General features: G+C 45.3%; 1 protein-coding gene and 1 long non-coding RNA gene across 2 annotated transcripts; one reads left to right on the top strand and one right to left on the bottom strand.

Moving 5' to 3' along the window:
- Positions 1–24,243: 24,243 nt before the first annotated feature.
- Positions 24,244–107,721, bottom strand: LOC140899856 (myeloperoxidase-like). The gene is made up of 14 exons (XM_073316024.1): positions 107,715–107,721; positions 101,699–101,764; positions 88,680–88,773; positions 77,150–77,325; positions 74,809–74,932; positions 65,688–65,817; positions 62,968–63,171; positions 60,290–60,605; positions 49,469–49,629; positions 44,856–45,108; positions 33,987–34,157; positions 31,113–31,350; positions 27,651–27,868; positions 24,244–24,701 (listed from the first exon to the last, which is right to left on the bottom strand). The coding sequence occupies exons 1-13, from the start codon at positions 107,719–107,721 to the stop codon at positions 27,661–27,663; spliced, it is 2,148 nt and encodes a 715-aa protein (XP_073172125.1). The 3' UTR covers positions 24,244–24,701; positions 27,651–27,660.
- Positions 107,722–113,174: 5,453 nt separating this feature from the next.
- LOC140899747 (uncharacterized) lies at positions 113,175–127,487 on the top strand. Its single transcript, XR_012155438.1, has 3 exons — positions 113,175–113,242; positions 119,999–120,118; positions 126,317–127,487. It is a non-coding gene; the product is annotated as an uncharacterized lncRNA (long non-coding RNA).
- The last annotated feature ends 16,692 nt before the right edge of the window (positions 127,488–144,179 follow it).

Genomic DNA, 144,179 nt, shown 5'->3' with positions numbered 1-144,179 from the left:
GGAAGGAGGGTCCCAACTATGGGATAGTTTCCTCCTGCTCCAGCTTGATGTTCTCCTCAACTCTCATTGCTTATGAACCCTTGACGGTAGGCCTTCCCCTGATCTGGAACTGAGAACCACGAATTCCCACCCAAACCATCTAACATCCTATGTATGAGGACGGGGTTGACAATCTGGCACTGTCTTTTGATTCAGCTCTTGGTCATCAATAAAGAGCCATAAATTGCCATCCTTCTTCCACACACAGAAAACAGGTGAAGAGTAGGGAAAGCTCGACCTAATGATCCATCCATAGTTAGTAGGCCCTGCAAATAGTCTTTTACCTCCTGGTAGAGGGAATAGCAGACTGCTAGATAACCCTTCTGTACTGGTTGGGAGTCATGGAGCTTTATGTGCGTTTTTAAATTCTCAACCTGGCCTATGTCATGACATCCTTTGCAAAAGTCCTTGACTCATCTTGTAGCATGGATTACATAGCCTCCTGCATCTCCTTGCTAAGGTGATCAAAATTAACATGTGGTATCCAGCCTAATGCATTACAAGGATGTGAATTCCCAGGCTTTTTGATTTCACCTGGTGTCATTATCACAAGGAGAAACTGGGAATGGGCGACATGGGATGGATCACTTGATGATTACCCATTCTATTTATTCCTTCTGAAGCACGTGGCATTGGCCACTATCGGAATACAGGATACTGGGCTCAATGAACCATTGGTCTGGCCCAGAAGGCCTGTCTCTTTTCTGGATTAGAAAGAAGGCCCTGAGTCAGTTTTAACTCAGGCTTTTTAACCAAAATTCCTAGTTTTGTGTGTTGGTCCCTGGAGAATCCAGTCTGAACCAGTATGTGTGAGCCTCTCTCTCTGGAGTTGTTACAACCTGAGTGAATATGCCTAACTACCCCCAACTAGGCAGGTAGTTCCTAGAGGACTATGGTCCCCCTGCACCATGGAAATACTTACAGTTCCTCAATAGTGCATAAACACTGGCATTTTTAATACAAGTTGTTGACCTATGACCCTGTTTCATGTATTCTCTAGCTTGTTGTAAATAGAATGATGCTATTGTGATATAATATTGACAGATAATAATATATAATATCATATTGGGATATAATATTGATCCCCTTCTCTACAATGTTGCTTCTCCTGGTCTGCAAGTGACTGGGCTTCCAAGCAGTTTGTCTTTCTCCAGCTGCAGCTTCTCCTTCTCTACCTGTTGGCTTTTTCACAACTGGGGCCGAAGAAGTATATTCGGTTTGAGTGAAGGCTGGTTGCTGCCTCTGTCCAGTTCTTCCCTGCTTCCCTCTAAGGAGCTCTCTCCACTCTGGGTATCCCTTACAGTCCGAGACAATCATTTCTTTTCTGGTCCTTAGAGTATAGCAGGTTATCCAGCTATGTCTTGGTCAAATTCTGACAAAGGGGTAGCTCTCCAGTTATGAGAGACAAGGCGAGTGAATTAATATCTTTGATTGTCCTAGGATCAACACAGCCACAACAACACTGTCTCTCTCTCTGAATTCCAAGCAGCTTATATCTTATCTTTCCTGTCTTTCTCTTTTCACTATTCTTTTTCCCAAAAAGATTGAGACTGTTTCTCTTTGTTTTTTACTTCTGCAATACTTGCTTTCACTATTATTGGCACTTACTGGAAATTCACTACTGTCCTTAGATCCCATGTGTGCTGCACCCATATATCTCACATTTGGAGGATTAACTACACCTCTGCCCCATTTGGGGCCACGCTCAGCTCCATATTTAACCTACCAATTCTGAAACCTTTGGGGATTTTCAAGGGTTATCAGGCTTATCCTGGAAACCCAGCTGCAGATTGATAGAGACAATTCAAGAGTTAAATACTAAACAGTAGATGAGCCATTCAGTAATAGTGACCAGAACTGCAGTTCAACAAATAGGTTCAGTATCCAAAAACTCTCCCAATTTCACTAAACTTTGCAAAGGGATAGTTGAATAAAATGAAGAAGCTGCTCAGAAAAGGCCTAAGGTCAAAAAGTAAAGGAAGTAAGAGCCTTACATTTTACAGACACAATAAAAAAGTCTCATGCAAACAGAAAAGAAATGAGGAAGGCAAAAGAAAACCAGTGAATAACAAGCTTGGTTCAAAAGGTTATCTGAGCCAAACAAAAATTGCGTGAAATTTGGAAATCTAACCTCAGTGAAGTCAATAAACAGCAGTTCATGGGAGGTGTAAGCTGGATTCAGAAGAGCAGATAGCTAAAACCTAGCAACCAACCCACAAGAGATTCTTTTACCAAGGCCTTGTACACTTACATCAGCATAAGTTATCTCACTCAGGGGTGTGAATATATCACCCCCCTGAGCGACATAAGTTATATCACCCTAAATGCCGGTGTGGACAACGTTATGTTGGCGAGAGAGCTTCCGTCTCTAGCGGAGGTGGTTTTATTACGCTGTTGACATACAGCGTCTTCACCAGACACTCTACAGCAGCGCAGCTGCATCAGTGCATCTGAACTGCTGGAGTGCTTCTAGTGTAGACTATTCCTATATCAGAAACTGGGGCTTCAATCAATCTGTGAATCATCAGGGGCTAAAGGGAGCAATTAAGAATGATAAGGACTTCTTAAGAAGATAAAGTGCAGCTACTCAAAGGTGTTTAGCTGCGGCGCCTAACTCCCATTGAAATCAAAGGCGCTACACACCTTAATACTTTTTAGGATCTGGGCCTAAATGCTTTCTTTGCATCAGTCGTCACCACAGAGGATGTTAGGGAAATACCCATCGCTGACCCGCTCTCTTCTTTATATTATAAATATAAAAATGGGGGGCCATCAGAAATTGAGGTGTCAGAAGAGAGCATTGAATAAACTAAAGTGTCATCTGCGAACTTGCTGAGAGTACAATTCATGCCATCATTCAGATCATTAATAAAGATGTTGAACAAAACTGGTCCAGAACCCAACCCCTGGGGCACTCCACTTGATACCAGCTGCCAACTAGACATCGAGCCATTGATCACTACCCTTTCAGCATGACAATCTAGCCAGCTTTCTATCCACTTCATCCATACTTCTTTAACTTGCTGGCAAGAATACTGGGGGAGACCATATCAAAAGCTTTGCTAAAGTCAAGATATATCAAATCCATCGTTTTCCCCATATCCACAGAGCCAGTTATCTCATCATGGAAGGCAATCAGGTTGGTATGGCATAGCTTGCCCTTGGTGAATCTATGTTGACTGTTCCCGATCACCTTCCTCAGCTCCAAGTGCTTCAAAATGGAATCCATGAGAACCTGCTCCATGATTTTTCCCAGGACTAACGTGAGGCTGACCAGTGTGCAGTTCCCCGGGTTCTCTTTCTTCCCTTTTTAAAATATGGGCACTATATTTGTCTTTTTCCAATCATCCAGAATCTCCCACAATCACCACGAATTCTCAGAGATAATGGCCATTGTCTCTGCAATCACATCAGCCAACGTCCTCAGCACCGATGGATGCATTAGATCTGGACCCATGGACTTGTGTACGTCCAGCTTTCTAAATCGTCCATAACCTTTTCTTTCACCACTGAGGGCTGCTCACTTCCTCCCCATACTGTGTTGCCCAGTGCAGCAGTCTGGGAGCTGACCTTGTCTGTGAAGACCATGGCAAAAAAAGCATTGAGTACTTCAGCTTTTTCCACATCATCTGTCACTCTGTTGCCTCTCCCATTCACTAAGGGTCCCACACATTCCCTGACCACCTTCTTGTTGCTAACATATCTGTAGAAACCCTTCTTGTTACCCTTCACATCCCTTTCTAGCTGCAACTTCAATCGTGCCTTGGCCTTCCTGATTACACCCCTGAATGCTCTAGCAATATTTTTATACTCCTCCCTCATCATCTGTCCAAATTTCCACTTCTTGTAAACTTCCTTTTTGAGTTTAAGCTTACCAAAGATTTCACTTCGCCTGCCATATTTGCTATTCTTTCTGCATATCGGATGGTTTATTCCTGCGCGCTCAATAAGGACTTCTTTAAAATACAGCCAGCTGTCCTGGACTCCTTTCCCCCTCATATTAACCTCCCAGGGGATCCTGCCCATCAGTTCCCTAAGGGAGTGTCAATCTCCTTTTCCGAAGTCCAGGGTCCGTATTTTCCTACTCTCCTTTCTTCCTTTTGTCAGGATCCTGAACTCAAACATCTCATGGTCACTGCTGCCTAGGTTACCACCCACTTCTACTTCCCCTACCAATTCTTCTCTGTTTGTAAGCAGCAGATCAAGAGGAGCACTTTGTTCCTCCAGCACTTGTACCAGATAGTTGTCCTCTCTCCAAAAACTTCATGGATTGTCTATGCACTGCTGTATTGCTCTCCCAGCAGATGTCAGGATGATTGAAGTCCCTAGTTAGAACTAGGGCCTGTGATCTGGAAACTTCAGTTAGTTGTCCGAAGAAAGCCTCGTCTACCTCATCCTTCTGATCCTGTGGTCTATAGCACATGCCCACCAAAACATCACCTTTGTTGCTTTCGCCTCTAAACTTAACCCAAAGACTTTCAACAGGTTTTTCTCCAGTTTTATACTCCTTCCTGAACAGTTCATACCCATCTGTCATAACCATAGGGGTAGCCTAAATTCCTCCTTACCTGTAAGGGCTTAAGAAGCTCAAGTAACCTGGTTGGCACCTGACCAAAGGAACCAATGGGGACAAAATATACTTTCAAATCTGGTGGGAGGGAAAGGTTTTGTTTTGGCTTCTTTGTTTCTGTGGCTGTTGGCTCTTGGGACTAAGAGGGACCGGACATCAATCCATGTTCTCCAAATCTTTCTAAACAAGTCTCTCATATTTCAAACTTGTAAGTAACAGCCAGGCAAGGCGTATTAGTTTATCTTTGTTTTCTCAACTTGTGAATTTTCCCTTTGCTAGAGGGAGGTTTATCCCTGTTTTGTTGTAACTTTGAAACTAAGGCTAGAGGGGGTTCCTCTGTGCTCTTTGAATTTTCTGCTACTCTGTAGGTTAACTACCAGCCCAAGTTTACAGAATTGATTCTTTTACCTTTTTCTCTTTAAATAAAATCCTTCTTTTTAAGAACCTGACTGATTTTTCCGTTGTTCTAAGACCCAGGGGTTTGGGTCTATAGTCCCTTTGTAACCAATTGGTGAGGATATATGCTCAAGCCTTTCCCAGGAAAGAGGGTGTAGGCTTGGGGGACTATTTTGGGGGAATGGGACTCCAAGTGGTCCTTTCCTGATTGTTAAATCACTTGGTGGTGGCAGCGATCGCAAGGCAAGAAAGGAATCTGTGCCTTGGGGAAGTTTTAACCTAAGCTGGTAAGAATAACCTTAGGGGGTCTTTCATGCGGGTTCCCACATCTGTACCCCAGAGTTCAGAGTGGGGAAGGAGCCCTGACACCATCCATGACAGTGCTCCAGTCATGTGAACTGCCCCACCAAGTTTCTGATATTCCAATCACATCATAGTTCCTTGATTGTGCCAGGACTTCCAATTCTTCCTGCTTGTTTCCCAGGCTTCTTGCGTTTGTGCACATGCACCTAAGATAGCTAGCCATTTGCCCTGCTTTCTCAGTATGAATCAGGAGGCTTCCCCTCTTGTACCCTCATATTCACTTAAAATCTCTCTCTTTATAGGTAATAAACTTGTTTTATTGTTTTATCTACTCCAATGTGTTTAAATTTGAGTGTCTGGGTGCGCTATTTAAAAAATAATAAGCTGGCCTATTATTCCCTTAAAGGAATAATGGAATAAATATATATGTGCTGTCCAGGAGAGGGCTGGACATACATTTCTGGGGGAAGATCCAGGACTGCAGGTGTTTTTGGGGGGTCATCCTGAAATATAACCCAGGCTGATGAGAGCCAGGGTGTAGCTGGCAGGTCTCAGTTACACACAGACACTCAGGGTGTGGCTTGCATACTTGTAGGTTGTTTGTGAGTGTCCCAGAGGGGAAGCTAATACAGCAAGGTATTGTAAGGCACCCAACATTGCAGGGCAGGGGTGACACAGCCCCCCACTAATCTGGAGTGTACCCCTGGTATGTCCCTCTGTAATCTTACATTTTACTGGTACAGTGTTATCTCTCAGTCAACAAGTCATGACAGCCTGTTTCAGGCCTGAGACCTTCTATGGTCAGGCTACATATCTTACAGACCTACCGTCTGTAGGCCTAGCATTACAGCCTCATCTTACTTATATACTCTTCAATGATACCTACTCCTTAGTCCCACGCCCCTGTGGTGGGAGCCTGCTCATATTTTACTACTTAAACTTACAACTCAAATCTAAGGATCTTGAAAAAGTGTGCAGAGAAGAGCCACAAAAATAGTTTGAGGTCTGGAAAAATATTTTCCAGTTGGTCTACACTTGAAAGTGTTCCTAGAATACCTGTGTTGATCATGGCTGTGATTCTTTGTCAACATACTTACTCCTCGTAAAGCCCTAGAGTAAACACAGTTATAAAGGTATAAAGGTGCCGTATAGTTTATTTTACTTCCTCAACTGGAACAAGCACTTTCATACCAATATAATTGTGTCTAAAGAATCATAGAATCATAGAATCATAGAATATCAGGGTTGGAAGGGACCCCAGAAGGTCATCTAGTCCAACCCCCTGCTCGAAGCAGGACCAATTCCCAGTTAAATCATCCCAGCCAGGGCTTTGTCAAGCCTGACCTTAAAAACCTCTAAGGAAGGAGATTCTACCACCTCCCTAGGTAACGCATTCCAGTGTTTCACCACCCTCTTAGTGAAAAAGTTTTTCCTAATATCCAATCTAAACCTCCCCCACTGCAACTTGAGACCATTACTCCTCGTTCTGTCATCTGCTACCATTGAGAACAGTCTAGAGCCATCCTCTTTGGAACCCCCTTTCAGGTAGTTGAAAGCAGCTATCAAATCCCCCCTCATTCTTCTCTTCTGCAGGCTAAAGAATCCCAGTTCCCTCAGCCTCTCCTCATAACTCATGTGTTCCAGACCCCTAATCATTTTTGTTGCCCTTCGCTGGACTCTCTCCAATTTATCCACATCCTTCTTGTAGTGTGGGGCCCAAAACTGGACACGGTACTCCAGATGAGGCCTCACCAATGTCGAATAGAGGGGAACGATCACGTCCCTCGATCTGCTTGCTATGCCCCTACTTATACATCCCAAAATGCCATTGGCCTTCTTGGCAACAAGGGCACACTGCTGACTCATATCCAGCTTCTCGTCCACTGTCACCCCTAGGTCCTTTTCCGCAGAACTGCTGCCTAGCCATTCGGTCCCTAGTCTGTAGCTGTGCATTGGGTTCTTCCGTCCTAAGTGCAGGACCCTGCACTTATCCTTATTCAACCTCATCAGATTTCTTTTGGCCCAATCCTCCAATTTGTCTAGGTCCTTCTGTATCCTATCCCTCCCCTCCAGCGTATCTACCTCTCCTCCCAGTTTAGTATCATCCGCAAATTTGCTGAGAGTGCAATCCACACCATCCTCCAGATCATTTATGAAGATATTGAACAAAGCCGGCCCCAGGACCGACCCTTGGGGCACTCCGCTTGATACCGGCTGCCAACTAGACATGGAGCCATTGATCACTACCCGTTGAGCCCGACAATCTAGCCAGCTTTCTACCCACCTTATAGTGCATTCATCCAGCCCATACTTCCTTAACCTTAAAAGAAATGTAGGAAAAACAGAGACAATCAGGGGATAACCTGCACTCCCCTCAGACAGGGGGAGACAGTCAGGGGATCAGTCACACTTGCCTCAGGCAGGGGGAGACAGGCAGGGGATCGCCCGCACTCTGTCAGGCACAGCTGTCCTCCTCTCAGCCTCTCTCTGATTGGCTTAGTCAGCCTTCCTTCCCCCAGGGTTCACCCAATCACAAAGCTCAACCCCCTTGGCAAGGTGAGTACACTGCAGTCTTCCTCATCTCTCATCTACCCAGCAACAAGCTCAGGTCTCGTTTTCGTCAGACCCATTAACGTGGGTTAGACTTCCCCCGACTTTGTAAATTTTGATATCCCGACAAACTGAATTCATACATACACCAAGCACGTGTAGGAGAAAGAAAAAGGATGGCGCACTGTGCCTGGTGCAAGCTCTGAGGCTTGAACCAGAGTCTGTGAACCAGAGTTAGGTCGTGTATTAAAGTAGCTATTTACAAGATCACTGTATGACCTTGGCAAAGGTACTGCTAACATTGCTAAGACACCAGCACTTCTAAGAAGCAACAGTTTCTGGGTACAGAATAACAGAACATACTCCAAAAGATTAGCCCAGGGCTATCCTGTCCTAACACCAGATAAGAGGGTTTGACAGAAGTAACGAATATGGATGTTGTGCCCAAGACACGTGGAGCATGATACAAGGGAAGGTAAAAAGAAGATGTCATGAAACACATAAAGTGGCAAGAGAGTTGTTTGTCTCATTCTATAAATATTGGAGTGCCTCATCGTAACCTTTTGTGCATCCCTCGGGGACAGCAGGAATTCTCGCTGCTGACTGAGCCATTCCTTGCCACTGGACACTTATGTGTTAGTGTACCTGTAACCATAGAGCCAGGGCACTAGTGTCTTGAGAGCAATAAATGTGGCGGAGTCCCTTTGTCACCGAACCATGCGGGTGGTCATTCTTGTAAGGTCTTCTGGACCAACTATCTGAACAGGGCTGGGACAGCATACGGAGAGAGCACACAACGCACCTAGCTTACAACAGTACACAGCTCTTTGTAAAAGCAGCAGGTCTGTGGTTCTGCACTGGCTCGGTTCTTGGCTTCCCTGGCCTTCTGGTATGCCTATCATAGTTCCTTGGCATTCACACAGCACTACTGTTGGTAGTATCAAAAAGCTTTGCTAAAGTCAAGGAACAACAAGTCCACTGCTTTCCCTTCATCCACAGAGCCAGTTATCTCATCATAGAAGGCAATTAGATTAGTCGGGCATGACTTGCCCTTGGTGAATCCATGCTGACTGTTCCTGATCACTTTCCTCTCCTCTAAGTGCTTCAGAATTGATTCCTTGAGGACCTGCTCCATGATTTTTCCAGGGACTGAGGTGAGGCTGACTGGCCTGTAGTTTCCAGGATCCTCCTTCTTCCCTTTTTAAAGATGGGCACTACATTAGCCTTTTTCCAGTCGTCCGGGACTTCCCCGGATCGCATGAGTTTTCAAAGATAATGGACAATGGCTCCGCAATCACATCCGCCAACTCCTTTATCACACTCGGATGCAGCGCATCTGGCCCCATGGACTTGTGCACATCCAGCTTTTCTAAATAGTCCCGAACCACTTCATTCTCCACAGCGGGCTGGTCAACTCCTCCCCATGCTGTGCTGCCCAGTGCAGTAGTCTGGGAGCTGACCAGTAGTCTGGAGTACTGTGTCCAGTTTTGGGCCCCACACAACAAGAAGGATGTGGAAAAATTGGAAAGAGTCCAGCAGAGGGTAACAAAAATGATTAGGGGGCTGGAGCACATGATTTATGAGGAGAGGCTGAGGGAACTGGGGTTATTTAGTCTGCAGAAGAGAAGAATGTGGGGGGATTTGATAGCTGCTTTCAACTACCTGAAAGGGGGTTCCAAAGAGGGTGGATCTAGACTGTGCTCAGTGGTAGCAGATGACAGATCAAGGAGTAATGGTCTCAAGTTGCAGTTGGGGAGGTTTAGGCTAGATATTAGGAAAAACTTTTTCACTAGGAGGGTGGTGAAGCACTGGAATGGGTTACCTAAGGTGGTGGTGGAATCTCCTTCTGTCATAAATATAAAGGGAAGGGTAAACCCCTTTGAAATCCCTCCTGGCCAGGGGAAAGCTCCTCTCACCTGTAAAGGGTTAAGAAGCTAAAGGTAACCTCGCTGGCACCTGACCAAAATGACCAATGAGGAGACAAGATACTTTCAAAAGCTGGGAGGAAGGCGAGAAACAAAGGGTCTCTGTCTGTCTATATGCTGGTTTCTGCCGGGGATAGACCAGGAATGGAGTCTTAGAACTTTTAGTAAGTAATCTAGCTAGGTATGTGTTAGATTATGATTTCTTTAAATGGCTGAGAAAAGAATTGTGCTGAATAGAATAACTATTTCTGTCTGTGTATCTTTTTTGTAACTTAAGGTTTTGCCTAGAGGGGTTCTCTATGTTTTTGAATCTAATTACCCTGTAAGATATCTACCATCCTGATTTTACAGGGGGGATTTCTTTATTTCTATTTACTTCTATTTTTATTAAAAGTCTTCTTGTAAGAAAACTGAATGCTTTTTCATTGTTCTCAGATCCAAGGGTTTGGGTCTGTGGTCACCTATTCAAATTGGTGAGGCTTTTTATCCAACATTTCCCAGGAAAGGGGGGGTGCAAGTGTTGGGAGGATTGTTCATTGTTCTTAAGATCCAAGCGTCTGGGTCTATAGTCACCTAGGCAAATTGGTGAGGCTTTTTACCAAACCTTGTCCAGGAAGTGGGGTGCAAGGTTTTGGGAAGTATTTTGGGGGGAAAGATGCGTCCAAACAGCTCTTCCCCAGTAACCAGTATTAGTTTGGTGGTGGTAGCAGCCAATCTAAGGACAAAGGGTGGAACATTTTGTACCTTGGGGAAGTTTTGACCTAAGCTGGTAAAGATAAGCTTAGGAGGTTTTTCATGCAGGTCCCCACATCTGTACCCTAGAGTTCAGAGTGGGGGAGGAACCTTGACACCTTCCTTTGAGGTTTTTAAGGTCAGACTTGACAAAGCCCTGGCTGGGATGATTTAGTTGGGGATTGATTCTGCTTTGAGGAGGGGGTTGGACTAGATGACCTCCTGAGGTCTCAGACATTCTATGATTCCCTCTGGAAGGGTTATTTTTAGAGTCCCGAGTTTCCTATTCCCTGACCTATCTTACCAGTTTAGTGAAAGTTGGGGGATTCCCCTTTCTGTCCTCTAATCACAACTAGAACAGCATCAATCCAGCATGTCTGGCACCCTTTAACACTTGCTATAGTCTAAGATGATCCAAATGACTTCCTCCAACTCCTTGTTATAGTGGGACGTCTGCAGGAGTCCTTCCATCTGTGCCAGATCATAAAATCATAGAATATCAGGGCTGGAAGGGACCTCAGGAGATCATCTAGTCCAACCCCCTGCTCAAAGCAGGACCAATCCCCAATTTTTGCACCAGATCCCTAAATGGCCCCCTCAAGGATTGAACTCACAAGCCTGGGTTTAGCAGGCCAATGCTCAAACTACTGAGGTATCCCTCCCTCTACATGCCTAGTGGGTTGGTCTGGAATGTTAATATAACATCCTCTTCACTTTCCGTGCTTCCAGCCATGCCCTCCATGGTTGAGAGGCATTTAGCAGCAGTTGTCTCCAGGTTACTGGCCCTGAGGGATCTAAAAAATTCAGGAGCAGGCTCTTGCAGACTTTCCATGAGCTTATTTCTTTTTTCCCTTCCTAGTCCATTCCTAGTCCATATCAACAGCATGATCCAACCAGGCCTCAGATTCTTCCTCATGCACAGAGGTGGGTGTAATGTTGCACTCCATATGTTTTATGGAAGTATGCTTATGACTGAATATGATGTAACTGGAATATGCTTTATGCAAAAGGTCTCCTGTAAAGTATCATAACAAAGTTTATAACCCACTGAATATATTCCTCCCATTTGTATGCATGTATCTTTCTTGTATCTGAAACTAGAAATATGAAGTATAACGCTGAGGTCCTATTGTAATTATGCAAAGTGTAGGCCATTAATGGTGGTTGTCAAGGTTCCTTCCCCACTCTGAATTCTAGAGTACAAATGTGAGGACCTGCATGAAAGACCCCCTAAGCTTATTCTTAACAGCTTAGGTTAAAACTTTCTCAAGGTACAAACTTTGCCTTGTCCTTGAACCCTATGCTGCCACCACCAACCATGTTAAACCAAGAACAGGGAAAAAGCCCACTTGGAGACATCTTCCCCCCAAAATATCCCCCCCAAGCCCTACACCCCTTTTCCTGGGGAAGGCTTGATAAAAATCCTCACCAATTTGTACCGGTGAACACAGACCCAAACCCTTGGATCTTAAGAACAATGAAAAATCAATCAGGATCTTAAAAGAAGAATTTTAATTAAAGAAAAAGTAAAAGAATCACCTCTGTAAAATCAGGATAGTAAATACCTTATAGGGTAATCAGATTCAAAACATAGAGAATCCCTCTAGGCAAAACCTTAAGTTACAAAAAGACACAAAAACAGGAATATACATTCCATTCAGCACAACCTATTTTACCAGCCATTTAAGCAAAAGGAAATCTAATGCATTTCTAGCTAGATTACTTACTAACAAGTTCTAATACTCCATTCCTGTTCTGTTCCAGGGAAAAAGCATCTCACACACACAGACAGACCCTTTATTCCCCCACCCCCAGCTTTGAAAGTATCTTGTCTCTTCATTGGTCATTTTGGTCAGGTGCCAGCGAGGTTATCTTAGCTTCTTAACCCTTTACAGATGAAAGGGTTTTGCCTCTGGCCAGGAGGGATTTTATAGTTCTGTATACAGAAAGGTGGTTACCCTTCCCTTTATATTTATGACAGTGGTTTAGAATCTTGATGGCTCCCATCAACTAGGACAATTGGTTGTAAATGGTTTATTTATCTGCAAGTCTTCCTGTGTATGTGTGGGCCAACCCAGGAAGAATGGAGACTAGGGGTTTTACAGGGACATGTGACCATGTCACATGATATTGGAATCCATCTTAATCCTTGTACTTTTCCATTGATGAGGTGGGGACAAGCACAGACACAAGTTTCGTGCCTTGTGCCAAAGCTATAAAAGAGGGTGGAACAGGACAAAAGTGGAAGCCAGTCATGATAAAACTCCTGCTTACCACCTGAGATGCCTGCTGCAACTAACAAGGACTGTACCAGGGGAAAGGATTGGGCCCAGACTAGGAAGGAGTCTTGTCTGTGAAAGTGGCTTATTGGAGCATCTCTGAGGGTGAGATATTACCTGTAATCAGTTTCTTAAAGTATTAGGCTTAGACTTGCGTGTTCTTGCTTTATTTTGCTTGTTGACTTACTTTGTTCTGTTTGTTAATACTTGAAACCACTTAAATCCTACTTATTATAGTTAATAAAATCACTTTTGTTTATTAATAAACCCAGAGTAAGTGATTAATACCTGGGTGGGGGCAAACAGCTGAGCATATCTCTCTATCAGTGTTATAAAGGGCGGACAATTTATTAATTTACCCTGTATAAGCTTTATACAGAGTAAAACAGATTTATTTGGGGTTTGGATTCCATTGGGAACTGGGTGTCTGGGTGCTGGAAGCAGGTAACCTGCTGAGGTGTTTTCAGTTAAGTCTGCAGCTTTGGGAGCATCGTCCAGATCCTGGGTCTGTGTTGCAGCAGGCTAGAATGTCTGGCTCAACAAGGCAGGGTTCTGGAGTCCCAAGCTGGCAGGGAAAACAGGTTCAGAAATCATTTCAGCACATCAGGTGACAGTCCCAAGGTGATCTCTGTGACTGAACCCATCACAGTAGGTTTTATCCCTGAAAAAGTTCTTAGTCTCTGATAACTGCCAGTTCTTGCTTCCAGGCCTACCAATTGTCCCATGGTCTGGGTAATGGCCTTCAGGAACTAAACTTCTGTCAGAGGGTGGGAAGATGGGGCGGGACTATACAATGCCCTTAAATCTTCTTCCCTATTTCCCATTCTCTGGTGCAAGTGTTGAATTTCTCCTTGAAAATCAGATGACTCATCCTGTGAAGAAGGGGGCATAATGGGCACTGGGTGTTAGCCGACGGCCAAGGATGTTTGGTGAGGTGCCAGCTATGCCCGTTTATACCATCCGTGACTTTAACCACTAGGACGCACTGTCCCTTCGCGGCGGGCAGCCCGGGCTAGGCTGACGGATGCCCCAAGGTCCTAACCACCCATGACTTTAACTGCTAGAGCTCAGAGCTCCTTCGCAGCGGGCAGTCAACACTGACTGACAGGTGCCCCAATGGCAGCACTAAGAGCCTCTCCACACCCATGACTTTAACTGCTAGAGCTCAGAGCTCCTTAGCAGCGGGCAGCCAGGATTGACTGACAGGTGCCCCAAGAGTTTGCCCCGTGGAGGCGGCACAACTCAACGCTAGGCTCTTAGTACTCTCACCTAATGGCCAGGCTTTAGAGCCAAAACGGCTGAGGTTCTTTAATTGTGTTGGCTGCTTTACAGTAAACCAGAGAAAACAAGTCAGGCTTATGCACAAATGGTTACCAAAATTTATTAAGCTAGGTTCTAATCATGTGGTTACAAAATTGCTAGTGCCTACTTATTTAAATGTAGAGATGTTACACACACAAACAAGTTACAAAACTGAAGCCACAATCCCAAAGAAAGAAAACAAAGTATAGAGCTCTATTTCAAAATATGTGTACACTAAAGATAGGAGATCAGGTGTGGGTGCTTCTTACCCTCCTTGCATCTCTCGATTCCAGCGGTGCCAAGCCAGGATCGGTCACTCAATTCCGCGGAAAGACGAATAAGGGACAAGGCGTAGGGACCCTCTTAGCTGCAGAAGCCTTGGGAGGCTGTCACTTATCTGACCAGCAGATAGATAGTGAAAAGCACTCCAAAATCATGGTGCTGTAGGTCCCCTACTTATACCTCTGTACTCCTTTATTCTCTTTCTCCTTTCTTATGCCAAATTGAGGCTGGTCTGTCTGGGTGACGCCAGCTTTCGCAAGAGTAGTTTACACTTGCAAGGGAGAGAAACAATAAGTGTCGACGACTGGACATTTCTTTTATCAGGGTAAATATTTTCCCACCTAGGATGTTGGGGTGTGTGCATCACGCTATTTAGTAGGGGCTAAGAGCCATGTCTGTCACAGGGCCTCTGCCTGCTGTGAGCTTAATCGTATCTGTTCCCAGAGGCACATTGTAGCAGCACACCTGTGCTTTCACAGCTTCAAAGGCTGTGCTGGAATATATGTTAAGTGCCCTGTTCCGGCTTCCTCCTGTGTTTCCAGCAGTGCTGGTCTGAGGGGGGGGGGGCTGTCTGGCTACACTGGGCCAACAGTTTGTAGAGTCCACTGCCTCCCCTCTTCAGCCACAATGATTTCACAAGGTATCATCTGCACATCACACTCATGGACCCAGAACATAAGGCATACCATTTCTGTTCTTTCTCCTGATCGGTTCTGCCATGAAAAGTACCATTTCCAAAGGCCCTTACTGTAGCCAAAGCCTATTCAATTTGTGCTCTGGAGGTACTCTTACTAAAGCCTGCCACCACCACTGCCTGTTGTGGGTCTACTTAATCCCCTTCACACCAGTCTAGGACCGGTCTTCTATCCATGCAGACTAACATAGGGGTTAATAGGGAGGAGTTTTTTCTTTTCAAAATCCAGGGGTGCCTCCAAGAATCTAAGGGGGTTTCACAGGTTGACATACTTCTAAGAACAACTAGTCATCAGTAGGAACCCTTACCCAATGTCCCTCTGGTTTGGCTGCAGTGAGTTTCAATTTCTTGGGTTCTTAGTTACAAACTGGTGGTGCCTTCACCTGACTATTTCAGGGAGACAGGAACCCTACCATACATGCCTATGTGATTTCAATGATCCCTGACCCAGTACTTACTCCTATGACTAGCCTGATACCTTGTACATATTCTCTTCTGAAACCTCTGTAATGGATAAACCAACAACAAATGTACACTTTATTTACAAGGAGAGATTGCCTGTGCTCCCTCAGGCAAGGGAGACAGTCAGAGAATCTCCCGCGCTCTCCTCAGGCAGGGGAGACAGTCAGGGGATGGCCCGTGCTCCCCTCAGACAGGAGGAGACAGTCAGGGGATCGCCCACACTCCCCTCCTCTCCTCCCCCCTCCAATTGGCTTAGCAGACTTCCATCCCCCAGCATTCACCCAACCCATAAGGCTCAACACCCGTGGTGAGGTGAGCACACTGCAGTATTCCCCCTTCTCTTAGCTACCCGGCAACAAGCTTGACTCCCTTTTTCCTCAGACTCATTAACATGGGTTACACTATCTTTGCCTTCTCAGTCCTATACCACTGGTTGCTGTGGTTCAGTATAGTTAATACAACCTTATAAAACTAAATTCAATTCCCAAATCCTTTTCTTTAATTAAGCAATCAAAATTAAAAGAACCCTAAGCCAGATTGAATGGGTAATCAGTTGCTTAATTAAGGTTTGTTCTATGCCCTGTCTTTCTTACAAGAGGTTTAGTTACTGGTAACCTCTGGCACACACTGTTGATAGCCCTGGAGAGAAAGCAAAGCACAGGGGCTGTGCTTGAGTCAGATCCACTGGAATCAACACAGTGAAGTGCCTGGGTACTACAAGCCTACACCCCTGGTCACTAGGAAGAGCAATGTGGGTCCCTGCCCAGAGAGCCATGATATCTAAATGCCTAAGAGGACATTCCTTGAGCATACCATGCTGGAGGGTCACAGGGGCAGTTACCCTGAAACTGTGACACCTGGTAGGAGGGGAGGGGAAATGGGGCACCCAGAACCCTTGGTGGGAGGAAGGGGGATTGGAGGACATGGAGGGAAGTGAGAATGGGGGTGCACACATGGGCACAGCGCTGCTTGCATGGTGGCGGGGAGAAGGGTGGACCCTAGTATACGAGGAGGAATGAGGGGACACACAAAATCCCTGGCAGGGGGGAGACTGGGGGAAGTTGCAGGGAGTCCCTGAAATAGAAGGGGATGGGAGGGTGACACACAGTGAGCTTGCGAGGGGGAACAGAAGGATGCAAGTAGCCCCTGGGATATGCAACGAGCACAGCCTGCACAAACTATGGCACAATGACATTAATGCTTCTCTGTCTTTACTGGAAATACCTTGCCTGATGCATCCTAGAGTTACATTTGCCTTTATTATCGCTGCATCATATGTGTGGCTCATAGTCATCTTGCAATGAACTAATATACCCAGGTCTTTCTCCTCCTCTGTCATATCCAACTGATAAGACCCCACTTTATAGTCCATGGGGCCGGATACGCTGCATCCAAGAGTGCTAAAGGAGTTGGCGAATGTGATTGCAGAGCCATTCGCCATTATCTTTGAAAACTCATGGTGATCCGGGGAAGTCCCGGACGACTGGAAAAAGGATCATGTAGTGCCCATCTTTCAAAAAGGGAAGGAGGAGGATCCTGGAAACTATAGGCCAGTCAGCCTCACCTCAGTCCCTGGAAAAATCATGGAGCAGGTCCTCAAGGAATCAATTCTGAAGCACTTAGAGGAGAGGAAAGTGATCAGGAACAGTCAGCATGGATTCACCAAGGGCAAGTCATGCCTGACTAATCTAATTGTTATCTCATCGTAGAAAGCTGGCTCTATGGATGAGGGGAAAGCAGTGGACATAGAATCATAGAATATCAGGGTTGGAAGGGACCCCAGAAGGTCATCTAGTCCAATCCCCTGCTCAAAGCAGGACCAATTCCCAGTTAAATCATCCCAGCCAGGGCTTTGTCAAGCCTGACCTTAAAAACCTCTAAGGAAGGAGATTCTACCACCTCCCTAGGTAACGCATTCCAGTGTTTCACCACCCTCTTAGTGAAAAAGTTTTTCCTACTATCCAATCTAAACCTCCCCCACTGCAACTTGAGACCATTACTCCTCGTTCTGTCATCTACTACCATTGAGAACAGTCTAGAGCCATCCTCTTTGGAACCCCCTTTCAGGGAGTTGAAAGCAGCTATCAAATCCCCCCTCATTCTTCTCTTCTGCAGACTAAACAATCCCAGCTCCCTCAGCCTCTCCTCATAACTCATGCGTTCCAGTCCCCTGATCATTTTTGTTGCCCTTCGCTGGACTCTCTCCAATTTATCCACATCCTTCTTGAAGTGTGGGGCCCAAAACTGGACACAGTACTCCAGATGAGGCCTCACCAATGTCGAATAGAGGGGAACGATCACGTCCCTCGATCTGCTCGCTATGCCCCTACTTATACATCCCAAAATGCCATTGGCCTTCTTGGCAACAAGGGCACACTGCTGACTCATATCCAGCTTCTCGTCCACTGTCACCCCTAGGTCCTTTTCCGCAGAACTGCTGCCTAGCCATTCGGTCCCTAGTCTGTAGCTGTGCATTGGGTTCTTCCGTCCTAAGTGCAGGACCCTGCACTTATCCTTATTCAACCTCATCAGATTCCTTTTGGCCCAATCCTCCAATTTGTCTAGGTCCTTCTGTATCCTATCCCTCCCCTCCAGCATATCTACCACTCCTCCCAGTTTAGTATCATCCGCAAATTTGCTGAGAGTGCAATCCACACCATCCTCCAGATCATTTATGAAGATATTGAATAAAACCGGCCCCAGGACCGACCCTTGGGGTACTCCACTTGATACCGGCTGCCAACTAGACATGGAGCCATTGATCACTACCCGTTGAGCCCGACAATCTAGCCAGCTTTCTACCCACCTTATAGTGCATTCATCCAGCCCATACTTCCTTAACTTGCTGACAAGAATACTGTGGGAGACAGTGTCAAAAGCTTTGCTAAAGTCAAGAAACAATACATCCACTGCTTTCCCTTCATCCACAGAACCAGTAATCTCATCATAGAAGGCGATTAGATTAGTCAGGCATGACCTTCCCTTGGTGAATCCATGCTGGCTGTTCCTGATCACTTTCCTCTCATGCAAGTGCTTCAGGATTGATTCTTTGAGGACCTGCTCCATGATTTTTCATGTTGTTCCTTGACTTTAGAAAAGCTTTTGACACGGTCTCCCATAGTATTCTTTCCAGTAAGTTAAAGAAGTATGGGCTGGATGAATGAACTATAAGGTGGGTAGAAAGCTGGCTAGATTGTCGGGCTCAACGGGTAGTGATCAATGGCTCCATGTCTAGTTGGCAGCTGGTATCAAGTGGAGTGCCCCAAGGGTCGGTCCTCGGGCTGATTTTGTTCAATATCTTCATTAATGATCTGGAGGATGGTGTAGATTGCACCCTCAGTAAGTTTGCAGATGACACTAAACTGGGAGGACAGGTAGATACTCTGGAGGGTAGGGGTAGGATACAGAGGGCCCTAGACAAATTAGAGGATTGGGCCAAAAGAAATCTGATGAGGTTCAACAAGGACAAGTGCAGAGTCCTGCACTTAGGATGGAAGAATCCCAGGCACCGCTACAGACTAGGGACCGAATGGCTCGGCAGCAGTTCTGCAGAAAAGGACCTAGGGGTTACAGTGGACGAGAAGCTGGATATGAGTCAACAGTGTGCCCTTGTTGCCAAGAAGGCAATGGCATTTTGGGATGTATAAGTAGGGGCATTGCCAGCAGATCAAGGGACGTGATCGTTCCCCTCTATTTGACATTGGTGAGGCCTAATCTAGAGTACTGTGTCCAGTTTTGGGCCCCACATTACAAGAAGGATGTGGAAAAATTGGAAAGCGTCCAGCAGAGGGCAACAAAAATGATCAGGGGACTGGAACACATGACTTATGAGGAGAGGCTGAGGGAACTGGGATTGTTTAGTCTGCGGGAGAGAAGAATGAGGGGGGATTTGATAGCTGCTTTCAACTACCTGAAAGGGGGTTCCAAAGAGGATGGATCTAGACTGTTCTCAGTGGTAGCAGATGACAGAACGAGGAGTAATGGTCTCAAATTGTAGTGGGGGAAGTTTAGGTTGGATATTAGGAAAAACCTTTTCACTAGGAGGGTGGTGAAACACTGGAATGCGTTACCTAGGGAGGTGGTGGAATCTTCTTCCTTAGAAGTTTTTAAGGTCAGGCTTGACAAAGACCTGGCTGGGATGATTTAGTTGGGGATTGGTCCTGCTTTGAGCAGGGGGTTGGACTAGATGACCTCCTGAGGTCCCTTCCAACCCTGATATTCTATGATTCTATAGCAGAAATTCTTGTTACTAGTCCCTGAATGCATGACCCTTCACTTTGTACTATCAACTTTTCAACCCATTTCTATTACTCCAGTCCTCTAGGTCATTCAATTCTTCCTGTATAATACAAGAATCCTTCTCTACATTGACAATATCTCCTAAATTTGTTGCTATCAGCAAGTTTCATTAGCTCACTCCTACTTTTTGAAAATATAATGGTCCCAAGACTGATCTTTGAGAAGCTCCATTATTAACCTTCCTCCAGTTCTCCCTTCAGTACAGCCTGTTGCGATCTCCTGTTGGACAGTTCACTATCCACCTTCTAGTTCTTGTATTAATCTCCATATTCTCCAACTACTCACATGTGCTACTATATCAGATGCCTCATTGAAGTTCAGATAGATTAGATCTGCTGAATTTCCCTTGTCTAAGAAATCATAGAACCATAGAATATCAGGGTTGGAAGGGACCTCAGGAGGTCATCTAGTCCAACCCCCTGCTCAAAAGCAGGACCCATACCCAATTAAATCATCCCAGCCAGGGCTTTGTCAAGCCTGACCTTAAAAACTTCTAAGGAAGGAGATTCCACCACCTCCCTGGGCAACGCATTCCAGTGTTTCACCACCCTCCTAGTGAAAAAGTTTTTCCTAATATCCAACCTAAACCTCTCCCACTGCAACTTGAGACCATTACTCCTTGTCCTGTCATCTTCTACCACTGAGAATAGTCTAGAACCATCCTCTCTGGAACTACCTCTCAGGTAGTTGAAAGCAGCTATCAAATCCCCCCTCATTCTTCTCTTCTGCAGACTAAACAATCCCAGTTCCCTCAGCCTCTCCTCATAACTCATGTGTTCCAGACCCCTAATCATTTTTGTTGCCGTTCGCTGGACTCTCTCCAATTTATCCACATCCTTCTTGTAGTGTGGGGCCCAAAACTGGACACAGTACTCCAGATGAGGCCTCACCAATGTCGAATAGAGGGGGACAATCACGTCCCTTGATCTGCTCGCTATGCCCCTACTTATACATCCCAAAATGCCATTGGCCTTCTTGGCAACAAGGGCACACTGCTGGCTCATATCCAGCTTCTCGTCCACTGTCACCCCTAGGTCCTTTTCCGCAGAACTGCTGCCTAGCCATTCGGTCCCTAGTCTGTAGTTGTGCATTGGGTTCTTCCGTCCTAAGTGCAGGACCCTGCACTTATCCTTATCCTTAAAATCAGTTATTTTATCAAAGAAAGGTACCTGGTTAGTCTGGCATGATCTACCTTTGGTAAATCCATGTTGCATTTTTCATTTACCTCCATGTCTTTAATCATTCTTTTCTTCAAAATTTGTTTTAAAGCCTTGCATTCTAGTGAGTTCAGATGAATGGGTCTGTAGTTGCCTGGATCATTTTTTTGCCCTTTCTTAAATATAGGTATGATGATAAGGTACTGCCCCCAATCTGATAGATTTATTAAAAATCCTTCTTAACTCCTTTTTGAAAACCTACAGACACTCACACACGCACACATGCTCAGCCTGCTCCTGCTCCCACTGAAATCAATGGCAGCAAGACTGAACCCCAAACCAGACATAACAAAATAGTTAGATACAATAATATAGTAATTAATAATGTACAAATGTAGGGATGGAATAGGGCTTTATGGAAGTTGGCTGCAACCTTAGCCCTGAACACATTAGGTGACACACCACTGCTGCGTAGGGATGAGGAGGGCCTAGCTGTGCCTGCTGACAGAGAGGTATTTGATAGTCCAATGAATTGTGAAGGCAGACATTTCAATGGGATCAGAAGCAGCACAAGAACGCCACTGAATCGCAAGGTAACGTCAAACATGTGCCCAAACAGCGAGCAGCACAGTCACTGTCCCATCTTTTCCACAAGAAGGACACAAAAGGCAAGAGATAGTTGATGTCTCCAGTAAATTTGTCTAGTTGGCCACATTCTAGCCCCTCTTGTTCACACCTGCGAGGAAAGGACCAGAGGGTGTGGAACAAGCTCTTGGAATGTTTGGGACTTGGAGGAGTATGTGGCGGGGGTGGTTGAGTCCATCTGAATTACCCAGAGGCAGAAGGACAAGGTTCTCCTGTCTTTTCATTCTTGCCTCCGAAAGGAACTGGGCTACAGTGTGTTTAAGAGCAGCCGCTGTGATGTTAGAACCAACCCGAAGGGAAACAGTTCCTCCTGCCTGAGTTATTGCAGGAAACGTAGCAAAAGCTGCTAGTGTTCCAAGGGACAGACAAGGCAGGCCAGCTTTGATGAGGTAAAGCTGATTCTTACAGACTGCCTTGAATTCACAGCTGAGATACCAGGAAGCACTAGGACAATTCTGACTCCAGCTGGTCTAGACGACTGACAAGACGAAGTAGGTAGGTGTATCCAACACACAGAGGGATGTTTTGCCTCGCTGGCTGTGGACAGCATTTGACTGAGACACTTGGCACAGGCATCAGCTACCGGTACTGGTGCAAGATGTTGGTGCAGCAGTACTGAATAACAGACACACCCAAAGGTCCCTGCTACTGCTTTCATTCACACCATTTGCCATTTCACCTGCTCCTGCTACATATCCCTGGGCAGAATCCTACACGGTGTGCCAGGAATCCAGTGATACCTGGATGGCATACTGTGTAGTATGGAAGGTACTTGAAGACGGGTTCTCAGTGACTAGGAACAAAGGCATGTTCTTCAGGAAAATGAATGCGAGTTCTTCGTGTTACCCGTGGAATCTGAAGGACATCACTATGATGCTTGTGGCCTGTGCACATCACCTACAGCAGAAAAGTCTCTCTTAATGCTCCAACCCCACAAACAGGTTTTTGTCTAACCTAGCAACCGGTAATCCTCTCTGGCCCATTGAATATCAAATCAGATGAGTTAGCACAGCAAATTCTGATTGTGCCTCCAGGGAAAAAGAAATTCTTGTCCTCGTCAACAATTATCAACGTCTGGTCGATAGAGATAACTGTGTGGCTATAATACACTTGGTCTCTGTAAGGCATTTCCAGTAGAACCACGTGACATTCTGAATAAAAACTAGCACCACTCAAAGTCTATATGGCATATATTCAGTGACTTAAAAGCTGGCTAACTGATAGATCCCAAAACATAGTTTTTAATAAAGAATCATTAATGAGTGCATGCATTTCTAGTTGGGTCCCACAGGGCTCAGTGCGAGGCCTGAAGGTATTAAATCTTTTATCAGTGATGTGGAAGAAAGTCTAAGGTCATTGCTGGTAAAGTTCTGCAATGACACAGCGATTGGTCAGGTGGTAAATAATGATGAAGACAAGTCACTGTTACAGAGCAAACTGGACTGCATTGGTAAACTAGGTGCATACAGCATAGAAACATAGAAATATACAGCTGGAAGGGACATGGAGAAGTCATCTAGTCCAGCCCCCTGTGCTGAGGCAGGACAAAATATATTTAGACCATCCCTGACAAGTGTCTGTCTAACCCGTTCTTAAAAAACCTCCAATGAAAGGGATTCAAAATCTCCCTTGGAAGCTTATTCCAGAACTTAATTATCCTTGTAGTTAGAACTTTTTTCTTAATATCTAACTTAAATTTCCATTACTGCAGATTAGGCCCATTAATTCTTGTCCTATCTTCAGTGGATATGGTGAACAATTGATCACCATTCTCTTTATAACACCCTTAAACATATTTGAAGATTGTTATCAGGTCCTGCTCTGTCTTTTCTCAAAAAAAAAAGCCATCTCCTGCTCCTCACTCATTCAGAAGGGGCCACCTCAGACAAGAAATTATCACATGTTCATACACACTGGAAGGAAAAAATCAGAAAACCTACATGGAGATCATGCAAGAACCCCAAAACAGCTATAAAAAAATTGGATGACAGCTATCCAACACAAAAATGAAAAGCATTAAAAGGAGTGAAAAACACCCCAAAATCAGAAAATAGAAAAAATAATTTTGAGTCAACTGAAACATTTTGGTCAATTCAGAACAACTTTTTAGAGGGTTACGGAGTTGTTGCTGTACCTGTGAGACATGTCAAGCCCGGAGATGGGTGGGTTCCTAAAAGGGAGGATCCCTGCTCAGTGCAGGGTGGCACTCTGAAGGAGCAGGACTGCAACTCAGAGCCCTTTGGCCCCTGGAAGCAGGGATTGCAGAACAGGGAAAAGGTTTGAGAGACTTGTCCCCCTAAGCTCTCTCAGAAAGGAGAAGTGCCAGGTCTTTTCTCTTTCTTTGGCTTCCCAAAGATCTCAGACTATGCTTTTTGTGGGCTGCAGAAACCTGCTGACTTTTGGTTGGCACAAAAGGGGGCTGACACCTTGAACAAAACAGCTGGGGGGCAGTGCCCTGGACTCTGAGACAGGAGTAGTGGCCCTTTCCCTGAGGGGGTGCTAGAGACGTATATCGTCTGCTAGATAGTGCTATTTGGTTAACAGTGTATTTGTTCCAATGTACTGACAATAATCAGAAATGGGAGGTGATGGTACCCAAATACACCTTTGCATAAATCAGGCTTTATTGAGATAATATCTTAAATGTGTACAACTTGCCCATTCACCATTCAGAGAAACCAGAAAGAGAATCAATCATCTGTATTATAAAGAAATTGAAGAATCACAAAAATAGGTGCCAGTAGGCAGCCTACAATCACTAACTTGTAAATCTGCACTCATGGGCTTCAATTCAATCTGGACTTCTTTAGCTAGTGTTATTAGCTAATCCTAGTTCTTTTAGCAATGGCCACTTGCAAGCTAATTACAGGCCTGGAAGTTTTTGCAAATGGAAGAAAATCGACACAAACACAGGCAAAATGGCAGCAGCTAGGCCATGCATTCCAGCCAGCAAAGTCAGTGGGGGGTTAGACTGAAAGGAGTGAAGAATCCTTGCCAGCAGCATCCTGAATCCAGCCCTCCAAGGAAATCTCAACTTCCATCATAAGGAGTCACTGGATGCTTGTTCTGTGGGGTGAAATGGGAAAGGTGTCAATAAAACAGAGAAGGCTCCTGGGTGGCTGGGATTGTCCTGGACATGAAATTTCCCCTGAAATATTGTGTATTCTGCCTCTGAGTGAAGCAGTTTTTGGTGTTGAACATTTAGCACCTGTAATTACCCAGGTTATCCCCTTTAGCCTTTTTAGAATATTGGCAGAATATTAGCTTTTTCCCCAGTCCTCTGGGACTTTCCCATTCTTTCTAATATTTGTTAAAAATTAAGATCAATGGCTCAGAATGCTTCTTGGGCAATTCTTTTGGAACTCTTGGATGCAAATTCTCTGGTCTTGCGGATTTAAAGAAATTTCTCTTTAACAGGTGTAGTTTCACATCTGCCTAGTTATTGTTGGAATAAAAAGTATATCACTGGCACTGTAAGACACGATTGCATCATCCAGCTTCTTTTCAATCTGATAGTAGGGGGCCCTTTAATCTACTGGACAAAGGAATTACAAGGTTACCCATGGACACCCAGGAGATGTCGGAACTGCTGGGAGCTTTACAGGTCAGAGACCCTGGAGACCCAGGAAATCCAGAGACCGCGCCACTGGAAGATACAGTAGGAAGCACCCCAGAGGAACTAGACATTGATCCAGTTGTAGGATTGGGCACTAACTTAGTGTGTTTTGGTCGGATCTCTGCTGAGCCAGTGGTGAGTACACTAGCTGCTGACAGGGCCCTGGGCTGGGACCTGGCGGAGTAAGGAGGGTTTGGGTCCCCCTACCCTGCCCACCACCTCCCTTTAGCGGTGGCCCATCCCCCTCTGACTGTTAGGCTGCATGGCCCTGCGAGAGAGGGCAACCCTGTTGACCCTGGCCATTAGGGCATACCACCCTGAGGCTAAGGGTGCTCAGGAGGACTTAGCCGTAGGGCTATAATGCCCTTTCCCTCACCCCAGAGGGGGACAGGGTGCACTTGCCCCGTGACAGTTTCTCACTGCCTTCCGAGCTCAGCACATGCATGAAGAGCAGCTGGCTGAAGCTGAACCAGGATGAGACTGATGTGACACATGTGGGAAAGGAAAAGCACTCCTCCTCTATCACAATCCCAGCCATCTGCCCTCAGACTGCCACTCTGGTCCACAGCCTGGGGTCCTCTTAGATTTATGTAGCAACAGCAACAAAGAAAAAACCTCCCTGCAGTCTGTGGCTGGCCCGATTGTGCCCGGTGTTAGAAAAGGCAGACCTGGCCACAGTGATCTGCGCACTGCAATACTTAAGCTGGGTATTGCAATTCCTTGTATCTACGAGGGAAGACCAAGCCCTGAGGAAAAACAGCTTGTCCAAAACACACCAACGTGGTCGCTCTGCAACACAGGACACTGGGAACACATCACCCCAGCATGTCGTTCTCTGCACTGGCTCCCCATTCAATTCAGAGCCCAGTTCCACGGGGTGCTGTCTGGATTTTTCAAGACCCTGCATGGCACTGGTCCTGGCTCCCTGAGAGATCGGTCACCCTGCTGCAGCCAGGGTTCCTCCGACACCTGAGTTCCGCTGGAACACTAGGGCTGGCAAGAAACAGCACTTCCAGTTTGGGGGAAAATGAGGTCTCTAATTTGTTTGGTTCCAATTCAAAACAAAATTGAGACCTTTCAAAATCCCCCACACCCAAATATGAGTACAAGCACCAGCCCACCCCAGGATATCCAATAGCCTGATTGTTAAGGCATTCTCATGTGGGATGAAAACACCCCAGGTTCACATTCCCGATTTGCAGTAGGCACTTGAATCTTGCACATCCCAAGTGCGTACTCTGACCACCAGGCAATAGAATCAGCCTCTCTGGAGCAATAAACATGTAATTTTTTCAATATAAAATGGAACAGCTCCAACAGGAGTCATTGAAAGAGAGTGACTCTATAGCCTAGTGGTTAGAGCACTTACTTGGGATGTGGAAGACCCAAGTCCTTGCTCCTGAGCAAGCTGTTGTGGGGTAGGGCTGGTTCTCTCCAGAAAGTCCATCCTGGACCTGAGAAACCTTCCAAATGACGTTAAAATCATTTCAATCCCCCTGAGGCCAGAAAGGGGGAGCACATTTTCAACTCGTGGGAGCTTGGTCGATACTATGGGGATGAACACTGTGTAAGTGCCTGAGTAGAACACTAGACACGATTTCAGAAATATCATCCCAGCAGTGAGGTCTAGGAGGCTGTGGAAGAGTGTACCAAGGGAAAGCGTGGAAAACCCACCTCTTGGGAGTCTGGCTATGACACTAGAGAAATACTACAGGGAACAATCCTGCACTGGCCGCAGGGACAGGGCCTGCATGGGGCCTAACAGATCCTTCCCATTTCTAGAGTGGATGAATCTCTCTTAAGAAGATAACTATGAGTACAGTCAGAATATGATCAGCTGTCAGAATATGATCCACAGCCAGGGATCTAGGGCTCCCAGTCCAACTCCCACTGGAGTAAATGGAAAGCCTCCCACTGTCTTCAGTGCAGCTGGATCCAGCCTACAGTCTGTGAGCAGGGTGGGTGAAGGCCGGGTCTTTGGTACCGGGGCCAGGCAGTGACAGAGCCTTAGGGACAAGAGAGTCAATGGGCTTGTGTTCACTAGAAAATCAGGGCATGACAGAACATGGCCCTGAACTAGTTGTGTTAACTAACGTGGTGTTAAAAGCGACTTTGCAGTGGGTGTATTCGCCAGTGCATTGGTTAACACAACTCCGCCAAGCAGTGCTAACATTCCCTCATGTTATAGTGAAGACAAGCAGGAGCCTCTGGGGCAGATAGGAAGATCAAGGTGGGGGATTGGGAGGAAGGATCTGTTTGAGGAAGGGTGGCTGGAAGAGTGAGTTTGTTTAGAGATTGGGGTTGATCTGGGAAGGAAAGGCCAGGGAGTGCTGGGGAGGGGAAGTCTCCACATGGGCCCGGTTGCGTGTGTTTCTCTGGGCACGGGGTCCATTCTGTACCTTCCACTCCCTAGTTACTGCGTTGTCTCCAAGGTGACAAGTCAAGACGGTCGATCATTCTGCAGTTCACAAAGTCCTCAGGATAGCGGTTGACCTTGAAGACGTCCCTGGGCACCTCTCTAATGTGAGTGTTATCACAGAGAACCCCTGGCAATGAACTGCTGCTCAGGGCACGGCGCTGCTGTGGAGTGAAAACCCCGGGATTCTCCCACCAGAACCTACAGAGAAGCAGAAAAACAGCAGTGTTACCGCCTGGGTTTATCCTTCTTGGGAATTGATTGAGTTCTGGGGGGTCACGATTCTGTTTTGTCTCCACAGATAGGAAAAGGAGCCTGCCTGTGAAAAGGAAGTACAAGGGATGGGGTGTGAAGTCTGGGACTCACTGGAGTCAGCAGCAAAACTCCCACCAGCTGCAGAGGGGCCACAATTTAAAAAAAGTGTATTTCTAATGTGAATAAATCTCCTATAGCCAAACAGCCTCCAGGATTTCCAGAGAAAGACTGTGAAGATTCTATACAGATAAGTTCTATTGAAAATGAAAAGAACTTTAGATTGCAAAGTCACGGGCTAAAAAGCTTCTGCAGGAATTACAGCTGTTCTCCGGCCTGTGCTGTGCAGGAGCTCAGATGATGATCACCATGGTCTCTTCTGGCCTTAACATCTATGGATCTATGCAAAGGTTAGGGAATCCCTGAATTAAGGTTGCCTGCGCAATCTTAACTCTGCCCTCTTGTGCGTATGGGCTGTGTTAGAGACCTTAATTGAATGTTCACATACTGTTTAGTCCACAAACAACCCCTGGCTCACTCAACGCACGGTGCTGTACGAATGAGGTAGCTGCCCAGTTCTTGGTTGTAACAGTGGGCTTGGGGGGCCAGTCAACCTAGTGGTTGGAGGACTTGACTCCCTGCTGGTGTGGTCGAGGTGCTTCAGGCTTTATGACAGGGTGGACAGGGGCATGCTGTGGAGTGGAGCACCTGGGTAAGAGGGTCTGCAATGGTTGAGAACCCTGGAATAAATTGGCTAGAATAGTGAGCTGGCTACCATGGCCACCTCTACTCCCTCCCATTCCACCAGATCCCAGCCCAGGGCCCCGTTTCAGTCAACCCCTGAGTAGAGGACCTCCCAACGGGGAGTCTACGTCCACTGCCCTGGGCTACTTCCTACTGCTGCCCCTTCAGTTTGGGGCTTGGCCCCTACAGACCAGGTTCCTGTGATGGCTTGTCACCAGTAATGGCCCCTCGTGGACCCTGGGCAGCATCCTGCTGCAGTCCCAGTTTCCTCCAGGTGGAGCAGCTATAAATTTGCCAGGGCCAGAACCCCCACAAGGTCTCTGTGCTTTGGTCACCCGGGTTCCTCTCAGGCCGGGTGCACCTAGGCCTCTTTCTCTGTTTCCTTTGGCCAGGAAGACGGTGCTGGGTTCCTGGTGACTGCCTCGGCTGGCAGGGCAGTGCTCCTTCCCTCGGGTAGGGAGGCAGCTAGCTCTTGCCTTTTCACCAAACTGAGCCAGGCTCCCTCCTTTTCTTTCCCCTCCAAGCCTGGCATTGGCTGCAGGTATAACAGGGCAGGGCTAGCTGGGCCCAAAGGCTCTCTTTAACCCTTTTCGGGCTGGTGGGCAGTTACTCTGCTTGACCACATTTGTATCTTTTTCCACTCATTGTGCACGCCATCCAAGCACTGCGCAGAAGACAGACTAGTGTATTCCAGGAACTCGCCCTGTTTCAGGGAGGCATTAGCTGATTTTACTGACAGGCCCAGCGGGCTCTTTGCTCCCGTTGGAGCTGGGGTCATGATCTGACCGGGCTGGTGAGCACCTGCAGGCAGTGCTACGGCTAGTGAAGGGCACAGTCCGGAGGGCTGGAGTGCTGCACTCTAGGAGATGCCTCTCCTCCTTGCTCTGTGAGGCTGGTGTATGGTGGAGCAGATCTCAGGGTTGCTGCTGCCTAAGCACTCCCCACGCTCCATGAGGAAGGGGGAATCCTTGCCATGCTGTTAGCGCGGCTCCTGCTACTGGAAAGGGGGCAGGCATGTGTAGGGGGTAAACTAGCTTGAACAGCACGATACTGGGGGCCTTTCTGGGACCCTGTCTCTCTGCAGTGCTGTACATGCTAGTATAAGGTCCATCTGAGGGGAGGGAGAAATGGGACACTTCCGCCCCAACTCTCAGGCAGGACGACAGTAATTTATCCCCCCACCATCAAGCCTGTGGCAGAAGGGGTGAGGGAGGGAGGGGAGGAAGCTGGCCCAGCTCAGGTCCCTCTGGTTTATCACTTGTTACTTTGCCAGACTTGAACCCTGCAGGCTGAGAATCACCAGACTTGGTCTCTGCCTCAAGCTGGATTTTTCTGCTGTGTTTCAGCAAAAATGGTTTGGCTCCCCTTGAGAACAAGGTGAGGGAAAGAGGTAGTTTTGCCCACATTAGCCAATTTTTCCTGCCATTTCCTTGAAGACCTCTAGTGCTCCCAAGGGTTTGTGGTATGGATGTGAAATTTAGCAGGAGGAACAAAGGCTTGGCTTGTGAGTTCTGAAGTTACTAGCCCTGCGCCCATCTGTAAAATGGGGCCCATAACACCTTCCTACCTCCCTGAGGTGCTGTGAAAATATATCGGTGATACTACGGTAAGTGCCAGGGAACTGCCCATGAAGAAATGACTAATTCTGTATTCACTGCAAGGTTTGAGTGATGTGAGGTGAACACGGCAGGGGCCACACGCTGAACAAGAGGGATATAAAGAAATATTGAACAGCTGCCTCATTCCTGGAGCACTGTCCATCCTGTGTACTGACTGACATTGTTTTTCCCAGAACCCCGTCAACATGCAATCATGTAATTAAAAAGATGGTCAAAATGCATACGCACAAGGGTGCCAAATTAAGATTGCAGGCAGCCTTATTTCTGAGTGCTTCTGAGTGCTCAACTTTGCAAACTACACAATTTTCTTTTAATGTAGTGTTTCTGAATGTCATCAATTATGGGAGAATGGTGCTGACATTGTTGTTAAAAGGAAAACTCTGCTGCAACAATAACCGTCAAATTAAACCTGCATTTGTAAGAAATGTTTTTAAAGTGGCAATACACAAAACAGAAATCAAAATTGACATAGTGTTTGCATTTTTCATGTTGGTTTGAAGCAGGCTGGATTCATAAACACAGGATCACGATCCCAGAAATTATCACCTTTAAAGGAGATTTAAGGGGGTGTTTCACCTTTCTTCAGAGCCTTCTAAAGACCATCCATGCACCAGTGATTGGAGCTGCCTGGCCATGTAGGGGTTAAGCAACTGCCCTTCCCACAGGGGCACCCCTTTAATAACTGTGAATGAAACTCCGGTATTGAGCTGTGGAGCTTGGAACACCAAGCAAGCTCATCGGCGAGGGAATGGAACAGCACAGGACACCGACTGCCGTTTGTTCTTTTGTAAATAAAATGGAAGTGGAGATTCACTTTCCAGTCAGCCTACCTGTCCCCATCTCGCAATTTCCTGAACTGAGATCCAATGATGCAAGCCAGGAGAGGTCCCACTCTGCCATTGGGAACAAACGGCTCTGCCATAGCCCCAATCCAGATGTCAATATTGTCTGGTGTCCCGTACAGGTCCATGAACTTCTTGGCTAGCTTACGATTTCTCAGCACTTCAGAGAGTTCAGCTAAGTTGCGAGGCTGTGAAAGCCCACAGAATTGCCTCCAGGCGTTATACCCTGCAGAACCAGAGCAGAGCAGTCAGTACTGCCATCTGTGCCAGCATCACCCCATCTGTAGTCCGTTCCCCATGGGCAGCCCGCTTTGCCTTTGCCCACTAGTAACATTTGCCTTGTCCAGGATTTTAAAACGCATTTCAGCTGATGTTGGTGTGTCATCTAGGATCAGACACTGAATTAACAAAGTACTGTCTTCACAAATGGGAGTGGGAGTTAAAGCTGACTTAGAAAGTTCAGTGTCCTACTCATCTTGCATCTCAACTACTGCAGCAGTCTCTTCTCTGGCCTTGACAAATGCAATCTTGCTCCGCTCATAACGATCCAGAATACTTCTGCAAGGATAATTTTCCTAGCCAATTGCTTTAACCACGTCATTCCTCTCTTTAGATCCCTCCACTGTCTCCCTCTTCTCTAATGCATCGAACACAAGCTGCTTGTATTCACTTTCAAGGCCATTTACGCCTATCATCAAGGCCTCACCCTGCCTATCATCTCTCATGCACCATCTAGGTGTCAGTTCCTACCTGACTGGCCAATGGCAGCCCCCATTGCCAACTTGTTAAATTTTCAAGCAAGCACCTTTGAGCTTTCTCTCATGCTGTCCCTTGCACATGGGAGGAGCTCCCTGTCAACATTCTCAAAGCAACCTCATTATCCTCCTTCAAACTCTCCTGTGTGTGATGCCTACAAAAGCTTGCCAACAGTTAGGCTGCTGCTGTTTTGAGACCCACTGCCTGGCGGGCTGATCAATATTGTCTCGCTGTTTCCTTGTGCTTCCCTGGAGGTATGTCTGTAGCCATCTATTGTCTCATCTTATACTTAGATTCTTCTTCTGTCTTTTTGTTCTGTGTTTGTACAGGGCCTAGCACAGTGAGATCCTGCTCCAGTACTTGGGCTCCTAGGTTCTATGGTAAAACAAATAACAATAATAATCCAAGGTTCAGAATCTGCCAAAGGACATTGTTTTGGTTTTGAAAGTTTGAGCAATTTCTACCAAAAAATGAAGTCCAGATACTATTCCTGCTGGGAAAAATATAGTCACCGCTGTTTTCATGGACTCCAAGGTCAGAAGGGACCCCCGATCATCTAGTCTGACCTCTTGTAGATCACAGGCCAGAAACTTCCCCACAAGGAATTTCTTTTGAACGAGTGTATCGTTTAAAAAATCCATCCAACCTGGATTTAAAAGTTGCCAATGATGGAGAATACACCACAACCCTTGGTCAAATTGCTCCAGTGGTTGATTCCCATCACTTAAAATTTTTTGCCTTATTTCAAATCCAAATTTGTCTAGCTTCAGTTTCCAGACACTGGGTCTTGTTGTACCTCTGTCTGCCCATTTAAAGAGCCAATTATCAAATTTCTGTTCCCCATGTGGTACTTACAGACTGATCAAGTCAACCATTAACCTTTCAGCATCAAGCTAAACAGATTGAGCTCCTTGCCTCTCTCACTATAAGGCATGTTTTTCAACCCTTCAATCATTCTTATGGCTCTTTTCTGAACTTTCTCCAGGTTCTTCTTGGATTGCGGGCACCAGCACGGCACACAGTATTCCAGCAGCAGTCGCACCAGTGCCAGATTCAGAGGTAAAATAACCTCTCTGTTGCTACTCAAGATTTCCCTGCTTATTTATCCTAGGATCTCATTGTCTCTTTTGGCCATGGCATTGCACAGGGATTTCACCTTCAGCTGATTGTCCACCATGACCCACAAATCTTTGTCAGAGTTTGAGGCAGTTACAACAGAAACTCTCCTGGACATCTTCTCCATGTTGGGTGCTGAGACTCTGACCTCTCCTACCCCTTTTACCATGAGTCCTCTTGGTGGGGCTGCCCCCTGTCCCTCTCGGGGTGTTCCCAGGGCTCTGCCCTTGCTTCATCTCCCTTCGCTCCCTGGACAGCCTCACAGGACTCAGCTCTCATCTGCACACTGATGGCTCACACAGCTCTCTCCATGCCTCGCCTGTCTCCTGCTGTCCAATCCCGCCTCTCAGTCTGGCTCTCTGACATCTCTCTTCGGGTGTCCTGCATCATCTTACCCGGGACACGGCCAAACCCAAACACCTTCCCTTCCCTCCCAAATCTTCCCTCTTCTGCATCACCATCGATAGCCCCAGTCCCGTCACTCGGGTCTGCATCGCAGGTGCTATTTCTGACTCTGCCCTCTCCCTTGCTGCCCATCCAGGTCATTTCCAAACCCTGCTGCTTCCTCCTCAGCATCTCCAAGATCCCTTCTTTTCTTTTCATTCCACACCAGATCTCTTGTCCAGGTCCTGACTGCTGCACCAGCCTCCCTCTGGCCACCCGGACACTCCCTTTCCCTCTGGCCCATCCAGAATCCAGCAATAGAGCACCTTCCCTCTCCATCCATGATCACATCCCTCCCCTGCCTCTCATCAGTTCTGACATTAGATTTAAGCCTCTGTCCACCTTCTCCAAGTCTCTGCACAGTTCTGCCCCTCCCTCGTTATCTTTCTTTTTCAATGTTGTATTACCCCCCTTCTCCTCTACTCCGCCTTCTCCTCTGTCCTTCCTGGGTTGTCTGGAAAAGCCTAGCACATTGTGGAAGCAACTGCAAACAATGCAGAAAGAACATTATTACTACCTATGGGATGCAGTCTTATGCTTACTTACCTGGAAGACCATGATCTCTTCCCCGTTGCAGGTTTAAGGCTGCTAGATCCAGTCCAATTATTTCTACCTGTTCAAAAAGCCGCTCCTGGAGCTCCTCAACCACCATTTGATTCTGTTTCATTAGTTTTGCATGGTCAACCAGCAGACCACGGAGAAGCGGGTCAATGCCACCTGCAATGAAGGTCAAGTCCAGAAAGAAACAGAACAGTCTGTAATACATTCCACCTTGTAGGCTACATTTTGTGCAACAGAAGGTTAGCCCCAGTGCTCACTTTGCTCTTCAGGGGTCACCTGAGATCCTTCCTGCTCTGATGGTTGGGAAGGTTCTTCCTAGCACCATGTTCCCCCTAAGGAACCAGAGTAGTTTTTAAGAATGTCTGCAGATGCAGAGGCCTGTTGGCTGACAACAACATGAGCTGCTCAAAGGAAGCCAAGCAGTTTTAGTAAACAAACTGCATAGGAAGAACCGGGAAGGCTTCTCCTTCAGGAAAAGTGGATCTTTGTGTTTCTACCTCACAGCAATAAAACAGGAGCTGGAAAAGGCCTCGAAGGTAGAGCTGGCTGGGCAATGTGTGTTTTGTTCCTGGGAAAAATTTCATTGAAAAGTATAACAGAGGCTTGGGTGGCTGGGTTGCCTAGTGGTTAGATCTCCTGGCTCTCAGCCCCCTACTGAGCTCCACCTTTAAGGCTGGGGGTGGATAGGAGGACCCAGGCCCTCCCTCTCCACCATCTCCCAGCCCAGAGCCCTGTGTATATCAACCCCCAAATAGGGGGTTGGTGTCCCTCCCAACAGGTAGTCCAAACCACTGCCCTGAGTTACTTCCTACCAGTGGGTTCAGCTTGGGGCATGGCCCCTCTAGTCCAATCTTCCAAGCAGCATGCTCCCTGTAGTGTTCCCTCTTGGGTCTGGGGCAGCACCTCTCTGCGATCCCCGGCTCCTTCAGGCAGGGCAGCCATGAACTGATGAGGGCAAGCCCCACAATATCTTGGGGATCCACTCAATCAGTTTTCTCTGATTCTGGGGGTTCCTTTGCAGTCTCCCCTTGGCTGGGGAGCTAGCTCCTGTCTCTACACCAGTCAGCCCTGAAGTGAGCCGGGTGCCCTCCTTTTCTCTCCCCTATAGGCCTGGCATTGGCTGCAGGCATAATGGGGAGAGGTTAGTTGGGCCCAAAGGCTCTTTTTAACCCCTTCCGTGCTGGTGGGTGGTTCCCCTTCTTCACCACAAAAAGTTTTCAGGTTTTCATCAAATACCTGAAAATCAAAATTTTGGGACCAACAGTGGCAAAAAAGTGAAAAATACCTGATTCTCAGCTGAAATGTTTTGGTATTCAGGTTTTCAACAACAACAATTCAAAAAATGTTGTTATAAGTGGGGAATTTCTGTGGAAATTTTTATTTTGACAAAAAAGCCCCCATTCATCGAAAAAAAATGTTTCAAATAAAACTTTCACCAAGCTCTAGATAAAGAAAAGGAGTACTTGTGGCACCTTAGAGACTAACAAATTTATTTGAGCGTAAGCTTTCATGAGATACAGCTCATTTCATCGGATGCATGCAGTGGAAAATACAATGGGGAGATTTACATACACAGAGAACATGAAACAATGGGTGTTACCATACACACTGTAACCAGAGTGATCAGGGAAGGTGAGCTATTACCAGCAGGAGAGCCGGAGTGCGGGGGGAGGGAACCTTTCGTAGTGATAATCAAGGTGGGCCATTTCCAGCAGTTGACAAGAATGTGTGACGTCCACATATCTATTCAGGGGACACCATCATAGGGCCTAATCACATCAGTCACATTATCAGAGGCTTGTTCACCTGCACATCTACCAACGTGATATATGCCATCATGTGCCAACAATGCCCCTCTGCCATGTACATTGGTCAAACTGGACAGTCTCTACATAAAAATAAATGGACACAAATCAGACGTCAAGAATTATAACATTCAAAAACCAGTCGGAGAACACTTCAATCTCTTTGGTCACTCGATTACAAACCTAAAAGTGGCAATTCTTCAACAAAAAAACTTCAAAAACAGACTCCAACGAGAGACTGCTGAATTGGAATTAATTTAGGCTTGAATAAAGACTGGGAGTGGATGGGTCATTACACAAAGTAAAACTATTTCCCCTTGTTTATTCCCCCCCCCCACTGTTCTTGTCAACTGCTGGAAATGGCCACCTTGATTATCACTACAAAAGGTTCCCACCACCCCCACTCCATGCTGGTAATAGCTCACCTTTCCTGATCACTCTTGTTACAGTGTGTATGGTAACACCCATCGTTTCATGTTCTCTGTGTATATAAAGCTCCCCACTGTATTTTCCAGTGAATGCATCCGATGAAGTGAGCTGTAGCTCACGAAAGCTTATGCTCAAATAAATTGGTTAGTCTCTAAGGTGCCACAAGTACTCCTTTTCTTTTTGCAGATACAGACTAATATGGCTGCTACTCCCAAGCTCTACATGTAGGCGATACATGCCAGGCCCTCCTCATAGAGAAGGGCTTTGTTTTACAGTTCCTTTTGTTCTGTCTAGTTTTAAAATGTCCTCCCCAATGGTTTCGTAATTCCCTGGATTCCCTTGGAAGAGTTGGCCAGCATTGAATTCCTTACTCTCAGGACCATTCTCCTGGAAATCAGCCTAAATTTTCCTTTGCTTAGTTTTACGCCATTACTCTCAATAACAGCTCCTGAAACACACTGAACAATCCTTCTGTCAGTGATGTAATGCAGAGCTAAGCTGTATTATACTGTTCCCAATTAGATATGAACTTGACCCTCAGGTTCTAGACCTGGCAGCTCTTTGAGTGATGTCTATCCTAAAAGTGTACATAAGCTCTTTTAGCAGTTTTATCTGATTTGTCTATTCTCTTCATACCTGGCCACTTTGGAAATAGGTTCTTTTCCAAAGCTGGAACAGTAGTTCTGAGCTGTCTTCCCATCAGGATTTGGGCTGGACTATGTCCAGTAACCATGACTGGTGTTGATGTGTAACTTAGAAGGGCAAGGAATGGATTTTCTTGGCTGTCTGTCTAAAGCTCTCTCCGCCTCTCCATTTGCTTGTGGGTGATGTGGGCTGCTAGTAATGCGATTTTGATATTCAGGATATTTTGAGCACAGGGCTGTTGGTCATTAGCTGTTGTTTGATTTCTGAAAAGCTATACAGTTCTTATAACGCTGAGTTCATAGCGGTGCCTCAGGCTAGACCCACTAAGGGACTTAGGCCCCTAATTTCCACGCCATAAGATCCTTAAAACCCTGCTCCACTGCTGTCTAACTCTGTAGACATCTAAATTCCATAGCTGCCTACATGTCCACCAGTGGGCATGCATAAAGCCTCCAAATCCTGATGCCACTGAGCTGCTCAGCACCCTAGTGCACACCTAAATCCCAGCAGGATTTACAAGCTAGGTGTTCCCCTACCAGGCTTGGTCCAATTTGGGTCCTGTGCAGAAGACAGTCAGCAATAAGGAGAGTGGGAATTAGACTGGCTGAAGTTCATGCTCCCCAGTTAGCAAGGGAAGAGCTGTTTCCAAATCCCCCTCTTTGATTTGGCACAAAGCCTTGAACTCAGCTCTCCTATATCCCAGGTAAGAGCCCTAGCTGGCAGGCTATTGGTTAATCTGAGGGTGGGGGTGTCCCAGTCACTCCTGTCGAAGCTGTTCCGTTTGCTATTAAGCAATTCATTGGGCCAGAGACAGAGAGCGAGAGATGTTGACTCGATAGCCTGGTGGCTAGGGCCTGTATCTACCATGTGAAAGAGCCATGGTCAAGCCCTTGCTCCAATGACTATTTACTTATTCACAAGTAGTGAGTTCACCCATGTCATACTTTGGCTAATTTGGTTTAAGATTCTGCAGAATGAGTCACAGTAAGTTGAGAGGTAGGGCAGTCAGTTCTAAAGTGGCTGCACTCTGTCCCATTGTATATATATATCCAATTAGCTTGAAATACATATAAAACATGAACTAACCTAGTTATCCCTAGCCTGATTCTTGCTTGCATATTTATATCTGCCTCTGGAAATTTCCACTACATGCATCCGACGAAGTGGGTATTCATTCACCCACGAAAGTTTATGCTCCAATACGTCTGTTAACCTATAAGGTGCCACAGGACTCTTTGCCGCTTTTACACATCCAGACTAACACGGCTACCGCTCTGATGGTCTACATATAAAATGAAAGTGTCACCACTAAATGCAAGTGAAATGAGCTATAGAATTGTGTATTTTTAAAATATAGCAGAATGCTATTGATAAGCTCAGGCAATCTTCTTTGGGGAAAAAAATCTCCTGTTTGAGATATTTGTTCGTAATCTAGATAAGGCCATTTGTTTTCAGTTTGTACTGATTTTTTATTGAAAATTTCCTGGATTTTACAATTTTTGCTTTTTACTGATTGTCACCAAAATTTTTACCATCACTAGAGGCCAGATTCCTAAAAGTAGCTAGGTGCCATCTAAAGACACAGATAGGAGTCCAATGGGATTTTCTCAATGAGCACTTAGGTGCATCTTTAGATACCTAAAGACCTTTGAAACTCTGGCTCTAGGCCTCTGCATCTCAGTCTCTGGAGCTGTAAAATAAGAGATAATTCCCACCTCTGAAGGTCATGAGACTTACTTCATGTTTGGAAAGTGATTTTGGGTCCTTGATTAAAGGCATATTTAATATGAAAACAGTATATTGTATAAGTTTTATAAACTAAGCGGGCTATCACCAAAAGCACCATTTTAAAATGGTGGCTTAGTATTAATAGAACAGTTATTAAAAGTTATGTTGCATTGTAACTGGGAATTATATCTACACTGATGAGAGGCAGAACATTCAAAGCAGAAGATTAAACCAGCCTTGCAGCAGGAGTAAGACATAATTCAGCCTCAGCTCACGTTCCAGGTCTTTAAGGATACAATTATCAGCAAGTTCTTTTGCAGATGCCCACTGCTAATTTTTGCATATAATTTCATAGTTTAAGTGGTTTTGCAAGGTTTCATTTACTCAATACAGTGAAAGTTACTGGCAGCTTTTAAAATCTTTCCTAGAATCCCAGAGAGACTAGGTGGGTTAGGTAATATCTTTTATTGGACGAACATCTGTTGGTGAGAGAGACAAGCTTTTGAGCTAAACAGAGCTCTTCTTCAGGTAGTGTACTCAAACCTTGTCTCTCTCACCAACAGAAGTTGGTCCAATAAAAGATATTACCTCACCCACTTTGTCTCGCTAATATCCTGGGGCCAAAATGTCTGTAACAACGCTGCATACTAGAGTCCTAGAGTCATTTTTGTTGCTTTTTTTAATGTCCTTCAATTTGTTTTTTCTTCTGGTGCCCAGAGCTGAACGCTGCATTCCAAGTGCACTCACAATCGAACAGGGACTGTTACCCTTTTTTCCATGAGCTGTTCCATCTACATATGCAGCTCAAACTTGCACTGGCTATTTGTGGTGCCATGTTTAGATTGAAGCTTATGGCTCATCTGCTGTCCATTTTAGAGTTCTCTGCCATTATCCATCACCATACTAACTTAGTACCTTCCAGGTTAATTAGATTAGCATTGTGAGGTCCCTATCGGACTTCACAGAGTCTTTGGCTCATCTCCCTTCCCTGTCTATGAGACACTCTAGCTGTGGGGAGGACAATTGTAAATGTCATCCTGGAAAACCTCTATCAAAGAAGAAGATCTTGCAGCCCCAAGTCTATAAGACGGCTATAATAAATATAGCCCTCTATAGTAATAATAATCTCTAATAATTAGGGCTGTCAAGTGATTAAAAAATTAATTGTGATTAATCGTGAGATTAAAAAAGGTGATTAATTGCAGTTTTAATTGCACTGTTAAACAATAATAGAATACTATTTATTTAAATATTTTGATGTTTTCTACATTTTCAAATATTTTGATTTCCACTACAACAAAATATAATTATTTTTATTACAAATATTTGCACTGTAAAAATTATAAACAAAATAAATAGTATTTTTCAATTCAGCTCATATAAGTACTGTAGTACAATCTCTTTATCGTGAAAATGCAGCTTACAAATGTAGAATTATTATTTTTTACATAACTGCACTCAAAAATAAAACAATGTAAAACTTTAGAGCCTACAAATCCACTCAGTACTACTTCTTGTTCAGCCAATCGCTGAGACAAACAAGTTTGTTAATATTTACGGAAGATAATTCTTACTTAGAATGTCACCTGAAAGTGAGAACAGGCATTCGCATGGCACTGTTGTAACTGGCGTTGCAAGATATTTACATGCCAGATATGCTAAACCTTCGTATGGCCCTTCATGCTTTGAGCACCATTCCAGAGGATGTGCTGATGACGGGTTCTGCTTGATAATGATCCAAAGCAGTGTGGACTGACGCATGTTAGAAGGTTGGTTTTCTTTTTTGGCGGTTCAGGTTCTGTAGTTTCCACATTGAAATGTTGCTCTTTTTAAGACTTCTGACAGCATGTTCCATACTTTGTCCCTCTCAGATTTTGGAAGGCACTTCAGATTCTTAAACCTTGGGTCGAGTGCTGTAACTATCTTTAGAAATCTCATATTGGTACCTTCTTTGTGCTTTGTCAAATCTGCAGTGAAAGTGTTCTTAAACCAAACAACATATGCTGGGTTGTCATCCGAGAGTGCCATAACACAAAATATATAGCAGAATGTGAGTAAAACCACAGAGCAGGAGACATACCATTCTCCCCCAAGGAATTCACTCACAAACCAGCAGGGCTCAAGTAGTGTTTCTAGCTTTTGCAGTTTTTTAAATCCTTTCCTGTTGGCACTGGTAGGCTGTGCTTTTGAAGATCTAATGTGGCTGTGATAGTGACTTTATTTCAAAGCTCATGTAATGCTGACAGACCCCAGTCGTCAGCGGGCAGGATCGAACCAGGGACCTCTAGAGCTTAGTACATGAGCCTCTACCACATGGCCATATTAGCCAAGGCTGTATAGCAGACACATTTTATCTCTCTCTCTAAGTGGTCTCGGTGCCACTAGATGGGACAGAACACCACACGCAGAAGGTGTGTGGGTTACACAGACACTGAACCATACCCAATGTGGAGTTCCATCTGGTTGAAATGACTTGTACAAGAGGTTCTTGTTTCTGTCCATTTGCCGCTTGTTTTATTTCTAGCTCCGTACTGTTAGCTGGACTGTGTTTGAAATGGCCCACAAGTTTTCTACATTTTGACAGCATGTTTTCAAAACCACCATCACTGAGTGCTACTGTAATTGATTGCTGCAGACCATGAGCGATGCATGTCATATGTTCAAAAGGCAAATGACTGTCTGCTGCTATCATATTACATGCATTGTCAGTACAAAATTGTTGTAACCTTTTCTTGAATATTTCATTTTTTCGCAACATCCGAGAAGTGCTCTGCACATGCTTCAGCATAATGTCTCTCTGTGTTACTGTTAAAGCAAACGACTGCAGTGTCCATGCAGCATCAATCAGGTGTATTGTGACTCCAAGGTAGCTGTGATTGCACAGGGATGTCCAGTGATCACCAGTCAAAGCAACAGTTAGCGCATTTTTCAGAAGCTCCAACTTTGTAGTTTTCTCGTGATATAGGTCATGTAATTGTGATACAATAGTTCCTCAGGAGGGCAAGGTGTATGACTGATTGGAAGATGCAATTTGAATAACATCTTTTAACCTTCTGTCATTTACAATGTTGAACGGTCTGCAGTCCATAGCTATCCACTTTGCGATAGCATTGATTAAGCTGTTGTATTTTGTTTGATCCAGGGGCTTCTAGCGATCCTGAAACTCTTTAAGCATATTCTGTCGTGGCTGGAGGGATTCATTTGCTGTCAGTAAGTTATCTGTAGCACAAGAACTTGAGGTGAAAGCATGTTTAGCGTGTACCTGGTACTGAAGACTTGAAGTACTTCCATGGTATTGGAACTCAGCCTTGCAATAACTACAGATAACCGTCTTTTTATCCAGAGAACCACCCAGAAGTTTTTTTAAAAATAAAGACCCATTCAAAAGACCTGAACTTTTGGTGCTTTGCACCATTAATTTTTTCTGATATTTAATCACTCCAGATCATGAGAACTGTGCCAATGTCGGCCAAGTGATGAAGTACAGTAAGTGAAGAGGGTCAAAAGAGAAGTATGTGATTAACACTCATTAAAAATAATGTGTTAATTTATTTTACATTAATCGCTTGTATTAACTACGATTAATTGACAGCCCTAAAAAAATAATAATTCTACATTTGTACGTTGCACTTTCACAATAAAGAGATTGCACTACAGTACTTGTATGAGGTGAATTGAAAAACACTATTTCTTTTATCTTTTTTACCGTCCAAATATTTGTAATAAAAATAATAATATAAAGTGAGCACTGTACACTTTATAATCTGTGTGGTAACTGAAATCAATATGTCTGAAAATATAGAAAAACCTCAAAAATATTTATAACAACTTTAAATTGGTATTCTATTATTGTATAGCAGTGTGATTAAAACTGCAATTAATTGCGATTATTTTTAAATTTGTTTTGCCTTAAAACACTTGAGTCAACTGCAATTAATTAGTACAAACAGAGGACTCAAAGCCACATACTCCTGTGTTCTAACCCCAGTTTCGCTACTAACTTCTCTGTGACTTTGGACAAGTCACTGGATCTTTCTGCCTCCGTTCCCATAATAATACCTCCCTCCCTCACATAGGTATTCAGGAGACAAACTACCTTACAATAATGCCTCCCTCCTGTATAGATCACAGAGTGCTTTACGAAGAAGGTCAGTGTCATGATCCCCATTTTACAGATGGAGAAACTCTAGCACAGAGAGGTGCTTTGATGGGGCGAAGGTCACCCAGCATGACTGTGACACGGGTGGCACTGGAATCCAGTTCTCCTGAGGCCCAGCTCAGTGGGGCGCCACTAAGGTACATTGTTTGCCTTAGTGGGTTAAGCACAGATTTTCAAGAAAGTGAGCACCCACACTCTGAAAATCAGGCCTCTTTAAGGTTTCTCAATTTGGGCAAAACCAATTGTCAATTTTTGAAAATCCTGGCCATATAGTGATTGGATGTGACAGCACTACGTAAGTGACAATAATTATAGTGGGGGAGGTTTAGATTGGATATTAGGAAAAACTTTTTCACTAGGAGGGTGGTGAAACACTGGAATGCGTTACCTAGGGAGGTGGTAGAATCTCCTTCCTTAGAGGTTTTTAAGGTCAGGCTTGACAAAGCCCTGGCTGGGATGATTTAACTGGGAATTGGTCCTGCTTCGAGCAGGGGGTTGGACTAGATGACCTTCTGGGGTCCCTTCCAACCCTGATATTCTATGATTCTATGATTCTATTACTATACTTATTGCAAGAATTTGGTAGTGTCTATGGCCCATTTATTTTATTTATTTATTGTGATCGGTCGTTGATGAAGATTCCTCCTTCAATCCATTAATGGTACTATCTAAAGCCCCGTTTCACCAAGTGTTCTATCTTTAGACAGTGGAATAGTTGGCTTTTGTTTTCCTTTCCCCCTTCTTACGTTGGCATTTGAGAATGTGAAGAGTGTTTGCCTGGCTGTGCTAGGGTATTCAAATATCCAAAGTGGACGATATCGAAATACTGGCTTTTCAAACATCAGAAATGGTAACAGCCTGTCAGCTATTAGAAATTGCATTTTCTTCTAAAATATACGGGGCAGCCAAATTGTTCCAGACTTCTTGGCATTGGTGGGAACAATTTTTCTATTACTTTATTAATGGGAAGGAGCGTTTAGTGCACAGAAGGTCTCAGACAGATTTTTACACGTGCAGAAGACGACAGTAATGGCCACACCAGGGGGTGGAGCTAGCAAATATGGTGTGGGCTGTTCCCAGCCATTCTAACTCTAATTATTCCCACTCCCTCAACTTATTTTCATATTTGTAATTGGTTAGACATGCAACTGTGCGTAATGCTCCCAAATGAGTCAATGAAAGACATAAGGGGCCAAATTTTTTTACACTTAAACATGTCTGGAGTAATACTCTTGATTTCATAAGGACTGCAGCATTTGGTTTTCTGCATTAGATCTAAATCCTGGCCCTGGAACATCCATAGCACAAAGTCTGGCATCTCATCCAGGCTCCGTGGCCATAGAGGTTCTCTCTCTAAGGCTTTCCCTTTGAGGAGTTTGGCTGGCGGGTTCTTGCTGACGAGCTCAGGGTTTAACTGATCACCATACATGTGGTTGGGAAGGAATTTCCCCCAGTCAGATTGACAGCAACCTTGGGGGAGGGAGTGTTTCACCTTCCTCAGCAACATGTGAGTGGGATAGCTCAGTGGTTTCAGCATTGGCCTGCTAAACCCAAGTTTGTGAGTTCAATCCTTGAGGGGGCCATTTAGGGATCTGGGTCAAGAAGAAAAAAAAATTGGATGATTTAGTTGGGGATTGGTCCTGCTTTAAGCAGGGGGTTGGACTAGATGACTTCCTGAGGTCCCTTCCAACCCTGATATTCTATGATTAATTGACAGCCCTAATAATAATCTATACAAATAATAGATAATACTTAGTCCTCCCATAAGGGGTGTGGACTAGATGATGTCTCGAGATCCTTCCTGTTCTATGATTCTATCCATTTGCCCGATAATTACACTTTGATGAAAATTGCTTATTTGCTGGAATTGAGGAAATGATTTATAAACTGAAAACACGTCCTGATGAATAGAAACAAATGATCAGATGTAATGAGCTTTAGGTTCTGATTCAGGAATTTACTTAAGCATGTGGTTAACTTGAAGCATGTGCTTAAGTCCCAGTGAACTCATCTGCTTAAGTACATTGTTGAATCTCTGCCTTGCTGACAAAGCAGGACTGCAGGCAGGGCCTGGCAAAGCATGCTTACCTTCCATTACAACCCTCCAGGAAGCACTGAATGTGAGGTGAAGAGGGACCCGGAAATGTGGACCCAAAGGTTGGAAATGATCATCTAAACGGGTCACAAAAGGCTGTATTGAACCATGACCAAACCGAAAAGCCAAGGAGAATACATTTGCCACGGTGGGATCCACAGACTCATCATAGCCCCCATAGCATGGTATTTCCTTCTCACTCTCATCTCCAAGCAGAAGTGGCAAGTAGTCTCTGTATGTTACTACCTGGAAGGGAGTACAGACTGAGTTAGAAGCTCATATACACTCTTTCTAAAGGAAAAAAACGATCACTTTCTAACGTTATCAATAGGATTGGTCAAAAATTCTATGTCAAAATGCAAGACATCAATGAAACAGCCAGGAAGGTAAAAGACAACAAGAAGGAAATTTTAAATATATGAGACACAAAAGCAATTCAAGCAATGGCTTTGTTCTATTACTAGGTATGGATGGCAGAATTGTGCGTAATGATGCAGAAGAGGCAGAAGTCTTCAATAAATATTTCTGTTCTGTGTTTTGAAAGGAGCAGGAGGATGTATTCATAACTTACAGTGATCATTAAATGCTTTCTATTCCAATAATAAGTAGGGAGCATGCTAAACAGCAACTGCTGAAGTTAAATGTTTTAAATCTGCAGGACTGGAAAACTTTCCCCCAAGAGAATTAAAAGAATTGGCCGGGGAGCTCTCTGAGCCACTGATGTTGATGGTCCAGAGGACCAGAGAAAAGCCAGTGCGCTGATATTCAGAAGGGTGACTAGAAAGGCCCAGCTACCTGAAGGGATTGGATAGTGCCTGTGCCTTGTGCTGGCCTCTGCACAGGGCTGAACTTCACTCACAGACAGCATGGCTGAGATATGAACTTTCCTCCCCAGCTGGATCTCCTTACCCTGTAAAGCTCCCCAAGAGCCTTGGTAAGAGATTAAAGTCAAGGATCTCCATGGTAGCATTCTTTTAGGGGGTCAAAAAACTTGTGGAGAAAGGTGTTTCAGTGGATATAATATATTTGGACTTTCAGAAAGCCTTTGTCAAGGTCCTTCTCCAAAGGTTCTTAAGCAAAGTAAGCTGTCATGGGATAAGAGTGAAGGTCCTCTCATGGATCAGTAAGTGGTTAAAACACAGGAAACAAAGGGTAGGAATAAATGGTCAGTTTTCGGAATGGAGAGAGGGGAACAGCTCTGTACTGGGACCAGTGCTGTTCAACATATTCATAAATGACCTGGAAAAAGAGGTAAAAAGTGAGGTGGCAAAGTTTGTGGAGGATACAAAATTACTCAAGATAGTTAAGTCCAAAGCAGAATGTGAGGAGTTACAAAGGGCTCTCACAAAATTGGGTGACTGGGCAACAAAACTGCAGACGAAATTCAGTTTTGATAAGTGCAAAGAAATGCCCATTGGAAAACATAATCCCATTAGACCAAAATGATGTGGTCTAAATTACCTGTTACCACTCAGGAATGAGATCTTGGAGTCAACCTTAAGTAGATGGCCTTGAAGGATGACAGAGGGGGACTACAGGTGCAGTTACCCCAAAACCTGTTCCTCTCCTTCTTCTCAGTTCAGTACTGTTCCTGAGGGAGGCAGATTGTTGATACTTTTGGCAGGCAGAGGTTTTTCCACTGTTTTCTTCGACAGTTTAGGAGAAGGAGAATATAGTGATTTTGCTCTTTCATCGCCTCCCTTTTTAGAAGGGTAGGCATGAGAAGATTCAGGGTTAAGTGATGTTTGAATCCACACAGACCATGTGCTCCCAGGTTCAAAGGCACCATAAATTGCCTGGCAGAGTAACCCTGCACCCTTGCAGCCAGGAAAGCCCTTGGAGGAAAAGCTGCTTTCAGACCACATGTGATAGGGAAATCACAGAAGATTAGGGTTGGAAGAGAGACCTCAGCAGGTCATCTAGTCCAACTCCCTGCTGAAAGTGGGACCAACCCCAACTAAATCATCCCAGCCAGGGGTCTGTCAAGCCGGGCCTTAAAAACCTCTAAGGATGGAGATTCCACCACCTCCCTAGGGAACCCATTCCAGTGCTTCACCACCCTCCTAGTGAAATAGTTTTTCCTAATAGCCAACCTAGACCTCCCCCATTGAGAGAGACAATTGTCTCCCACAGTATTCTTGTCAGCAAGTTAAGGAAGTATGGGCTGGATGAATGCACTATAAGGTGGGTAGAAAGCTGGCTAGATTGTCGGGCTCAACGGGTAGTGATCAATGGCTCCATGTCTAGTTGGCAGCCGGTATCAAGTGGAGTGCCCCAAGGGTCGGTCCTGGGGCCGGTTTTGTTCAATATCTTCATAAATGATCTGGAGGATGGTGTGGATTGCACTCTCAGCAAATTTGCGGATGATACTAAACTGGGAGGAGTGATAGATACGCTGGAGGGGAGGGATAGGATACAGAAGGACCTAGACAAATTGGAGGATTGGGCCAAAAGAAATCTGATGAGGTTCAATAAGGATAAGTGCAGCGTCCTGCACTTAGGATGGAAGAATCCAATGCACCGCTACAGACTAGGGACCGAATGGCTAGGCAGCAGTTCTGCGGAAAAGGACCTAGGGGTGACAGTGGACGAGAAGCTGGATATGAGTCAGCAGTGTGGCCTTGTTGCCAAGAAGGCCAATGGCATTTTGGGATGTATTAGTAGGGGCATAGCGAGCAGATCGAGGGACGTGATCGTTCCCCTCTATTCGACATTGGTGAGGCCTCATCTGGAGTACTGTGTCCAGTTTTGGGCCCCACACTACAAGAAGGATGTGGATAAATTGGAGAGAGTCCAGCGAAGGGCAACAAAAATGATTAGGGGTCTAGAACACATGAGTTATGAGGAGAGGCTGAGGGAGCTGGGATTGTTTAGCCTGCAGAAGAGAAGAATGAGGGGGGATTTGATAGCTGCTTTCAACTACCTGAAAGGGGGTTCCAAAGAGGATGGCTCTAGACTGTTCTCAATGGTAGCAGATGACAGAACGAGGAGTAATGGTCTCAAGTTGCAGTGGGGGAGGTTTAGATTGGATATTAGGAAAAACTTTTTCACTAGGAGGGTGGTGAAACACTGGAATGCGTTACCTAGGGAGGTGGTAGAATCTCCTTCCTTAGAGGTTTTTAAGGTCAGGCTTGACAAAGCCCTGGCTGGGATGATTTAACTGGGAATTGGTCCTGCTTCGAGCGGGGGGTTGGACTGGATGACCTTCAGGGGTCCCTTCCAACCCTGATATTCTATGATTCTATGTTCCTTGTTCTGTCATCTGCCACCACAGAGAACAGCCAAGCGCCATCCTCTTTGGAACCCCCCTTCAGGTAATTGAAGGCTGCTATCAAATCCCCCCTCACTCTTCTCTTCTGCAGACTAAATAAGCCCAGTTCCCTTAACTTCTTCTTATAAGTCATGTACCCCAGCTCCCTAATCATTTTTGATGCCCTCTGCTGGACTCTCTCCAATTTGTCAACATCCCTTCTGTAGTGGGGGGCCCAAAACTGGACACAATACTCCAGACGTGGCCTCACCAGTGCCGAATAGAGGGGAATAATCACTTCCCTTGATCTGCTGGCAATGCTCCTACTAATGCAGCCTAATATGGCCATGTCAGGGACAAAAATTAACTCTTTTGGTCTCCTTTTGTTATTGTCACAGTTTCAGGGTAACTGCACATGTATTCCCCCCTCCTACGTAAAGTTTTAGGCTCCCAGTTGTCACATTACTTGGACAGAGACCCGCATCTCTGGGGTTTTAAGGCTGCACAGCCTCCTGCCACCCACCGTGATATGCTCTCCAAGCCAGTCAGCCTGGGCTGTGCTTTCTCTCTAAGGGCAATAACTGGCACGAGCCAGTAGTTACCAACTACCACACAGCTCTTTCTCAGCAGAGCACATTTATTCTTAGGATAAAAGCATCACAGAGACAACATATAAAAACAATAAAACTTCTTACACACAAACTAAACATGCCAGAAATCACCCAACTTCCACATGGGGAGTCTGGTAGGCTAACGTCTCTTCCAACCCTTCAGATGGCAGTGGGGTCCCCTTAGGACCAAAGGTCCTGTCTGATTGCTGAATCAAAATGAGGACCTCGAGTGTGTTTAAACTCAACCATTCTATAGCCCAAGTTCTTTCCCTGTCTCTGAAAAACCCAGTCTGAGCCAAGAAATGCAATCCACCCCATGGAATTGTCTTAGCAACTCACATTAATCATCCCCACACTGTTTTTAATTCCTGGAGTAACTATCCCAATGGAGTAGAACACAGTCATACTGAAACTATTCCTAGATTGATTGCATTGGTCCCCAAAGATATTGCATGTGGTTAAATATCTGTCACAGAAATTATTTCCATTTGTACAACACTAAGCCACTAAAACTGAGCTGTGAGTGACTGATAAGGCAGAGGGGACTTGCAGCACATAGGGCGCCTAAAACATTTAGATCTGCAGGCTGCTGCCCACATAGCCCCAGTGGCTACAGGACCGAGCGAGCTTGGTGTGTAGGAACCTGCACAGGCAATTCTGGAGAGGAAAAATCATGTCTAAACCTGAGCAAAAAATGTTTTAATCAACAAGTGAATGGCAGCAAAACCAATATTGCAGCTAGTACCTGGGTCATGGCACCTATGATTTTTCGAGCCTCCTGGTAGAGCTTCTCTCCATCCCAGCATGGATTTAATTTCTTCAACTCGATAGCCAAGCGATTGTGCTCCCGCACAAAGAGTGTGTGGATAGCTGTTAGTCCCAGATTTTCAGTTGCTCGTGCATCACCTAAATTATAAAAATACAGTATAATTTTATATTTTATTCAGCTGAGGAACTGTTTTTAATTTGCCATATTAGATTCCTGCATTGTAAGTTGAGCTGCTTTCAATTCCAAGAATGGAGCTAGGGAATTAATATTATTTTGACCATGTTAAAATGTTCTAACAACTGTTTTGTTGAGGATCTCTAGCACCTCCATGCTGTGGAGCAGGGACTGGAAATTTGGCCCTTGTGCACGGGTTCTTGCAACAAATTTTTCGGTGGCCGCAGAGTACGGCCACCAACTCTTTCTGGTGGCTGCACGAACACTTTTTTCCTAAAATTATTTATTTTTCCTAAAGATAATAAAGTAATATACAACATATATACATCCAAATCATTGTAATTTATTAATGTAAGGTGTCATAAATATAAAGTGAAAGGGTTAAGAAGCTCTGATACAGTACTATAAAATCCTCTTACCTGTAAAGAGTTAAGATGCTTGGGTAACCTGGCTGGCACCTGACCTAGAAATGACCAATGGGGGGACAAGATACTTTCAAATCTGGGGGGGGGAGGCTTTGTCTGTGTGTGTGCGATACCTTTGCCGGGCATAGATCAAGGATGCAAGCCCTCCAACTCCTGTAAAGTTAGTAAGTAATCTAGCTAGAAAATACGTTAGGTTTTCTTTGTTTTGGCTTTTGAAATTCGCTGTGCTGGAGGAAATGTGTATTCCTGTTTTTGTGTCTTTTGTAACTTAAGGTTTTGCCTAGAGGGATTCTCCATGTTTTGAATCTGACTGCCTGTAAGATTATCTTCCATTCGGATCTTACAGAGTTGTTCTCTTATCTTTTTTTGTTCTTCTAATAAAGTTCTGTTTTTTAAGAATCTGAGGTTTTTGGGTGGGTTTTTTGGGTCTTAAAAATCCAAGGCTGGTTTGTGCTCATCTTGTTTATTCTCAAGCATCCCCAGGAAAGGGGGTGTAAGGGCTTGGGGGGATATTTTGAGGAAATAGGAACTCCAAGTGGTCCTTTCCCTGTTCTTTGTCTAAATCACTTGGTGGTGGCAGCATACTGTTCAAAGACAAGGCGAAATTTGTGCCTTGGGAAAGTGTTTAACCTAAGCTAGTAAGAATAAGCTTAGGGGTCTTTCATGCGGGTCCCCACATCTGTACGCTAGAGTTCAGAGTGGGGAGGGAACCCTGACATAAGGTTTTGGGGGTGTTTTTTGCAAACTCAATAATAAAAATAATGCACAATTATCTCTATTCTTTACTGGACCTAACAAAATAGAAACACAAATAAGGTATTTTGCACATTCTTGTCTTTTTATTATTGTTTCTTTTGCTTTTTGGATAAAAGTGGTTGTCTGTACAACAATTCTGAAGTAAATTTAGAAATGCTTTGACATAATAGAAGTCCAAATAATAATGAAAAACATCTCTGGGCAGCTTGGGTCTGGGGAGGATTGGGGAGGTGAGGCATGGCTGTGGCTGGCCCAGGGTTTCTCCGGGCAGGTGTGTGTGTGTGTGTGGGTTCTTGGGGCTCCTCCAGCTGAGGGGGACACACTCGGGGCTTCTCCAGGTTGGGGTCTTGTGGCTCCAGCCACAGGAGGGCAACGGTCTTGGGGCTCTGGCTGCTGGGGGGGAGCAGGCGGAAGCGGTGGAGTCAGGCACAAGCCTCCCCAAAGGGGGGAATCCACCTGCTGCCCATATGCCTGCCGCTTACCTCCTCACCCCCCCGCCTACCACTTGCCTCCTGCGTCCCTCCTCAGTTCCTCACCTGCTGCTCGCCTCCTCTTATCCTCCCCCACCCACCGCTTGCCTCCTCGCTCCCCTGCCACAGACACCCCCGTGCCTGCCATGAGAACCCCCACTCGCTGGTGGCTCGTTGCTCGCCTCCTCACTCCCCGACTCGCAGCCAGACCCATCCCCGACCTGCCTCCTCACTCTGCTGCTGGCTCGCTGCTTGCCTGCTTACTCCCCTGCCAGGCCACCCTGCCCGCCACTTGCCTCACCGCTTGCCTCCTACCCCAACCCAACTGCTCACCTTGCTCCTTAAGCCTTGTGTGTCCCACTTGTGTCTCCAGAGAGGCGGCACATGCAGGAGCAACAGGAAGGAAGGGGAGGGAGCAGATGCTTTCTGCCCCCACTGCCCAGGAATCTGCCTGAGCCGCAGGGAAACCCCCGGTATCCACATGCGGCAACAGTGGCCGCATTTGAGAAACAGGGCCCTAGTGTGAGGGATGTAATTTTGCCATCCCCATAAAAACCACCCAGATCTCAGTTCGCACATGCGAAGATTTGTTAGAGGCAGGCAGAAAAATTCTACAAAGATTCTGTATCGCTTCAGCAGGCCTGTAAGTAATGGCTGCTATGACTCAGCAAGGGCATGTGACCAGACCACATGATACTGGACTCCATTTTGGGTACCTGTATTTTTCCACAAACTGGGCTGGGAACTATTTTTGGAACAAAGGGTTCCCACCGTATGTTAAAACTATCTAAGGTGGGGTGTGACATCTAGTGGCCTCATGCCCCACATAAGAGAACTCCTGGAAACATCTGAGAAACAAAGACTGGACGGAGAGAAGGATTTCTAGCCCGTGTATGGAAATCTGGTGGACTGCTTGTATCAGCAGCCAGGGTGAAAAATCCAATCTCTCTAGTATTTTAGGCTTAGTTTGTGGGGGTTTTTATTTGCTAGGTAATCTGTTTGATCTGTTTGCTATCACTTAAAATCTATCTTCTTTTAATAAACTTGGTTTTTTGCTTTATCTAAATCAGTGTGCCTTTGAGTGCAGGGTCTGGGGAAAAAATCTCAGTTTGGTTAACACAGGCTTGTTGCATATTCCTCTCCACATTAAGGGAGGGGCGAACTAAGTAATAAATTCATACTGATTGAGGTTTTGACCAAAGCGGGACAGTACAGCTCTGGGGTCCTAGGCTGGGAAGCTGGGGGTATCTTGGCTGCAGCCTCTCCATTGTTGGTTCCAGCAGTGACTGGTCACAGCTAGTAGCTGCAGCTGGGTGTGTCCCTGTCTGTGTAAATGCTGCTGGCAGTCTAGGACCAGGAGCGGGTCTACAGCTTGTCACAGCAGCACAGTGCTGAGAGGGAACCCAGGGTGATGAGTCAGATGGCTCAGTGATACCCCAGTTCCAGGTGACACCCCGGGGGGAACACATCACAATATGCTCTATTCAAACTGAATACTTTCAGGGAAGTTCTATGTGCTGTGTTATGCAGGAGGTCAGACTCTAGATGATGACAGTGTTTCAATTGTTCTAAATGAAGTAAAAATCTAAAATGAACCAAACTGTACCATGGAATCTCTATGCATAGTAATTCCACGCTTGAATAATAAGAGTATAGCAGTAGGGATATACTACTGACCACCTGACCAGGATAGTGATGATGATTGTGAAATGCTCAGGGAGATTAGAGAGGCTATTAAAATAAAAAACTCAATAATAATGGGGGATTTCAACTATCCCCATATTGACTGGGTACATATCACCTCATGACGGGATGCAGAGATAAAGTTTCTTGACATCTTAAATGACTGCTTCTTGGAGCAGCTAGACCTGGAACCCACAAGAGAAGAGTCAATTCTTGATTTATTCCTAAGTGGAGCACAGGATCAGGTCCAAGACATGCATATAGCTGGACTGCTTGGTAATAGTGACCATAATATAATTAAATTTAACATCCCTGTGGTGGGGAAAACACCACAGTGGCCCAACACTGTAGAATTTAATTCAGAAAGGGGAACTACACAAAAATGAGTAGGTTAGTTAAATAGAAATTAAAAGGTACAGCGCCACAAGTGAAATCCCTGCAACCTGCATGGAAACTTTTTAAAGACACCATAATAGAGGCTCAACTTAAATGTATACCCCAAATTAAAAAACATAGTAAGAGAAGCAAAAAAGAGCCACCGTGGCTAATCAACAAAGTAAAAGAAGCAGTGAGAGGCAAAAAGGCATCCTCTTAAAAAGTGGAAGTTAAATCCTAGTGAGGAAAATAGAAAGGAGCATAAACTCTGGCAAGTGTCGTTTAAAAATATAATTTGGAAGGACAAAAAAGAATGTGAAGAACAGCTAGCTAAAGACTCAAAAAGTAACAGCAAGTACATCAGAAGCAGGAAGCCTGCTAAACAACCAGTGGGGCCACTGGACGATCAACATGCTAAGGAGCACTCAAGGATGATAAGGTCATTGCGGAGAAACTCAATGAATTCTTTGCATCAGTCTTCATGGTTCAGGAGGTGAGGGAGATTCCCAAACATGAGCCATTCCTTTTAAGTGACAAATCTGAGGAACTGTCCCAGATTGAGGTGTCATTAGAAGAGGAACAAATTGGTTAACTAAACAGTAATAAGTCACCAGGACCAGATGATATTCACCCAAGAGTTCTGAAGGAACTCAAATGTGAAATTGCAGGACTACTAACTGTAGTCTGTAACCTGTCATTAAAATCAGCTTCTATATCAAATGACTGGAGGATAGCTAATGTGACGCCAATTTTTAAAAAGAACAAAATTGTCAGACACATAGATGAACATAATTTGTTGGGGAAGAGTCAACATGGTTTTTGTAAAGGGAAATCATGACTCACCAATCTACTAGAATTCTTTCAGGGGGTCAACAAGCATGTGGACAAGGGGGATCCAGTGGATATAGTGTATTTAGATTTTCAGAAAGCCTTGACAAGATCCCTCACCAAAGGCTATTAAGCAAAGTAAGCAGTCATGGGATAAGAGGGAAGGTCCTCTCATGGATTGGTAACTGGTTAAAAGATAGGAAGCAAAGGGTATGGATAAATTATCAGTTTTCAGAATGAAGAGACATAAATAGTGGTGTACCCCAGGGGTATGTACTGGGACCAGTCCTATTCAACATATTCATAAATGATCTGAAAAAAGGGGTAAACAGTGAGGTGGCAAAATTTGCAGATGATACCAAACTACTCAAGATAGTTAAGTCCCAGGCAGACTGTAAAAAGCTACAAAAGGATTCTCTGAAAATATCCACTCAATGTGCAGCGGCAGTCAAAAAAGACAACAGAATGTTGGGCATCATTAAGAAAGGGATAGATTATGTGATACAGCATGGCCAGAGGGCAGCAGGATAGTGTTAGAAGGGAGCCTTATTCCCTGTAGAGGGAAGAGAGGTTGCTATAGAAGCCAATTAAAGCACCGGAAGCCAATTAAAGCACCTGAAACCAGTCACCTGATAAAAAACCCCTGCTTCAATCAGACAGGAGGAGGGGTTGAAGCAGAGTGGTTTGGTGCTGGAGCAGAGAGCAGTTTGGAGGGAAGCAAAGGAGAGTTTGGAGAAGTGCTGAGGTGGGCTAAGAAGACCAAGACCCTAGGGGGGACTGAGTCATCTATCTGCCGCCCCGACCGGGAACACCAAGAAGTCTGCTGCTTGCCAGGAGCTAGGATTCAGGATGTGATGGAGAGACTAACAAGAGTCATCAAGTCCTCAGATCATTACCCCTTCCTGCTTCTCCACATGGGCACCAATGATACTGCCAAGAATGACCTTGAGCGGATCACTGCAGACTACGTGGCTCTGGGAAGAAGGATAAAGGAGATTGAGGTGCAAGTGGTCTACTCGTCCATCCTCCCCGTGGAAGGAAAAGGCCTGGGTAGGGAGCATCGAATCGTGGAAGTCAATGAATGGCTATGCAGGTGGTGTCGGAGAGAAGGCTTTGGATTCTTTAATCATGGGATGGTGTTCCAAGAAGGAGGAGTGCTAGGCAGAGACGGGCTCCACCTAACAAAGAGAGGGAAGAGCATCTTCACAAGCAGGCTGGCTAACCTAGTGAGGAGGGCTTTAAACTAGGTTCACCGGGAGAAGGAGACCAAAGCCCTGAGGTAAGTGGGGAAGTGGGATACCGGGAGGAAGCACGAGCAGGAGCGCATGAGAGGGGAGGGCTCCTGCCTCATACTGAGAAAAAGGGATGATCAGCGAGTTATCTCATGTGCCTATACAAAAATGCAAGAAGCCTGGGAAACAAGCAGGGAGAACTGGAAGTCCTGGCACAGTCAAGGAATTATGATGTGATTGGAATAAAAGAGACTTGGTGGGATAACTCACATGACTGGAGTACTGTCATGGATGGGTATAAACTGTTCAGGAAGGACAGGCAGGGCAGAAAAGGTGGGGGGGTTGCATTGTATGTAAGGGAGCAGTATGACTGCTCAGAGCTCCGGTATGAAACTGCAGAAAAACCTGAGAGTCTCTGGATTAAGTTTAGAAGTGTGAGCAACAAGGGTGATGTCGTGGTGGGAGTCTGCTATAGACCACCAGAGACCAGGGGGATGAGGTGGACAAGGCTTTCTTTCAGCAACTCACGGAAGTTACTAGATCGCATGCCCTGGTTCTCATGGGAGACTTCAATCACCCTGATATCTGCTGGGAGAGCAATACAGCGGTGCACAGACAATCCAGGAAGTTTTTGGAAAGTGTAGGGGACAATTTCCTGGTGCAATTGCTGGAGGAACCAACTAGGGGAGGAGCTCTTCCTGACCTGCTGCTCACAAACCGGGAAGAATTAGTAGGGGAAGCAAAAGTGAATGGGAACCTGGGAGGCAGGGACCATGAGATGGTTGAGTTCAGGATCCTGACACAGGGAAGAAAGGAGAGGAGCAGAATACAGACCCTGGACTTCAGATAAGCAGACTTTCTCTCCCTCCGGGAATGGATGGGCAGGATCCCCTGGGAGAATAACATGAGGGGGAAAGGAGTCCAGGAGAGCTGGCTGTATTTTAAAGAATCCTTATTGAGGTTACAGGGACAAACCATCTCAATGTGTAGAAAGAATAGTAAATATGGCAGGCAACCAGCTTGGCTTAACAGTGAAATCCTTGCTGATCTTAAACACAAAAAAGAAACTTACAAGTGGAAGATTTGGACAAATGACCAGGGAAGAGTATAAAAATATTGCTCAGGCATTCAGGAGTGAAATCAGGAAGGCCAAATCACACCTGAAGTTGAAGCTAGCAAGCGATGTTAAGAGAAACAAGAAGGGTTTCTTCAGGTATGTTAGCAACAAGAAGAAAGTCAAGGAATGTGTGGGCCCCTTACTGAATGAGGGAGGCAACCTAGTGACAGAGAATGTGGAAAAAGCTAATGTACTCAATGCTTTCTTTGCCTCTGTCTTCACGAACAAGGTCAGCTCCCAGACTACTGCACTGGGCAGCACAGTATGGGGAGGAGGTGACCTGCCCTCTGTTGAGAAAGAAGCGTTTCGGGACTATTTAGAAAAGCTGGACGAGCACAAGTCCAAGGGGCTGGATGCGCTGCATCCAAGAGTGCTAAAGGAGTTGGCGGATGTGATTGCAGAGCCATTGGCCATTATCTTTGAAAACTCATGGCAATCGGGGGAAGTCCCGGACGACTGGAAAAAGGCTAATGTAGTGCCCATCTTTAAAAAAGGGAAGAAGGAAGATCCTGGGAACTACAGGCCAGTCAGCTTCACCTCAGTCCCTGGAAAAATCATGGAGCAGGTCCTCAAGGAAACAATTCTGAAGCACTTAGAGGAGAGGAAAGTGATCAGGAACAGTCAGCATGGATTCACCAAGGGCAAGTCATGCCTGACTAATCTAATTGCCTTCTATGACGAGATAACTGGCTCTGTGGATGAGAAGAAAGCAGTGGACGTATTGTTCCTTGACTTTAGCAAAGCTTTTGACACTGTCTCCCACAGTATTCTTGCCAGCAAGTTAAAGAAGTATGGGCTAGATGAATGGACTATAAGGTGGATAGAAAGTTGGCTAGCTTGTTGGGCTCAATGGGTAGTGATCAACGGCTCCATGTCTAGTGGGCAGTCCGTGTCAAGTGGAGTGCCCCAAGGGTCAGTCCTGGGGCCGGTTTTGTTCAATATCTTCATGAATGATCTGGAGGATGGTGTGGATTGCACCCTCAGCAAGTTTGCAGATGACACTAAACTGGGAGGAGAGGTAGATATGCTGGAGTGTAGGGATAGGATCCAGAGGGACCTAGACAAATTAGATGATTGAGCCAAAAGAAATCTGATGAGGTTCAACAAGGACAAGTGCAGAGTCCTGCACTTAGGACGGAAGAATCCAATGCACCGCTAGAGACTAGGGACCGAGTGGCTAGGCAGCAGTTCTGCAGAAAAGGATCAAGGGGTTACAGTGGATGAGAAGCTGGATATGAGTCAACAGTGTGCCCTTGTTGCCAAGAAGGCCAATGGCATTTTGGGATTTATAAGTAGGGGCATTGCCAGCAGATTGAGGGACGTGATCGTTCCTCTCTATTCGACATTGGTGAGGCCTCATCTGGAGTACTGTATCCAGTTTTGGGCCCCACCCTACAAGAAGGATGTGGAAAAACTGGAAAATGTCCAGCGGTGGGCAACAAAAATGATTAGGGGACTGGAACACATGACTTATGAGGAGAGGCTGAGGGAACTGGGATTGTTTAGTCTGCGGAAGAGAAGAATGGGGGTGGATTTGATAGCTGCTTTCAACTACGTGAAAGGGGGTTCCAAAGAGGATGGCTCTAGACTGTTCTCAGTGGTAGCAGATGACAGAACAAGGAGTACTGGTCTCAAGTTGCAGTGGGGGAGGTTTAGATTGGATATTAGGAAAAACTTTTTCACTAGGAGGGTGGTGAAACACTGGAATGTGTTACCTAGGGAGGTGGTGGAATCTCCTTCCTTAGAGGTTTTTAAGGTCAGGCTTGGCAAAGCCCTGGCTGGGATGATTTAGTTGGGGATTGGTCCTGCTTTGAGCAGGGGGTTGGACTAGATGACCTCCTGAGGTCCCTTCGAACCCTGATATTCTATAATTCTATGATTCTATGAAAGGGACACCTGGTTTGTGCAGAGGGAGGGCAGCAAGCCCCACAAGCTGAAGGGCAGGAGAGGGAAGTAGCCCAGGGGAAGGAACTGCTAGTTCAAGCAGTTTACCGCTATCCCTAGGGCCCCTGGGCTGGGACCCAGAGTAGAGGGCGGGCCTCTCTCTACTCCCCTCCTCTAGGACACTAGTGGGGCAGTTAATACCCCAGTTCAGGGGCAAGAAGCGGTGCCCTGAACGTCCCCCAAGAAGAGAAAGCGCGAGACCCATCATAGCAGTGCCGGCAATTTGCCACACGAATAAGACAGAAAATATCATATTGCCTCTATATAAATCCCTGGTACGCCCACATCTTGAATACTGCATGCATATGTAGCCGCCCCTTCTCAAAAAAGATATATTGGAATTAGAAAGGTTCAGAAAAGAGCAACAAAAATTATTAGGGGTATGGAACGGCTGCCATATCAGGAGAGATTAATAAGACTGGGACTTTTCAGCTTGGAAAAAAGACGAATAAGGGGGGATATGATTGAGGTCTATAAAATCATGACGGTGTAGAAAAAGTAATTAAGGAAGTGTTATTTACTCCTTCTGATAACAGAAGAACTAGGGGTCACCAAATGAAATTAATAGGCAGCAGATTTAAAATAAACGAAAGGAAGTATTTTTTCACACAATGCACAGTCAACCTGTGGAACTCCTTGCCAGAGGATGTTGTGAAGTCCAAGACTATAAGAGGATTAAAAAAAGAACTAGATAAATTCATGGAGGATAGGTCCTTCAATGGCTATTAGCCAGGATGTGCAGGGATGGTGTCCCTAGCCTCTGTTTGCCAGAAGGTGGAAATGGCAACAGGGGATGGATCACTTGATGATTACCTGTTCTGTTCATTCCCTCTGGGACACCTGGTGTTGGCCACTGTTGGAAGACAAGATACTGGGCTAGATGGACCTTTGGTTTGACCCAGTATGGCCATTCTTAAAGCAGATATGCAGCCTTGAAGCTCCAAGGTGATCTCTTCTTCCCTCTAATCCTTCAGCTGAGGGATAGGTACCTTTGCCTACCGCCATAGATTCTAACCTCACTTCTCCTATTAACCGGCATTAATAATTTTATGCACTTCATAATTCTTACTACTAAAGAAGGACTCAGGTGTCAGACTTCCCCTTTCACAGAAGAAGGAACAGAGGTTTCATAACATCATCCTCACAGAGCTGGGAACAGAACCCAGGTTTCTCATCCACTCGAGTCTCATCCTCTTAGCCACATTACTTCTTAGAAAGAATTTGCCAAACCTATGAGCATGAGTAAAGTAGACTGTTTCTGCATATCTAGTTCATTGTTTTAGAATAAAATGGCTTACTATTGCTTCCACATAGTGCAGTCGCTCTTCCATGTCACTGGTACTAGTCTATGCTGAAGTACAAAAGGTTCTAGACCCTAGAACAAACCCTGCTGTTGATGATGCGCAAGAAGAGGTGTCACAGTTGTTTTGTTTGTCTGTTGAAAAAAACAAACTAGGAAATTACAAAAACTGATTGAAAAACTCAAAAATTTTCTTGGGAAAATGACCGTTCGAAATTTTTTCACGAAAAAATGATGAGTTCTCTGTGGGGATTTTTCTTTTGACTAGAACTTTTCATTTAGTTTTGTAATGACAATTTAAAATGAAAATAATGTTTTTGGCTTAAAACATTTCCATTTTCAGTTTTGTCATTTTCATGGTTCCCCCCATTTTTTCTTACACAATACTTTTACACAATAGTTTCTGATGTCTCATTATGTTTGTCTCAGGGACTGCTAAGTTTCTCTGCAGCTCACTTCAGAAAATTAATTGTTCTCCAGGCACATGACTTACCTGCTTTAAAACAGGGGATATTCATGATCTTGTTTGTGAATAAACAGAGGCTTTGGGATTTGTTCTCAAAGGGCAGTAATCCCAACCCTGCATCCGTAAAGTTCTGGTTCAGCGCCATCAAACCAAGCTGGTTTGTCTGATTCCTAAGACTCTTAGCTAAAGGTACTTCACTGCCATACACCATGCTGGCATCCAGAAATGAGGTGATTGCATTGATCTGCTCTCGCACAAATGTTCTGGCATTGCACACTGGAGCTGTACGGACAAATGGCATACAAGTATTTGGATCCTTAATTCGTGGATCATGAGGGGGAATCTGTAGAAAACAAAAGAGAATTACTCCCAATTTAAAGTGTCGAGGTGTTAATAAAGTTTGGATTTTTTAAAAAGATATTCCCTAGTTCAAACGGAATTATTCTAGGGAAGATCTATGGCCTATGTTATATAGGAGGTCAGACTAGATGATCACAATACCCCCTGGCCTTAGAATATATGAATCTACAAATGTTCCAAATGCATTATCTATTCTTATTATGTATGAAAATAGCAACAGGGGAATTCACAGATTAGACCAGACCAATGGTACATCTAATCTAATGTCCTGTCTCTGACAGTGTTCAATAGCAGATGATTCAGAGCAAGGTGCCATGAACCCTGCAGTAGGCAGTCATAAAATAATCTGCCCCCATGAAGGTCACATTCTAATCCCTAACAGTAAAAGATCAGTTTAAAATCTGAAGTAGGATTTTTAGAACCTTGTCAAACATTTTATTAGCATTAACTATTCTAAATCTGGATGCTCTTGTTATGCATATCCCTCTTTGTATCTTGCTACATTCATCATCTAGTATCAGTAAGTTCCAAAGTCTATTGATTTATATACTTATATTTTTTTCTGTCATTTTCTCCATCCCATTCTTTATGCATCATAACATCATGTTTCCTTTTTTGACCACAGCTGCATATGGAGCAGAGGTTTTCATTGAAATGTCCACAGTGATGCCCGAGTTCTTTTCCTGATTTATAAAAATATTACATACAACCCTACTCTCAAACAACCCAATTAAACAAAAAACCCAACTATGGTTAAAGAATATTATTTAGATCACAAAGTCAAGCACTCAAAAGTTAGGAAATTACAAATTTTATGGCTGCTCTTAACTCTGCTTTTGTGTGTCCATTCTGTGCACTAAACGAATCCTAGAAAAAATAGTATTTTATCACATAATAAAAGACTGTAGCATGATCACTATGTGCCAGCGGACAGAGTAAAGGCTGCATGGACAACCTGAATTCTGGTATTTTTAAACTTTGGATTGCTTGACTTTGCAGTCTAAATAGTGTTCCTTTAATGTAGTTTTTGTGCAAGTAATTCCCTGTCTTCTTTGGCTTGGGGAAGGTGGTGGGTGCAGCATCCCAGTCTGTCTCTCCCCACAATACCCTTTTTCAGCTGATAGACATTCGCAGTACGGTGGCTACTGTTTCTTTGGCAGCAGTGTGGGCCCCGCCTTCGAATGTGCTGTTCAGTTAGTTTTTCAGCAGGCTACCAACATGTTTCTGAAGAATGAAAGTGAGAGAGGGGAAATGGCCATTTTTTCAACTATTTGTTGTATCTCAGGAAAACGTGAACAGAATTACACAGGGCAATGAACGGGCACTTCTCTGGCTCCAGGGCTTTCGCTGTGCCAAATTTCAAAAGCCAGCTGCAAACAGTGGAGCTAGTAGATCATCCCAGAAAAGCTTGCAAGAGTATTTTATGATGGAATTGTGATGGGGTGTACATGCCCCATACTGGGGAACCAAGGGTTAATGAGTAGCCCAGAAGGCCCAGGCCAGCTGCACCTGCGGGGCCTGCTCACAATGGAGGCAGAGCTCAAAAGGGAGCAGCCCAGTTGTGTCAGAGTAGATAAAGCCAGGGAGCAGTTCTACGTAGTTAGCTCCTACAGGAGCTCCCACCACTTGGACCAGACCCATCCCCTGAGCTGCTGGAGGGCCCTGGGGAGACCGGGAGCAGTGGGCTGCGATTGATGGAGAAGAATCTTTGGATCGCTGCCAGGGAGAAACCTTATTCGGTGAGTCCATAAGCAGACTCTGCTGTGACTTTGGAAGGGCAGAGGCTGGGGTAGGAAGTGACCCAGGGAGCAGGCTTGGGGGGGTCTGCCCCAGGCTGTGTATCTGACCTGCCAGTCACAGGGCCTCCGATGGAGCAGGGAGGGCCCAGGTTCCCCTACCTCACACCCCGCAGACTCTCGCCACTGGCCTGTCGTGACTGCAGAATCTTCCCACTAGGCTGTACTGCCAGGTTTGGACACCAATCCCCATGGACAAGAATGTGCTAGGCAACCTAAATATAGAGGTTACTACCATAGGTGTTGGAACTAGGGGTGCTGCTTCATGAACTGGCTTGAAATGGATTCCGTTATATACAGGCTTTACAGTTTGGTTTAATGGCTTTCAGCACCCCACTATATAAAATGTTCCAGAACCCCTGCTTACTACCAGCTCCCCTTGTAATATACAGTGTGCTAGGTGCTTTAGGCTCTTTGAAGAATTCACATCTTTGATCTCTCTATTTTTTCACCATAAAGTTTTTCTGACTTTTTTTAAAGACTATTCTAGTCTTAGAGTCCAGGGGCTGCTCCTGCAAGGGAGGAAAAGACTCAAGGCTGTAGTTGTACCTTAATTGGGAAGCAAGGTGGCTCAAAGGTGCAACTGGTCTCACAATGAACTTCTTTATTGTTGATTTTTGTAGTAGTGAAAGGGGCTAAGTCCAAATCGTGATCAACCCACTGACCCCACTGCATGAAGATGAGAGAGCGCTCCTGGTCTTCAGTGACATTCTCATTGGCTGTGTGAATTATTTCATTTGACACTTTTCGAACCTGCACAGAATCAAAACAAAACCATTTATGATTGAGACACAGTGAACGTTTAGCTCCATAGGGGAAGTGCTGTAACTTTAGGGGTAGCCTGCTACAGACCTCAGGAAAGTATCAGACACAACACTTTGTTATGCTGAAAGTCAATTTCTGAACATCAGTGATGAAGTTCAATGAACTGCCAATGACGCAGCCTTCATCGCCCACTGGAATCTTTAAAGAAGCAGCTTTGTGCTTTCTCCCTTGCTGCCATTCAGCAACTGGGAGAAGCTCCCTGTAAAACACCTGCAAAGCCACTTCACTGTCCTCCGTCAAAACCCCTCTTCAAACTCTCCTTTGCCATCATGCCTACAAAAAACTAGGTAGTGTTTAGGCAGCTGGTGAGCCGAGACCCTATCCATCATGCTGCCCTGTGATGTTGCATTGTGCTCCCCATCTGTCTGTCCGTGTCCACCTTTTGCCTCGTCTTATATTTAGATTGGAAGATGTTTGTTCTGTTTGCACAGTGCCTAGCACAATGGGGTTCTGACTGATGACTGGGGTCCTAGGCACAACCACAGTACACCATGATGGTGAGGAGGAAGAGGAGGAAAGCGTTACAGTCTGGTTTTACTCTGAACAGTGACTCTTAAAATGGAACTTCCTTACTCAACCAATCTGCTCCCTGCATGTATTCAGTCACGTGTGTTGACGCCAGACTGAGATCATCACCCCCCATCTGCACATGAAAGACACCCTTTGTGAACAGATCTCTCCCCTCTGTGAGGAAGGGAAGCGCTTCTGCCATTGTGGTACTGTGGATGCTCTCCCCTCGACTTCTCCACAGAGCTGAGGGTCAGAGCAGTGGGAGAGAGTGCAAGCTGGATGACCCAGAAGGAGTGGGAGTGCTGGGTTCATTCTGGCCATAGGCACCGACTCCATGGGTGCTCCAATCAGCTCCCCCCACTTCCCCTCAGTGCCTCCCATTCACCAGAAGCCTGGATCAACTCTTCCTCCTCCCTCCCAGCACCTCCCGCACTCCACGATCAGCTATTTCATGGCTTACAGGAGACCCTGGGGTGGGGGGAGTGGGGACAGGGCACACTCAGGGGATGGGCTGGAACTGGGCAGGAAGAGGTGGGACAGGAGTAGAGTGGGGGCAGGAAGAGGTGGGGTGGGGTCAGGGCCTCGGGTGGAGCAGAGTGGTGGGTTGAGCACCACTGGGGCGTGAAAGAAGCTGGCGACTGTGATTCTGGCATTCCCTCACGTTTGAGGGCTCAACTTTGCAACCTTCTTTTAACAATATTTTCTGGTATAGAGTTTCCTAGAATTTAAAGACCCTGAAGAAACACAATTCCATCATGTGCAGCTGTAGTAACCCAGGAGCTTGGGTTAGCAGCAGGGTTTGAACATAGATCTCTTATTCTTCAGCTGAAGGAGTTGCTCCTTTAGCTTAGAGCGGTAGTAGGCTATTGTCCTCTGTGTGTATGCAGTGTTGTTGTAGCCGTGTCAGTCCCAGGCTATGAGAGACAAGGTGGGTGAGGGAATGTCTTTTATTAGACCGTCAGTTGGTGAGTGAGACAAGCTTTCAAGCTACACAGAGTCCTTCCTCAGGTCCTCTATGTGGACGGACTTCTGGACTGGGCATGACACACATGTTGCCAGTAGGTTATTTGCTTGACAGAAGTAGAATGTCAGGGAGTCTGAAGGGTTTGAACCCAGGATCTCTGAGTATGAAAGCAAGAACATAAACTGTTTGAATGAGAGAATGAGAATGCTTGCTAGTGATGCAATGCATTGACACCGTTCTCAGGCCTCAATGGGTCTCAAAGCACCTTAGGAAGGTGGAGATGCAGGAGTTACTACACCTTACAGACACCAATGCCCGGGGCACAGAACTGGCATATCCATTTGGGGTGAAATTCACCCCATGCAGAATGCAAGCCCAGGTGCTGACTCTGTGGATGCTCCAGGGCTGGAGCACCCTCCAGAAAAAAACAGTGGGTGCTCAGCACTCATTCATGGCGGCTCCTCCCCCACCCCCCAGCACCTCCCATCCCCTACAACCAACTCTTCAACGGCATGCAGGAGGTGCTGGGGGGAGGGAGCAGAGTGAGGGTGGGGAGCTCAGGGGAGGGGCGGAAGGGGCGGGAAGAGACAGGATGGGGCCTTGGGGGAAGGGGTGGACTTGGGATGGGGCCTGGGGAAAAGCTGGGGTTGAGCAACCCCCGGAAAACGTTGATCCAATGAGCGCTTTCTTCTCCACAGGAGGGTAACAGGAATGCTATTCGGTGGGCATGAATTCCCTGCACATGCAGCACCTGCCAAGGTATGAGGTGTGTGGAGTGCTCGAAGCAACACAGCCCAGCACAAGACACATGTACTGCTTAAGCCTCACTTGTGCCCTCAGAATAGACTTAAATGGGGCAGTAGCCTGGCCTGGGCCTCTGCCCAGGGAGCACTTCCCCCAGCCATGGACAGGTCTGAAATATGGGAGTCATTGATTACACAAGGAATCAAACGACCTCACAGGCTCGTACCAGTGGGAGCGGAAATCCATTGTAAAGTTTTCCTTCAGTTAACCCTCTGGGAAGAGACACTCCATCCTCATACTCCGCCGGGAGCCATCGGGCATATCCGTGATTGGAAGCTCCAAAATAAGAATGCTTCCTGGAACATTGGGAAGAAAACAAACAAGTAAACTATTTCAGAAAGGACACGCCCTGCAGAGAAGCAGAATTTCTTTTTCTCCCGGGAACCTAAGTTGAATTGCTCGAACGATAGAAAGGAATCGTTTTCGGGTTCAGAGGCAACAGCTATATTGTGGACAGACAACCCTCTGAGGCAAAGGCTCAAAGTCTCTTAGCGCAGGCTGTGGTTAATACTGAGGTAAAAGGACGAATCCTCATGTTGTTGTTATACTCACATTTGTAATTCAGAATTTAAACCTAAGCTACTTATATGGTCTCCATCACGGCAGTATGAGTGCCTCACAACCCTCAATATACCTGTGCTCACAACGAGAGCTAATCCAAAAACAGGAATCCATTCCCATGGAAAAATGTGTGTTTTTAGAAACGTTTTCATCCCAAGCCAAGACAAAATATCAAAAACATTATTTTTTTCAAGGGAAGGGATTTAAAGAAACTTTCTCTTTTGGGAGAGCCGAAAGGCAATTTTTTGGCTTTCTGGCTGCCTGTGAAATTGACAAGAGCCTTCCAGCCTTGCTGCAGGTGAGGCAAAGAGCCCCTATGCCAGTGGTAGGCAACCTGCGGCCCACAGGCCACATGCGGACCATCAGGGTAATCCGCTGGCAGGCCACCAGACAGTTTGTTTACATTTGCATGGCTGCTCACAGCTCCCAGTGGCCACGGTTTGCCATTCCTGGCCAATAGGAGCTGCGGGAAGCAGCAGCCAGCACGTTCCTGCAGCTCCAATTGGCCGGGAACAGCAAACCACAGCCACTGGGAGCTGCAGGCGGCCATACAAATGTAAACAAACTGTCTGGTGGCCTGCCAGTGGATTACCTTGATGGGCCATGTCAAGGTTCCTCCCCCACTCTGAACTCTAGGGTACAGATGTGGGGACTTGCATGAAAACCTCCGAAGCTTACTTTCACCAGATTAGGTTAAAACTTCTCCAAGGTACATATTAATTTTATCCTTTGTCCCTGGATCTCCACTGCCACCACCAAACTCTAACTGAGTTTACTGGGAAACGTAGTTTGGACACATCTTTCCCCCCAAAATCCTCCCAACCCTTGCACCCCACTTCCTGGGGAAGGTTTGGTAAAAATCTGCACCAATTTGCATAGGTGACCACAGACCCAAACCCTTGGATCTTAGAACAATGAAAAAGCATGCAGTTTTCTAACAAGAAGACTTTTAATAGAAGTAAAGAAATCACCTCTGTAAAATCAGGATGGTAGATACCTTACAGGGTAATTAGATTCAAAACATAGAGAATCCCTCTAGGCAAAACCTTAAGTTACAAAAAGGACACACAGACAGGAATAGTCATTCTATTCAGCACAGTTCTTTTCTCAGCCATTTAAAGAAATCATAATCTAACACGTACCTAGCTAGATTACTTACTAAAGTTCTAAGACTCCATTCCTGTTCTATCCCGGCAAAAGCAGCATACAAACAGACACAGACCCCTTGTTTCTCTCCCTCCTCCCAGCTTTTGAAAGTATCTTGTCTCCTCATTGGTCATTTTGGTCAGGTGCCAGCGAGGTTACCTTTAGCTTCTTAACCCTTTACAGGTGAGAGGAGTTTTCCTCTGGCCAGGAGGGATTTTAAAGGGGTTTACCCTTCCCTTTATATTTATGACAGGCCACATGCAGCCCATGGGCCACAGGTTGCCCACCACTGCCCTATGCTCTTCCTGCTCACCTCCCCCACAGCTCTAGAAGCCAGAGGTTTAGAGCACCCAACAGGATTTAGGTGCCCCACTGGACACCTATCTGCATAATTAGGCACCTAAATCCTTTGAAAATCTGGACCCTAACTCCCACTGAAATCATGTAATACACCTAAAGTGAACATGTCACCATTAACCGTGTACCTGAAAGGACCATAGATTGGTGTATTTTTACAATACACCAAACTGCAGGCACTTCTTTTTTGTGTCAAGGTCATTAATGAAAATATTGAATAAGCTCGTTCCCAAGGCTGATCCTTGAGGAACTCCACTGGCAACCTCCCTCCAGACTTATAGTTTCCCTTTCAGCACAACCCATTCATAGAATCATAGAATATCAGGGTTGGAAGGGACCCCAGAAGGTCATCTAGTCCAACCCCCTGCTCAAAGCAGGACCAATTCCCAGTTAAATCATCCCAGCCAGGGCTTTGTCAAGCCTGACCTTAAAAACCTCTAAGGAAGGAGATTCTACCACCTCCCTAGGTAATGCATTCCAGTGTTTCACCACCCTCTTAGGGAAAAGTTTTTCCTAATATCCAATCTAAACCTCCCCCACTGCAACTTGAGACCATTACTCCTCGTTCTGTCATCTGCTACCATTGAGAACAGTCTAGAGCCATTCTCTTTGGAACCCCCTTTCAGGTAGTTGAAAGCAGCTATCAAATCCCCCCTCATTCTTCTCTTCTGCAGGCTAAACAATCCCAGCTCCCTCAGCCTCTCCTCATAAGTCATGTGTTCCAGACCCCTAATCATTTTTGTTGCCCTTCGCTGGACTCTCTCCAATTTATCCACATCCTTCTTGAAGTGTGGGGCCCAAAACTGGACACAGTACTCCAGATGAGGCCTCACCAATGTCGAACAGAGGGGAACGATCACGTCCCTCGATCTGCTGGCAATGCCCCTACTTATACATCCCAAAATGCCATTGGCCTTCTTGGCAACAAGGGCACACTGCTGACTCATATCCAGCTTCTCGTCCACTGTCACCCCTAGGTCCTTTTCCGCAGAACTGCTGCCTAGCCATTCGGTCCCTAGTCTGTAGCTGTGCATTGGGTTCTTCCGTCCTAAGTGCAGGACCCTGCACTTATCCTTATTGAACCTCAACAGATTCCTTTTGGCCCAATCTTCCAATTGGTCTAGGTCCTTCTGTATCCTATCCCTCCCCTCCAGCGTATCTACCACTCCTCCCAGTTTAGTATCATCCGCAAATTTGCTGAGAGTGCAATCCACACCATCCTCCAGATCATTTATGAAGATATTGAATAAAACCGGCCCTAGGACCGACCCTTGGGGCACTCCACTTGATACCGGCTGCCAACTAGACATGGAGCCATTGATCACTACCCGTTGAGCCCGACAATCTAGCCAGCTTTCTACCCACCTTATAGTGCATTCATCCAGCCCATACTTCCTTAACTTGCTGACAAGAATACTATGGGTGACCGTGTCAAAAGCTTTGCTAAAGTCAAGAAACAATACATCCACTGCTTTCCCTTCATCCACAGAACCAGTAAGCTCATCATAAAAGGCGATTAGATTAGTCAGGCATGACCTTCCCTTGGTGAATCCATGCTGGCTGTTCCTGATCACTTTCCTCTCATGCAAGTGCTTCGGGATTGATTCTTTGAGGACCTGCTCCATGATTTTTCCAGGGACTGAGGTGAGGCTGACTGGCCTGTAGTTCCCAGGATCTTCCTTCTTCCCTTTTTTAAAGATTGGCTCTACATTAGCCTTTTTTCAGTCATCCGGGACTTCCCCGGTTTGCCACGAGTTTTCAAAGATAATGGCCAGTGGCTCTGCAATCACAGCCGCCAATTCCTTCAGCACTCTCGGATGCAACTCGTCCGGCCCCATGGACTTGTGCACGTCCAGCTTTTCTAAATAGTCCCTAACCACCTCTATCTCCAGAGAGGGCTGGCCATCTCTTCTGCATTTTGTGATGCCCAGCGCAGCAGTCTGGGAGCTGACCTTGTTAGTGAAAACAGAGGCAAAAAAAGCATTGAGTACATTAGCTTTTTCCACATCCTCTGTCACTAGGTTGCCTCCCTCATTCAGTAAGGGGCCCACACATTCCTTGGCTTTCTTCTTGTTGCCAACATACCTGAAGAAACCCTTCTTGTTACTCTTGACATCTCTGGCTAGCTGCAGCTCCAGGTGCGATTTGGCCCTCCCGATAACATTCCTACATGCCCGAGCAATATTTTTATACTCTTCCCTGGTCATATGTCCAACTTTCCACTTCTTGTAAGCTTCTTTTTTATGTTTAAGATCCGCTAGGATTTCACCATTAAGCCAAGCTGGTCGCCTGCCATATTTACTATTCTTTCGACTCATCGGGATGGTTTGTCCCTGTAACCTCAACAGGGATTCCTTGAAATACAGCCAGCTCTCCTGGACTCCTTTCCCCTTCAAGTTAGTCCCCCAGGGGATCCTGGCCATCCGTTCCCTGAGGGAGTCGAAGTCTGCTTTCCTGAAGTCCAGGGTCCGTATCCTGCTGCTTACCTTTCTTCCCTGCGTCAGGATCCTGAACTCAACCAACTCATGGTCACTGCCTCCCAGATTCCCATCCACTTTTGCTTCCCCCACTAATTCTACCCAGTTTGTGAGCAGCAGGTCAAGAAAAGCGCCCCCCCCCTAGTTGGCTCCTCTAGCACTTGCGCCAGAAAATTGTCCCCTACGCTTTCCAAAAACTTCCTGGATTGTCTATGCACCGCTGTATTGCTCTCCCAGCAGATATCAGGAAAATTAAAGTCACCCATGAGAATCAGGGCATGCGATCTAGTAGCTTCCATGAGCTGCCGGAAGAAAGCCTCATCCACCTCATCCCCCTGGTCCGGTGGTCTATAGCAGACTCCCACCACTACATCACTCTTGTTGCACACACTTCTAAACTTAATCCAGAGACACTCAGGTTTTTCTGCAGTTTCGTACCGGAGCTCTGAGCAGTCATACTGCTCCCTTACATACAGTGCTACTCCCCCACCTTTTCTGCCCTGCCTGTCCTTCCTGAACAGTTTATAACCATCCATGACAGTACTCCAGTCATGTGAGTTATCCCACCAAGTCTCTGTTATTCCGATCACGTCATAGTTCCTTGACATCACCAGGACCTCCAGTTCTCCCTGCTTGTTTCCAAGGCTTTGTGCATTTGTATATAAGCACTTGAGATAACCTGTTGATCGCCCCTCATTGCCAGTATGAGGCAGGAGCCCTCCCCTCACAGACATTCCTGCCTGTGCTTCCTCCCGGTATCCCGCTTTCCCACTTACCTCAGGGCTTTGGTCTCCTTCCCCCGGTGAACCTAGTTTAAAGCCCTCCTCACTAGGTTAGCCAGCCTGCTGGCAAAGATGCTCTTCCCTCTCTTCGTAAGATGGAGCCCGTCTCTGCCCAGCACTCCTCCTTCATGGAACACCATCCCATGGTCAAAGAAACCAAAGCCTTCTCTCCGACACCACCTGCGTAGCCATTCGTTGACTTCCACGGTTCGACGCTCCCTACCTAGGCCTTTTCCTTCCACGGGGAGGATGGACGAGAACACCACTTGCGCCTCCAACTCCTTTATCCTTCTTCCTAGAGCCACATAGTCCGCAGTGATCCGCTCAAGGTCATTCTTGGCAGTATCATTGGTGCCCACGTGGAGAAGCAGGAAGGGGTAGCGATCTGAGGGCTTGATGAGTCTCGGCAGTCTCTCCGTCACATCGTGAATCTTAGCCCCTGGCAAGCAGCAGACTTCTCAGTTTTCCCAGTCAGGGCGGCAGATAGATGACTCATTGTCATCTCCCTTTCAGCCAGTTCCTTACCCACCTCTCAATTCCTGTACCAATCCCCATCTTCTCTATGTCAAAAACAGACTCCAACGAGAGACTGCTGAATTGGTATTAATTTGCAATATGAATACAATTAACTTAGGCTTGAATAGAGACTTGGAGTGGATGGGTCATTACACAAAGTAAAACTCTTTCCCCTTTTTTATTCCCTCCCATCCCCCACCGTTCCTCAGACGTTCTTGTCAACTGCTGGAAATGGCCCACCTTGGTTATCCCTACAAAAGGTTCCCCCGCCGCCCCGCTCTCCTGCTGGTAATAGCTCACCTTAAGTGATCACTCTCGTTACAGTGTGTATGGTAACACCCATTGTTTCACATTTTCTATGTATATAAATCTCCCCACTGTAATTTCCACTGAATGCATCCAATGAAGTGAGCTGTAGCTCACGAAAGCTTATGCTCAAATAAATTTGTTAGTCTCTAAGGTGCCACAAGTCCTCCTTTTCTTTTTGTGAATACAGACTAACACAGCTGCTACTCTGAAATCTATGTTAATAGTTTCCCATGTGGTACTGTGTCTAATATTTTACTGAAGTCCAGATAAATTAGATCTACTGCATTTCCCTTATGAAAGAAATCATCCATTTTATCAAAGAGAGATTTCAGATTAGTCTGACATGATCTGCCTTTGTTTGCAGTGTTGTAGCCATGTGGGTCCAATAAAATATATTACCAGTTTATGTATGGAGGATCTGTAACCTGCTTGTATCATCTGTCAGGGTGAGACACTGATTCAAATCCTGCTTAGTTTTTAGAAATTAGACTGCAAATTTATTTTTCTTTCTTAAGTAACCAACTCTGATCTCTATGCCTGCTACTTATAATCACTTAAAATCTATTTTTGTACTTAATAAATGTGTTTATATTTTACCTAAAACAATGTGTTTTGGTTGAAGTGCTTGGGAGGGATAGCTCAGTGGTTTGAGCATTGGCCTGCTAAACCCAAGATTGTGAGTTCAATCCTTGAGGGAGCCATTTAGGGGGTTCTGGGGCAAAATTGGGGATTGGTCCTGCTTTGAACAGGGGGTTGGACTAGATGACCTCCTGAGGTCCCTTCCAACCCTGATATTCTATGAATCTATGAATCTATGAAATCTCAGCCACAGGTGCCGACTTTCCAAAGGGCCAGGGGGTGCCCAAGCCCCGCCTCTGCCCCAGGCCCCGCTCCCATTCCACCTCTTCCCCCAAGGCCCCACCCCTGCTCCACCCACACCCTGCCTCTTCCCACCCAGTTCCGCCACCCCCCCCCAAGCGCACCGTGTCCTCACTCCTCCTACACCTTCCCAGCTTCCTGCATATTGTGAAACAGCTGATTGCGGTGGACAGGAGGAGTGGGGAAGGAGAGAGAGGTGCTGATCCACGGGGCTGCCAGCAGGTGGGAGACGCTGGTGGGGGAGCTGATAGGGGTGCTGCCGGTGGGTGCTCAGCACCCACCATTTTTCCCCCATGTGTGCTCCAGCCCTGGAGCACCCACAGAGTCAGAGCAGCTCAGTTTACAAAGGCTAGTGTGTATCCATTCCACACTGAGGGAGGGCCAAACTGGATAATGAACTTACACTGGTCAGGCTTCTGACTATTGCAAGATGGAACAGTTCTGGGGTGTAAGACTGGGGAACTGAGAGAAATTGACTGGAGCCTCCCTACAGATGGTTCATGAGTGGCTGGGAGATCATTCATGTAATACAGCTGGATGTGTCCCTGCCTGTGGATGTCTGTGTAAATGTAGTGTCTGTCAGAGGATTCTTGATAGACATCAGCATCACAGTGTGAAAGGGATACCCCAGGTTGGTGGGACAGAGGGCTCAGTGGTCCCACAGTCCCGGTTGCACCCTGGGGCCCCTGTCACACCATGAGTGGGGGGGTTTAAGAACAAGTTGGACAAACCCCTGTCAGGGATGGTCAAGGTTTATTTGGCCCTGCCCCAGCACAGATGGGATGTACTCGATGACCTTTTGAGCTCCCTTCCAGGTCTACATTTCTATGATTTCTTGTATGCTGTCATCTTAGTTTTACAAAAAGAAAAGGGGTACTTGTGGCACCTTAGAGACTAACCAATTTATTAGAGCATAAGCTTTCGTGAGCTACAGCTCACTTCATCAGATGAAGTGAGCTGTAGCTCACGAAAGCTCATGCTCAAATAAATTGGTTAGTCTCTAAGGTGCCACAAGTACCCCTTTTCTTTTTGCGAATACAGACTAACACGGCTGTTACTCTGAAACCTATCTTAGTTTTAGTATCACTTTGAGGTGGTTATTCATCGAGTTATGTGTGGAGCTCTTCCCTACAAGCTTTGCCCTTTGCTTGGAATGCAAAATCCAGATAATTTTTGCACCTTTGACTTAAAGAAATTCCAAACCTCCTTGTGATGGGATTTACAGACCTCACACCATGGTAAAAGGAATGGTGGAACAGTACTGGATCAAGAAAGCCCTGCTCCTCAGCAGCTATCAGGCATTCTTGCTATGGAAGACCTGCTTAAAAGGGAGTTCTGGCAGAGAATCATAGAATATCAGTGTTGGAAGGGACCTCAGCAGATCATCTAGTACAACCCCCTGCTCAAAGCAGGGCCAATCGCCACTTTTTGCCCAGATCCCTAAATGGCCCCCTTGAGGATTGAACTTACAACTCTGGGTTTAGCAGGCCAATGCTCAAACCATTGAGCTATCCCTCCCTCCAGAGGGGCGTGTGCAGGAGACACTGACTACAAGAAGTCAGACAAGCTGCAGCCACTGAGGCAGAGCAATCTACAGGGGAAGGACAGGGACTGGCTGGGATCCCCTTTCCCCTGACTAAGAGGGGACAACTGGATTCCAAGGGTGAGCTAGGAAGCATCCCTGCCCACCCACAGCTGAAGCCCAGAATTACCAACACTGTGGAAGCAGAAGGCTGGGCCATGCCCCAAACTGAAGGGAAACAAGAAGGTAGGAAGTGATACAGGGAAGGCTGATCCAGAATGGCAGTCAGAACCATCCCTCGCCTCTCTCCGTTGGGCCCTGCACTGGGATTCGGTGGAGAGGAAGGGCCCAGATCCCCCTATCCTTCCCTCTTCCCCTGGCCTCCTGAGAGATATCGGAGGATTCCAGGGCCGGGGAGGGGGTGATGAATGGTGGCTTGGCTGCTGGGCCCCAGGGCTGCCTGGAAGACCAGCCTCAAGTCTTGGAGAGACTGTCCACAGTTTGACCAATAGGCCCCTGAGCAAAGCCTGCTACACTCCTCCAGATTAAAATCTCTTTGTTATGTGTTTGTACAGCACCTCTCTTGGATCCCTCCGTGTTAACACAATACAAATAACTACTAATACAATTGTTTCTGCTTGCTGGAATGGTGTTATACCGATAACATTCATGTGTCTATACTGGACACTATATACACTGAAGACCCTCTATTACACATGAAAAAAATCAATGCTTTACCTGTTGTTGCATTCTCCAGTAATGGTCCGGTAAATGCTACTCCTCGGGCACCTAATGGAACGAATCTGATAGTCGCAACCAGTTGCCTTGGAAATAATTTCCTTCTGCTTCCTACTTAGTACATCTGCAAGAGAAGCCAATCAGAGTGATGTCATTTCTGTCATAATTTCTGGAGCAGTCTCCAATAGTTCCATTTCATGGCTCCCTCAGCAGGAAAGCTCTACAAACAAATAGCATCTCATTTTAAAACACTTTCTAGTTTATACCAACAGAGTACACCAGTTTTCCTGCAGAATAAAGGCCCACTTCACATTCAGGAACTCACTCAGTACTTCATGTTCTAGGAATCATATTGTTTGCAACCTTCATCTCTCAGCAGTTTTGGAGCATCTGAAGTGGAGGACAGGTATCAGGACTGATTCAAAAGTGCTAATGACAAAATCCCTACATTTAGTATACCTGCCTGAGTCAAATACTGATGAGATAAAGTTCCTTTTGGGGGGTTTAAAATGTATGGTATTTTCAATGGCTATGGTGACATAATTTGAGGCTAGGTCAAGGGGACTAGGTCAGGACAAAGCAATGGGAGAATTACAGGATGGGGCAGGATGAGAAGGCGAGGCCGGTGTGTTGGGTTATCCCCCGTCCGGAGTGCCACCTGATGTACTGTGGTACCACTGAGCCTGCCAGTTCCACCAGTCTGGGTTCCCTTACTCTGCCCTGCTGAGCCAGGCCCTCAAGCTTCCTCCAGCAACATGCAGGTAAAGCCACACCCAGCTTCAGAAAGACACAGACACTGAGATCAGCTCTGCATGGGAAGACTCAGCTCAGGAATTGCCCGGCACTCACGTGCACACCCCCTCTGGAGTGTAAACCCAACATTGTATTGTCTTGCACTGCACAGAAATCTGTACCGAGTAAGCTCATGAAAATCGCCCCCCGCCCGCAGTGTGAAGGCAGATATGTACAGCTTTTTGCCCCCCAGTTATGGATTGCACAAACTGGTTTAAAGAAAACAAAACAAGTTTATTAACTACAAAGGACAGATTTTAAGGGATTGCTTTGATCTGTTTGCTATCCCTTATAGATTACTGAGCAAATAAAGCCAATACACAAACTAAACTTAATACACTAAAGAAACTGGCTACAAGTAGTAATTTCTCACCCTAAATGTTTTTTAAGCAGGTTTCAGAGATTCTTGAAGACAAACTGCTCTTGCTTGGCATCTTAGAATGCCAGATATTACTTTCACAGACCAGAGACCTTCTAGCCTGGGTCTAGTCTTTTCTTTCCCAATTCAATTGTAGATGTTTTCAGCAGTCACCTTGGACAGGGATTCAGTGAAGAACCAACCCTGATTAACTCATTTCCCTGCCTTAAATAGGATTTACATATGGCAGGAATCCTTCATTTCCCAGTTTGATCCCCACCCTCTTTGTGGAAAAATACTAGCAGTCCAAGATGGAGTCCAGTACCAGGTGACATGCTAACATGACCCTGCCGTGTCAAAGCAGCCATAAATCCTCCAGAAGACTTCCCAGGAAGGTGGGAGATTAGCATCTTCAAAGTCCTATTGTTCTCCCTAATGGCCCATTGGCTAACCAGCCAGACTGATTGCATTTTGTTTGGTGGGCAGTCCCCAGGTGAAAACACTTTTGTATTTGATACGTAGTCCCTATTCCTAACTTCAGATATAGAAATGATACATGTATACAAATAGGATAATCATATTCAGTAAATTATAACCTTTCCAATGATACCTCACATGTCCCATCTTGCATAGAACACATTTTAGTTATGTCATATTCATATCATAAAAATATCTCTATGAAGAATATGGGACATAGGGTCACACCTTCCCCACCTCCCCTTGAGGGTTGGTCACTGACTAATGCAAAGATAATGTGCCTAAAATCCTCTTTAGGTCTTGGTTGTCTAACTTCCCAGTGTTACCAAAAAATTTTGTTATTCACAGATGCTTTTACAAAGTCCTGGGTTTCTTTTTCCAAGTTGCCTGAAAGCCTTTTAGTGTACAGCATTGTTAACACAATGTAGCTATTAATATCTTTTCGAGTGTAGGTGTCTTGGCATTTAGCCACCAATGCCACAAGGTGGGGTGCCTCAGTTTCCCCTTCCACACAGCAGTCTAAGTTTGTTATGCTTTTTTTCTGCTGTGCCAAGCTCTAAGCTTGTTTACAGGTACTAGCTGAGAAGCTAGTTCTTATAGGACTTCCTTGTTACTACTTCTAGCTTGTTCAAACGTGTCTTCCAAAAGTCATGCATGTTACACATTGACAGGTTTCCTGCTAATTAGCCATTTACAGTCTTATGTGCACAATACCTGTGATATTAAACTTTCCTTTCACGATCCGAAGCAGCTTCTTCTTCAGGAGGCTCAGGGTGGTTTCCATGTAATCGGCAGCCCGGATTGCAGACCTGGTTCCTGCCACTGGCTCCTTTAAATGTTTCAGGAAGTCTGAGGGGCTGACATCCATTTCCCCTGTGGTCTCTTTTGCTCTGGAAAAAAAAGGACCCCCAAAGTGGTGCACCAGTCACTGCTGTCCACAGCCCAGCCCTCTAAAATGAGACCTGCACTGGTATGTGGGAACTAAGTCCAGGCCCAAAACAACTGAGGAGCAGAGCTGCAGCAGCCAGCTCCACGCTGACCTTTCCTGCACTCTGACCAGCAGCCTCAGGGTTCCCAGGTCATCGCTGCAAGGGACACACCATTCCAGTCTGTAACCCCTGCTTGGCAAACATTTGCTAATTTCTGTAAACAATTCAACTTTGTGTTATGCTTCTTCTTATACAGAATCATGCTAATTTATATGAAGTGGTTGGGTTTGTGAATTGCCTGCTAGTGTAGTGAAGGCAGTGGATCTCATGAGACCTCTAGATAGCCTTATAGGTAGTGCTGGGGAGGAGCCAGTGGTCATGGTATGTGTAGGTACCAATGAGATAGGGAAAGCTGGGACAGAGATGAATTGGGGGAAGGATGAATTGGGGCTGCGGGGAAGTGGCCCGGGGAACTATAGCAGCAACACAGTTTAGCACGGTGGACGGATGCTATCGATAGGGTCATATATATATATATGCTATCGTTAGGGTCGCTGGGCTGAGACCCATAGTAGAGGGGGCCCAGGTCGCTCCCACCAGCCCCTGGGAAATTGGCATGGACTCTGATACACCCCAGAAGGGGAACTGAACTCTATAAGTGGCCTAGCTGAAGATCTGGGGCCAGAAAGGCCCAGAGAGGCAAAGAGCCTCCAGGGAGGAAGCCCTGGGGCACATGGACCCACGCCAGGGTCAAGACTACTAGAAGAGCAGGGACAATTTCAGAGAGCCCAGAAGGGACTGAGACAGTTAGAACCAGGGTACTGTGATAGGCCTTCTGGATTGATTGAGGAGCGAGCCCAAAGGTCAGGCTGCAGATCGAGGGCTGCAGAGGGCGCTGAAATATACATCCAACAGGGGGCCTAACCCAGAAGGGGGTTGATTTTTATCTCACATACAGACTGTGTGACTCAGCCGGAGGGCTAAGTCACCAAAGATCCACCACAAACAAAGAAAGAGAGAGCAGGGACACGCAGAGACGGGGCATTCATGAGAATTGGAAGCATCCCATTACATATGGTACCAGAAATGGGATATTTGAACTAGCCTTTGCAAGCAAGGGGAGCAAGGAGCTCTTCTAATAAGAGTTCTAGGCCAGCAGCAGCAGAAGCTACAAAGCTCCAGCAAGCTGCCCAGCAGCAGCAACTCCAGGATCACCAATCTCAGGCTTGGCAGGGAGCCCGTCAACCATGACAGTGTCCACTCAGGACCAGCCGTCATAGGTGCCACAAAGGAAAAAGCCATAATGCTCCACCATGGTGCTGCAGGTATTATGGGCAAGTGGGTCAGGCAAAACGGTTTCACCCTGATCCAAGCCATGGTTGTAAGGCCAGCCAAGTTGCCTTGAGGGCCACCTAGACCAGTGAAGGCCAGGCTGACCAAGACACCTGGCCAGGAATGGGGGAGGCCCAGGCTATAGTGAAGGTAGAACAGGGGACCATCATAACTTAGTTTAGTGCTTGGGAGGCTGCCCCAGGGGCAATTTGTTTCCGTTGTGGGAAAATGGGCCACATAAGAAGGTATTTTGCCTTGAGAAAAACTTGAACTCTGGAAAGCAGTACTAGTATTATCATAGACCTAGGCCTCCTGGTAACTGGCAAAACTGGGCTAGACAAGGAAGCGGGACTGGGCCCACACAGTAGAAATGGGAAAGCAGTCTGGGGGGCTTGAACAACTCTTCTGCTGAGGGCAAGACTCAGTCTCCATCCTGAGGAAAGAGAACATGGGGAATCTATCTAATGTGTCACAGGACCAGGGCCTGAAATAACTCTGGTGGAGAAGAGCCCAATGAGAGGCCCTGAGGGATAGCAGGGTTCCCTGACGGGAGGTGTTGGAGACAGAAGGAAATCTATTTCACAAGGCCTGGGAGCTCAGAAAATGACTGATAGCCAGGACTCTTGGTTGGGCACCAGGCACCCCTAAAACCTGCAGAACAAGATAAATGCTGTCTGGCATAAACTAAATAACAGGATGAAGTCTAGTGAGACCCAGATGCAGGGAATGAAATGGACATGTTTTCAAGTGGTGAAAGAGCTGGCCAAACAGCTGGGACAGACCAAGCAGGAGATGGCCAACCTTGAGAAGGTGAAGCTGACACTGGTGGCTGAATGTAGAGTTGGCCAAGGAAAGCAAAGTGTGGCTGCCTAGGGGATGAAACACTGGGTACACAGGGGATGATGGGCAGGAGCCCTGTGAAGGAGGTGAGATGAACCGAGACCTGGAGGAAGAAGTCTCCAGCCTAAAAGACAGACAGACAAGATGTTGGGCATCTGCGTGTTCTGGAAAGGTAATGTTCTGCCTACTATAGAGACTAACGGAAAGTACGGAAATGGAGGTACAGGAGCAGGAGAAAGAAACCCTCTCCTTGAGCAGAACACCGAAGGAAAACCAGCAACAGAAGCTGGATCTAGAATAAAACCAACAAGCCTTAAGGGCCTGTCACAGCAGTACAGTGTAAAGGGAGCTCAGGCTGGTGAGTCAGGCAGGCTCAGTGGTACCCCAGGTCCAGGTGGCACCCTGAAGGAAATCTGTCACATTACCATAAATAGCTCTCCAGGTAGATAGGCCTGAGGGAGAAGATCCTGATCCACTAGGGTGAAAGACTCCCAAATCTCTCCAGGCAGAGAGGCCTAGAAGCAGGACTGAGAAACCAGAGCAAGGGCTACTAAAGCTTCCTGGGTAAGAGAGGCCAAGGAGGGAGAGCCTAGGGGGGCACAGGCAAAGGAACTCTTCAAACAGAAACGTCTGGCTGGGAGAAGACCCTGCTGAACTGAGGCAAAGGACTGGGTAAGCAGAGACATTATCCGCAAGAGCACCACCTCAGTCTTGTCTGAGGGGGGAGGTATGTGACGGGGTGGACTAGGTCCAGAGGCCTTGCGGCCCTGCCACACCCTGCCCCAGAAAAAGACAGTAGAGAGGTCCTCCAAGTTGCCGAGAGCAGCTGTGTGGGAAGCAGCCATTCAGGGCTCAGCAGGCTGGTATAAGAAGAGCTGCAGGGCCAGTGTGAGATCAGTTCCTTGCTGGAGCTGGGGGAGTGTGGATGGTGCCTGGCTGGTGGAGGCAGTTACAGGACCCTGGACAGAGCAGTGCTGACAGAGGCCAGAGGGATGTGGAGGAATTCGGGGCTGGCTACGGGGACTCAGTCAGGACAAAGACCTGAGATAAGGATGAACTGGGGCTTCACGGAAGTGGCCCAGGAAATTGTAGAAGCAATGCTCTTTATTTAAAGGGATGTGGCAGATGGCTGCTATCTATAGGTCCCCTGGGCTGGGACCTGGAGTAGAGGGTGGGCCTGGGTCCCCCACCAGCCCCTGGGAAAGTGGCCTGGACATTGATACACCCCAGAAGGGGAACTGAACTCTATCAGAGAGGCAAAGAGTCTTCAGGGGGATATGGCCTGGGGGATATGGCCCCACACCAGGGAAAATTTTAGAGACAGTTCAAACCTGTGCACTGTGATAGGCCCTGTTGCACTGATTGAGGAGGGAGCCCAAGGATCATAGAATCATAGAATATCAGGGTTGGAAGGGACCCCAGAAGGTCCTCTAGTCCAACCCCCTGCTCAAAGCAGGACCAATTCCCAGTTAAATCATCCCAGCCAGGGCTTTGTCAAGCCTGACCTTAAAAACCTCTAAGGAAGGAGATTCTACCACCTCCCTAGGTAACCCATTCTAGTGTTTCACCACCCTCTTAGTGAAAAAGTTTTTCCTAATATCCAATCTAAACCTCCCCCACTGCAACTTGAGACCATTACTCCTCGTTCTGTCATCTGCTACCATTGAGAACAGTCTAGAGCCATCCTCTTTGGAACCCCCTTTCAGGTAGTTGAAAGCAGCTATCAAATCCCCCCTCATTCTTCTCTTCTGCAGGCTAAACAATCCCAGCTCCCTCAGCCTCTCCTCATAACTCATGTGTTCCAGACCCCTAATCATTTTTGTTGCCCTTCGCTGGACTCTCTCCAATTTATCCACATCCTTCTTGTAGTGTGGGGCCCAAAACTGGACACAGTACTCCAGATGAGGCCTCACCAATGTCGAATAGAGGGGAACGATCACGTCCCTCGATCTGCTCGCTATGCCCCTACTTATACATCCCAAAATGCCATTGGCCTTCTTGGCAGCAAGGGCACACTGCTGACTCATATCCAGCTTCTCGTCCACTGTCACCCCTAGGTCCTTTTCCGCAGAACTGCTGCCTAGCCATTCGGTCCCTAGTCTGTAGCTGTGCATTGGGTTCTTCCGTCCTAAGTGCAGGACCCTGCACTTATCCTTATTGAACCTCATCAGATTTCTTTTGGCCCAATCCTCCAATTTGTCTAGGTCCTTCTGTATCCTATCCCTCCCCTCCAGCGTATCTACCACTCCTCCCGGTTTAGTATCATCTGCAAATTTGCTGAGAGTGCAATCCACACCATCCTCCAGATCATTTATGAAGATATTGAACAAAAACCGGCCCCAGGACCGACCCTTGGGGTACTCCACTTGATACCGGCTACCAACTAGACATGGAGCCATTGATCACTACCCGTTGAGCCCGACAATCTAGCCAGCTTTCTACCCACCTTATAGTGCATTCATCCATCCCATACTTCCTTAACTTGCTGACAAGAATACTGTGGGATGGTGCTGCAAATTGAGGTACCTTACAGAGGGCACTGTGGATAGGCCCCCTGTTTAATTTTTATCTCCCATACAGACTGTGAGACTCGGTCGGAGGGCTGAGTCACCAAAGATCCATCACAAACAGAGAGAGAGTGCAGGCACATGCTCTGAGATGGGCACTCACAAAAGGTGACAGGATCAGAGGCAGAATTGGGGATGGGGCCAGAGCTGGGATCAGGGACCCTGGCGGCCAAGCTGCTGGGGGGTGGCACCTCTTGACTGGGCACAGAGGTTGAGGGAACAAGAATGGGAGGGGGCCCTTGGTGATGCCAGGCTCAGGTGCCATAGCAGACACAGCACCTGCAGCCATGGTATCAGAGAAGGAGATGTTTGCAGTTGGGCCCCCAACCAGTAGGGAAAGCAGCTGCCCCACATCAGGATGGGGTGCACCCAGCGGCTCAACACTGGCCGTTGCCTCAGTGGACCTGGAAGCCACAAACAAGGTGCCTTCTGCAGCCAGGCAGGCAGATGAACCCAAAGGCACTCCAGAAGTAAGAGCGGGGACAGCAGTCAAAGGAAGTGGGGAGAGGGAAGGAGGAGGCAGCTCTTACAGTTTTTCAGCCTAATTTTTGTCCCAACACCAACAAGTTGTATTACATTCCACATGCTTTTCATTATTATCCTGTACCTGCTAGTTCAAACAAAACATCCTCTTCCATTATCCTGTCATTCCCCCCTTGTCTGAGGAGGGGGTCTGTACCATCTCCTAGGTATGTATTTATGCAGTCACCTGAGAACTCTGGGTGTTTCTGCACCCTTCTCTCAGGTAGAATTCCCAACCAGTGATTATTAAAAGCAATCTGGGAGATTTTAATAGGCCAGAAGTGTGGTCCACAGCACAACGGGGCTAAGGCAGGCTCCCTGGGCAGCTCCTAGAAGCGGCCAGCATGTCCAGCTCCTAGGCGCAGGGGTGGCCAGGGGGTCCGCGCCCTGGAAGGACTATAGTGTCAGCGGGAGTGTGGTGAATACTAGGGCTCAACTGAAAAGGGAGAGGGGCACAAGCATGGGGGGGGAGGGGTGGTGGGACATGGATGCATGGAGCAAGGGGACTGACCGGGGTACTACGGAGGGAGAGGGGGAAAACAAACGGGCTGGAAACAGGCTGTGGGCAGGGCAGGCAAGCTAACAATCACCAAGGGACTGGGGCAGGGCAGGCAAACAAGCAAAACTCCCAAGGGCGGGGCAGGCAAACAAGCAAAACTCCCAAGGGCGGGGCAGGCAAACAAACTGCATCTACTAAGGGTCCAGGGCCAAAAGGGTAGCAAGGGGTGGGTGGGGTGGGTAGCAATGGGAAAAGGGGCAGGCTGCAGCAGGAAGGCGGGTGAGCAAGGCAGAAGGGGGGAGAGTTCACCAGCCAAAGGCTGCAGGGGAGAGGAAGCAGTGCAAGGGACGGGGGTGGCACTCGCACTCACGTGCACTTGTAACTCAGTTCGAACAGGCTGCTGCTGCAGGCCCAGGTAGTGAAAAAGGGGCAAGACCGGCAGCTTGAGTCCCGGAGTAAAGAGCGGAGGCGGGGGGGGGGGGGGGAGTAGCGGGGACAGATGGACCAGGGGGCAGGCTCCACACCACCCTCCCCGTCTCCCTACAGCAATAGTTTTCCCCACCACAAGAGCATAGTTGAAATGTTACTCAGGCCTTCAGGAGGCCCCTTCCATGGTGTCCTGCATGTTCCCCTAGCAACAGAGGCCTCCTTCCACCTCCTCAAGGCACCAGCAGGCTCCGAGGCCGCAGCACCAGCAACAGTCAGTCTGGCAACGAGCCATGAGGGACCCCTCCGGTGGTGCAGCAGCAGCAGGGGTAAGGTCCCTCACTCCTGCTCTGGGAAGCAGGCCAGCAGGTGCCACCCCGCCCCCGAGGAGCGGCAGCAACCCGGAGCCCACCAGCTGGCAAGGTCGTGGGGGGATGGGGGCGGGGGTGTCTGACCCAGCAGCTCCACACCCTCAAGAAAGTGGTAGAAGACCAGTAGATTAACCCTAGAATGATAACGGCCCTTTTCCTTTTAACTGAGAAGGGGTTAGTCCAACTAACCCCTGAGTCCAACAAAGGGCTGCCTGAGATAAGAGGTGGATTAGGGTGTTTTGGGGCCCTGGGCCAGAGCAAGTGGGGGCCCCTCCCTGCCTCTTCCCCCTGCAGTCCTGCCAGGGAGCAGAGTTGGGACTCAGAGGCTTCTCCTGTTCCCCATCAGGAGTGCCGAGGGGGGCAAGCCCCTGCACCCTGACAGGAGCACCAGGTAGGTGAAGCAGTGCAAGCCCCCAACTCTGCTCCCCAACAGGAGCGCTAGGGGAGCAGGGCACAGGGTGCCCATTTTCCCAGGGGGTCCCCAATTGGCCGGAGCCCCTGGGCATGGGTCCCTTTTGCCCAGTAGCTAATCCACCACTGCCTGAGATGTTTAAAAACCCCTCCGCCGGTGTGAGAGGGGATGGAGCTGAGCTGCTGCAGGGCTAGTGGCAGCAGAAGAAAAGCTGCTCTAGGGTGGAGAGCTGTTCTCTTCCCTATGGGGAAGCTATGTAACAGTTTGCCTGCTTAGGGCAAGGACTGGCACCCCAGGGCCAATTATTAGACCAACCACCCTCAGAGTGAGGGTAGGGAGAGTTATTCCCCTTTGTTTAGTGTGGAAATTGGTGCTTTTATTTTCTTTGTTTGCGGAGGGATGCTCCCTGGACCTGCCCCAAGGCCTGCCTGGAAAATATTGGGGAATAAGCCCCCAGGTGGGAGAGTAAACGCCATCCAGAGTGCGACTGACTTATTCCAGGCCCCCACCACCGGAGGGGGAACCACTGAGCCTGCTGAGATATAGAAGGTGCTCTGCTACATATGGTGTTAAAGTGGGAACTTGGCACAGCAAACTATTCTGGGGACAAGGTAAATCACATTCAAAATGGACAAATAATGAAGATAGTGTGCACGTCACAGCAATGCAACAAGAAGCTACCAGTGTCCAGATGGCTGCCCAACAGGAGTCGGTACAGCTACAGCAGGAGACAAATCAACAACCGATGAGCCAGGCAGCCCAGGACCAAGCCACCATGAGGTGGTGAACCCGCTGAAGGCCCTGGCTGCTCTGACACGTGGCCACAACAGGACATAATCCCTAAGAGCCAGCATTTACCTACAAAAGATGATGGTGGAGGATGTCGTGAAGGCATACCTTCTTGCATTTGAAAAATCAGCCCTATGTGAGGCCTGGCCCTGAGACCAGTGGGCCACTATCCTCCCCTCTTTCCTGTGTAGGGAGGCCCAGAAGGCCTACTATGACATGGCAGCAAAAGCTGCTTCAGACTACTCGCAGTTAAAAGCTGAGATTCTGGCAAGATCCAAGGTGACGACAGCTATAAGGGCTCAGAGGTTCCACGAGTGGCGGTACTTAGAGAGCAAAGCACAAAGGTCACAATTCTTTGACCTGATCCATCTAACGCAGAAGTAGCTGCATCCCAAGACCCACAGCACAGAGATTATAGAATTTTTAGTGCTGGACAGGTTCGTGAGAGGACTTCCATCAGACCTGTGAGGCCGTGGGTTGGCCAAAATGACCCCTCCTCTTATGATGATATGATCACACTCAGAGAGAGGTAGTTGATGGCCAGAGAACTTTCTTGGACTGCCTAGAAAGATGTGTTGGACCAAGAGACCAGTCCCAGCCCTGAAGGCCTGGACCTCTGCGTGTTCACGTAGGACTATGCTGGGGAGGAAGAACACCGAAGAGTGGCTTGAGGCCACAAAGGTACTTGTGGAAATGGGGAGAGAAGGTTGTGAGGTAGGGCCCAATAGCCCAAAGAATAGGGGATGCCCCAAGCTATGTATAGGTGTTATACTTGTGCAATCGAAGACCCATGACATGGCTGCACCTGGCCCAGGTCAGCTGACTCAGTCTCACAGCGCTCAGTCTGTGGGGCTAAAAATATCAGTGTTGGTGATTAAGTCTCGGCTCGGAGATCCTGTGGGGGGGAGGGTCTCGGAGGTGGGGCTCAGGCTGGAGCTCCAAACATTTACACTATTTTTGGCCCCGCTGCCTGTGCCCTGTGAGCTGACCCAGGCTCTGAGTCTTGGTGCCATAGGTTTGGGCTATTCCTAGACTTTACAGTTGACAAGAAGGTGTGAGTAACAGTAGGGAGAAATTAGTATTGGGAGGGGAAATTAAGTTTACATTTTGTAATGACTCAACTACTCCCAGTCTTTATTCAGGCCTAATCTGATGGTATCTAGTCTGCAAATTAATTGCAGTTCTACAGCCTCACACTGGAGTCTGTTTTTGAAGGTTTTTTTGTTGAAGAATTGCCACTTTGAGGTCTGTTATTGAGTGCCCAGAGACATTGCAGTGTTCCCCGACTGGTTTTTGACTGTTATGATTCCTGATGTCAGATTTGTGTCCATTTATTCTTTTGCGTTTGACCAATGTACATGGCAGAGGGGCATTGCTGGCACATGATGGCATATATCACCATTGGTAGATGTGCAGGTGAACAAGCCCCAGATGATGTGGTTAGGTCCTATAATGGTGTCACTTGAATAGATATGTGGACAGAGTTGGCACCAGGGTTTGTAGCAGGGTTTGGTCCCTGGGTTGGTGTAGTTGCTGGTGAGTATTTGCTTCATTTTGGGGGGCTATCTGTAAGTAAGGACTGGCCTGTCTCCCAAGGTCTGTGAGAGTGAGGGATCGTCCTTCAGGATTGGTTGTAGATCCTTGATGATGTGCTGGAGAGGTTTTAGTTGGTGTCAACTGTCTGTAATGGGCCACTCTCTTACCACTTCAAAAGTTATTTCTCCTCCTTTGATATTCTGCTGTTAACTGATTTATCTTGTTAGACTGACCTAACACTTGGCAAAGCAACCCACATCCTTTCACGTATTTATACTTCCTCCTGTATCTTTTACTTCATGCATCTGATGAAGTATGTTCTAGCCCACAAAAGCTCATGCCCAAATAAATTTGTTAGTTGCTAAGGTGCCACAAGGACGCCTCGGTTTTTTAGCTGATACAGACTAGCACAGCTACCACTGAAACATTTCATAGAGATCATCTGGGGCTGTCAAAGTCTAATTCACTTTTTAAGAAGTCTAACTTTTTTTGTTTCAAAATGCACTGGGTTAACATCCTGCTGCTGGCTGGGACTGGACATACATGAAATAGTACAAAAGGCAGGTAACTAAGTGTTGTAGAAGTTGGAGTTTCTATGACCCTTTCACCTTCAAGTCCAGGTAGAGGAAGCTACAATAGTCTAATCTGGTGATGGTAGTAGCAAGTATCACAGTGGGAAGGAATGAAGAGTCTCATTGCCAGCCAGAGGCGGACTAAAGCAACAGTAGCAAGTAATGCAGTCTGTGTGACCAGGAGCAAGGAAGATCCAGGAGGAACTCTATTCTGCACATTATCTTTCTGTTTGGACATCACTAAGCCAACACCTGTGTAAATGTGCAGCACTATCCACCTTATTCCATCCTTGCAAATGAATGGAATGTCCAGCCAGAGCAGATAAATATATCAGCTATATTTCTGCAAAAATTAATAGTATTGGAAAAACCAGATTAATGCCTAATAATGACAATTTGAATATCAGAGTTACTACCAGCTTGTGATGAATAGCACAGTCAATACTAGAGCCAGGCAAAAAATGTTTAATTCATTCACCAAAAAAAGGTTTCATTTAACTGAAATCTATTTGTTAGGTATATCTCCATATTAGAACATTATTTGATAAACTCCTCTCATAGAACTGGAAGGGACCTTGAAAGGTCAAGTCCAGTCCCCTGCCTTCACAGCAGGACTAAGTGGCCCCCTCAAGGATTGAACTCACAACCCTGGGTTTAGCAGGCCTATGCTCAAACCATTGAGCTATCCCTCTCCCATAACAGTGTTGATAAAAATATAACTGTTTCAGAAATGTTGAAACAATGTCTTGTTTTGACCTGACTTGAAATTTTTCATCTTGATTTTTTAAGGCATTTTAACAAAAGCAAAGCAGGACAACCCTCACAAAATGGCTGGGTGGGGAGCAGAAGGCGGAAGCCTTCCTTTTAACCATTAACTATCTCTGAGAAGTGCTTTTCTCCAATAATCTCAAGCTTTCCTCCAAAATTCTCCCTTGCTACAGACCAAACATGCCATATTTTCCATAGAGAGAGGGCCTCATATTTTCCAGAATGATTGAACAGAGTTGATATCGAGACTAGAAACAGCTAAACCCTTCCCTATAGAATCACTGTAGTGACTGTGAGCGATGATCCCTGGCTGCTGGTCGTTCTCACAGAGCAGTCTGGTCATGTGGTGCTGGCTCTTCTTATTTCCACTGGCTGAGCTACATTAAAAAGCTTAAAATATGTGTACTGTCCAAATATCACTTTGCATCGTAAGCAATCACTGTAGTTGCCATAGCAGTACTGTGTGATCACAAACAGGAGAGTGTTCCATGCCATTGTGGAGGGAAGAGATTAGTGCATGTGGTGTGATCCATGCTAGGAAAAAAATTCAGAACCCTGAACTATGATGTTGCCATAATAAATACATATTTGTACAAAAGAAACTCCCCAAATAACGGTATCATGTTCCCATGTTTTTTGTAAAATTGTACCCCTAGTATGGATAACATAAGGTGAACTGACCTGTCCCGTTCGTACTTGTATGCAGCATCCACCAGCTCCTTGGCTTCATCAGTGCTGCTCAGAAAGAATGGATCTGGCAGTGTCTCCAAGATATCTAGTCCAAAGAGGAAAGAGCAGGACATGAGGACAACTCCTTCCCACCAGCTCACTGCACAGACCCAAAGTGAAAGGAGCACATTTCTTCTCCTTCATGCGATAAACTTGCTGGATTAACCTTTAGGCGCTTAAAGCCAAGACTGAGGTTTTGATTGAGAAAGTTGTTCCTCTATAATTGAACCTTTTTCATGCTATGGATCTAAGAGCTAAAGAAAGGGAGACATGAAGCAAAGTTAAACTGAGGGGTACCTGGGTGAAATTGAATGGCCTGCTCATATAGGTGAGGTCACACTAAATGATCTAATGGTCCCTTCTGGCCTTATACTTTATGAATCATAGAGCTCTTGGTCCTCAAGAGGACAAGGATGTATTCCAGGAAGGAACTTAATAGGTGGCAACTTTTGGATAGCCAGCCATTCTTCAGCTCTCAACTGAAGCTGACTGTGTCTGCATTTGCTTTCTCAAGCCTCTGTTCCCACAACAAGACCTGTGGCCTGACCACCTTCCTCTCTTCCAAGTGCTTCAAAATGGATTCCTTGAGGACCTGCTCCATGATCTTTCTGGGACTGAGATGAGGCTGACCAGTCTGTAGTTCCCCAGATTCTCCTTCTTCCCTTTTTTAAAGATGGGCACTTTATTTGCCTTTTTCCAATCATCCAGGACCTCCCCCAATCGCCACGAGTTTTCAGAGATAACCGCCAATGGCTCTGCAATCACATCAGCCAACTCACTCAGCACCCTCAGATGCATGAGATCCAGACCCATGGACTTGTGCATGTCCAGCTTTTCTAAATAGTTCTTAACCTGTTCTTTCACCATTGAGGGCTGCTAACCTCCTCCCCATACTGTGATCCCAAGTGCAGCAGTCTGGGAGCTTCCCTTGTCTGTGAAGACTGAGGCAAAAAAGCATTGAGAACTTCAGCTTTTTTCGCATCATCTGTCACTAGACTGCCTCCCCCATTCAGTAAGGGTCCCACACTTTCCCTGATCATCTTGTTGCTAACATACCTGTAGAAACCCTTCTTGTTGCCCTTCACATCCCTTGCTAGCTGCAACTTTAATTGTACTTTGGCCTTCTTGATAACACCCCTGCACGCTCAAGCAATATTTTTATACTCCTCCCTAATCATCTGTCCAAGCTTCCACTTCTTGTGTTTAAACTCATGGGAGATTGTTCTGTTCAGCCAAGCTGGCAGTGGCGTCCTGTTTGAAATGGGATTACATTAACCCACTAGGGAACTACTAGTGTGCACCAGCAGCATCCACAGAAGCCATTTAGTGTGCAACACACTGATGTGCACTAGAATTCATACCCCTCTGGTGCAGTCTGACACCATGTAGACTTGTAATAGGTATCCAGGTCGCTGTTCACATCGGCAGTTCTAATATTTCCTGATGGTGGCACTATTGCATCAGCAGCGTGTAGTTTGCCTGGTCTGGCTTTCCTCTGCTTGAGCGATTCTATTTACAAAGTCCTTTGCCTCCACATCATCTGCAAATGTCTTCTGGCCTGGGAGTCCCTTAGGAAACTCTCATCTGACCTACAGGACACCTGTGAATAGCTTGCACTGGGGCCTTCTCCAATTTTGTAACCACTTCCCTAGCAATCTATTTGAAGAGCTGCATCTGGTATACACAAGTCATCTGAGGGCTGGGAACTTTTTCACAAGGAGGGTGGTGAAGCACTGGAATGCATTACCTAGGGAGGTGGTAGAATCTCCTTCCTTAGAGGTTTTTTAAGGCCCGACTTGACAAAGCCCTGGCTGGGATGATTTAGGTGGGGTTGGCCCTGCTTTGAGCAGGGGGTTGGACTAGATGACCTCCTGACGTCCCTTCCAACCCTGATATTCTATGAATTAACAGTTCAGAGCTTAAAAAAACCCAGGCTTCTGCTTTCACATTTATAATTCTGCATCTAGTCTCATCCATGGATTTATCCAGTATGTTATCCTCCTCCCCCAGCAGGTTAGGAAGTTCCCTTCTTAAACCATTTATAAACTGACTTGTCATGGAGTATTCTCATGGCTCACCACTGACCATAAGACCTTCTCTGCGTTGCCAACTCTGCAGGCAGTACAGCTGGTTCTGCCTCATTCGAGCTATTTCCCACAGACACTGACATAGAGAAAGCCCTACCAACCAACCAGTCTCCTCAATACACACCGATAACTGTGTGGGGGTTCCCCCCACCGCCTCCTGGCTTGCCAGGCGTTCTGGCATTTCAGTGTTTGCATAACAGTCTGTAAGATCCACGATCCACACTGGAAGCTGCTGGTAAAATGCTTTGGTGTGGCAATCCAGAAACACTGCCAGATCCGGGCTGCTGGCTCAGCAGGCCACTCATTCAGAGTGCAACAGCTCAAAGTTTATCAAATGCTCACAGGTTCCTGTCTCTTCTTTGTGATCAGTACCTTTGTTCTGAAGCAAAAGTGCTTTTGACTTCTTAAAGCTGCTGCCACCCAGTTGTAATATTCTTATATGAATCAAAGGATTTATTGGAACACTGCAAGTACCAACCCCAGCACACACTGGCAGGACTTCACTTCCTCCTCGCCACCTCTTCCACCCCCTTGCCCCCCAATCAGATACAGTAGCATAACATCAAAATAGACCACATTTCAGCACTGAGCTAGAGATGCAGCACTACTGGACAGACCATTATTCAGTTCCTCTCCAGCCACAAGCTACTCTCACTCGCTCCCTCGCTCCCCACTTAGTCTCCTTTCCATGCTCCCCTGGGTTCCTTTCCTAAATGCACAACCCAAATCTACCTGCTCCCATATCTTCTTACTGTTTATGTATCCCTCGCTCCCTTTCTTTCCCTGCTCTGTTGCAACCTCCCTCCTGTGTGCCATGTTCCCATCTCCCCATAGGTTCCTGTCCAGCCCTCTGCTATAGGGAGGTCATGACCTTCCCTGCACACAGCCTAGCTGCAGTCCCACTGAGAATTGATTCTCATTGTTACTAGGGTCAGTCTCTCTTCCACAGGCAAAGCCAGTGTGAACAGCTGCCCTCTTGTCTGAGGCCCATTGCCAGGAACAGGAGGTTGTGGCCGTTTTGAGTAAAGGAAAATTTACAAGTTTGAAGCTAGAAATTAAGAGATGTAGTCTCCCAATTCAATGGGTGCACTAGAACCTATCAAGCATTGCTTCCCTCCCTCTCTGCCCCACGTCCAGCCCTGCTACCCAGGGATCCCTTGGCCAAGTGGGAGTTGCCATCACAGCCCAGAGCAGGCAGGAGCTCATGGAGCAAACACCCCCACACCAGAAGAGGTGGCACAAACCTCAGCCCTCCCCCTGTGTTGCAGCTCCCTGCCAGACCAGACAAAGAGAACAGACCATCTTTCCCACCATTACCCTGCAGCTCCACTGCCTAAATCCTCACCCCTCCCTGCAGCTCCCCTGCACCCAGTGAAGCTGTTGATGGGCTCCACTAAGAGGGAGAAGTTGAGGAAGGGAGTGAGAGCTACCAAGGGTGCAGCAGCAGCTTGGTAAAGAGGTTTCCACTTTAAAAATAAAGTTCTGTTGAAGTTTGTTAATACCTTGCCTGGTTGTTCCAACAGATGGAGAATCCACAGTGACCCTTGCTAAGTTGTTAATTACTCTAACTGTAAAGAACTTATGCCTTATATCCAGTCTGAATTTGTCTAGCTTCAGCTTCCAGGAATTGGATCATGTTACACCTTTCTCTGCTAGATTGAAGAGCCCATTATTTATTATTTGTTCCCCATGTAGATAATTTCAGATGTAATCAAATCACCTCTTAACCTTCTATTTGTTAAATTAAATAGATTGAACTTCTTGAGCCTCTCCTTATAACAAAGATTTTTCTCATCCCTTTGTCATTCTCATGACTCTTCTTTGAACTCTTCAATTTATCAACATTCTTCTTGAATTGTGGACCCCAGGACTGGACACAATATTGCAGCAGCAATCGGACATAGTTGACAAATTTATATGCAGATGACACAAAGTTATTCAGGTTAGTCAAGCCCTGGAAGATTGAGATACTTCAGACAAATCTATCCAAGCTAAGTGAATGGGCAACAGAATGGCAGATGAAATTCAGTGTTAAACAATGAATAATACTCATACACCATACAAGGTTCTAAATTAATGGAATCAACTCAAGAAAGTGACCTAAGCTTCATTATATACAGCTGAATAAAACCCTTTGGCCACTATATCGCTGTGGTAAAAAAAGCAGACACAGTTGGCAACAGGTTTTGTTTCCATCCCACCATCAACCTCAGCCTGGACCAGTCCACACAGGAGATCCACTTCCTGGACACTATGGTGCTCATAAGCAATGGTCACATAAACACCACCCTATACCAGAAACCTACTGACCACTATGCCTACCTACATACCTCCAGCTTTCATCCAGACCACACCACACGATCCATTGTGTACAACCAAGCTCTATGATACAACCGCATTTGCTCCAACCCCTCACACACCAACAAACACCTACAAGATCTCTATCAAGCATTCTTACAACTATAATACCCACCTGCTGAAGTGAAGAAACAGATTGACAGAGCCAGAAGAGTACCCAGAAGTTACCTACTACAGGACAGGCCCAACAAAGAAAATAACGGAACGCCACTAGCCATCACCTTCAGCCCCCAACTAAAACCTCTCCAACGCATCATCAAGGATCTATAACCTATCCTGAAGGATGACCCATCACTCTCACAGATCTTGGGAGACAAGCCAGTCCTTGCTTACAGACAGCCCCCCAACCTGAAGCAAATACTCACCAGCATCCACACACCACACAACAAAACCACTAACCCAGGAACCTATCCTTGCAACAAAGCCCATCTATTCAGGGGACACCATCATAGGGCCTAATCACATCAGCCATGCTATCAGAGGCTCGTTCACCTGCACATCTACCAATGTGATCTATGCCATCATGTGCCAGCAATGCCCTTCTGCCATGTACATTAGCCAAACTGGACAGTCTCTACGTAAAAGAATAAATGGACACAAATCAGACATCAAGAATTATAACATTCAAAAACCAGTCGGAGAACACTTCAATCTCTTTGGTCACTCGATTACAGACCTAAAAGTGGCAATTCTTCAAAAAAACTTCAAAAGCAGACTCCAACGAGAGACAGCTGAATTGGAATTAATTTGCAAACTGGATACAATTAACTTAGGCTTGAATAAAGACTGGGAGTGGATGGGTCATTACACAAAGTAAAACTATTTCCCCATGTTTATTTCCACCCCGACTGTTCCTCACACGTTCTTGTCAACTGCTGGAAATGGCCCACCTTGATTATCACTACAAAAGGTTCCCCCCCGCCCCAGCTCTTCTGCCGGTAATAGCTCACCTTACCTGATCATTCTTGTTAGTGTGTATGGTATACCCATTGTTTCATGTTCTCTGTGTATATAAATCTCCCCATTGTATTTTCCACTGCATGCATCCGATGAAGTGAGCTGTAGCTCACAAAAGCTTATGCTCAAATAAATGTGTTAGTCTCTAAGGTGCCACAAGTCCGCCTTTTCTTTTTGCAGTTCCTTGGGGTTACCTTTCCTGCTAAAAACTGAAGAGAAGAACTTAATTACTGTAGCAGAAGAGATTTGTGATGTAAATGTTACCTCAGGCCATTGACTGAAATAGTCTATTAAAGTGATGGCATAACGGCAGTCACTTGGAGCAGTATCAAAAAGTCCTACAATGTCAGTCGCCACTTTTTCCCCATGAAGATTCAGGAAGAGGAACAGGCTGTCTTATCATGCATTTGGCAAGTGACACAGGATTTTATGAGCGCTTCAGTTTGAGAGTCTATCCCTGGCCACCAATACAGATCCCGTAGTCATTGTTTGGTTCTGACAATTCCTTGATGAGTTTTGTGCCAGGTGTAAGAGTTTTGACTGTAATTCTTCAGGCACAAGTAGCCAGTGTGTACCTCATAGCACACAGCCATCAAGCAAAAAAAGTTCATCCCGAACTCTAAAATAAGGCAACAAAACTGGGTCAAGGTTTTTAGGGTGACTGTGCCATCTCTTTGAGAAATCCCTATAGTTTTTGTTGAATTGGACACGCTGAACAAGCAGCTTGAAATCGTTCTTTTGTAACTACAGTTAGAATGCTTGTAATAAGCGCAACCACTACATCCTCATCCTCCGGTGGACCATCTGGTGAAGGCAAAGGCAGGCAAGAGACAATCAGCGACCACATTTTGGTTTCCAGCTTTATATTTTAGTTCATAAATGAGAGAGTAGTCTTGCAGACCATCAAGCAATACGATATCCCGCTCTTCCCAGTCCTTTCGTGGTGAGCAACGTCGTCAAAGGGCTGTGGTCTGTGCGCAACTTGAACGTGAGGCCCCACAGGTAAGTTCTCCATTTTTCAGTAGCCCAGACACAAGCAAGGGCTTCTTTTTCGACTGTAGAATATTTCCTCTCAGCATTACTTAGTGTCCTTGAAGCAAATGCAACCGTCCTCTCTGTGTTAGGACAGCCACAAGTCCATAATCAGAAGCATCAGTAGTTACAATTGTGGGCAATGCAGGACTGAATAGTGCAAGTACTAGACTATGTACAATCAAGTCTTTCACCATTTCAAAACTAGCTTGTGCATCCGTTGTCCACACTAAGGTTGAACTTCTCCGTAGTAATTCCCATAATGGTTGAATGACAGAAGCATAATTGGGAATGAATTTTGCATACCAGCAGGTAAGACCCAAGAAGGAACGTAAGGTTTGCAAATCTGTTGGAGAAGCATTTGAAATTGCCAGGATATGATCTGGATCAGGTTTTAGTCCAGCCTGTGAAATTGTATGCCCCAGAAAGGAGAGTTCAGTTTGTCTAAATTTGCATTTGGACCTATTGAGCTTGAGGTCTGCTTTGCTGATGCTGTTTAGTACAGTCTGCAGGTTATTGTCATGCTTCTCAGAAATATTTCCAAACACAATAATATCATCCAGATAGCACTGAACTCCATGTTTATTCTTCAGAATCAATTACCTCATTTTTTTTGAAAGGCACTTGGGGCAGATGCGAGACCGTATAGAACATGTTTAAAACAAAATAGTCCCTCGTGTAATAAATGCTGTGAGGCCTCTGCTATCTTCATGCAACATAACCCTGGTGGTATGCGCTCTGCAAATCAAGAGTAGAAAACATCTTTGCTCCACGGAGTTCTGCAAATACTTCTTCTATGTGAGGAAGAGTGTGGCTGTCAATCACAATAGCTTTATTTGGCTCCCTTAAGTCCACAAAAAGGTGAATGCCTCCACCCTTCTTCTGCGTCACTATTATAGGTGAAACCCATTCCAAAGGAGTCACTCTTCAATAATGTCCCTCTGAACAAGTTTTCTAAGTTCCTCTGAAACAGCTTCCCTGACTGAAAATGGTAAGCACCATAACTTCAGTCCATACAGGCATCACATTGTTCCACATTTTAACTTTATGCAGAAACCCATAAGCTCATCCAAGTTGCTCCTCAACCTGGCTGAATCTCAGCTGAAACTGGTGTGTGTACCACAAGGGTGCTTTGCTGAGAAAGATCAATTCGGCCATTAACTACTGTGAGATTTTAAAAAAAAAGGAAAGGAGTACTTGTGGCACCTTAGAGACTAACAAATTTATTTCAGCATAAGCTTTTGTGACCTACAGCTCATTTCATCTGATGCATGCCAATAAATCTCTGCCAAGGATAGGAGTGCCTTTGTGGACAATGTAGAACTCTGCAGTTACACAGCAATCACCAAAAGCAATTATTGCTGGCAGGCAGACATGTACTGGAATATGGTTTTTCAAATAGCACACCAAGTGAAGCTTGGGTTCAGTAAGAGGCACGTCTTTAAAGTAATCCAAATAGATGGAATCAGGTAGTATAGATACTGCTGAGCCAGTGTCCAACATTCTCTGAATAGAGTGTGATTTGCCTGGGGGTATGGCAGAAAAGTTTACAGTGCACTTTATTTGTTCTGAAATATGTGCAGTAGTGATTTTGTCCACACTCAGCACAGTAACATCTGGTATTGTAACTAGATACACCTGTTGATTGAACTGGCTGCTGCAATATACTTTAGCAAAATGCCCAATCTTTTTGCAATGATTGCACTGAGCTGCTTTTGCCAGATATCCTGTGTAGCTTGCAAGGTGTTGTGGGGATCCACAGCAAAAGCATGCTTTTACTGTATTTTGAATTTGCTGATTCGGTGGTTTTCCATTAGTTTTCCTCTTGTAATCATTTGTCTGCAGCGATAGTGAACTTTTCTGCAAAGGAGTCACAGCTTGGACTGTGTCTCCTGTATCCATGCTCATTATTTTGGATTTAGCTGTAGATGACTCAATCTGAGTAGCAATGGTTATTGCTTTTTCTAGTGTAAATTGTGGTTCTAAAAGTAAGCTCTCTCTAACATGAAGCATGGTTGTTTTCTCAATGAGCTGGTCTCTAATCATCTCATTTGCCATATTCCCAAAGTCACAAGTTACAATCAGACTCCTCAGGGAAGCAATATACTGCATTATAGTCTCCCCTGTTTTCTGCTCACGCTGGCAAAATCTGCAGCGATTAGCTACTACATTCACTTTTTGCACAGAAAAGTTCTTTAATGCAGTGAGTGCAGTCTCATATTTATCATCTGCAAGGGGGAAAGTGTAAAATATAAGCTGACCTTCTGCTCCAAGGCAGTGGATTAGCAGAGCGTGCTTTCTTACTTCATAAATATCTGTAGCAGTGATTGCAAGCAGATAAGTCTCAAACATATGGATCCAGGCAGTAAAAGCAATTGGAGGCTCACCTGGGCTTTGCAGAAAGCGTGCAGGTGGGTTCAGAGGCAGAAGATCCATCCTCACTGCCAAAATGTTGTACCAACCAGGCAAGGTACTAACAAACTTCAACAGAACTTTCTTTTTAAAGTGGAAACTTCTTTACCAAGCTGCTGCTGCACCCTTGGTAGCTCTCACTCCACTCCTCAACTTCCTCCCCGCTCCTTCCTGTTTCCTGTCCTTTCAGACTCCCAACAGCCAGTGCTCCCAGTTCTAATAATAACAAGCAGCATCTAAACACCACACCATCACTGACAATTTTTAAAGCAAGAGCTGATGATTCTCTAAAAATATGCAGTAGGAATTATTTTGGGGAAGTTCTGTGGCCTGTGTAACATAGGAGGTCATACTAGATGATCACACTGGTTCCTTCTGGCCTTGGAATCTACGAATATACAAGGCTGATTAAAGAAATAATTTAGTTTTTCAACAATGTCCTTCTCAATTTTAACTGCTCTATTTAACCCCCTGGTAAGTCCGCGGATCCACTGATTCTTTAGTGGACTTCGTGCTTCTTCTAGAGAATTTCTTGTTGTGTTTATACCTTCATCTATTTACTTTACAAAATCCATCCTAGCCCTCCTCATTTCCCTCTTACATATTGACTGCTGTAGTGCATGTTCTTGTTAGTTGGCTTGGCTGGCGCTGCATTTCCAAATCCCAAAGACTTTCTCTCTGGCTCAGATAACCTCTTGAAGACTTGAACTTTGCCATTTATTTTTCTCTTCCTGGTTCCCTTTTTGCTCAGCAGATTGCATAAGGCAACTACTGTTTTCTAAGGTAGCTAAATCTAAGGGTGTTGCTTTCTTTGCTCTTGGCGTTAGGGCTTTTCCGAAGAGCTTCCTTATTATATTAAAATCCCCTCTTCTACATTTAGTGCCACTGATAGGTTTTTTTTTTTGTACCTTATATACCTTTGACTATTAAACCATTAAATTATGTTGTGGTCATTATTACTTGCTGGCTTATTGGAAGAAGACATACATTGGGGCCTTTTGATTCATTATATTTTATATGCTGAAATAATTTGAATCAAAACTGTATACAGAGTCTGTACATCCCCCAGAAGTCTACTGAGCAATTTTTGGTCACTCAGTCATTTCTATAGAGCTTTTAATCCTAGCAGGAGTCCACGAATTTTTTTCAGTGCATAAACAGTTATGAACATAAGAATGGCAATGCTGGGTCAGACCAAAGGTCCATCTAACCCAGTATTCAGTCTTCTGACACTGGCCAATGCAAGGTGCCCCAGAGGGAATGAACAGGACAGGTAATCATCAAGTGATCCATTCCTTAGCGCCCATTCCCAGCTTCTGGCAAACAGACTAGGGACGCCATCCTTGCCCATCGTAGCTAAAAGCCATTGATGGACCTGTTTAACCCTGTTATGGTCTTGGCCTTCACAACATCCTCTGGCAAGGAGTTCCACAGGTTGACTGTGCTTTGTGTGAAAAAAATACTTCCTTCTATTTGTTTTAAACCTCATGCCTATTTATTTCATTTGGTGACCCCTAGTTCTTGTGTTATAAGAAGGAGTAAATAACACTTCCTTATTTACTTTCTCCACACCAGCCATGATTTTATAGACCTCAATCATATCCCCCCTTAGTTGTCTCTTTTGCAAGCTGAAAAGTCCCAGTCTTATTAATCTCTCCTCATACAGCAGCCATTCCATACCCCAAATCATTTTGTTGCCCTTTTCTGAACCTTTTCTGATTCCAATATAGTTTTTTTGAGATGCGATGACTACCTCTTCATGCAGTATTCAGGATGTGGACATACCATGGATTTATGTATTGGAAGAGGCAATATGATATTTTCTGTCTTTTTATCTATCCCTTTCTTAATGATTCCCAACATTCTGTTGGCTTTTTTGACTGCCACTGCACATTGAGTGGATGTTTTTAGAGAACTATCCACACTGACTCCAAGATCTCTCTCTTGAGTCATGACAGCTAATTTAGACCCCATTATTTTATACGTATAGTGGGATTGTTTTCCAGTATGCATTACTCTGCATGTATCAACATTGAATTTCATCTGCCACTTTGTTGCCCAGTCACCCAGTCTTGAGAAATCTCTTTGTAGCTCTTTGCAGTCTGCCTGGGACTTAACTATCTTGAGTAGTTTGGTATCATCCGCAAATTTTGCCACCTTACTGTTTATCCCTTTTTCCAGATCATTTATGAATATGTTGAATAGGACTGGTCCCAGTACCGTCCCCTGGGGAGCACCACTATTTAACTCTGTCCATTCTGAGAACTGACCATTTATTCATACCCTTTGTTTGCTATCTTTTAACCAGTTACCAATCCATGAGAGGACCTTTCCTCTTTTCCCATGACAGCTTACTTTGCGTAAGAGCCTTTGGTGAGGGATCTTGTCAAAAGCTTTCTGAAAATCTAAATACATTATATCCACTGGATCCCCCTTGTCCACATGCTTGTTGATCCCCTCAGAGAATCCCAGTATATTGGTGAGGCGTGATTTCCATTTACAAAAACCATGTTGACTTTTCCCCAACAAATTATGTTTATCTATGTGTCTGACAATTGTGTTCTTTACTATAGTTTCAACCAGTTTGCCTGGTACCGAAATCAGGTTTATTGGCCTGTAATTTCCGGGGTCACCTCTGTAGCCCTTTATAAAAATTGGCATCACATTAGCTCTCCTCCAGTTATTTGGTACAGAAGCTGATTTAAATGATAGGTTACATAACACAGTTATTAGTCCTGCAATTTCACATTTGAGTTCCTTCAGAATTCTTGGGTGAATACCATCTGGTCCTGGTGACTTATTACTGTTTAGTTTATCAATTTGTACCAAAACCACCTAATGACACCTCAATCTAGGACAGTTCCTCACATTTGTCACCTAAAAGGAATGGCTCAGATTTGGGAATCTCCCACACATCCTCAACTGTGAAGACCAATGCAAAGAATTCATTGAGTTTCTCCACATCCTTTGTCATCCTTTTGTGCTCCTTTTGTACCTCGATCATCCAGTGGCCCCACAGGTGGTTTAGCAGACTTCCTGCTTCTGATGTACTTTATAAAAAAAAAAATTGCTATTACTTGGGCTAGCTGTTCTTCAAATTCTTTTTTGGACTTCCTAATTATATGTTTACACGTCACTTGCCAGACCTTATGCTCCTTTCTATTTTCGTCACTAGGATTTAACTTCCACTTTTTAAAGGATGTCTTTTTGCCTCTCACTGCTTCAACTTTGTTGATTAGCCACGGTGGTTCTTTTTTGGTTTTCTTACTATGTGCACATAAATCTTTACAGCTAAGGTCTAATTATAGAGTACATTGGTGGTGACCCTTATTATTGAAGTTGCCCAGGACTTCCCATTATAACACCCTGTTTTCCGTTGTTATCACTTGGCCAATCTTTAATCTTTCAGGGGCTGGAACTTTCCAGGAGTCCTTTCTGCCTCAGGCAGAATATTTCTGGCAAGTTGAAGCAAAACAGTTCAGCTCTTTCTATGACAGAACCAGTGTTGCCAACTTTTTTCCAGCCATTTCCTTGAAGAGCTCTACTGCCTCCATGAGTTGAGAACTGAATTTTTGCAAGAGAATAAGTCTGGAATCAGAGATTTTATTTATTGTCAAAAATGAGCTGCCCTGTTTTTGCCAAAACTTTTCCAAACAAATGCCAAAAGAAAAACCTGTGGGAGGGGTGTGGGTGCAAAAGCAACCCATTTAGGAAGGGGGGCCTCTTTTGATTATACTGCCAATCCATTTTGTTTTACTAAAGGACACTAGTGAGTCAGCACGGTCCTGGACTCGGAAACTAGCAGACTTTGCATTAGAAGACCTGGGTTCTGTTCTTGGCTCTCCTGTATGTGACTCTTTCTGTCCTGGAGGCAGGCATCTACCCTCTCTGTGCCTCAGTTTCCCCATATCTAGAAAGGGGATAACAATCAGGTCCTCTGAAGTCCTTGGATATTCATGGTGAATGCATACTTCCCAGACATAGGTTTTGTTTTGGGTGGGAGAGGGAACACTGCAAACCCCTATAGACTGGGTGGGGGCCCACAATGAGTTTCCCTTTAGATCCCACCACAAAGCATTATACCCGTAATGCAGAACACCAGCAGCAGAAGGAAGGGGACAGTACCATTTATGGAAGATCCAGATGCCTGGCTCAGGCTCAGGGTCACCAAGAGTCCGAAGAGGGGGATCCCTGGAGAGAAACACAAATACACCTGGGTTACTAGCGATAATTCCAGGAGGTAAAGGGCCCACGGATGTCATCCGCACACTGAAAGAGATCAACTTCCACAGCTCTGTTTACTGAATATTTGTATCAGTGTTCTGGAAGGAAACATGGATTTGCTGCTGATAAAGTTTGCAGGTGAGACTAAGATTGGTGGGGTGAAGGATTTTCCCCCAGATGAGATTGGCAATAACTTTTGGTTTTGTTTTTTTCCCCTTCTTCTGCAGGATGGGGGCTTGCTAAGCTCATCTGGGCACATTTCACCAAACCAGTTCCCTGCCACTGCAGGAACCTCAAGCACTGGTGCACCTTGTCCCTCCTGTCCTCTGCCTGTGGCTCACAATAGTTTAGCTTCCTGAGGGCTGCAATACTTTAGTCCAAGCCAATTTCCTGGGCTCAATACAGGGGTAATTGGGTGGGGATTACTGGCCTGTGAGGTTCAGGAGGTTAGACTTGATCGAGTGGTCCCTTCTATGACTCAGAGAAAAGCTTGAAAATGGAGAGTTCACCATAAATGTTCAGAAAAAAAATAAAACCTACAATTTTTTTAAACAAAAACCCTCACTATTTTTATCCTGATCTCAAGGGGGGGGGGTTGGAGCCTGACTCATGATTTTTGACTGCTTGAGGTTTTCAAGCTTCTGACATGGGAGGAGGATTTCTGACTTGGGAGCTTGGAGGTCAAATGGAGGGCAAGAGTTTCATAGATATTAAGGTCAGAAGGGACCATTATGATCATCTAGTCTGACTTCCCGCACAACACAGGCCACAGAATCTCACCCACTCCTGCAATAAACCTCTTGCTTATGTCTGAGCTATGGAAGTCCTCAAATCGTGGTTTAAAGACTTCAAGGTGCAGAGAATCCTCCAGCAAGTGGCCCGTGCCCCGTGCTACAGAGGAAGGCGAAAAACCCAGGGCCTCTGCCAATGGGCCCTGGAGGAGAGTTCCTTCCCGACCCCAAATATGGCGATCAGCTGAACCCTGAGCATGTGGGCAAGATTCACCAACCAGCTACCCAGGAAAGAATTCTCTGTAGTAACTCAGATCCCACCCCCTCTAACATCCCATCACAGGCCATTGGGCCTATTTACCATGAATAATTAAAGATCAATTAATTGCCAAAATCATGTTATCCCATCAGACCATCTCCTCCATAAACTTATCAAATTTAATCTTGAAGCTAGATAGGTCATTTGTCCCCATTGCTTCCCTTGGAAGGCTATTCCAGAACTTCACTCCTCTGATGGTTAGAAACCTTCATCTAATTTCAAGTCTAAACTTCCCGATGGCCAGTTTATATCCATTTGTTCTTGTGTCCACATTGGTACTGAGCTTAAATAATTCCTCTCCCTCTCCGGTATTTATCCCTCTGATATATTTATAGAGAGCAATCATACCTCCCCTCAACCTTGTTTTGGTTAGGCTAAACAAGCCAAGCTCCTTGAGTCTCCTTTCGTAAGACAGGTTTCAGAGTAACAGCCGTGTTAGTCTGTATTCGCAAAAAGAAAAGGAGTACTTGTGGCATCTTAGAGACTAACCAATTTATTTGAGCATAAGCTTTCGTGAGCTACAGCTCACTTCATCGGATGCATACTGTGGAAAGTGTAGAAGATCTTTTTATATACACACAAAGCATGAAAAAATACCTCTTCCCACCCCACTCTCCTGCTGCTAATAGCTTATCTAAAGTGATCACTCTCCTTACAATGTGTATGATAATCAAGTTGGGCCATTTCCAGCACAAATCCAGGGTTTAACAAGAACGTCTGAGGAGGTGGGGGGGGTAGGAAAAAACAAGGGGAAATAGGTTACCTTGCATAATGACTTAGCCACTCCCAGTCTCTATTCAAGCCTAAGTTAATTGTATCAAATTTGCAAATGAATTCCAATTCAACAGTTTCTCGCTGGAGTCTGGATTTAAAGTTTTTTTGTTGTAATATCACAACTTTCATGTCTGTAAGCGCGTGACCAGAGAGATTGAAGTGTTCTCAGACTGGTTTTTGAATGTTATAATTCTTGATGTCTGATTTGTGTCCATTTATTCTTTTATGTAGAGACTGTCCAGTCTGACCAATGTACATGGCAGAGGGGCATTGCTGGCGCATGATGGCATATATCACATTGGCGGATGTGCAGGTGAACGAGCTATTACCAGCAGGAAAGTGGGGAGGGAGGAGGTATTGTTTCATGGTCTCTGTGTATATAATGTCTTCTGCCGTTTCCACAGTATGCATCCGATGAAGTGAGCTGTAGCTCACGAAAGCTTATGCTCAAATAAATTGGTTAGTCTCTAAGGTGCCACAAGTCCTCCTTTTCTTTTTGCGAATACAGACTAACACGGCTGTTACTCTGAAACCTCTGACAGTGTGGCTGATGTTATTAGGCCCTGTGATGGTGTCCCCTGAATAGATATATGGGCACAGTTGGCAACGGGCTTTGTTGCAAGGATAGGTTCCTGGGTTAGTGGTTCTGTTGTGTGGTATGTGGTTCAAATCCAGACTCCAGCGAGAAACTGTTGAATTGGAATTCATTTGCAAATTTGATACAAATAGCTTAGGCTTGAATAGAGACTGGGAGTGGCTAAGTCATTATGCAAGGTAACCTATTTCCCCTTGTTTTTCCTACCCCACCCCCACCTCCTCAGACATTCTTGTTAAACCCTGGATTTGTGCTGGAAATGGCCCAACTTGATTATCATACACATTGTAAGGAGAGTGATCACTTTAGATAAGCTATTAGCAGCAGGAGAGTGGGGTGGGAGGAGGTATTTTTTCATGCTTTGTGTGTATATAAAAAGATCTTCTACACTTTCCACAGTATGCATCCGATGAAGTGAGCTGTAGCTCACGAAAGCTTATGCTCAAATAAATTGGTTAGTCTCTAAGGTGCCACAAGTCCTCCTTTTCTTTTTTCGTAAGACAGGTTTTCCATTCCCCGGATCATCCCAGTAGCCCTTCTCTGTAGCTGTTCCAGTTTGAATTCATCCTTCTTAAACATGGGAGACCAGAACTGCACATAGTATTCCAGGTGAGGTCTCACCAGTGCCTTGTACAACAGTACTAACACCCCAGAGTTTAGTGCTCTGGGGATGGGACGTTTGGTAGAAAGGGAGTTTTTAGAGCTGGGGGCCAGGTGGGAGGAGTTCTGAGCAGGGGAGGGGTTCTGAGCCTGAGGTGGTTATGGGAAGTGTGTGTCTGGGGGTCAAGGGGGAAGGGGGTTTGTCAGCCTGGAGTCAGGTCAGGACAGGAGGGAGGGAGGGTTCTGGACTTGGGGAGGTTAGGTAGGAGAAGTTCTCAATTGGGGAGTTTGAGCTTGGATGGGGATTTTCAGCAGAAGGCACTGGGTTGGAGAGGATCAAGGAGAGTTGGCTAAGGATGCTGACCTGGATGGAGGACAGGTTGGAATGAGTGGAGGTGAATTTATGGGTGGACATACATGAAGGTGTTTAAGAGACCGTAAAGATTATAGGAAGGGACAAGCCTGACTGGAAGGGGGGAGACAAGGATGAAATAAATAATAGGGGAGATGATAAAAATATTTACAATTCCAGACACAGTCTACGTTAAAAGATCACTGTTCAATGAAGTCAACTGTTCAAAAGTTAGGAAATACCAGAGTTAATCCGTACATCCTTGCGTCCTCTTCTGCATATGCATGGAGATAAAGTTTATTTTTGTCTACAGGACCCCTGCCTTATTCCTTGCACAGGACAGACCATGTTCACTGAAAGAACACTTACTCAATATTCTGTCTTACTCTCGCTGTCCAGTGTGTGGCCCCAGGCCTTATTTACTGCACACTATTCAAAACCTGCTCTGAAAACACAGTTATTAATTTCCTCCTGAGATGTTGTATGCTGCTTGTTGCTATAGTTTCTCAGCACTTCACAATTAACTGATCTACTTTCACAACCACCTGGGATCTGAGGGCGTGTTATTATCCCCGTTTTACAGATGGAGAAGTCAAGCACAGAGAAGTTAAATCAAAAGAATCCACTAATTTTAGGTGCCCAATTTTGTGATACGTAAGACCCGTTTTTTCAGAGAACATAGCGTGAAAGCATGGAGGTGTTAGAACTTCTCAATTAAACTATTGTAAGACATTTTTTTAATGGGACTAAACTTATTTTTCCCTAATCTCATTCTGAGAAATGGTTAAACCATTTTTCTGAAACTGACAAACACTCATCAAGGAAAATTTCAGCCACAAAGTTAAAGTTTGGCAAGGTTGTAAGTCACTAAAACTGGGTCTTAAAATGGGACTTTTGGAGCAAACTTAAATGTTGTTGGCACAACTAGTTCCATATATAATAAAGAGCTGCCTAGAGAAGGGAGATCATAGAATCATAGAATCATAGAATATCAGGGTTGGAAGGGACCTCAGGAGGTATCTAGTCCAACCCCTGCTCAAAGCAGGGCCAATCCCCAACTAAATCATACACCAGCCAGGGGTTTGTCAAGCCTGACCTTAAAAACTTCTAAGGAAGGAGATTCCACCACCTCCCTAGGCAACGCATTCCAGTGTTTCACCACCCTCCTAGTGAAAAAGTTTTTCCTAATATCCAACCTAAACCTCCCCCACTGCAACTTGAGACCATTACTCCTTGTCCTGTCCTCTTCTACCACTGAGAATAGTCTAGAACCATCCTCTCTGGAACCACCTCTCAGGTAGTTGAAAGCAGCTATCAAATCCCCCCTCATTCTTCTCTTCTGCAGACTAAACAATCCCAGTTCCCTCAGCCTCTCCTCATAACTCATGTGTTCCAGACCCCTAATCATTTTTGTTGCCCTTCGCTGGTCTCTCTCCAATTTATCCACATCCTTCTTGTAGCGTGGGGCCCAAAACTGGACACAGTACTCCAGATGAGGCCTCACCAATGTCGAATAGAAGGGGACGATTACGTCCCTCGATCTGCTCGCTATGCCCCTACTTATACATCCCAAAATGCCATTGGCCTTCTTGGCAACAAGGGCACACTGCTGACTCATATCCAGCTTCTTGTCCACTGTCACCCCTAGGTCCTTTTCCGCAGAACTGCTGCCTAGCCATTCGGTCCCTAGTCTGTAGCTATGCATTGGGTTCTTCCGTCCTAAGTGCAGGACCCTGCACTTATCCTTATTGAACCTCATCAGATTTCTTTTGGCCCAGTCCTCCAATTTGTCTAGGTCCCTCTGTATCCTATCCCTGCCCTCCAGCGTATCTACCACTCCTCCCAGTTTAGTATCAGGAGCTTCTATTCTGCCTTTCTCACACTACAAGAAAAAAGGGGCCATTCGAGGAAATTTCAGTGGAAAATTCCAAACTGTCATAAAAAGAAATGCTTTTTCACATAGTGTGTAATTAGACTGGGGAACTCGCAGCTACAGAATGTCACTGAGGGCAATAATTTAGTGAGATTGAAAAAAGGACTGAAGATTTGTGTGGATAAAAGAACATCCACTGTTAGGGCAGTTAGTGCTAACATATATTTTAGAAGAGTTATTGAACCTCCTGTTTCAAGGTTTAAGTCAATCTCTAAGAGAAATTTTGAGGATCCATAATGCTAGGGGTTGGGAGAGGCAGGTTAGCCCCCATTTCTATAATGGAAAGTTTCTTGCACTTTTCTCTCAACAACTGTGTTTTCTATTCCCCACAGTCCTTTACTGTAAAGTATCCCAATGTTTCCTCCTGAAAGGGATGGGGTTGGAACAGGGGAAGGGGTGGGAGAAGGAACTCCTTTTCTTCCCATTTCTTTATCAATTTCCCTCACCCAAAGGGAATGAAGGAGGGCCAGGGCTCCTACAGCCCCACTCCTGCCCATTTCTGACTCTTCTTTACCACACATGGCTTTTCATGCCCTCCCTCTGAAACACACTGCCTATTTTATTACAAATGTCAAAGCCATAAAAAAGAGAGTAAAAAGTAACAGCAGCTCACCTGCCATCTCTGCTCAGCTGGTGAGGGTCGCTCAGTGACTTGGTCTTTTATAGCAGCTGCACTGATCTCAGGGCGGGCACTCACAGAGTTTGATTTGGGCTTTGTCAAGAGGAAACACCTGTAGGGACAGGCTGAGCCAAGAGAAAATATTTACTGGTTCTTCCCTAGATGAAGTTGAGAAATGCACACTTCTTTCTTTCCGGGCAACAGATTTCCTTTGTGATTCATCCATAGAACAGAGGAAGAGGGCTACATTTTACTGTGCAGTTCCTTATCTTCTAGGGAACTGAATGGTGAAAGAGTCTAATTGTCAGTTAATGCATTTTTCACTCTCTCAATCGACACACTTAGAATATGTGTGGAAAAACTAGAAATATGTAAGACACATCTTAAAGAAAAACTGAGATTCTCTCAGCCATAATTTCACCTTGGCTTTAGCTGGGCATAATCAGGTGCTTAAATGGATACCCGGCACTTGATGCCCCTGCAAATAACTACAGTGGGGAAATTGTGCAGGGAAATTCCAGAAGACTGGAAGAGTGCTCATGTTGTGCCGATATTTAAAACAAAGCAAATTGGATGACCTGGGTAACTACAGGCCAGTTAGCCTAACGTCAATCCCAGGTAAAATAATGAAAAAGCTGAGATGGGATTCAACTGATAAAAAATTAGATGATTAATAGATTCCAAGGCCAGAAGGGACCATTTAGGCAGTTCTCCTATATCACAGAAAACAGCCCCAAAATAATTCCCAGAGCAGACCTTTTAGAAAAACATTAAATCTTGATTTAAAAACTGCCAGTGATGAAGAATCCAAAATGACCCCTGGTAACTTACTCCAATGGTTAAGTACTCTCAAAGTTAAAAATTCATGCCTTATTTCCTGTCTGAATTTGCCTAGCTTCAACTTCTAGTCATTGGATCTTTCTATGTCTCTGTCTACTAGTTTAAAGAGCCTAGTATCAAATTTCTGTTCCCCATGTGGTACTGACAGACTGACCAAGTCACCCATTAACCTTCTCAGTGTCAAGCTAAACAGATTGAGCTCTTTGAGTCTCTCACCATAATGCATGTTTACTAAACTTTGAATCATTCTCATGGCTCTTCTCTGAACCATCCCCAATTTATCAACACCCTTTGTGAATTGTGGGCACCAGATCTGGACACCATATTCCACCAGTGCCAAATACAGAGGAAAAATAACTATTCTACTCCTCCTCAAGATTCCTCTTTTCCTGCATCGCAGGATCACATTACATCCTTACTGAATGATGGAGGCAACCTAGTGACAGATGATGTGGAAAAAGCTGACGTACTCAATGTTTTTTTTGCCTTGGTCTTCACAGACAAGGTCAGCTCCCAGACTGCTGCACTGGGCAGCACAGTATGGGGAGGAGGTGACCAGCCCTCTGTGGAGAAAGAATAGGTTAAGGACTATTTAGAAAAGCTGGACATGCACAAGTCCATGAGGCTGGATGCACTGCATCCTAGGGTGCTGAGGGAGTTGGCTGATGTGATTGCAGAGCCATTGGCCATTATCTTTCAAAACTCGTTGCAATTGCGGGAGGTCCTGGACATTTGGAAAAAGGCTAATGTAGTGCCCATCTTTTAAAAAAGGGAAGAAGGAGAATCCGGGGAACTACAGCCTTCACCTCTGTCCTTGGAAAAATCATGGAGCAGGTCCTCAAGGAATCCATTTTGAAGCACTTGGAGGAGAGGAATATGGATTCGCCAAGGGCAAGTCTATAAGGTGGATAGAAAGCTGACTAGATCATTGGGCTCAACAGGGAGTGATCAGGGGTTTGGGGTATGGGAGGGAGTCAGGGCTGGGGCAGAGGGTTGGGATGCAGGAGGGGCTCTGGGTTTGGGGGGGCTCAGGGCTGGGGTGTGGGAGGGGGTTGGGGCTCTGGGCTGGGGGTGCAGGCTCTAGGGTGGGGCCAGCGATGAGGGGTTTGGGTGCAGGAAGGGGCTCTGGGTTTGGGGGGGCTCAGGGCTGGGGTAGGGGATTGGGGCATGGGCTTACCTGGGGCAGCTCCCAGTCAGCAACACGGTGGGGGAGCTAAGACAGGCTGTGGACTGTGCTGCACCCTCGAAGCAGCCAGCAGCCGGTCTGACTCCTAGGCGGAGGTGCACAAGCAGCTCCACGCGGCTCTCGCCTGCAGGAACCGCCCCCCCACCCCCAGCTCCCATTGGCTGGTTCATGGCCAATGGGGGTGAGGAGCCAGTGCTCGGGGTGGGACAAGCATGCGGAGCCCCGTGACGCCCCTGCCTAGGAACCGGACCTGCTGCTGGCCGCTTCCGGGGTGCAGCGCGGTGTCAGAACAGGTAGGGACTAGCCTGCAGTAGCCGGGGAGCCCTGCCGATGGGACTTGTAACAGCCCAGTGCTGACCAGAGCCGCCACGACCCAGTACTGGATCACGACCCACAGTTTGAAAACCACTGCTTTCGTGGGCTGGATTTCCAAATCCCAAAGAATTTCTCTCTGGCTCAGGTTTCAGAGTAGCAGCCGCGTTAGTCTGTATCCGCAAAAAGAAAAGGAGGACTTGTGGCACCTTAGAGACTAACCAATTTATTTGAGCGTGAGCTTTCGTGAGCTACAGCCCACTTCAGATAACCTCTTGAAGACTTGAACCTTGCCATTTACTTTTCTCTTCCTGGTTCCTTTTTGCTCAGCAGTTTGCATAAGCTTACTACTGTTGTCTTAGGTAGCTAAATCAAAGGCTGTTGCTTCCCTTACTGTTGACATTAGGCCTAGTCTGAAGAGCTTCCTCATTATATTGAAATCCCCTTTTCTATATTTAGTATCCCTCTGATAGTTTTTTGTACCTTATTTCCCTTTGGCTGTTAAACCTAATTACATTGTGGTTGTTATTACTTGCTGGCTTATTGGAGGAATAACTGAGTTGGGGCCTTTTTATTCATAATATTGGATGTGCTGAAGTAATTTGAATGAAAACTATATGTAGCGTCTGCAGAGCCCCCCCAAGAGTCTACTGAGCAGTTTTTAGTCATACAGGAAAAAAATGGTTCAAAAATGGCTGGTGTGTCAAAAGAATGGCAATTTATGAGAGTCCAACATTTCAAGCATATTGTGTCCCCTTTTTTAATTGAGACCCCCACGTTTTCCTACCTGTACCATACCACAGTCCCCAGACTTTGTGGCCTTGAGCAAGTGTACCTACAAATTCCTCTTTTTTTCTGCTGGACACAGGGAAAAATCCATTGAGAAATGATGGAGTGTTGGATGTTCTGTGTCATCTGGCCATTCCGGATAACAAACTCTTTGATAACGTACCCAATGGCAGGACTCTCCATCTCAGGAGTTGTGATGAGTGTCACAGTTCAGGACACCTGCACCTGTTTTTCTCCTTTTCTGGTCCAATAAGGGCACCCACTCTAGTTTCTAGGCTCCTCAACTGCCACCTCTCTTCGGGGGATACCCATGTATCTCTCCCTTCTCACTGGGGTATTTCCATTCTGAACAGTTCCTTACAACAGCAGTGTTTGTTATTCCCCAAAAGACGGACTGCCTAAGTAGGCCTGCTTCATTTCTCTCCTCACAGACAGTAGACAGTGTAACTGCCAACAGTTATAAGTTACCACATAGTTCTATCTAAGCAAGCACTTTTATTATTAAGGTAAAAGCCTAACAGAGAAAACCTATGTGCATGCTAATATGCTTACCAGAGATCACCCTCTAACTCCAATATGGTTCATAACAGCTTTTGCTCAGAACTAGCCCCATCTCTTAAGGGGCCTCAGTGGGCCAAAGACCTTCTGACCCTTCCGTAAGGATTAGGTGCCCCCTTTGGACCAGAGGGCCTGTCTCTTTGCTGGATTAGAAAGAAGGCCCTGAGTCAGTTTTAACTCAGGCTTTTTAACCAAAAGTCCTAGCTTTGTGTGTTGGTCCCTGGAGAATCCAGTCTGAACCAGTATGTGTAAGCCTCTATCTCTGGAATTGTTACAACTTGAGTGAATTTGCCTAACGACCCACCACTAGGGAGGTAGTTCCTAGAGGACTATGGTCCACCATGGAAATACTTCACCATGGAAATACTTACAGTTCCTCAATAGTGCATAAACAGTGGCATTTTTAATGCAAATTGTTGACCTATGACCCTGTTTCATGTACTCTCTAGCTTGTTATAAGTAGAATGATGCTATTGTGATATAATATTGACAGATAATATATATTATCATATTGGGATATAATATTGATCCCCTTCTCTACAATGTTGCTTCTCCTGGTCTGCAAGTTACTGGGCTTCCAAGCACAGTTTGTCTTTCTCCAGCTGCAGCTTCTCCTTCTCTACCTGTTGACTTTTTCACAACTGGGGCTGAAGAAGTATATTCTGTTTAGGTGAAGGCTGGTTGCTGCCTCTGTCCAGTTCTTTCCCACTTCCATCTAAGGAGCTATCCAAGGTTCCCCCTCCCCCCCACCCCCATACTCTGGGTATCCCTTACAGTCCTAGACAATCATTTCTTTTCTGGTCCTTAGAGTATAGCAGGTTACCCAGCTGTGCCTTGGTCAGCTTCTGACAAAGGGGTAGCTCTCCAGTTATGAGAGACAAGGTGAGTGAATTAATATCTTTGATTGTCCTAGGACCAACACAGCCACAACAACACTGTCTCTATATCCCAAGCAACTCTCTTTTCTTCAGCGGCTTGTATCTTATCTTTCCTGTCTGTCTCTCGTCACTATTCTTTCCTGTCTGTCTCTCTTCACTATTCTTTTTCCCCCCAAACTGAGACAGTTTCTCTTTGCTTTTTACTTCTACAGCACTTGCTTTCACTCCCATTGACACTTACTGGAAATTCACTACTGTCCTTAGATCCCATGCTTGCTGCAACCATGCATAGCTCATTTTGGGAATTAACTGCACCTCTGCCCACTCTCCACACTCAGCCCCAGATTTAACCTGCCAATTCTGAAACCAGTATTCCTTTGTGAATTTTAGAGGAAGGGCAAAAGCAGGCTTGTCCTGGAAACCCGACTGCAGATTCATAGACAATCCAAGCGTTAAATAATTAACAGTAGATGAGCCATTCAGTAACCCCGACCTTAAACCCAGTTCAGTAAATAGGTTCAATATCCAAACACTGTCAGTTTCACTAAACTTTGCAAAGGGACAGCTGAATAAAATGAGGAAGCTGCTCATAAAGGGCCTAAGGTCAAAAAGTAAAGGAAATCAGAACCTTACGTTTTAAAGAAACAATGAAAGAGTCTCATGCAAACAAAAAAGAAATGAGGAAGGCAAAAGATAACCTCTTGAACCAAGCTTGCTATTTATTGGTTATCTAAGCTCATCAAAAATCCTTTGGAATTTGGAAATCTATCCCCAGTGAAGCCAATAAACAGCAGTTAATATGTAAGAGGGAAATTGGGAGGTGTAAGCTGGATTCTGAAGAGCAGTTAGCTAAAAGCTAAAAAACAACTAACAAGAGATTCTTTAAGTATATCAGAAACAGGAGGGTTGTGAATCAATCTGTGGATTGCCAGGGGCTAAAGGGAGCAATTAAGAAAAAGGTAAGGACATAGCTAAGGAGATAAAGCACAGTTATTCAAAGATGGTTAGGTGCAGCACCTAACTCCCATTGAAATCAATGGAAGTAGGGCACCTTAATACTTTTTAGGATCTGGATCTAAATGCTTTCTCTACATCAGTCTTCACTTCAGAGAATGTTAGGGAGATATCTATCTCTGACCTGCTCTCTTCTTTATATTATAAATATAAAAATGGGAGGCCATCAGAAACTGAGCTGTCAGAAGAGGGCATTGAATAAATTAATAATTTAAAAAGAAATAAATCCGAAGGAGGTTTAAGAGTGAGGTGATTGAGCTGCTAAAAATTTTTTTAATCTTGCATTGAAAACCTCTACTATACAGGAGGGTGGAAAGGTAGCAAGTGTTGTCCCTATATTTAAAAAATACTCTAGAAGTGACTTGGGGCATTACAGAACAGCGTAGCCTTATTAATGTCTGGATTAATATAACATTGGTTTTACATTAGATCACAGTCACCTGGGCTTAGAGATACGACAGTATCAGGATTAGCAGTGTGAGAATCATCATTAGGTTTGGAGACTCTAGGGGCACTAGAGGAACAATGACCACAAATGAAGTACTTAAAGGGCATTGCCAGCAGATCGAGGGACATGATTGTTCCCCTCTATTCGACGTTGGTGAGGCCTCATCTGGAGTACTGCATCCTGTTTTGGGGCCCACACTACAAGAAGGATGTGGAAAAATTTGAAAGCTTCCAGCGGAGGGCAATAAAAATGATTAAGGGACTGGAACACATGATTTATAAAGAGAGGCTGAGGGAACTGGGATTGTTTAGTCTGCAGAAGAGAAGAATGCGGGGGGGGGGGGATTTGATAGCTGCTTTCAACTACCTGAAAGGGGATTCCAAAGAGGATGGATCTAGACTGTTCTCAGTGATAGCAGATGACAGAACAAGGAGTAATGGTCTCAAGTTGCAGTGGGGGGAGATTTAGGTTGGATATTAGGAAAAACTTTTTTACCAGGAGGGTGGTGAAGCACTGGAATGCGTTACCTAGGGAGGTGGTGGAATCTCCTTCCTTAGAGATTTGAAAGGTCAGGCTGAATGATTTAGTTGGTGTTGGTCCTGCTTTGAGCGGGGGTTGGACTAGATGGCCTCCTGAGGTCCCTTCAAACCCTGATATTCTATGATTCTAAAGTTCTCAACCCTCCTTTTATTAAGATTCTTACTAAGCAGATAAACAATATCAAAACCAATACAATATAGCAGGACAGAAAGGGGTTTCACAGCATGTCTAATATTCCTCTTACTTTCATTAGCATTATGTCAGTGAGTTACTACAGTGACTTGTGGATGTGACCGAATGCACCTTGTATTCATACTTTACGCACTACTGAAATAATCTTTATACTAAATAGACCTTTTGAGGTATCATTTGAAAACTAATAACTTGCTGGTCAATAATATCATGGTGAAATGTGTGTAGCAACATTATATGTAAAGTTATGAACGTAAACTGAAATTATGACTGAAATTTGTTTACCAGTCAAGTCTGAGGAGGGGTAAACCTGTTTCTCAAAGACAAAAGACAAGCTGATGCCTTTAGGCAGGTGTCATCAAAGTTGATTGGCGATCAACTCTCCCGCACGAGGCTATACCCATGAGAAGCCAAGCCCTGTATATGCCAAAGCCACCCAGAACCCTGCAAAGCACCAGGTGAACGCTACACCAGCATGGGGGAGCCTCTCCACCTCTCAGATAAGCACTGGAGTAGGGAGGGGAAGCGATTTTCAGCTGAATCTGCAGGGTCTGCAGCAGCCCTCTGGGTCTGGCCCCAGGGAGCATGGAGCTGCTCTGTCCCATAGGCGCCCTCCCCTGCTGAGCCACCTCTGGCTGGGATCCATGGCCACTGAAGCCCCTGCAGTCAGGTTTCCTGGGGACGTGGTGTACAATGCCTCCTTAGGGCTTAATCCCTTCCTGCCCTCACTACAGCTGGGTGACAGAAGGCAGCTGGGTCATGTTAGTAGCCAGCATCAGCCTGGAGGTGTTAGCTGCCTTTCACACTGTAGGGGCAGGAAGGGATGGGAGCTGCTTCCAGCCACCGGGGGTAGGGGAGTAAGGGATGAGTTCTGCAAAGACATGGGTTCCCTTCCCCCTCCTCTCCTCTGCAGCTGGAAGCAGCTCCTATCCCTTCCTCCCTGCACAGTGCCAAAAGGCTGCTGCTGGTCACATTCTGGTATGAACCCTCCCTGGTAGAAATTGGGGGTGGGGCATGTGGACCCCCCTGTTTTGCCTCTGCATTGACCCCTGACAGGGGCAATGGACCTCTAATATCTAAACTGTCCAGGAGAGGGCTGGACAGTGCAGAACACATGTTTGTGGGGAAAATCTGTACTGGGAGTGTGTTGGGCTCACCCTGCAGGTAGTAACCAAGGCTGGTGAAAGCCAGAGTGGACTAGTTTGTAGCTGACAGGCTGCTGGGCCAGGGCTGCAGCTGTGCACAGTGTGAGCTGAATGCTGTTTGGCTGTTTGTGAGAAGCCCAGGTTGGGCGCTCCATCAGCAAGCCATTGGTGCAGGGCAAAGGGAGAGACAACTTCTCTTTGGTCTTGATTGCACCCCAGAATGTGATAGCAGTCATTGTAGAATTGCTCAAGACATAATTACTTATCATCTTGAGATATTAATTGATACATTGTGACATATATTCCACAAGCTATTGCTGCATATCTTTTAGAACATGAGAACCTTAATACATCTTTTACTGTATGTGACAGAATACACCCCAGTATTCACACCCTAACACTATTGTAATAATTTTTGTACAACATCTGCCTAGTAAGATATAATTTAAAAACTCACAATTTGCTGCTCAATATTGTCCTGATAAAAAATGTGACAACATTGTATGTGAAGTTATAAGAGTCCCCTGTAGGATGTTATTAATGTATGTTCCAAACCCAACAACCCCGCCCAAGCAGAAGTGGGCAAACAGGTCTGTCGTAAACAAAGGAATGTGTGTTCATCTTAACTTGCATGGAAGTAGTAAACAGAGTCATCAAGTAGGGAGGAAAAACAAAGGAAGTTCAAACAGGTAAAAAAACTCAGCAGGGAACATCCTTTCACATAGAATCTTTGTCTCCTGGGTCTTAGCTGGAAATGTTTTTCAAGAGGGTGAGTGAAAATATAAGAAGGAGGGACAAACACCTCAAGGCACTCCCTCCCCCCCCCCGTCTTCTTCATTGTCAGCAGCTGAGAAGACAAAAGGAAACAGCCATTGGATGCTGGGGCAGGGGCCCTGACCTGAACAGTTTGGTCAGTAATCTGCTGGAACATGTGGTGCGACTGTTTGCTTTGCAGCTAAGATAGTTGCTTAAGTAGATACTAGTAAACATTTTATCTTTATTTTTTTGTAAGCATTTCTGACTTTTATTCCTCATTACTTATATTCACTTAAACTCTTGCTTTATAGGTAATAAACTTGTTTTACTGTTTTATCTACTCCAGTGTGTTTAAATTGGAGTGTCTGGGTACTCCATTTAAAATAAGAAAGTGGCATATTATTCCCTTAAAAGAATAATAGAATTAATATATTTGTACTGTCAGGAGAGGGCTGGACAGTACACAACATACATTTCTGGAGGAAGATCCTGGTAGGCTGTTCGTGAGTGTCCCAAGGGGGAGCTAATACATCAAGGCATTGTAAGGCACCCAACAGTGTAGGGCAGGGGTGACACAGCCCCCCACTAATCTGGAGTGTACCCCTGGTATGTCACTCTGTAATCTTACATTTACTGGTACAGTGTTATCTCTCGGTCAACAAGTCATGACAGCCTGTTTCAGGCCTGAGACCTTCTATGCTCAGGCTACATATCTTACAGACCTAGCATAATTATAGCTTCATCTTACTTATATGCCTACTACATACACTTCAAATATACCTACTTCTTAGTCCCATATCCCTGTGGTGTGAGCCTCTAATCTCACACACACACACACACACACATATAATTTAGCTACACCATTAAGCCTTACATCTGTACCTAACTGGTTGAAATGATAATGGAAATAGAATAATAAAATACCTGGAAGATCATGATAGGATAGGCTCTAACGAGCACAGTTTCTGCAAAGAAAAATCATGTCTCACTAATCTGTTAAAACTATTTGAATGTGTCAATAAACGAGCGCAGAAAGAAAAAACAAGTTGAGATAATTTATTTAGACTTTCAGAAGGCCTTTGACGATGTCTCTCAGAAAAGACTATTAAAAATCTAAGCAGTCCTGGTATTGTCAAGTATTGTCTGGGATCAAAGGCTGGCTAGGAGTCAGGAAACACAGGCTAAGAATATACAGTCAATTTTAATCATGGCAAAAGCTAAACAGCAGAGTGTGACGGATTGACAGCGTCCTGAAGAAACGTAATGGACTTAAGATAAACTTAACTGAATTACATTGACACCTTTGGGTACATTGTATTAAAAATGGAATTGTGTTTGTGTTCTACCTTCTGTAGTATGGAGGTGAAATGCTAAGGAACTTCCTCTGTTATCAGCCTTTGAAGCCCTCCTGGGGAGATATGCATCCACTAGTTCAAAGTGGATTCTCCAGTGATCCACAGACCAAAAAAAAATGCTTTTTGGATAAAAAGCATGAGTTTAGGCTGACTCAGGGCCTTGCTTCTTGATCCAACAAACGGACAGGAACCTGGTCCATGGAGGGCCCCAATCCTTAGGGGAGGATTGGAAGGACTTGGTCTACTGAGGTTCATAAGACTGGGTACTTGTTCTGAACTGAAGCTCTGATGAACCTCTAATCACAAGAATGCCCTAGGATGGGGTATTAAAAAGTTGCAGTTGCAAGGGCCCATGTGACAGCTGGTGGGACACTGAACCAAAAAGCGTTAAGCAACTAACAGGCTAATTGACCCAGATTCAACCTTTAGAGACATATTAGTAGATAATGACTGTGGGGTTTGTGTGTTTATGTATATATTGTTAGAGGCTGACAATATCACTGAACGGTTCCTGTCTGTCCCTGTATTCTGTTAATGCAAAGATCAAAAGGAGATGTTAACATTTAGATGAACGGTTGAACTGTAAATGTAGTAATATCATTGTCTTAATTTCTCTTTGAAGTTTGTAGTAAACTACATGTAAAGGGCGGGAGTGGGCAGTTACCTGATGCTAATCTATGCAGCTAATCACCAGTGGTACTTTGGACATAGGTGGTTTTATTTCAAAGCCACAATGCTTCACCCAAGGAACACCTGCTTACTCTGTTTACTGTCATGAGCCTGCCAAAGAGAACTATAAAAAGAACTCCTGGGCCCTGATCCTGTATCTCAGATCTGCTTCAGCTTTGTCAGGGGAAGTTTGAGTCACAAGACTGAGGTCTCCAGGTCCAATGTGGATCACCCTGATATTGGACATTAGACTATACTCTATTAAACTAATTCTGAAAGAACTGTTTGCAGCTCTGAAGCTCACTATCTCTCCTAAGAAACTGACCTAAGAACTTTATTCATATTTGTGACCGGGATTCCGGGGGGGCCATGCTGAGATTGCTCAATTAGGCAAACTTCAAAGAATGGGGCAGACAATCCCCCAAACTGGTGGTTATTCTAATACTCAGATACACCAAGTGAGCAACAAAACAGCTTCTGTAATACCTTATAATAAGGTATTGCCTTGTAATATAATATTACCTTGTAATAACTACGGGTTACCCAGAAGCCAGAAATACAGCTCCCTTAAAGCCACCCAGCCTTGAGCTCCCTCCCAGACACCCAAATCAAATATGATGAGGATTACTGAAAATCTTGTTAATCATATAAAAAGTTCTACCAGTCTCAAAGGATCAGACATATTACCCACCAGGTTAATGAATATCTCAGATCTTACCCAAATACACGCTTACAGCCAATTCTCATTAACTAAACTAAGATTTATTAGAAAAGAGAGAGAGTATTAGTTAAAAGATCATTATATATACAGTTATTGTGACACAGGACCAGAAAGGGTTACACAACTAACAGGCTAATTGACCCAGATTCAACTTCAGAGACATATTAGATAATTATTCTATTTTTTGTATGTTTACATATATATTGTTAGAGGTTGACAGTGTAACCAAACAGTTCCTGTCTATCGCTGTATTCTGTTCATTCAGAGATCAAAAGGAGGTGTTAACATTTAGATGAACTATGAATGTAGTAATATCTGTCTTCATTTTCTCTCTATACACTGGCCATAAAACTTGCCCAAAATAATTTTTAGAACAGATCTTTTAGAAAAACATCCAATATTGATTTTAAAATGGTCAGTGATGGAGAATCCACCATGATGCTTGGTAAAATGTTCCAAAGGTCAAGTACTCTCATAGTTTAAAATTATTCCTTATTTCCATTGTGAATTTGTCTAGCTTCAACTTCCAGCCATTGGATCATGTTAGACCTTCTCTGCCAGATTGAAGAGCCCAATATTTTCCCCCATATGTAGATACTGTACTAAAGAGATAATCAAGTCACCTCTTTAACCTTCTCTTTGTTAAGCTAAATAGATTGAACTCCTTGAGTCTGTCACTATAAGGCATGCTTTCTAACCCTTCAGTCACTCTTATGACTCTTCTCTGAACTGTCTCCAATTTATTAACATTTTTCTTGAATTGGGGGATCCAGAACTGGACACAGTATTCCAGCAGTGGTCACACCAATGTCAAATATAGAGGTCAAATAATCTCACTACTCTTACTCAAGATTTCCCCCATTTATGTCTTCCAGGATAGCATTAGCCCTAATGGTCACAGAGTCACATTGGGATCTCATATTCAGCTGATTATCCACCAGGACCTCCAAATCTTTTTCAGACTTACTGCTTCCCAGGGTAAAGTCTCCTATCTTGTAAGTATGGCCTACATTGTTCTTAGATGTATACATTTACATTTAGCCATATTAAAACACATATTTGCTTGCATCCAGTTTACCAAGTGATACACATTGCTCTGAATCAGTGATCTTCTTCATTATTACCATTCCCCCAATTTTTCTGTCATCTGCAAACTTCATCAGTGATGACTTCATGTTTCTTCCAGCTCACTGATAAAAATGTGAAATAGCATAGGTCCAAGATAACAGCCTTCAACTACCTGAACGGGGGCTCCAAAGATGATGGAGCTTGGCTGTTCTCAGTGGTGGCAGATGACAGAACAAAGAGCAATGGTCTCAGGTTGTAGTGGGGGAGCTGTAGGTTAGATATTAGGAAAACTATTTCACTAGGAGGCTGGTGAAGCACTGGAATGGGTTACCTAAGGAGGTGGTGGAATCTCAATCCGTAGAGGTTTTTAAGGCCCAGCTTGACAAAGCCCTGGCTGGGATGATTTAGTTGGGGATTGGTCCTGCTTTGAGCAGGGGGTTGGACTAGATGCCCTCCTGAGGTCTCCTCCAGCTCTGAACTTTTATGATTCTAAGAACAGCTGCCTGTGGAACCCCATTGGACACACAGCTGCTCAATGATTCCCCATTTACAGTAACATTTTGAGACCTATCAAATTGCCAGTTTTTAATCCATTTAATGTATGCTTTGTTTATTTTATATTGTTCTAGGTTTTAAATCAAAATGTCATGTGGTAGTGTGTCAAACACCTTACGGGTATATTATGTCAACACTTTTAACTATATCGACCAAACTTGTAATAACAAAAGGTATCAGGTTAGACAGGATGTATCTTCCATAAACCCATATTGATTTGAATTAATTACATTACCCTCCTTTAATTCTTTATTAATCAAGTCCTCTATGAGTTGCTCCATTATCTTGCCCGGGATTAAGGTCAGGCTGACAGGCCTATAATTATCCTGGTCATCCCAATTATGTTTTTACAAATTGGCACATTAGCTTTCTTCCACTGTTCTGGAACTTCCCCAGTGCTCCAAGATATTTTGAAAATCAACATTAACACCTTAGCCAGCTCTTCTAAAACTCTTGGATCTGCCGATTTTAAAAAGTCTAAATTTAGTAGCTTCTGTTTAACATCCTCCAGAGCTACTAGTGCAATGGAAAGAGTGTTATCATCTGCTCCTGACAGAATTCTGTGCTCCCTTATATGGCCCCTGCACAGAAAAATGCAAAAAAAATCTGCTGGGGGACATGCACCTCTTCCCCAGCAGTCCAGGCAGCGTGTCTGTTCCAGTGTGCGTGGATCAGCCTCAGAGATGGGGGAGGGGGATTGGGCATGTGTGCCTGCATGGTTAATCACCGTCAAGGGGCTGGGCGTACATGCGTGACAACAAGCGAGAGAGAGAGAGAGAATCTGTCCCTCTCTCTTGCGACTGCAGCTTGCTGGCATGGAAGAGTAGGGCTTTTTATTATGCACTAGGCAGGCTAGAGGCAGAAGTGTAGCACCCTGCTTGAGTTAATTGATCTCATTCTCTGAGGCACAAATGTAGCAGCCTGACTGTGTAGTAAGGTTGTTAAAGTAGTCGTTGATGGTTAATTGATCTCATTCTCTGAGACAGAAATGCAGCATCTTGCCTACGTAGTAACATTGTTAATGTTCCTATTGTTAGTTAACTGTTCCCATTCTCAGTCAGTTCCCCCAGGAGCATAAAACCTGTGAAAGTTTTAAGGCCCCTACATTGCTAGAGTGAGGTAAAGGAGCCTTATTATAAATGACAGCTAGGAAGATAGGATATAAATCCTCAGCTAGGAAGATCTATGGGCTTTCTCACTTTTTTTCCCATGACGAAGTGGCACAATGGGGTTATATTACAGCTCCGGATTTATTTTACTTACTCATTAAAAAATAAGACTTTGAGGGCAAATAAAACATTTACCAAGCAGGCAATAAAATGTCAGGACAGTCAGAACCAAGCACTTCCCAAAGTCCCAGCCAGATCCAGGACAATGATTAGCAAAACTGTATGACTTTCATGTGTGAAAGTCTGAGCAATTAAAAATGACATTCTACTTTTTTTTTCTGTTAAGTTTTCAGTAATGAAATTTAAATGAAAATCCAGGATTATAACTGGAATGCAGGGCATTAGTTACAAAGTGTTTGCAACTTAACTTTCAGGTGTTTAGGAAATGCTGAATAGTTATTGTGAATTTTTTCTATATTGTAGTTTAAATAAATTACCAAAACAATTGAAACTGGTGTGATTATACTGCATTATTTTGACAAATAAAATATGCAAAATTATAGAGAATTTTGAATTTTTTGATGCAGAATTTTTAATATTTTGGCACAGAATTTTGAATTTTATGGCACTGTATCAGCTGTTTTCCCCCAAATATAGAACAGACATATTTATTGAATAAGTCTGCCTTTTCTGCATTATTATTGATAATTCTATGATTTCCATTTAATAATGGACCAATGCCATTGTCAGCATTCTTTTTGTTCCTAATATAGTTTTAAAAAAACCTCTGCCTTATTGTCCTCAACTCTTTTGGCAATTGTTTTCTCCTTATATCCCTTTGCATCCCTTATCAATTTTCTACAATTCCTAACTTTTGATTTATATTCATTATCCTCAACTTCCTCTTTCTTCCATTTGTTGTTTGTTTATTTATTTATTTATTACTGCTGCCTTCACTTCCCCTCTAAACCAGGCTGGTGTTTTTCCTGCATGGTCTTGTATCTTGGTTACAAGTTTGTGGCTTTTGGGGCATTTAGTAAGGTGTTCTTAGATGATTCCCAGTTATAATTAATCTTTTTCCAATGAAATATAATTAATTATTATGAGTTATAATAGTCAACACTAACAAAAATGTTGGAAGGGATATAAAACCTTATGCTTCATGGTTTAAACCAATCTCTAACTATTAGGGATTAGGATGAGGACTTCATGGGGGAAGATTATCTCATAATTACACGATAAAATATTTTCCACTTGAAAATGCAATTTCATCAAAACTAAAATGCTTCATGGAAATGTGTTGATTTTTGACTATACTGTTTCCAGAAAAATGTCAAAATTAATCCTTTTTATTTTCTTGTCTCAATTTGATAATGTTGAAACATTTAATTGCAATAAGGTAAAAGTATGTCATTTTGACTTTACTATTTTGATTTGCTTTGTTATTATATTAAAATATGAATGTCAATATATTTTATTTAATCTATATTAGAGTTAATATTTTATATTACAGTGTTTTGACATTATCTAAATGAAACAATTCAAAATTATTAAAAAAATAGATATTTCCAAATACAATTTGTTCAGAATTTCTGTTCCAAGATGCAAAAGAAAAGGAGTACTTGTGGCACCTTAGAGACTAACAAATTTATTTGAGCATAAGCTTTCGTGAGCTAGCTTATGCTCAAATAAATTTGTTAGTCTCCAAGTGCCACAAGTACTCCTTTTCTTTTTGTGAATACAGACTAACACGGCTGCTACTCTGAAACCTGTTCCAGGACCACGTTAGAAATCCCCATGTTATGTTCCAATTCAGAATGCAAACAAGTTTCAAAATGTCAGAATTTCTCATGGAGTGGAAATTCCATTTTCCAACCAGTTGTACTCATAACTACCTACTGCAGGGTTTCTTGTTCCTTCCTCTGAAGCCTTTGTTCATGGTCTCTGTCAGATATAGGGCCATGGACTAGATGGACCTTGAATCTGGTCCAGTATGGCAACTCCCATGTTTCTACAAATCAGCACAGATATTTTAACTTATTCTTAAACATTTAAATTGACATTTTGAGGGCAAACCGCGTAACTAAAAGCATAAACTGTGAAATGCACTAATTTTAGCAAAAAACAAATACATGCCAGTGCATTTATACTTTCCTTCTGCATTTTTGCATCATTACACAGGAACATATGAAAAATTAAGCAAATCAAAAAGTAAAAGCCAATAAGTGAAATGTGTTTTACTAGACAAAGATCGCCTCTGTTTTTCTAAAGCTGAACGGAGCATTGTGCAGGAGCATTCATTTGAAGAGAAGAACATTATGGGGCAGCGAGTAGCCAAACCAGAGTTAAGTTTTGCAACCCAGTTTTTGTTTATAGCTGAATTTTCAATCTGTCCTAAAATCAGCATTGGCAGAATGATTGGCCTGAAAGTTGATTTGCCAGTCCAGGGTCTGTGATAAAGTTTGTGGTGTAAATTTCAGGTTGTTTGCTCAAGGAATTCCTAATACTCAACTTCCCCCCAAAAGAACCTGTTGTTAAAATGTCAAGGATTCTTATCACACTTGTTTTGCTGAGAAGTAGAGAAGAAATGTGGGATGAGAATCTACTTTAATGTTACTTCTCTGGAATACCCTCAGTGACATCTAGTGTCCAATGTCAAGCTCAAAACCCAAAAATTACTCTGATTTTGGGTGCACAAAGTGTCAGACTCAGTTGTTGGTGGCTGTCATAAATATAAAGGGAAGGGTAACCACCTTTCTGTATACAGAACTATAAAATCACTCCTGGCCAGAGGCAAAACCCTTTCACCTGTAAAGGGTTAAGAAGCTGAGATAACCTTGCTGGCACCTGACCAAAATGACCAATGAGGAGACAAGATACTTTCAGAGCTGGAGGGGGCGGGGACAAAGGGTCTGTCTGTGTGTTTGACGCTTTTGCCGGGAACAGAACAGGAATGGAGTATTAGAACTTGTTAGTAAGTAATCTAGCTAGAAATGCATTAGATTTCCTTTTGTTTAAATGGCTGGTAAAATAGGTTGTGCTGAATGGAACGTATATTCCTGTTTTTGTGTCTTTTTGTAACTTAAGGTTTTACCTAGAGGGATTCTCTATGTTTTGAATCTGATTACCCTATAAGGTATTTACCATCCTGATTTTACAGAGGTGATTCTTTTACTTTTTCTTTAATTAAAATTCTTCTTTTAAGATCCTGATTGATTTTTCATTGTTCTTAAGATCCAAGGGTTTGGGTCTGTGTTCACCGGTATAAATTGGTGAGGATTTTTATCAAGCCTTCCCCAGGAAAGGGGGTGTAGGGCTTGGGGGGATATTTTTGGGGGAAGACATCTCCAAGTGGCCTTTTTCCCTGTTCTTGGTTTAACATGCTTGGTGGTGGCAGCATAGGGTTCAGGGACAAGGCAAAGTTTGTACCTTGAGGAAGTTTTAACCTAAGCTGGTAAGAATAAGCTTAGGGGGTCTTTCATGCAGGTCCCCACATCTGTACCCTAGAGTTCAGAGTGGGGAAGGAACCTTGACAGGGGCATATCAGCACTATGCAGATTTCTGGCTCGAGCACTCTTGTAGATTACCTATGTGTGTGACTGCAGCTTAGGTATACATACCCATGATAGCTTTAGCCATCCTACTGTGGCTAAAAGTAGCATTGTATATTTGGTGGCACAGGCTTCAGTGCAGGCTGTATAAGCACACTGGGGACCCAGTCCCATTGCTGTTCTGTCACACAGCAGATTGCAGTATAGACATACCTCAAAAGTTGCTGGCAGACCAGGTTCCAGCTCTTGCCAAGGCTTTAGGCCTCAGCCGAGGATTGACAAATTCATTTCTGGAAACCACTCCATCTTACCTTTGTGTTAGTATGGTTAAGATGGGTATTGGACTTATAACCGTGTATTTAGTGTTAGCCTATGAAATGCTTGTGAGTTGCTACATGTATTAATCCTACTTGTAATGTCTGTATCCTAGTTACACACCTGCCCTACTCTACACAAAACAACCAGCGGAGGAGGTGTTTGTGGTGCTCACCGTCTAACTTTTAGCCCAGTGGCTAGAGCACTTGCCTGAGACGTGGGAGACCCAGGTTCAGGTCTCCACTCTACCTGGGGGGGGGAGACAGGATTTGAAGAGAGGTCTCCCACCTCTCAGATGAGTGCTCAGACCACTGACCTATGGAATAGTCTGATGTACGGCTGCCTCAGTCTCTCCCATTGAAACTGTTCCACTGTGGATAAAAACTTAGAGTCATTGAGCCAGTGAGAGTAAAAGTATGAAAATGGTTATATAGGTTGGTGGCTAGGGCACCTACCTAGTATATGAGAGACCCAGGGTTTGCTCCCTCTGCTCCAATCACTCTATTTACTTATACCACGTGGAACCTTAATTTGGCCCCAGTATGCATTATGGTACAGTCTGTAATTACATAATCACATCATATTTTTTCCACAGACCACGGCCTCATAGACGACACACTGAAGAGGACAGCTACCAGATTGGACCCTGCAGGCAAGATAGCTGGAGGAATGCCTAGGATGTGAATCTCATAGGGCTTCATTGTCAGCTATGGTGCTGAGTAGTTCAGTGATATCAGGACTTAGATGGTTTTGTGCATTTTCTCCAGCAGAATTTAGGCACCTACCGGGCTGGATAGCAGGTGCACAGGAATTTTGAGGATCTAAAAGATGGATATAAATACTGTCGAGTAGGGATAGACATGTTTAACTCAGCAGACCCAAATAACTTGCACTGAAGAAGCCTAAAATAGTTGGCTGAAGAGAAGACCTGGGCATAAACTCATCCCATCAGCTTGGACTCTGAGGAGAAGGGGATAAAAATCTCCTGGCAAGGAGAAACTAGGTTCTTTTTGCTGCTTGGGCTCTAACAGGGCAAGAATCACTAAGCTTAAGCAAAAGACCCCCAGCTGTTTTGCTTGGGTAGGCCTAAAGGACATATAAAGCTTGCATACTATAGCAGTTGCTATCATCTCTTTGAATCTAAGACTGTAACTCATTTGTGTGTGTATGTTATCTGCTTTAACCTTGTCAATAACTCTCATTTCTTTTCTTAGTTAATAAATATTTAGTTAGTTCATTACAGGATTGGCTACAAGCATTCTCTGTACTGACAGATCTGGGGTACAATTGACCTGGGGTAAGTGACTGGTCCTTTGGGTCTGGGAGTAACCTGAATATTGATGTGAGTTTCAGTGTAAGGGACTGTCATAAAAATAAAGGGAAGGGTAACCATCTGTCTGTATACAATACTATAAAATCCCTCCTGGCCAGAGGCACAAAAGCCTCTTACCTGCAAAGGGTTAAGAAGCTCAAGTAACCTGGCTAGCACCTGACCAAAAGGACCAATAAGGGGACAAGATACTTTCAGATCTGGGTGTGGGGGGATTTGAACAGGCTTTGTCTTTTCCGTGTGGCTTTTGCCAGAGACAGAACAAGAAAGCAAGCACTCCAACTCCTCAGTAAGTATTTAGCAAGGAAATGCATTAGATTATCTTTTGTTTTGGCTTGTGATTTTTCTCTGTGCTAAGAGGAAGGTGTATTCCTGGTTTTTCTTTTTGTAACTTTAAGGTTTTGCCTAGAGGGAAATTCTCTATGTTTTAATCTAATTGCCCTGTGAGATTATCTCCCATTCTAATTTCATAGAGCTGCTTCTTTTACCTTTTTTCTTTCTAATAAAGTTATGGGGTTTTTTTAGAATCTGATTGTGTTTTTTAGTGTCCTAAAAAACCCAAGGCTGGTCTGTGCTCATCTTGTTTATTCTCAAGCCTCCCCAGGAAAGGTGGGTGTAGGGTTTGGGGGGATATTTTGGGGGAATAGGACTCCAAGTAGTCCTTTCCCTGATTCTTTGTTGAATCACTTGGTGGTGGCAGCATTTACCTAATCTGAGGTACAAGGGAGAATTTGTGCCTTGGGGAACTTTTAACCTAAGCTGGTAGAAATAAGCTTAGGGGGTCTTTCATGTGGGTCCCCACATCTGTACCCAAAGTTCAGAGTGGAAAGGGAACCCTGACAGGAACCATCTATCACAAAGACAAGCTTGCCTGGGTGGAAAGATAGACCACAGTGCCCAACAGGACTGTCTGTGACTCCATATTAAGGAGGGATAACTCAGTGGTTTGAGCATTGGCCTGCTAAACCCAGGGTTGTGAGTTCTATCCTTGAGGGGGCCATTTAGGGATCTGGGGCAAAAATTGGGGATTGGTCCTGCTTTGAGCAGGGGGTTGGACTAGATGACCTCCTGAGGGCCCTTCCAACCCTGTGATTCTGTTATAGTGCTTGTGGAGTTTATGCTTGTTGTTTAGCTGGTGAAATCTAACTGTAGAACAAACAACCAGTTTGGAGTTTGTGCCCTGTTCCTGGACAGTCTACCCTGAGGTTGGCACTCATGTGCATGAGCCACTCCAGACAGCATGACACTTTGAGCTGGAGGTATAAATTCCAACTCAAGGAGATGCACTTCCACCAGCTCCAATCAAACTTGCATACTAAAAATAAAAGTGAGGCCATGGCAGTGGAGGGGGCTAGCCACTCTGAGTATTTGCCTAGCATCTTGGACGGGATCTGACTGAGGGTGGCTAATCCATTCTGCTGCTCACACTAATATGGCTATACTGTTTTGGGCACAGTAGCTCAGTCATGGGCATGTCTAGCTGGCCTGGAATTTATACCTGCAGTGTGAAACACAGACATATCCTCTGAAAAAGATACAGGGGTCACAGTGGACAAGCGACTCAACATGAGCTTCCTGTGTCTTGCTATAGCAAAAAGGGTTATTGGCTGTATAAATAGTGGAGTAGCAATTGGAGAACAGAGGTGATTTTACTGCTGTGTATGCAATTGGTGAGACGTTGAATTACTTTAGATTAAAAAAAAGTCCCAAACAGTCAAAGGTACTAACATAACCCAGTCACTGTCCAAAAGGAAACAGTTTTCAACAAGGTTCAGGGTTTGGTATATAGAGAGCCCAGCCTGCTTAGTCCCATGGCAAGCACACCATTAGACTTTTCTGTATCTTTAATAAAAAATTATAACAAAGAAGGAAAATCAGTTAAAGCATTTGAAATAGAAAATATTAAATAAGGCTTTCATCCGATGAAGTGAGCTGTAGCTAATGAAAGTTTATGCTCTGATAAATTTGTTAGTCTCTAAGGTGCCACAAGTTCTCCTTTTCTTTTTAAAAATAGTTTAAGATCTGGAAAAATGCTTTCCAGTTTGAGATTTAGGGCTGGTCTATACTTGAAAGTGTTACTGGTGTAACTCTGTTGGTCATGGCTGTGATTCTTTGCTAAAATAATTATATGTATAGAAGCCCTAGAGTAAACACAGCTATAAAGATATAAAGATCCCTTATACCACCATAGCTTACTTCACTTCCTGAATGGGAACAAGCATTTTGTACCAATAAAACAAAGAGCTCCCTAGACTAGGAAGTTTAGTTGCTTTAAGAATACCAAAACAGTTAGTGTGGCAAAACTTTTCAGTTAAGATAACCTTGAAAGAGATCAATCTTCTAAGTTATGAGAATTACAGTGGGGAAATATATTAGGTACCAAATAGCTATTTAATCCATTTGAGAATGGCATAAAAAAGACCCAATGTCTGCAAGTTAAAGCCAGACAAACTGAATTAGAAATAAGGCACCAAGTTTTAGCTATGACTACGGTTTTGAATTATGGCTCACAAACTACCAAGAGAAGTGATGAATTCTACAAACTCTTGATGTCTTCAGATCAAGACTGGAAGCCTTTCTGGAAGATATACTCTAGACAAACACAAGTTTGGATGTTGGTAAATTGGAAAGGATTGAGAGAAGAACCATGAAAATGATTAAAGGATTGGAAAACATGCCTTCAGGTGATAGACTCCAGGAGCACAATCTGTTTAGCTTAATAAAGACAAGGCTAACGAGTGACTTGATCCTAATCTATAAATACCTCATGAGGAACAGAATTTTGATAATGGGCTCTTCAGTCTACTACACAAAGGTCTAACAAGATCCAAGGGCTGGACATTGAAGCTAAACAAATTTGGTCTGGAAATAACATGCAAATGTTTTAACGGTGAGGGTAATTAACCTTCAGAAAACTATTCAAGATTTGTGATGAATCTCCATTGCTGACCATTTTTATATCAAGATTGGATGTTTTTTAAATGATCTGCTCTAGTTCAAACAGGAATTAATTCAGGAAAGTCTTATGACCTCTGTTATACTGGATGTTGGGGGGAGAGGGATAGCTCAGTGGTTTGAGCATTGGCCTGCTAAACCCAGGGTTGTGAGTTCAACCCTTGAGGGGGCCATTTAGGGATCTGGGGCAAAAATTGGGGATTGGTCCTGCTTTGAGCAGGGGGTTGGACTAGATGACCTCCTGAGGTCCCTTCCAACCCTGATATTCTATGTTCACAGTGGTCCCCTCTGGCCTTATAATTTATGAATCCATGAGACTGAGTGAGGGGATATAGTGCCCTCCCTGAGGGACCTCTGAGAGAAGGGATCTAATGGCCTTAAAAATGTAAAATTTCTTCTGCATTGTCCCAGCTCTGCTGTTCTTCACCCTCCCTGCTGTCCTCCACACATCTCCGGGGGGAGACTGAAGCTCCCCTTATGATGGGGATCAAAGGGAGCAGAGTTCAGGTTCAACCTTCATGCTTCAGGGCATAAACCAACCCCTAATGCCCCTGTGACCAGTTTATTCTCTTATGGGGTTTCTTGTTCCTTCCCTTGAAGCGGTTGGTGCTGGCCAGCGTCAGAGACACGATACTGGACTAGATGAACCCTGGGTCTGACCCCGTCTGGCAATTCTCATTTGGTTCTGTGATTCTGGACAGTGACATTTTAATTTTGAGTCATAAGAAAATGTATAAAGTCTAAACACCAGGGAAGAGTTTCACTTTCTTCCACCCAGTATCCAGTAACAAGACAGGTTGGCAAGTAACCTGGATGTTCAGCATTGTTTGCCTTAGGCCTTTTAGAGTTTTATGATCCAACTCTGTGTAAACAGGAAAGAGCAAAACTGTCATTGAGATAGAGTGTGATTGATGTGTGCTACTCTGAACTGATAAGCCAGGCTTTCCCAACCACCTACTAATCAAATACTCTTATTGATATGATGAAATGAAGGAAATACAGAGAAATTAATGAGGAAGCGGATATAAGGAGTGAAGACAATAGGCTAGGCACCGCTGTTAAACCAGGGCAAATATTACGATGAGTCAAAGTACAGGTCGAGTTTTCAGAGCATGACCTTGTGCACATTTTTGTTGGTGTTTTTCCAGAAATAATGATTGAATGGAAACTGGAAGTAAGCTTCAAACATTTAAGCTGCTTCTGAGCACCCACTCTATTACTTAATCTAGTCATTCTGGATCTTTTTATATTCTAATTGGATTTATTAATCACTTTTGCTCTAGGAATGTTGCTAATTAAAGAATGAATTTTGTTGTGACTCTGAACGGTCAAAGGCAGCGGTGGGGTATTTCTATTTTCTTTTATTTTTTAGTTTATTGTTTGTATTACGGTTGCACCTATGGGACAGCCTGCCGATATTGCGCTAGGTGCTGTACAAACAAACAGCAACAGACAGTTTAGGTCCAGCTCAAGAAAGATATTTAGTATGTAAGGTCACTATTTTGGTACCACTGACATTGTCAAAACCAGCATTTAGCTGCCACCTAACCCTATACATGCCTCGGACTCCACTGGCCTGAATTCACCAAGCGCTCCAAGCACTGGCTCTGCCCTATAGTTAGGAAAACTCTCAGTGCCCTAGCAGCCCTGACGCTGGATTCTCAAACTAGGCAGGGGAAAGCTTATCTCAGCAGCCGGGCCCAAGCCTACAGTCATGCTCTGAGCACCCGTTACACCTGTTACCTGTCAGACCCTGTGTCAGGATAGCTAAATGAAGGTCCCCTAATAGGTGAAGGGCAGCATAGCACCCAGGAGGGAGCAGGCAGGATATATTTCAATGTGTGTGTCCCCCGGCAATTAGGGCATTCACCTGGGATGTGGGAGAGTCAAGTCCAAATCCCTCCTGTGCCTCGTTCAGACAAGGGAGGTGAGCCCAGGCCTCCCATGCCCGAGGTGTGCGCTCCAACCACCAGGGTTTGGGCTATTCTGGTTGCGCTCTCTCTCAGTGTATTTTTGTGAAAAATGTCTACAGGTCTCAGTTTCATCCAAAAGAGCTTAAACTGCTGGAGCAGAAGCTAGCTAAGGAGTTGACCTGGCTTGGACAGCTAACTCCAGGAGGGTTCACAATTGAGGATCCCAAGTGGAGGGAGGTGTCTTTCTCTGGCCCAACAACCTCGTGCATCAAATCAGCTGCTTAGGTGCCTAGTCCCATCACTTCTCTCTGCCCCTCTCTTTGGCATTTCCTACTGGTTAGCTTAGGGGGCTCCCCACTCCCCAGGTCTTGCGAGGGGCAGAGGGTCCACTGGGCAGCAGGCTGCCTAAGGGCTAGGTGTTGCAGTGCTGAGTGGAGCCGCACCTGTGCACCTTTGAGGATCTGAGCCTTACAGGCAGCATGGACAGCTTTGGGGAAAGGCAGTGTTGCTAATTCTTGTGATTTCTTCATGAGCCACGTGAGTTTGGTCAGGGCTGGAGCCTGTTTGGTAATGGCAGAAGAAACTCGAGCATTTTCATGAATTTTAACTCTGTCTCTGGGAAAACACCTTCTGATTGGTTGCTTTTCCTACTGATCCACCTTCTGAGGAAGAATAGCCAATCAGAGCTGCTGCAGGAGGCAGGACGCGTTCTCTCCACTTTCCCTCAGCAACCTGCTACCATTCTCCCAGGTCGGGGTAAGGAAGAAGGGAGCTGAAGAGCCCAGTTGCTCAGGGTGGCTCCATTCTCTCCTTCCCCCTTCCCACCTGCTGCCAACCAAGAGGACAGGATTAAGGGGAAAGGATTAAGAGGAAAGAACGTGACCACCAGGACAAGGCAGAGGAAGAGACTAGCTAATGAAGGAGAAATAGGGATGAGGAACAGATTTGCTTCACTGGAGAATGAGGAGGAGAAGCCAGCAGAAGAGGTGATGGTAAGAAAGAATAAAAGGGAAGCTAGTCGCAGAAGAAAAGAGTTAATGGAGATAGCCAGGGAGCATAGCCCTAGAAAAGATGATGAAGATGTATAGGGGATGGCAAGGGAGAACAGAAGACAGATCTGTGTGCTGAAGAAAGAACAAATGGGAGGGAAGTTGAGTGTAATGCCAACAGCAGTAAGAGCCAAGTCTGTTTCACTGGGAACTCCTTATTAAGAAGACTTGACAGGTCTGTCACCAGAGTGAATCCGAAGAACAAAAGGGTGTTCTGTCTCTCATGGGCAAGGATAAAACATGTGAACCTGAGTCTAAAAAGGATCCTAATGGGAACAGGAGCAAATCCTCTGAGTGTTCTTCATGTTGGGACAAATGATATTGTCAGACCCCCTTTGGGTCAAATCAAGAACGTTCTACACCAGACGGGAAGATGCTCAAAGAAGACAAAGTTCACATGATCTTCAGTGGAATTCTTCTGCTCCCTCGAGAAGGAGGGTGGAGATGGGACAAGATAATGAAAATGGACAGATAGCTCAAGGATTGGTGCTAAGTGGAAGGTTTCAGGATATTTGGAAACACGACTCTTCCCCCTGGATGGAATCCACCTGAGTACCTGGGATACTAACCCTCTGGTACTGAGGCTGACATGACTGATTAAGAAGAGCTTTAAACTAGGGGGAAATGTGGGGGAGAAGGTTGGCAAACATTAATGCAATCTTCATGCCTGGTTTTACTGCATAGGAAAAGGAAAATCAGGTAAACGAGGATGTAGTAATGGGTAAGAGAATACCAGAGGATAGGAGTGTGAACAGCTAAAGGAAACCAGATAAGATCAGAGACAAACCACTGAGAAACAACAGTCAACAGAATTCATCCTTTGCATCCAAATAGCTGGATCTGTCCTGTCTAAGTCAAAATTCTGCCCCACACTTTCAATAATGGAATTGCTTTCAGCATCCACATCTTTAACAGTTGCAATAGCAACCAAGGGCAACTTTCTGTCCCAGAATCAGAGACCCCGGCACCCAAAAAGCCTAACACACCCAAATCAATGTCCTCAGTAATTAAGGAAGGCTCAGAAGTGAGAATGACAGAATCATCCACAGATTGTTCACCGGGAACATAGTTGAACTTTGTATGTTTCAAGAAAATTTGTAGAACACTTGTTTTTCTGGCCTTTTTTCCCCACAGACCTGTTGCACCTTTCGTTTTTGAACATCACTCATTCTTTTCGATAATCATGGCGGAAATTATGGTTGACTGTAAGAAGTCATCCACTAATCTAGTCATGAATGAATTGCTAGGTTTGGCATGACTGTGGTAGTGGGTGAAAGATCTAATTGATATCTGTGAAAGAGATGAAAAATTATGATCGGTCCCCATTAGGATAGATTGGAAAAGAGCTGCTGTCTCAAGTCTTAGCTGGACGTATTAGCTAATGAGCCTTATCTCCATGAAGGACATTCCTACCATCCTCTTTCACTACCCTTGCATCAGAGACAGGAAGTTGCATGCCTGAAGGTCACTTTAAGATCACTTTTGTCACCACAGTCTCTCGTCCATTCCTCCATCGATGCCACACCATTCTGTTTTGTTGTGAGCACGTCCTTTCCATTTCTGGCCAAAGAGTTTTGTCCTGGGATTGGCCCAGGGTGATCCCTCGGGATCCAGTCACTGATGCACGTTGTCCACCTATTTTCTTGTCTGCAGAATACATGACCCATCCTTCCCTGCTTTGTGTCGTACATCGCCTGCACTACATCGGTCACCTCTCTACGCCTTCTGATCGCTTCATTTAGTATATGATCACAGAGCGATATCTTGCATGTTCACCTTTCCATTCCTCTCTGGATGACAGCAAAGTTTTCTTTGTCCGTTTTCACTGCTGACCAGCTTTCCACTCCATATATTACTGCTGTCAGAACAGTGGGGTTAAACAGTTCTTTCCTTTCATCATGGGCAGTTCATCATCTGTTAGAGATGTCTTTATTTTGTTGAAACTTTCCCACCCCGCCTTTCTCCTCCTACTCCATTCCCTTCTAGTCCTACGATTCTAAGATTTCCAGGATTAATTCCATCCTGCTGTAATATTGCACCTTATTAACTGCTCCTCTTCCATGCCATTCCCTGGTAGTAATTACAAATGCACATTCTTACAATGCTGTGAAGTTCCCTCATTTTCACTGGTTGGTGGAAATTACCAATATCCTGCTCTAGCTTCCAGTGTCACAGCTCAGAAATCTCCTAGATTCATAAGTCTCCAAACTCCACCAACCGCATAAAAACTAAGCTCCTGCATTTGTTGTTGGGCAGCATAACTGTCCTGTTCCACAAGAGCCCTAGCTGTAAATTTGTCACTCTGATATTGCCTTATTTTACCTCAGGCTTCCTTCTCTTAATTTCATTTGTAACTTTAGTGCACATGTGACCAAGATGGAATCCGCTCTCCAGGCATGTCTGGCCAAGAGCAGGTGCATTCAGGAATGTGGCAGGGAAAGTTCCTTTCATGCCAGTGACACCTGTTCCAACCCCGTCCCCACCAGAGTAAACACAAACACACCAGAAAAGTATAATCAATATAGGAAAGAGAAATATTTATTTACACAGGGGTGAAAGGAGAAAAACAACAGGGGGAAATAAAGGGGAAGTGGTAAAACAAGGTTGCTTTCAACACAAGGCCCCACAGGTCCCACTGGTAACACAGTCTGAAAGGGCGGACACCGAGCAATGTGCCTGCACACAGCATTCAGGAATCCTGGGCAAAGTTCCAGTCAAGTGGTGAGTCTTGTAGGCCCCTGGTCATCTTCAGCATCAGTAAACTTTCCCCAACAAACTCCTCCTGTGCCTTCTTCTGATGCTGTCTGCAAAGCCACGGAGAGCGACCACCTCCCCATGTAACTAGCTAACAGCCTCCTCCTTATTCCCAATGCAAAGTCACAAGCCCCAGTACTCACAGGCCCATGCAGCTCTGGCAGCAGTGACACTGGGTCCAGCTCTGGTTTGTCCTTCTCGGTTGATTCCTCCCTGCCACAGTGCTCGTACTGGTTCCTGGCGAGGGGGTGTCCCCGGTCGGCCACCCTGTGCCTGCCAGGCTTCGGGCAGGTTCTTGGCTGCTTCACTCTGTGAGGGCCTGCTCTCTGCAGCCCTTCTGGCTGGAGTTCCAGACATACACCCCTATTGCTCTTCCCACTCTCTGTGCTCCCCCTCCCTGTGCTCCCCCTCCCAACAGCACTTCCTCATTCTGGAACAATCAGCACGTCCCACCTGAGGAAAAATATCCTGCTACAGTTAATTTTCCTGTTGTCTTGCAGTACATCAAAAGGTTATTATTAGTCTTTACAGTGAATTTGGTTTCATCGAGGTAGTCATGGAACCTCTTTGTCAGAGCCCACTTTAATACCAGAAACTCAACTTGATAGGCAGGGTAGTTTCTCTTAGGTTGCGTGAGGCCTCAACTTGCAAAAGCTACTGGTTGCCCTCACGCTCTTGGCTCCTACACCAGTGTAGCGTCCTTGACGTGAAGTTCATATGGCTCGGTGGGATCAGCATACACCAAAGCAGGTGCTTGAGTGAGATGTTGAATGACTTTAACGAAAGTTTCTTCACATTCAGCAGTCCACCGCTTTTCTAAAGGTGAACCCACAATAAAGTACTGATGCTGGGGTGGCTTTCCCTTTTTCTTATTTTTGGGGTGGGCTATCCATTGGTGAACTCTGTGAGTGCATGCATGATGTGCGAAAAATTCTTTATGAACCTGCGTTGATAGCTGTAGAAGCCCAGATATGACTGTAATTCCTTGAGACTTGTGGGCCTCGGAGAGGTGATTAGCACCTTCACCCTCTCTGGGTCTGTAGTTATACCACCTGCAGACACTATGTGGTCCACATACCGCGTGGATGTCTGGCAGAAGATGCACTTGTCTAAGGATAACTTGAGGCCAGCCTCTGTAAATGATCCAGGAATTTGCATAACTGAATCTCATGGTTTTTTAAAGTGCGCTCAAACACCACAATGTCATCCAGGTAGAGCAGACACTTTTACAGGTGGATGTCCACTATCACCCACTCCAGGGGTCGCTGAAATCTGGCTGGAGCCCCAGACACTCCTTGGGGCATGCAATTAAATTGGTAAAACCGCAAAGGGCAGATGAACGCTGTCTTCTCCGGGTCCTTTGTGCCATGGGTACTTGATAGTATTCACTGCGGAGATCAAGGACAGAGAACCAGCAGCTGCCATTCAGGCTATCCAAGTCATCATTCACCCAGGGCATTGTGTATTGGTTGGGGATCGTCCGCCGGTTCAGAGTGTGATAGTCGATGTACATTCGCACATTGCCACTTTTCTTTCGTACTACAAGGATCAGCGATGCCTAGGGGCTTGCACCAGCTGCTGTAGGTGCTGCCTCACATCTTCAATATCAGCAGGGACTAAACGTCATGACCTCTTCCAAAAAGGCTGAAAGGCCGACCATCCTGCATTTTGATATGGTTTGCCACATTGTGAGCACACCCAACTTCCCCCTGGTGTGTAGAGAAAACAGTCTTCCTCATGACTAACTTCTCATACGTCCTTCCACTCGGCAGGAATGGGGGACTCCCCAAACTGGAAACTATCCCTCCCAAAAGGTCTAGCCTTGGTCTCCTCTTGGGATGGGGGCCCGTCACTCACTGGTAGGAGGCTTTACAGAAAGCATACATTGGCAGCTCCTGCAGAAAGTTGTTCTCTGCCATCTCACATCACTGTTGTGCCAATCTCTGGAACAGCTGTGCATCTGGGGAGCGCACCGCCAACATTTTTAGTTTCTGGGTTACCCCTGCAACGTTCTTTGGAAACTGGACTTTCAACAGGATATATCCCCAATAAGGGCAGGAGTCAGCCAATTTACCAGATGGACAGGGGACGCAGGGTAAATGGCGCAGGTGTTCTTTGATTTATAAAGTATGGTGACCTGCGATCTGCTGTCCAGCAATGCCTCACACAATCGTCCTTCTATACAAATGGATACTACAGCCTAGGGATCTACCAGGTGACCCCTGTTTGTGGTTCTTGTTGGGGAGCCTTGGAATTTTAGGGTCTTGGGTTGCTCCTTCCCCAAGCCCCCTTGATGGTTCCCTGAAGCTCCCAAATGGGTTGCTGCAAGGTCTGAGATACCCTTGCAAGGCTTGTCTTGTTTTGGCCGTCCAAGGAATAGTTTCCATCTCTCCTACAGTTGTACCAGAAACCTTCTCACAAGCTATCACCCCTCCTGCTACTCTGCCCTCTTGCAGAAGGCAGTCTGTCCCTAAGCCTTCATCATGGCCACTTGGGCCAAATCTCTCAGCGCCGATGCCACTGACGGGGCCTTTTCCATCTCTCTGAGCACTGTGACAGTGTAACTCCCTGCCTTCTTTGGCTGCACCACTGGGTCTACTGCAAAAACTGCTCCTCCTTGTCATGTATCTCTTGAATGAGATCATGATATGGGGAGGGCTTTAGGCCCACTCCCTCAGCTGTAGTTGCTACTACATCAACCCATCTTCTCGGGTGCCCCCAAAGGATCTGGTTCAACCTAGCAGAATCAATGCACTTGGTGGGGATTTCTTCATTCCTCACTACCTGCTATAGCAAATCCTCAAGTCTCCTGATGAAATCTGACAACCATTCATGGGGCTCCTGATAGGTATGGCAGAAACGATAATACACGTTTTCACCTCGATCAGTAGCACTGTAGACACTCTCAAGAGCAGCTAAATAGCAGCTGGTTGGGAGTCTTCCAGGGTTCAGACCATTCATACGGCAGTCCCCTCAGATTCTCGAGCAGGTTTCTGGTTCTTAGCATCAGAGTAGTCCCACTCTTGGACAAGAGGCACCGCAAAATTCCTCCAGGACTCATAATCATCCTTCATGGAGGGTATGGGTGACAACTTCAAGAAAGACTGTAACCGTTTGTATGGTGCACTTTCATATGCTGGATACAATGCACGTTTGAGCTTTTTCCAGCTCTTTGGCCCACTCCACCAGGCTGGATGCTGCAGGTGATGGAGCCCCTCCTAATGCTAAAATTAATTCCTTTCATGTCTGCTTCTGATTCACCATCAGAACATGCAGTTTCTGTGCTAATGAATCCATCTCAAGTGACACTGGCAGACTAGTAGGGATGGGGTATCCAACCGTCTAATTGCACAAATCCAAACACCCTTGCCCCCCCAGCCCTTCCCCAGCCCCCTCTTTTCCAAGGCACCCCCCCAGTTCACTCCAGCCCTCCTCCCTCCTTTGCTCACGCTCCCCCACCCTCACTCATTTTCACCAGGCTGGGGCAGGGGATTGGGTTGTGGGGACAAGGGGTTCAGAATGCGGAATCCAAGAGGGTGTGGGAGGGGGCTCAGGGCCTGGGGCAGGGCGTTGGGGTGCAGGAGGAGGCTTGGGGTGCTGGCTCTGGGAGGGAGTTTAGGTGTGGGAGGGGGCTGGGACAGGGAGTTGGCGGGGGGTAGAGGGGGTTGGGGATGCAGGCTCTGGCCAGGTGGTCAGCTCCCAGACTGCTGTGCTGGGCATCACAACATGGGGAATAGATGGCCAGCCCTCTGTGGAGAAAGAGGTGGTTAGGGACTATTTAGAAAAACTGGACGTGCACAAGTCCATGGGGCCGGATGAGTTGCATCCGAGAGTGCTAAAGGAACTGGCGGCTGTGATTGCAGAGCCATTGGCCATTATCTTTGAAAACTCGTGGCGAACGGGGGAAGTCCTGGATGACTGGAAAAAGGCTAATGTAGTGCCAATCTTTAAAAAAGGGAAGAAGGAGGATCCTGGGAACTACAGGCCAGTAAGCCTCACTTCAGTCCCCGGAAAAATCATGGAGCAGGTCCTCAAAGAATCAATCCTGAAGCACTTACATGAGAGGAAAGTGATCAGGAACAGTCAGCATGGATTCACCAAGGGAAGGTCATGCCTGACTAATCTAATCGCCTTCTATGATGAGATTACTGGTTCTGTGGATGAAGGGAAAGCAGTGGATGTATTGTATCTTGACTTTAGCAAAGCTTTTGACACAGTCTCCCACAGTATTCTTGTCAGCAAGTTAAGGAAGTATGGGCTGGATGAATGCACTATAAGGTGGGTAGAAAGTTGGCTAGATTGTCGGGCTCAACGGGTAGTGATCAATGGATCCATGTCTAGTTGGCAGCCGGTGTCAAGTGGAGTGCCCCAGGGGTTGGTCCTGGGGCCGGTTTTGTTCAATATCTTCATAAATGATCTGGAGGATGGTGTGGATTGCACTCTCAGCAAATTTGCAGATGATACTAAACTGGGAGGAGTGGTAGATACGCTGGAGGGCAGGGATAGGATACAGAGGGACCTAGACAAATTGGAGGATTGGGCCAAAAGAAATCTGATGAGGTTCAATAAGTTCAATAAGGAAGTCCCACACGGCAGAAGCTGGGGATGCTGAGATTCCGGAGGATGCCCAAGGAGTGACGGAGCTGTTGGGAGCCGCACTGACTGAGGAGCCAGGAGATGCTGGAACCACTGCATCAGAAACAGAGTCGGAAGTAGCTCAGGGGGACTAGTTATTGTGCTGAGTGGCTCAGTGTGTTTCAGGCAGATTCCCGGCTGACCCTGTGGTAGGAATACTTGCCACTGATGGGACTGTGAGGTGGGATCCAGTGGAGCCTGGGTCCCCTTACTCGGCTGCTATCCACCCCAGGGTGGCAGCCCACTCCCATGGCAGGCCACTAGGCCAGGCAGCCCTACGGAAGGGGCAGTTACATTAACTCTGGCCATTGGGCCATGCAGCCTATGGAAGGGGCAGTAATACTGACTCTGGCCATTGGACCACACAGCCCTGACAGAAGGTGGCCCTACAGACTCAGGAGCGGACCGTTAGACTGACTATGGCCATTGGGTCATGCAGCCCTGAGAGTACAGCACTATGGATGCTTGTCGCTAGGCCATACCACCTTGCTGAGGCAGGCGGCCACACTGACTTCTAGGCTATACACCCCAGCCAAACCGGGCAGCCATACTGACTCGGGTCATTAGGTCCCACAGCCCTGGGGGAAGGGGCTGTCTCCTAATTCTGGCCATCAGACCACACAACCTTGAGAGAGTGAGAGGCCATATTGACTTTTACCAGTAGGCCACACTACCACAAGACAAGGAGTGGTCATAAATATGTGACCGCGGCGAAGTAATTACCCCAACCCACCCCAAGAGGTGCGCTTTCCCACAGCAGTACCCAAGGCACTTTGACAATAGCTGACACTTGCACCGTTGTCTGCGAGGAGATTTTGGCAAACCAGCAAAGTGCCTGAAACCACTGTTGCGTATTGCTAAAAGCAGCCAAGTCAGCAGGCCATAAAGTGACCATGCAGCAGGCCTTAGCTTAACCAAGGAAGGAGGGGAGGGTGTTTTGGATGCCACAGAAAGGGCAGTTTGGCCCCGCTTCCTTCCTGATAAGAATTTTGTTGAAGTTGCTGATACATACATTTCAGAAGAGCAGGATGTGATCTTAGGAATGCTTCTAACAGGGTCTCAAGGCTGTAAACTCTGGGGAAAAAACACACCTGGTTAATCAATAATCAGAAGGAAACCTCTTGCTTGACAGTTGAAATTGCTGGCTTAATAAGTTTTCTTTGAGGGACATGTCATTGTATTACTATGTATAAATAAAGGGGGAAAGTTTGAGGTAGTTGGACTCGTCTCCCCCTCTGGATACATCCTTTGGTCTGCACTGGCAGACGGGCTGCTGCTGTGCCACTCGAGAGCCACATTCAGCTTTGGTAATTTATCGAGGGTTGGGGGTGTTTTACTAAACTGTTGTGGACGTGTGTAAGTGCTTAAGACTAAGTAAAGTTTAGCTTTAAGTGAAAGCACTCTTGTGTTCTCCTGTTTGTGCCAGCCATCTATTGGTCAGACGGCCGTGTCTCCCCTGGTTTATTTCCTGACACCACCTCGTACCAAGTAAAAGATACCAAGAGCTTTGCGTTGAAAGAACCCCGGGTAACAGCCTCTGCCGAACTTCTGCAGATGGTCTCAAGACTGGTAGCACGGTGTACATAGCTGAACCTTGAGTTGCACTGATGTCCCAACTGCAGCTCCAACTCTGACCTGTGCCCTTCCTGATGCTGAATTATCAGGAGTGCAGCTGAGAGCTCAGCTAAGGCAGCTGTACACTGCAAGCCAGTTACCATCGCCATATTGGGACCCAGGAAGTGGGCTGCGAAGCCCGCCCACTGCTAAAGGAAAAGATCTTTGGAGGATGATTCCATGAGGTACTAATTACTTGCACTTTTCAGTAATAACTGGCTCCTTTGTAGTAAGTTTCACTGACCAATATTCACCAAATCCTCAGGCGAGAATCCTTATGGCTTTCTTGGATGACTCTATGAGAAATTTATTAGAAGCCCTGAGAAGGCATTACTTTCTCATTCTTCAGTAAATTTCATGAACGGAGCTGCACCTTTGACCGGAAGTGAATCCTACAGGCTCTCCAGACGATTTCTTGAGAAAGTTATCGGTCGCACACATCGATGATGAATTTCTCATGTTTTGAAATTTTCATGAACCCATTACTTCCAAATCATCATCAGAGACTGGAAAAGAGTGTTGTGTGAAAGTAGAATAAATTATATGGAAATTATAATTCATGAAAGAAATGCTGCTTGAAGGGTTTGTTGAAATATAGTTGTCAGGAAGAGAAACATTAAGGAGTGTGAGACAATGGGTCCTCAAACTAATTAACTTAGAGCTCCTACTGAGCTAGGAGATTGGTAAACGTTAGTATGCAAATAAGATATGTATGTATATTTGTCAGTTTCCGCTTCCTTTTCTCTCCTATGTTAAATTGGCTTTGGCTTCTCTATATAAATAAGTTAGCTTGAGCTTTTGCAGGAGGCTCACATATATCTGGGTGCATTGGCAAAGCGTTTTGCTAATGAACAGAATGGTCTGACAAATTCAGTTGAGTGTTGAATCTGACTTTGACAGCTGGAAGATGATTGCTGGAGTCTTTATCACTAGTACTTGTAAAGAATGATTTCCTCATTTTTAGTAATTTTCACGAAGCGAGCTTTACCAAATCCTGAAGAGATAATAAAATTGGTTTTGGTGCATGATTGCATGAGAAATATATCAGGAGACCTGAGGAGGAATAACTTTCTGATATTAATTTTCACGAACTGATCTGTAACGTAGCGTGAGAAGTGAATCCCCGGGCTTTCAGGAAGATTCCCTCTCAAATTTATCTGTCGCACAGCTTAAAGACGAATTTCTCATTTTTAGTATATTTCAAGGACCGATTTCTTCCAAATCACCAGCAGAGAATCAAAAAGCATTTTGGCGAATCATTCAAGGAGAAATTTATCACTAGTATTTGTCAATAATGTATGTCTCATTATGAGTAATTTTCTTGAACAGATCTCTACCAAATGATCAGGCGAGAATCCGAATGGCTTTTCAAGGACGAGTGCATGAGACCTCAACAGCTACATCTGATTAGTAATGAATGTCTCATTTTTAGCAATGTACACTACCCATCTCTACCAAATGACCAGGAGAGTATCTAAAAGGTCTTTGGAGGATGATTCCATGAGGTACTAATTACTAGCAGTGATCAGTAATAAGTGTTTGATTTTTTAGTAATTTTCATGAACCAAGCTCTACAAACTCACCAGGAGAGAATCTGGATTGCTGGAGTCTTTACCACTAGGTACTTGTAAATTAATGATTTTCTTACTTTGAGTAATTTGCACGAACCGATCTGTTCCAACGCACCAAGAGAGAATGCAATTGCTTTTCTGGTAGATGAGTCCCATGGGAAATGTATCAGAAGACGGATGAGGAATGAATTTTCTCATTCCTAGGAATTTTCACAAACCGATTTTTATTCAAAATCACCAGGAGCTAATTATCAAAGGATTTCGGAGGATGATTCCATGTGTATTAATTACTAACATCAGTAATAACTGTCTCATTTTTAGTAATTTCCACCAAATCATGAACCGATAGCTACCAAATCACAAGGAGCGAATCTGAAAGGCTTTTGGAGGATGATTCCATTTGTAATTGACTTATAGCATTGATCAGTTATAACTTTCTCATTTTTAGCAATTTTCACGATAAATCTCTACAAAATGCCTAAGAGATAATAGACTTGGTTTTTGGTGGATGGTTCCATGAGAAATAGATCAGGATACCTGATTACGAATGACTTTCTCATCTTGAGTAATTTTCACGAACTGCTCTGTACCATATGACGAGAAGTGCATCCTCGGGGCTTTCAGGAAGATGCCTTCT

This window comes from Lepidochelys kempii, chromosome 17 (genome assembly GCF_965140265.1).
Source record: "Lepidochelys kempii isolate rLepKem1 chromosome 17, rLepKem1.hap2, whole genome shotgun sequence".
Lineage (NCBI taxonomy): Eukaryota > Metazoa > Chordata > Testudines > Cheloniidae > Lepidochelys > Lepidochelys kempii.
The sequence above is the reverse complement of the archived record's forward strand: the minus strand, read 5'-3'. Positions and strand labels throughout refer to the sequence as shown.

Bases quoted from the DNA above. Each gene is read 5' to 3' on its own strand.
- LOC140899856 (XM_073316024.1), bottom strand. The intron at 63,172-65,687 runs GTACGAGCCTGT...GATTCTGTGCAG, and splicing joins ATGGATTTCCGCTCCCACTG to GTTCGAAAAGTGTCAAATGA. The intron at 49,630-60,289 runs GTAAGTCATGTG...TTTATAATTTAG, and splicing joins TATCCCCTGTTTTAAAGCAG to GTGATGCACGAGCAACTGAA.